At 34.7% G+C, this 124,725-nt stretch overlaps 5 protein-coding genes across 6 annotated transcripts in view; 2 read left to right on the forward strand and 3 right to left on the reverse strand.

The window, feature by feature from the left end:
* GYS2 (glycogen synthase 2) overlaps positions 1 to 3,670 on the forward strand; it is a 65,869-nt gene extending 62,199 nt beyond the window's left edge. Inside the window, exon 16 of one of the 2 annotated variants that reach the window (XM_044677719.1) lies at positions 3,162 to 3,670. In XM_044677719.1, the coding sequence (XP_044533654.1) occupies positions 3,162 to 3,380 (219 nt within the window). In that variant the 3' untranslated portion in view covers positions 3,381 to 3,670. The remainder of the gene's footprint in view (positions 1 to 3,161) is intronic. The other variant, XM_044677721.1, reaches the window with a different exon arrangement.
* A 10,648-nt stretch (positions 3,671 to 14,318) lies between these two features.
* Positions 14,319 to 22,511, reverse strand: SPX (spexin hormone). The gene is given in 5 exon segments (XM_044678003.1): positions 14,319 to 14,383; positions 17,527 to 17,610; positions 20,877 to 20,939; positions 22,213 to 22,270; positions 22,425 to 22,511. Coding segments are annotated over 5 exon segments (357 nt in total).
* A 17,945-nt stretch (positions 22,512 to 40,456) lies between these two features.
* On the reverse strand, positions 40,457 to 57,012 carry GOLT1B (golgi transport 1B). The gene is made up of 5 exons (XM_044678244.1): positions 56,896 to 57,012; positions 50,136 to 50,227; positions 47,633 to 47,811; positions 46,125 to 46,206; positions 40,457 to 41,664 (listed from the first exon to the last, which is right to left on the reverse strand). The coding sequence occupies exons 1-5, from the start codon at positions 56,918 to 56,920 to the stop codon at positions 41,626 to 41,628; spliced, it is 417 nt and encodes a 138-aa protein (XP_044534179.1). The 5' UTR covers positions 56,921 to 57,012; the 3' UTR covers positions 40,457 to 41,625.
* Positions 57,013 to 61,783: 4,771 nt separating this feature from the next.
* On the forward strand, positions 61,784 to 82,250 carry RECQL (RecQ like helicase). The gene is made up of 14 exons (XM_044679681.1): positions 61,784 to 61,812; positions 64,853 to 65,050; positions 66,189 to 66,368; positions 67,599 to 67,705; positions 69,901 to 70,099; positions 70,586 to 70,752; positions 73,735 to 73,816; positions 75,642 to 75,790; positions 75,881 to 75,998; positions 76,498 to 76,636; positions 79,548 to 79,639; positions 80,499 to 80,718; positions 80,953 to 81,082; positions 81,736 to 82,250. The coding sequence occupies exons 1-14, from the start codon at positions 61,797 to 61,799 to the stop codon at positions 81,904 to 81,906; spliced, it is 1,968 nt and encodes a 655-aa protein (XP_044535616.1). The 5' UTR covers positions 61,784 to 61,796; the 3' UTR covers positions 81,907 to 82,250.
* A 1,054-nt stretch (positions 82,251 to 83,304) lies between these two features.
* Positions 83,305 to 111,613, reverse strand: PYROXD1 (pyridine nucleotide-disulphide oxidoreductase domain 1). The gene is made up of 13 exons (XM_044679069.1): positions 111,546 to 111,613; positions 110,957 to 111,065; positions 109,204 to 109,284; positions 107,850 to 107,969; positions 103,433 to 103,561; positions 100,368 to 100,441; positions 95,677 to 95,837; positions 94,332 to 94,432; positions 93,371 to 93,500; positions 92,565 to 92,677; positions 91,790 to 91,912; positions 86,551 to 86,688; positions 83,305 to 85,830 (listed from the first exon to the last, which is right to left on the reverse strand). Exons 1-13 carry the CDS (start codon positions 111,611 to 111,613, stop codon positions 85,582 to 85,584), a joined length of 1,596 nt encoding a protein of 531 aa, XP_044535004.1. The 3' UTR covers positions 83,305 to 85,581.
* Between the last annotated feature and the right edge of the window lie 13,112 nt (positions 111,614 to 124,725).

Raw genomic sequence — 124,725 nt, forward strand, 5'->3', positions numbered from 1 at the left:
GGAACCTGGGAATATCAGTATTGTTCAAGACTAGCTACAAGCTAGGAAGAGCAAAAATAGAACTAATTAGAAGATATAATCAGGGAAACTAAAGTTTCCTAAAATGTATCATAGACAATGAAGTAATATCCAAATTCTTATAGCAAGTTTATCTTTAGAGGTCTATATATTTTTTCAAAAATATAGAAGCTGAGTCAAATTTATAAAAATAGGAGCCATTCCCCATTTGATCAATGGTCAAAGGATAAGAACAGTTTTCAGAAAAAGAAATCAAAACTATTGTTGTGCATAAATAGGAGGCAGATTAGTAATATGAAAGAGCTGCTAAGCCTCACTTGGGCCTGACAGGCTCTGTTTGGCTGAGTCTGCCAAGCTAGCTCTGAATCCACAGATGATAGAGGGATCTGGGCTAGTGAGTAATGTCTTTGCCTAGGAGATTACCCAATGTGAGCAAACCCCAGGACTAATGAAATTTAGCTTAGCTAAGCCTCTGCCTCTACAACAATGCCCAAGCCAAGAATCTAGTGGGAGTTGTATAAGTGTTTAACAAGTCCTCTAGCCCCTGGCTTGGGGTTAGATTTGATGTTATGGCTGGTTTGGGCTGGTGTAGGTGTGCTCAATGGACAAACGCTGTTCTGACTGTTGCTTGATAAATCCCTTCCCCTAATTAGCTGTAGATGTTCACCAATTAGGAAAGGAACACCAATCTTTGGATTGAACTGCAACAGGATTTATTTGCTTATCTAAAGGGTTAGAAACTAGGAAGTAAGGATAGAGGTTTGGGGAATGCTAAACTAAATCTAAATGAATAAAGGTGATCTAAATCAAATGGATGAGAATTTGATAATAGGCTTTCTTCTCCCCTCTCAATCCCTGGCTTCACCCAGCCATGGCACAAGCCAAAGGATAAGGAAGGCTAGTGATGTTCTTCTTGTTGGCTGTGGTGTTGTCTCTCTCAGCTCTCTTAGTAGCAGGTAGAATAACTTCCTCTGGCACTCAGATATGGATGCTGGATTGCAGGTCTAGGCCCTACCCTTCCTTCAACCATCATCCTCCCAAGATTCTCAAATCTGAGATCCAGTGTGCTGTTGTCCCAGGGTATTTATAGGGGTGGTTCCAACTGTCTTTTGGCCCTGGATCATGCCACCTGGGCTCATTCCAAAGTCTTTAACCTACGTACTCAAGATGTCCTCCATCTTTTCCTAGAAGTTCCTTATTACACTATCTATAATCATATTAAAAAAAAGTTTTAAATCACTAATGGTTAGGGAATTGCAAATTAAAACAACTCTGAGGTATCATCTCACGCCTAACAGAAGTGACAAATGCTAATGGAGATAAGGGAAAATAGGTACCCTGAACTGATCAAATCATTCTGTAGGACCTTTTGGAACTATGTTCAAAGGGTTATAAAACTTTGTATATCCTTAAGTCTAGCAATACCACTACTAGATCTGTACTCAAAGAGATTAAAAAAAAAGAAAAGGGTATATATATATATATATCTATATATATGTATGTATGTATGTACATATATAATATATATGTGTTATATATAGTAACTTTTTGTGTTGGCAAAGTATTGGAAATTGAGAGAATACTCATCAATTTAAAAAAAGGCTAAATAAGTTGTGGCATATAATTATGATGGAGTAATATACTATAAGAAATGGTGAGCAAAATGGTTCCCCAAACCATGGGAAGATCTATATCAGTGGTTCCCAAACTTTTTTGGCCTACCACCCCCTTTCCAGAAAAAATATTACTTAGACCCCTGGAAATTAATTTTTTTTAATTTTAATAGCAATTAATAGGAAAGATAAATGCACCTGTGGCTATTACTACCCCCCTGGGTCGCTATAGCACCCACCAGGGGGTGGGTGGCACCCAATTTGGGAATCACTGATCTATATGAATTGATACAAAAAAAGAAGTGAGCAGAGCCAGGAGATCACTGTACATAGTGATAGCAATGATCAACTATGACTTGGTTGTTCTGATCAATATGATCCAAAACAATTCCAAAAGATTTATTATTAAAAGGTGCTTCCCACCTCCATACAGAGAAGTGATGATCTCTGAGTGCAAATTGAAATATATAGCTTTTCACTTTATTTTTCTTGCTTTTTTGTGATATAGCTAATATAGAACCGTTTTACAAGATTTCACATATATAATTGTATTCACGTTATTTGGCATCACAATGGACAGGGAAGGGAAGGAAGGAGAGAATTTGGAACTCAAAAATTTTTTTCAAAAAGAATGTTTAAAAAAATAATAGAATTTTTAAAAAGTAAAAAAGGATAGCTAAAAGATCCCTTTTATAAAGTCTCAGATTCTCAAGGAACAAAACAAAAATTGTATTTACAGACTAATGGATATGAAAAGGACTCATATATGAGTCCATATAGAAACAAAAAATATCCCCCAATTTGCTTTTGCCAAAAGATTTGAGTGGATTCAGGCCATCTCTGGTTTTACCTTCTAATTATTAAAAATATCATTGTCACCTTTAGGTGTGGCAACTCTCCTATCCAGAAAATGTTCCTGACCTAATAACTAACTCATTACAAAGAGGCTCTATCAATAGAAGAAAATTCGAAGTGATCAACATAGGACCATGGATTTAGAGCAAGAAAGGATCTTAGGGACTGTCTAACCCAATCCCTTCCTTTTACATATGACTGGGACCCAAGGCCATCAAATTTTGGAGGTTTTATGTAGGCTAAGTAGGCAACAGAGCTGGCATTTGAACCTAAGTTCTTGGACTTCAAACACTTCTAGCACTTTCCACTGCACAAATTACTGGGCTTAAGAGACGGAAGGTCCTGGATTCAAATCTGGCCTCAGACACTTGCTAGCTGTGTGATCCTGGGCAAATCAATCAATACACAGTATTGATTCTAAGAAGGAAGAAGATAAGGGTTTAAAAAATCCAGACTTTTTAAGTTGTTTATTTTTCTCTTGAGCAGCCACTAAAAACAGAATAAACTGTAGATTAATGGCACCTGGGCAGACAATGAGAAATATAATGGCATATATATTATTAAATAAGCAAATGGGAGACTCTGCTAAGTAGACTTGTGCAAAGGGAAGCTGACCAGTACAGCCAATTTTTTGTATAATTGAGACTAACCAGTCATTATAATGTTTGTTTCTAGGAGACACAAGATTTTAAATTTCCAAGGCCTTCATCAGTGCCACCATCACCTACAAGTTCTCAGCATTCCAGTCCTCAAGACAGTGATGTAGAAGATGAGGATGAGAGATATGATGAAGAAGAGGAGGCTGAAAGGGATCGCTTGAATATTAAATCTCCCTTTACTTTGGGTCAAGTCCCTCATGAAAAGAAAAAACAACATGGTGAACACAAGAATTGAATTTCTCTACTGTCTCTTTCTCATGTCTGTTTATCTTCTTTAAGACAGCAACTTCAAAACAGAAAGTACATAGTCATTAAAGATCATCGCGTTTTAAGGGACCTAAACTAACATAACTAAAATTTTCTTTAAAGAAATGAAACGAACTTTAGACAAAGTGTTTTTTCCTCTTATAATTAGTAATAATGGAAAACCAGTCACTACTGGAAAGGTGAAAGAGATCGAAATACATGGCAATTTATTTCCACTATCCTCAGAATAAAAGCCAATAAATAAAATTCATTGTTTTATTTGCCTTGGTTTTGATTTATTTATTTTCCCTAATTCTTCTACCCAGATAGTAAAGTAAAAATTAGGAAAGGAAAACATTCCATCAGGAAAGGCTGATAATATTGAAAAATGTTTTTTAACAAATTAAAAAATTAACAACATTAGCAAATTTTCTTTCAATATTATTTATTTTTGAGAATCATAACCAAACGTCACCTATTATGTGCTAAATATCACTGTGATTGCCTTTCTGACAGCTCAAAGCTTTGTTTTTCAAAGGGTCCAGAACCTACTAGTGCATGATCCAGAGATTATGGTTTGCAAGTAGCCCCTTGAGTGACTCAATCAATGAGCTTTTATCATACTTACTATATGCCAGGCATTGTATTAGGCATTGAGGACACAAATACAAAAGTGAGACAATCTCTGCTTTCAAGGAACTTAGAGTATATTTTCTCTTTTTAGCTTATATGAAGAATCTTGTCATACTCAAAGAAGTGCTCATCTTTGGTCCTAAAGAATTAATTTTAATTTCACCAGCCAAAATTCATTTTCAAAAATGATGATAGAAGACATTCCCTTCTCTCAGACATAAACTAGTACAAAGAGTTTAAAAATTGCTTAAGTTGAAACTGTAATTTTTTGCATAGACCTCTCCTTCCAAAGGAAATAAATGGCTAAATCAAAATAATATCTTAGTATGATGTGAAACCACCAGTGTAAAAGACCTAACACCCAGGCATTATAGTAACTGAAATTTATGTTATATTTTACATACATTATCTCATTTATTCCTCACAATGATCCTATGATATAGGTCCCCACGGTGATTATGATGCCCACTTTATAGATGAGTAAACTCAAACCTGAGTGATTATGAACAGCTTAATTAGCTATTAAGTGTCAAAGCTCTTCTAAATCCAAGTCCAGAAGTCTTTCCAGTAAGCCATGCTGACTCATCTTTAACTTGTATAGGTAGACAATGTATATAAACTAATTTTGTTGTTGTTAAGTTTATAACCTAAGCATATCTGTTTCATTGTAGCATGTATGGTCTCCAGTCTCCCCTTGGCATGTTCAAACACACTGTGCCCAATACTACCAAATTATACAGATTGTTGCATTTCATTTCAATTAATCAATAAGCATTTATTCAGAACGTTGGATGATGGAGCAGCTATGTGGCTCAGTGGATAGAGAATCAGGTCTAGAGATAGGAGTTCTTGGGTTCAAATCCAGCCTCAGATACTTCATGGCTATATGACCATGAACAAGTCACTAAGCCCCAATTGCCTAGTCTTTAGTGCTGTAGGACAAACATCATATAAGAGGAGGCATTTGTGTAGTGTTCTCATTAAGCAGAATTATTATGTAGGTGCTTTATAATGGCTATTCAATAATTTCTAGAGAAGAACTTTATTCACAAAGTTATCAGATTCAGGGGTCGTGTTCATACATAATTGTTATTTGCTTCAAAAAAAGTTTTTCTTTGTTTGCTGACATTAAAACCTACTTAGATATATTACAAGTGACACAAATAAATGTGTATATATTAGTGTATACACACACACATACACACACACACACACACACACACACACACACACACAACAAATGTACATTTTTGCAGTGTGGTATAGTAGAAAGAGTATTAGAGAGGGCAGCTGGGTGGCTCAGTGGACTAAGAGTCAGGCCTAGAGACAAGAGGTCCTAGGTTAAAATCTGGCCTCAGACACTTCCTAGCTGTGTGACCCTGGGCAAGTCACTTGACCCCCATTGCCTACCCTTACCACTCTTCTGCCTTGGAGCCAATACACAGTATTGACTCCAAGATGGAAGGTAAGGGTATAAAAACAAATAAAAAAATAAATAGGTAGATAGATAAATAAATAAACAAACAAACAAACAAACAAACAAATAAATAAATGAAGCATTGATTAATCAATCATCAAAAAAAAAAAAAAAAAAAAAAAAAGGAAAGAGTATTAGACCAGAAATTGGGGAAATTGGGGAAATTGGTTCTAGTCCCCACTCCACCATTATGCTATATGTCCTTTAGACAAATCATTTCCACAAGGAAGCCTTAGTTTACTCATCTCTAAAATGATGGTTAGATTAAATGATTCTAAGGTCCTTTGTAATTCTAATGTTTTGTGATTCCATAAATATTGGCAACTTCTGTTCTTACCATTTTAGAATTGAAATTAATTATAAGATTCTGCTCATGGGTTCATTCCATAGAGATGAACTTTAAGGCAATGCTACATTATGGGAGGTTTAATGGTTGGAAATATTTGCTATTCTTTTCATTTAAATCCTAGTCTGAGAAAAAATAAACATGGCTCCTTTCATCTTGGCCCTGGATCAAATAAGACTATGCTTTACATTGCATGTTTATGTTTACTAAACCACTAAAAAGTTATACCTGGGGATTCTTTTTAATGGAGCTATTTTGGGGTATTTAATATAAATAATTCTAATTTGACAAATTTATTTTGAAAATGTAATAAAATCTACCCTTTCGCTCAGTAATATCACTTAGTATATCTGTTTCCCAAGATAATCAGGGAAAAAAGGAAAAGAATGTATATGTTCTATAATTCTTATAGCAGCTCTGTTTGTGGTGGCAAAGACCTAGAAATTGAAGGGTTGCCAATCAATTGGGGAATGGTAAACAAGTTGTGGCATACAGTTGTGAGGGACTACAACTGCAAGATAAGGAATGATAAGGAGGCTAATTTTTTAAAAACCATGGAAAGACCTGTATGAAATTAAGAAGAGTGAAATGAGAATAACCAAGAACATTATATACAACTATAGAGATATCATTTGAAGAATAAATGTGAATATTCACCTTCAGAGAAAGAACTAACAAAAAGAAATATGTATTGCATAGTTTTATATATACATATTTTGTTGTTCAAATGATGCCTTCTCTATGTGGGGTGGAAAGGGTAGGAGGAAAATACCTGGACACGTCAGTGTAACAACAAATGAACAAATAAATGATAAATGAAAAAAGGAAGTGTAATAAAGTCTAGCCTAAAAGAAAAAGATTTACATACGTTCCCTCCTTTTATATTGAGGGGAATTACATGCAATGAGGGTCAAAGGAGTGGGACTGTTGGGAAACATGAACACCTGCATTCTAGCAATTCCCCAGTTGGTTCTCTTTTAACAAAAGCTTGGGGTCTAGGTAGCAAGGATCTCAAGGCACTCTAATTCCCCCCCAGCCCAGAGGCAGAGACAGCAGAGAAAGGTCTTCTTTCCAATAGAGATTCTGTAATATCATTTCTGCTATGCAAAATGGAGAGCAGGACAATTGACACTCAGCAGTTTAGAATTTGGAACCACCAAGCTTGCCATGAACCAGCAAGGGACAAACAGTTGGGGGCAGACTATATAAAGCTGAAATTTGAACAAGAAGCTCTCTCAATTTGGAGAAGGGGATTTCTGGTGGGAGGCTGGTTGGGATCTTGGGTAGGCCAAATCAATCCAGTTTACCTATATCCAATTCTAATCACTATCCCATCCTCAACTGCTGTGTGAAGCTGTGCTATATATTCTAGTCAATTGATCTTCAAGGAAGAAGCAACATCAATTCCATAAATAATCTGGTTCAGGTCTAGCACTGGGCGGGCCAGATTGCAAGGGAGGGGACAAATCTCTCCAGTTGATAAGCTCAGACTGATTACCTTCAATTGACACACCTGATCATTAGCAAGTTAGATTAGCTTTCCTTCACACCTCTTTCCCTCAGTCCTAGTTACCCTTTCCCTAAGTTTGTTGTTATTAAATTCTAAACTTACTTAGGTGGCTATCATCATTACCCTAAGGGTCAATAACATATCCTAGGGTATGGGATTACTCAAATTAGGGTTAAGTCACAGTCACTAGCATTATCCATCAGCTTTGAAGCCAGGATAAGCAATCAAAGAAACTGTGTGATCCAACCCACAGCCTCTTATTTGATCACTTACTCCTGGGACACTGTTATGTTGGAGCCGGTGTTTAGTTTAGTTACAGGGATTCCCACTTTCATTCAGCTTCAGGTCCTCATATCATCGGAAGACCTTGGGCCATCTTATCATCAATATTACAGTCCCTTATCAGTAATATAACAATACTCACCAGTGAGTTAATACCTTAGCTTAGCAGCAACAGAAGTAATTCCAAGGTCTAAGAAGTCCAGTTACTTAATAAAAAATAGCTAAGATTTACATAATACTTTGGGTTTAAAAAACAGTTTTTACATATTATTTTGTCTGAGGCAATTAGGTGAAGTAATGAATTGAGTGCTGGGCCTGGAGTCAAGAAGACCCGAGCACAAATTAGCACCGCCATCACTGAGTTATTGTAAGATACAGACAATTAGTATTTGTAAAGGGCTAAGCACAGGGTCTGGAACATAGTAGGTTTTTACAAAATGTTGATTCCATTCTCCTTTGTATCTCATACTCTGTCCCTTTCCTGGAATTCTCAAACAGTTTCCCTTGGGCACAGTGTGGCTTTTCTTCCTGGTTTTTCGTAGAGCTTTGAAACTGTGTCCAGTCCAGTCTTTAGCTTCCTTGAAGATACTGCTCCCAGATACTGTTGGTGGTGGGAGATGGGTGGGAGTCGGGCTGGTGCTAGAACACTGATGGAAAGATGGGAACTTCAAAATTCTCAGAATCTGGTAGAGGGAACCAAGACAAAATCCACAGTGTTCTCCTCTCAGTCAAGCAACAACTCAGGAAGTTTAGCTAGAATAATATCTCCTAATTCACAGCTTGACATCATCTATTTAACCTGGTTTTATACTGATATGCTGTTTTTTAGAAGCCCCATGGGGTGTGACCACATTTTCTCAGCCAGCCTGAACACTCTTCCTTTGTACTGTTCTATAGTTCACTGAAAGGCTCAACAGAAATATTTAGATATGATACCTTTGATTGTTTTTATTCAGTTTAATGGAGGAATATTAGTACCAAGTTAAAGTAGTGTAAAAATAAGATTCTGGGAGACCCTTCTGGGTAAAGATCTGGCTTTATTGTGAAAGAGAAGTCGCATTGCCAGAGGTCTGAGGTTCAATAACAAAATAAAGCCACATTTTCATACAGAAGGGTCTCCCAACATCTTATTTTTACAGTACCAACTCAGCATTTTATGTGTATAGTACTTTGAAAACCTTAAAATATGAAATAAATGCTAAATATTATTATTGTTTGAAGAAGGAAATAACAAGCTACTCCAGTATCTTTGCCAGGAAAATCCCCAATGGACACATCTGAAAATGACTAAAAATTATTATTGTTGTTGTTGTTGTTGTTACTCTACATGAGGTGGGCTTATTTGATCGATTTGCTCCATTGATCCCACACTTACTGATTGGTCATTAATTATATAACACTATTACATTGTGTATTATTATAGATGTGTGTGACACATATATTATATTTTATATGAAATAATAATGTAAAAATAGCATTCCTATAACGTTTTCAAGTTGGCAAAGTACTTTTAAAATATTATATCATTTTATCCTTACAACTCTAGCAGGTAGGTACTATAATTATCCCCATTTTATAGATGAAGAAATTGAGTCATAGTAGTTAAATGACTTTAGGACCACAAAGCTAGTAGTAGTGCCTGAGGCCAGATTGATCTCAGTTTTCCTGTCTCTTGGTCTAGTCCTCTGAGTGGGACATAGAGATTACAACATTCCTGGGATGTAGAGATTACAAATATGCCCAGATAGAATGTTACCTTTCTCTGATTTCAGCTTCCTGGACAAATTCAAGAGCTAAAAGGAAGTTAGTAGATCTAAATATTGACAAGATGTTGTGATTTTTCATACTGAGAGCACAACTTTTAAAATAGGAACTTGGTCTACTTGCTGGTGAACACTGGAGGGGATAGCCAGAAGTGACCACACAAAGACAGCCATACTTGAATGCCAGATGGCACACTATGAATGGATATTACCATGCAAAGTAGCAGACTCCCTCTTCTCTCAATGGGTGTGTGAGGAATTTTCAGGTTATGGTCATTTTGGGTGCTGGATAGTGTAAGGATTATTTACACCAGCAGAGAAAGCACAATTTATTGAGGAGACCCATAGGAACACAAACTTAACATCTTGGCCACAATATTATGAAGATCTAGAATTAAACAGTCATCAAAGCCTAGTATACCTAAGAAGAGCTAGGGAAGATCTTGTAGAAGCTATGAAATCCTTTGCTAAGCATCCTGATTCTGGGGGAAAATTCAAAAAGTTAAGACATGAGATAAATGAGCAACCCTCAACATATTTAGACAGGCTTGTCGAAGTTGGGGAAACGATTTTAGGGTTCCAAGACTTAAATGAACCCAACTTGCAGCACATAAGAAGGCAGTTTATTAAGGGCAGTTCCCTACTAATTAGGACATACTTTAATTTGCATTGTCCAGGGTGGGAATCATTAAGTTTGGAAGACCTATGTAAAACTGCTGCAAATGTTCACTTGGGAAATCAGAAAGCCAAAGAATCCATTAGAGAAAAAGATGATATCATAAAAGATTTAAAGGAGCAATTAAAAGAGGCTAAATCTACCATCAAACAAAAAGAAATAGAGGAAATAAAAAAAACTGGCAACCCTACACCCATATAAAGCCAGACCTCAGTACCAACAACTCAGACAAACTAGCAATAACTTTAATAATAATATAAGGTGTTTTCTTTGTGGGAAAATAGTGAAAATTTGATAAATTTAAGCCCAACTTAACAGCAACAACAATAAAAGAAGCAATTACAATAATACATACACAAAATCTAGATACAATACTCACAAGTGAGAAAACAAATGTGACCACAATTGTACATCATCTAGTCAGCATGCTCCCAAACTGCAGACCATGGAAAGGTGCATAGCGCAGGGTGAAAAACCACATTATTCTCAAATACTGACGGGAAAACATGATACCTTATGATACCAGGAAACAGCTGGGTAACATAAGGGAAAGCCCAAGGGGGTGTGGCAATGGGAAAAGACATAAAAACCATGATATAAGAGACTTTGGCATGGAAATTTACACTATGGACATGTAAAAGAAAAGACTAAATCTAGGGATCAAATAGAAGAAGAGAATCAAATGATCAGGGATATAATAGAAATCAAAAACAGAATTTATGGGATAAAGGATAATGATTCAAAGAGAAAGGAGAAAACTACAAATGCATTTACATCAGACTTTAAGCCAAACATAATGACTCTAGCACTAACAAATCCAAATGCAACAGTTCAAGATAAGCTTAAATGGGTGTTCTGAGCAGTTTCACACACAGACAGGCAATGATATGAAAGAAACTGCAAAGCAACTTACAGTAAAGACCATTGGGAAAGAAAGAGCATTATCCTTAAGCACTGACACAAGCAAACCTCCAAGAGACTTGGCACATGAAAAGGTTAACAGAGAAAAGAATTTCATTGATGTATTAGGACATTCAAACTTAAACCCAACAGTAAAAGAGTTTAAGCCAAAAAAATCTCTGAGAAAAACCCTGATTCAAAAACCTCCAAAATTACACATTTGTGTTACTTCAGGAATGCCTCCACCTGGAGAAAACTCTAAATACTTAAAAGATAATCAAATAGAGGAATCACTCACACAGAACAATGAATCAATCCAGAAAATAATACAGCCAATCCAGGGTAACAATCAAGATAACAACATGTTAATGCCATACAGAAACAACAATGTAGGGGAAGCAAATGCATTGCAAAATCAAAGTAAATTGCAATATAAAGGTCCAAAACCAGAACAAACAGTGGTCACTTTACAATAGGAAGGGGACATGGGATATACAGAGATAAAGGCTCCAATGATACAAGTAAATCAAGAGACAGAAAATAATGAACCACACATGACTAGCATGCTACCAGAAAATGACTTAGCAGATACGGACATGGAAGCAATTTTAGCATTAGATGTAATTAATACCAAGCCATCACAAACATATCCTGTTTACACAGACTCTGATGACATGAGTTCTGATGATGAAGAGGAAATGAAAAGACTATATCGAGAAGCAAATGTACCAGCAATCAGGGTACTAGATGTAGGCACTGAGGAAAGACGTGAGTGGCTATGTTTCATACATATACTGGATGACTAATCCATCAAAAATATAGAACACCTATAGAAAAGCCTAAATACAGAAGGATTAAAAACATAATATGGAGCAGACTGTAGCAATAAAAACAATATATAAATGGAATCAAAGCAATGTTGGATTGCTAGTTCCACCAATAGAGAACATTACCCTCCTTGCTCCCAATTCCTGTGGTGTGGCACGACCATCCAGGTCACCCAGTTTTTGGGGTGACACCCCCTTGAAGTCTCCCAGTGTATATTAGGTACAAGGGGAGAGCTAGAAGAGAGTTTCACCTCATAGACTCTCTCTATCTGCCCTCTATCATAACATTGGTACTTGGCTCTCTTTATTATTACAATAGAGACTTGTTTGAGACCAACCAGAGAAAGAAGCATGACTGAGTTACCCTCTCCTCTAGAAACAGAACCTATTGTGGATGGTAGACGGAAGCCATCTCTTCTTCTTCTTTCTTCTTTCTTCTTTCTTCTTTCTTCTTTCTTCTTTCTTCTTTCTTCTTCTTCTTCTTCTTCTTCTTCTTCTTCTTCTTCTTCTTCTTGACAGTATATAAATTCTAGGCTTTAACAGAAGGTAGCATAGGAACTGATAAGGAGATAGTGGAGCCTTTTACCAGCACAGCAGATAGCCCTTTAAGATGTTTCAGCGTGGTGTTCTTTTACCTCTATACTTCTTGGCAGTATGAATTCATTTTGGGTCACATAAAACTGAAAGGAGCCACAAGCTATATTTAGAAGTTTCATGGATTAAACTCCAGGATGATGGAGTAAGAAGAGCTAAAGTTGTGCCAGGTTCATGAAACATCATATAGGAATGATTCTTTTATATATTTAAAACCCTAGACTATGTCTAAAGGAACAAGTGCTAACTAAAGAGAAAGTGATTGCTGTAGATAGGATGAATTCCCAAATAACCTACTAGACAGGTAGAGTGACTTCTACTTCTCCCTATCTTTAATAACTATTAAAATCCCTCATTCCTGGGATCATTATTATCACTAAAAATGAAATAACTATCATTCTATTAGATTATTATTCCCATTTTGTGGTTGTTATTATTGTTCAGTTGTTTCAGTTGTGTCTAAATCTTTGTGACCTCATTGGGGTTTTCTGGCAAAGATATTGAAGTGGTTTGCTGTTTCCTTCTCCAGCTCATTTTTATGGATGAGGAAATGGAGGCAAATAGGATTAAGTGACTTGCCTAAGTTTATACAGGAAGATGAGTCTTCATTACTCTATTCCTGGCACTCTATCCACTGTACCATCTTTCTGCCCTATCCTCATTTTAGAGATGAGTAAACTGAGGTTCAGAGAAGTTTTCGTTCATGACACTAATTGGTTTCAAATTCAGGGTTTGAATTCAGATCTTATCTAACTCCTGGTCCAGCAATAACATTCCCAGTTCCTTCAACTGCTCTTCAAATTGTATACTAGAAATCTGGCCCCATTCAAAGTTCCATTAAAAAGTGTATTAGATGGGGTAGCTAAGTGGCTCAGTGGATTGAGAGCCAGCCTTAGAGACAGGATGTCCTGGGTTCAAATTTGACCTCAGGCATTTCCTAGCTGTATCACCCTGGGCAAGCACTTAACTCCCATTGCCTAGCCTTTACCACTCTTCTGTCTTAGAATAAATACACTATTGATTATAAGACAAAAGGTAATGACTTAAAATTTTTTAAAGAGTGTATCAATATAATAAATTTTTTTCTTGAAAAAATATAAGAGCAGTGTTGCATAGTGAAGAGAGAACTGGCCTTAGAATCAGAAAGAATTTGTTTCAAATGTTATCTTTGACACAAGTTATGTAAAGTGGTATAATCATAGACAAATCACAAGATTTTTCGGTATTTCAGGCAACTTTCTGAGATTTTGATGCTTGGCATTGATAGAGGAAGTTTGCTCAACCAAAGAAATCACAGACCTGATCCCATCTCTACCTCCTCTCCCGCAACACCTGAAGAAATTTGACACATTAACTTTGCTATAAATGTGGAGACTTGGAATTTACACATATTCCATTAAAACTTACTTTTACCGCTAAATGGATAAACCACAATTGATGATTGATATTTACTTCTCATATTAGAGAAATTAGGCTTTCATTCATGCTAGCATGATTTTTTTTTTCAAACAGAAATTGCTGTTTCATCTGATATGGCATCATCAATCGTCACTATAAAACAGGTTAAAGACAAAATAGTAGGAAGTAGTATATCATGAAAAAATTTTAATAGTCATTGATCAAGATGTCTATTAGTTACAAGAAGAAAGACCACTTAGAACATATTTGCCCCTTATAATTTTAAAATGCTAAGACAAGTTAAAATGTGATCTAAATGAATCATACAGTAAAGGAAAAAGCACTAATGTTCTCAGGTAAGAAGTATTTTTCAATAAATATCCATCGAAAGATTGAAACAGATTTATATATATACATGTATATATAATATATATACAGAACACAGAGCATACCATGTTGTTTCTTATTCACATAGATAATGGTTTCTACAGAAATATAAGGAAAATTTTCAGTAACTTGGATCATTTTCTCCAGTTTAACAGACTGTCTTCCAAGAATCTTGACTGATAAAGCTTTACCTCTCTACCTGCAAGGCAATAATGAGATATAATTATCAAAGTTTTTTTTAAAATTCTAAACAGTCATCAAGGGAACATCATCTAGGTCTAAGCCCCTGTTATCCCCAAATTCTGTCTATCTCATGTCCTCCTAAAATACAAGAGACTTTACAATTTTTCTTTATTTTTTCGAATTTTTTCTATTTTTTTAGTTACAGGTAGAAATTTTTCAAAAATATTTTTCCCTTGAACATTTATCCACCTCAACTTTTCTGGGAATTTCATTTTGTTGATCACTCTCTCCTTCTTTATTCTAGTTCCCTGTTTTAGGTTCTGGAATGTTCTATTTCTCAATTTTCCAGCTTCTCTGTTTCCTTTATTGGCTTCCTGGGTTTCAAGGTTCTGACCTTTTCTTTTTTCTCCTCACTAAACTCACCCTAGAGGAGATCAGTTGTTTCCAAGGCTTTGATTATAATGTCTATATTAAGGACTCCCAAGTTTAATTCTCGGTTCTGACTTAGCCATCCTGCAGCACAACTCTACTTGAAAATATCCTGCCAGCATTGCAAACTGAACTTGGTTTTCCCTTTAAATTGGTTTTCATTTTTTAGTGATGGCATCATCTCTTTTTCCTTCACTCACATCTTTGAATTATATTTGGCTCCTTCTTCTCCTTCAGCCTGTATATGCAGATAGTCATTTTTATGAGCTCTCTCAATACCTCGACCCTCACCTTGGGCTGAACAGTCAGCTCATACATGTATCACTCCAATATCCTCCTATCCTACTCCATATTTCTCCTAGTCTAATGTGTGTCATGCCTGTGGACACGATAAGGTATGCTTTTTTTTTTTTTAAACCTTTACCTTCCATCTTAGAATCAATACTGTGTTTTGGTTCCAAGGCAGAAGAGCAGAAAGAGATGGGCAATGGGAGTGAAGTGACTTCTTTCTTACAGCTAGGAAGTATCTGAGATCAAATTTGAACCCAGGACCTCTTGTCTCTAGGCCTGGTTCTTAATCCATTGATCCATGTAGGTTCTCCCTAGTACACTTTTTAATATTTCTTTTTAACACTGCTTATGTTTTTAATGCAAGAAATTCATCCTTCAATGGCTTCTAGGCAGATAAAAAAAAATTAGTCCAGTTTCTGGTGTTAAAGTTACTTTTTATTTGTGTATGGGTATTTCTCCACATATGTGTATTTGGGGGGGATAGATACTTTTCACCTTATAAATACAAAAAAAAATGTGATTTCCCCCCAATGCAGATGTTTGCTTATCTCCGTGGTGTTAGTCATCCACGGTAGGCATTGGAACATATTCCTCTCAGATACGGGGGGCCTACTGTGTATGTATGGGCATGTTTTATTTAGCAAGTCCAGTTTCTTATGTTCCAGTAAAACCTCAAAGTCCTTAATGGGCAGTAATACATAGTAATTTCAAACATGCTTTATCTTGGTTCTCCCCACCTAACTTTCTATCAAATTTATTCTTCATACTCTAACCATATTAATTTTCCTAAAACACTGCATGTAGTGAGACACAAAGGGAAAAGCCCTGGCTCTGGAGTAAGTCACAGTTCTAACAATTACTCTGTATAGGTACTTGGGCAAATCTCTTCATCACCCTGGGCCTCAGTTTCCCCATCTTCAAAATGAGGAAATTGGATTAGTGTAAGGATGGAATTTTGAAGAAAGAAGATGGAACCAAAGGAGGAGAAGACAGTTGTTGACAATTGAAATCAGCAGAGGATTCTGGGAATTTCTCCCAGGAGGATGGAGAAGAGTGGTCTTCGGGTTGGGGGCTGGGAGGAGAGAGGAGTGAGAAAACCCAGCTCTGATTATTACATTAGACAGCCTCTAAGTTCCTTTCCAGATCTATGATACCAGTGCTTGCTGATAAATTAAAATAATTTAATGCTTATCAGATCAAGTACCAAAATTTCATCATGGCCTTCCAGGGATTCTCCCCACCCTGTCTAATTCTCTATCTTGATGTTTGGAGATGATTTATCTCACCTTCCACCATCTCTACTCCTCTCCCATTGAAGGTATCATCCCTACCTTTGTGCCTTTTCTCATTCAATTTTCCTTACCAAGAACTCCTCCTGCCCTTTGCCCTACCAATCCAAGTCTAATATTCTTTTTAAGGTTCAGCTCAAGACCCACCTTCTTCCCAAAAATTATTTTCATTCTGTAATGATCTTTTCCTCCTTTTCAATAACCAAAGCACTTATAACGAATCTGAACCATTCATTTTTCATGATTCCTTAATTATTGCTTTAAATCATTACCCATATATATGTATATGTCATAATAATAATTTTGTAAACACTATTATGAAGCAGCACAGATAGTGGAAAAAGCCTAAGACTTAGATTCAAGAGACATCGAGGTTCAAATCCTACATCCAACCAACATTTCTAGCTATGTAACAATGGGTAATTCAGGTTTCTCAAGAGATACTAATACATATAATTCTTATCTGATGGGCTTGTTGACTGAATAGCAACACACAGTTTGTCATTTCCTAGAGTGGGATCTGAACCCCGGTTTTCTACCTCACTCCCAGTCCCACTATGCTACACTGAATCAGGATAGGTCTTCATCAGTGATTCATTAGCAATTTTTTGCTGCTTCTCGTGCTCATTTTCATTAGTTATCAGATTCAAGGCATAACATAAATATATAACCAAAGCCATAGAATCCATCTATTTAATCTCTCATTTTATAGACAAAGACACTGAGGTCCTGAGAAATGAAGTGACTTGCCTAGGGTCACACAACTACTGAATGGCAAAGCCAGCTTTCAAACAAAGGTCCCCTACAAAGACTACAAATCTCTTGCTCTTTCCACTGTACCAGACTGTCTGAAATAGCAGATGCCCCACTGGGTGTTAACTTTGAATTTCATATTAAATGACACAATCTGATTAAAGAACTTTTTTGTTTATTTGTTCTTCTATTTGTTTGGAGGGAATATTTTAATTTAAATATTTTGGCTTCTTCCTAATAAATATTATTATGAATTTTGGTAGGTATAGCTACTAACATTAAAAAGTTAAAGAAGCTCAATACAAGAATGAAATTACTTTGTTGAATTCAAAATGGTCTCCCAGAAAGTATACACGACTCAGTTTGTCCTACTTGAAAGCGTTCATTATATATTTACCTTCTGATGGTTTCTGCAAGGACTCAGAGGACATGGCTGTGGCTTCAGAAATAGATATTGGGGGTAGGCTTTGACTGCGCTTTTCTGGAGAAATAAAATATAAACAAATGTTTTTAGGACATAATAATAATAATAATTCACATTATGCAGTGTTTAGTGTGCTTTACAATTATTGTCTCCTTTTATCCTTACATAAACCTGGGAGGTAGATAGTATCATGATCCTCATTTTACATCCCCAGCATGACTGTGAAACTCTTGATTTATAGTCTTGTTACCATATAAACTGAAAAGTGTTTGATCAATGCTAAAATCATATTAAATTTTAAGAAAAAAAAGTCTTTCCATTTTAATCTGATTTATGAAATTTGATTTGTGTGAATTTGAAAATCAATGGATAGATTGTGAAATAAGAGAATCGGACGGGTCACAGATCTCTGAAGTTCCTTTCAGCTCTAAAATGTTATACTCCTAAAGCTTGGCTTAACAATGAAAAATATCACTAAATGGGCAGCTGTCAGTTTAATCACATCCCCCCCAAAAGGAACATTGGATACTTGCCATGTACTCAATATTATGTGGCCGATACTAATTGGCAGGCATTCAGTAAGCTAACATTTTCTCCACAATAAATGATTTTAAGATGACTAGTACTTCAGAATAACAAACATTTGCAGGCAACAGTGTAGCAATGATTTGAGTCATAAATAGTGGATTTGGTGCATGGAGCAAGGAGCTCTAAAACTTACCCTTCCAATCAACTTTGGAGCAGTGTTGGGAAGGCACAGACCCTGGGACAGTCTAGATGCTAGGGAAGTGCATGGCCAAGGAGAGAGTTCATCCAGCATAAAATACTTCCTCTAAACTTTGATGCTCCAGAGCAAACTCCTGGTTGAATTGCTCTAGTTACAACTCTGACAAGGATGTACTAAATTCAAAAATGACAGCATGTGCACTGTAATTTTTGCTCTGCTACAATATTGGAGGGCTGCATGGGATGCTTAGTGTTCATTTTTTTCTTTGTAGAAGTGGAAGTGGGTGTGCCAAAGAAAAAAGTCCCACAATTTGATGATAGCTTTGAAAAGTTTTTTTTTTCTTTTCTTTTTTTCCCCTCATTGTCTTAGTTGGAAAATTGGGACAGGAAGTAGAAGTACACCTGAAACTAGCAATCTGGCAACATCTTTTATAGTAGCGTCAAAGTTACCCTATCTTTTCTCCTACACAGACCCACTTGCCTCTTCTTGAAATAGTTCCCTACTGTCTCTAAAAAATATATTAGATTTGGATTGGCAGGGAAAGGGCAGGAGGATTAAATATGAACTCTTCTATTTAGTTTTCAAAGTCTTTCACAATCTGGTGCCAACCTGCCTTTCCAATATTATTAAACTCTACTTTCCTTCTATTACTGTAGGGTCCAGACAACAGGCTTTCTTGCTTTTTAGTGACTCATAAGTTTCTAGCCCCCAGCTCCCTTCCATGCTTGAAATGCACTCCTTTTTGCCCAAGAGTCACTTTACTGCCTCTTAAAATCAATCTCTTTTCATTCAAAACTGCTCAAGCAATACTTCCCACCTGAAGTTCTTTCCTGACCAACCTTCAGTGCTAGTGCCCTCCCTGTGAAATATTTCCTCATATTTTTTCTTTACATATTTATTATTTGGATCACATCTGACCTCAAAAAGAAAGCAAGGGGGCAGCTGGGTAGCTCAGTGGATTGAGAGCCAGGCCTAGAGACAGGAGGTCCTAGGTTCAAATCCGGCCTCAGACACTTCCCAGCTGTGTGACCCTGGGCAAGTCACTTGACCCCCATTGCCTACCCTTACCACTCTTCCACCTATAAAAAATCAATACACAAAAGTTAAGGGTTTAAAAAAATTAAAAAAAAAAAGAAAGCAAGCTCTTTAAAGGCAGGGATTATTTGATTTTTGCATATTATCCCGAGCACTACCCAAGGCCCAGACATAGAATAGTAATGATAAATGTTTATCGATTGACACTTTCATGTATATGAAATCTATTTTATACACTTCTTATTTTAAAGTTTTTATTATTAAACATTATATTTATATATTCACATATGATATATACACGTGATGTAAATATATAAATATACACACATGTGTGATATAATAATATACATACTTGTAACGTACATGTGTGTGATGTGACTACTATTTCTGTCTATCTCTCTATATCTCTATCTAGTCCTATCAATTTCCCTGGTGTAGAAAACATCAAATGAGTTAACTCCTTCCTACCAAAGAAGGGCAATCGGCATCTGTTCTTCAACTTAATGGTCTAAGAGACTTGACTGGGTTCCAGAAACTTTCAATGACTTGAGGAAGGACTGCAACCCAAGGCTTCCTCCTAACTGCAGCACTGACTTTCTATTCACAGTGCCACCTTCATGCCATTATAAATATGCTGGCATTTAAATCTTGTGCTCAATATGATCCTTTTTAAATTCTGAGGAACTGGAGCATGTCTAGACTTTTAAGAATGAAACTTAAGCAAAAGTTGTTCTAATGAAATAGTTGAGTGTTATTTCTCCTAAAAGTCTAAGACCATTTCTCCTCCCACTTTTGAACAAATCTGCTTCCGGTTGTCCTGATATCTCACTTATCTGCCTGTTGATCTTGGCACAGCAGTCAGTGGCAAAATTGCAAACTGTGCCTGACCTTCATCCTTAATTGCTCCCCTTTGGGACAGCAGTTGAGCTGAAAACAGGCTGTTTTGCTGTTGGTAGGATCAGCAGTAAATACATGAAAACTTTCCACTTCAGCACAAGGGTAAATTGCCTTTTCTTATGAAAACGGATCTGTTTAGGCTTGAAACCTAACTCCTTCCCTTGATGTAGTTCTTAGCACAGTACCTTGCACCTAGAAGGTGTTGAATAAATGCCAATTGACTGAGAGGAGCAGTAAATGGAAAGCATAATGAATTTGAGTTAATAGACACAAATTCTAATCTCAACTCTACACTTATTTTGTTAAATGACCTTGACTTTTCAGCTTCAGTTTCTTCATCTTTAAAATGAAGTCATTGGACTATATGATTTCTAAAGTTCTTCCTTCTCTACTCCCACATTCTATGATGCAAAGAAACAACAAATCACCCTCCCCCTTCTTCCCAGGACGAAATGGAAAGAACACTGGATTTGGAGTCAAAGAACCTTTGTTCAAATGACCATTGTATGACCTTAGGCAAGGCACATAACTTCTCTAGACATCAGTTTTCTTGTCCCTTAAAGTGAGTTTTATATTATTGAGCCAAGTAATAATCAGACAATATAATCTCTAATATTCCTTCCAGCTTGAAGGTATCTGACATCTTTGTTTCAGTTTCTCTTACCCAGCTGTAATCTGTTATAGAGATCTTTCCTCCTGGTCTCCTCTGAGATGAAATGACGTCCTTCTACAAAAAGAAAAAGGAAAAGAAAGAAAAACAAGAGAAGACAAGAGTTCCACATGCCCTCGGGGGGGATACTGGCTGCAATTATGGAACTGGGCAGTCAAGTAGAATGACTTCTTTAGAATCATAGTATGTGTAACACACACTTAGGATGATGGCTTAGTTCCTACTAGGTAACAGGGTAAGGGGAAATAATCTCTTTGATTTCACTCAATAAACTCTTGACTTTCACTCAATAGAGCTCTTTCTCTAAGTTATAGCTTGCAGATACCAAGTGATTGATAGGAGTTTTAAAACAAAAAGGTCTCTTTGGGACCCATAAGAGACAGAAGGAGGGAAAGGGGTAAAAGAGGATGGGAGAAGAGTCTAAATTTTTTAATGGGTTTGGCTTCCTTTGCTGAAAACTCTGCCCTGATGATTTTTATGGACCAATGTAGAGCAAAGTAAGTAGGACCAGGAAAATAGTATACAAAATGACCACAATATAAAGGAAAAGAGACTAAGCAAGAAATCAAATGGGGTATAATTATAATAATCAAACTTTTATGAGGAGAAGAATTGTAGAAAACACACATGTACCCACTCTTTTCAAAGATGGGTACCTATAGTTGGGGACCATTGCCTACATTGTGATATATGATTGATGTGTTGGCTGGTTTGGCAGAACTGCTCCCCTCTGGCTGTTTTTCTATTTTAATCTTTGTTATTAGGTATATCTGGCTGAGTAAGGGAAGGGGGAAGAATATCTTCAGAAATGAGAGTCACACAAAAACAAATGATATCAATAGAGACAAAATAAAAGTCTGTCCTGTGATAACTGTGGAGCATCTCTGTGCATTAACTTGGTTAAATTGAAGGATTGGCTCCCCAAAGACATCACATAAAGCTGAGCTCTCCTTTTTGATTCTCTAATCCACATCTGCCCATAGAATCTGGCACATCCGAAGGCTATCACAGCACTGCAATATATAGACGAGGACCACAAAGTATAACAATTAAGTTTAAGAGTTGGCTATGCTGCTCTGTGACCAGTCTGAGAAACCAGACTTCTCTTCCCAGGTATATTATTTACATGCAAGAGCAAAGCTACCTTTTAGGAACTCTGAAAATTTCCAATTAGTTGAAGAATTTTACTTTTTTAGTCCCTCAATCACGTTTGATTTTAAGTTATTCCTAAAGCAAAAAGAGAAGCCTCCTAGAATTCCTCTGAATCTTTTCCTATGGACACTCACTCTCATTGAATAAATAGGGAAAAGTCTTTTCTTTTAGTACTTACGAGTCCCCTTGAGGTAGAGGATAGCTTGAGGAGTCCAGTTTCTTCTTTCAAAGAGCCTCTGAAAATCCAGGGAGAAGAACAGTTAATGGACCATTATAATCCAGTCTTCTCCAGGCTTAAAAACAGCAGGACCAATCACAAAAAAATAAATAAATGAATAAATAAAGACTTCTTACAGATGTAAAGGATTCCATTTTTAAAAACTCAGTTACCTGGAGAGCACAACAGGAGTGGGAGATGAATGAAACCACTAGCAGCAGGGCCAAACCAGAGGCTTTCAGACTTCGGATGTCCTACATAGAAGAAACAACCACCCAGCGTGTATATATTTCTTGCTTTGTGTCCTGGCATTTCAAATTTCCCTTGTGCTGTTATGATGCTCAATATATGTGTATTTTCCTGATTAATTTTTCATTAAGACCACAAGATGCAATGAGTGTTCTTTTAAAAAAGAAAGGGATCATTCATATGGAAATCAATAAACTTTAGTATAATTGTCAAGATCTGTTCAGTTCTTAAATATTGTTAAAATACTTTCTAACATGATGAAATTATATTCTAAAATATAATCATTAAAATATTCTCCACCCTCTGAAATGCAATTAAATATAAAAATTGTTAACAAGAAGAAAACCTTCATCTATATAATAAAGGAAAACCTCACCTACCTTCATTGTTACTTCCTGCCAGGATACTCTGGTAAAAGTTATCTGAACCAGTTTGAATACAGGGACCTTTTAAATCTTCCCTGTAATGGACACCTATCTATTTCTTTCAGAGTGAGTGTCCAAAGGGATTTCTTGTCAGCCCTGGAGATAGAGAAAGGGAAGGTCTGATGAACCCCTCCTGGGAGATTAGCCAGCAGGAAGTCAAGATGATTAAAGGGTAGACACTCTTAGTTTAGCTACTCAGCCACATCAGATGAGCAACCTTCTGAATATATCAGCATCATCAATTCACTCTCTCCCACTAATTTTCGGTGAAGCATCATTGTCTTCTAAATGATCAATGACTCTGGCTAGAAGCAAAAGTTGAATGATATCATTGGCATTTATATAGCACTTTAAAAATTATAAAGCATTCTATATACAATATCTCATATGGCTTACAGGAATGTGAGATAGATGATCTTATTTCCATTTTATACATGAAGAAAGGTAAAAAGATAAAGTGATTTGTCCAAGGTCACAAAACTAGTGTGTGAGGCAAAATTTGAACCCAAGTCATCTTGACCTTAAGTCAAGCAGTCAGCCTACTCCTCAAGCTATAACTAATGGTCCAACTATATATTGACTCAATTTTTGAGAAATTAAAATGTGAGGGAATCTCAATACAATGTGTCATGTACACATAATTGGACTAATATTCATTCAGTGAGAATCTGTTGAGGACTTACTATGTGTAAAACACTGTGGAAGGTGCAAGGAAGATGGTATGAAAGTTCAAAGTGCCATATGAGAGACAGCTTGCTGCTGATTCAGAAAAACAGGAGAGATCTAGTGAATGTGGTTTTGTTAAAGCTGATTTGAAAGGATACATAAGATTTGAAAAGGCAGCATTTCAGAGGGCAGGTATTCCATGTAGAGTAATTATGAACAAAGGCATTGGACCAATAATTCATTAAATACCTTGGGGAAATGCTTAGTAGTACAAGTTGACCTAAAAAGAAAAGTGATATGAGACAAAGACCAAAGATAAATCATTGAGCATCTTGAATACCAGGTTAAGGAATTTGAATTTCATTCTGCAGGGAATGAAAAGAGATTAAGAATTTTGGGTAGGGGATCAATTTAACTAAGGTAATGCTTAGTGGATAGAGCACTAGGCCTGAAGTCAGGAAGATGCATCTCCTGAGTTCAAATCTAGCCTCAGACACTTACTAGCTGTGTAACTCTGGGCAAGTCACTCAATCTTGTTTGCCTCAGTTTCCTCACCTGTAAAACGACTCAGAAAAGGAAATGGCAAGCCACTCCAGTATCTTTGCCAAGAAAATACTAAATGAGGTCATGAAGCATGAACACAACTGAAGTGATTAAAGAACGAGAAGTGCTAAGGAAGATTATTCTTGATGATATAATCTTAGAAATCAAAAAGGCTAATAAATGCAGTAAGAGAAGCACAGTATTCCAAACTAGGAAAGTGATAGCCTTGCCATATTCTGCCATTCTGTCAGACCACATAATATTGTGTTCTGATCTGAGTTCCACATTTCGGAAAGGACATTGACAAACTGAAGATTGTTACGAGGAGAACAACCAAGAACATAAAATGTTTCAATCCATGCTTTGGAAGGATTCGTTGAAAGAATAGAATAGGAATATTTAGCCTGGAAAGATTTAGGAAAGGGGGATATAATAATTGTCTCCAAGTATTTGAAAGAGTGATTAAAGCTTTTCTGCCCAGCACCATCAAGTAAAAATAGAAGCAGAGGGATTTAGGCTTAATGTAAATGAGCAAATTATATATAATGAGCAAATGATAGAATGTTTGAGGAAAGATAGGTTTGTTCTTCTAAGCATATCGATTTATTAAGCAATACATGTTAATTTCCCAACAAATTGGGACTAAGACCCTTCCCCAGTTTAGGACAGAAGATACACTTTTATACATTAAAAACAAACAAACAAAAACAACTAAGGCAAATGAATCAAAAGAATACTATTCAGGGGGCAGCTGGGTAGCTCAGTGGATTGAGAGCCAGGACTAGAGACGGGAGGTCCTAGGTTCAAATCTGGCCTCAGACATTTCCCAGCTGGGTGACCCTGGGCAAGTCACTTGACCCCCATTGCCTCCCCTTACCACTCTTCTGCCTTGGAGCCAATACACTGTATTGACTCCAAGATGGTAGGTAAGGGTTTTAAAAAAAAAGAATACGATACCACATTAAGTAATCTGATTTCTAATTGGATAAAAGATCAAGGACATTCCAAGTTGAGAGGGAAAGCATGAACAGGTTCAATTCCATGAATTCAGGGAAAAAAGTGTTCCACTTCTCCACTTCTCCCTAGTTTCTGCATACAACCGAAGGAACATGTAAACTATCAATCGATCAGTATGGGGCCAGTTTTCAGATAATACATATAAGCTTCTTGAGATGTATAATCATGAGAAAACTGTTTACATCAATTTGACTGCGTTTCTGCCAGCATCATTTTGGTCCTTAGTTAAGGGTCTCTAAATAGCATGTAGAGCTGGCCCAGTTAACCAGCCATGTAGGGCTAGATTCAAACGATGCAATAATATTTTCTCCCAGTTCCTACAACTGAATAAACTTTTCCTACAGGACAGAATTTGGAACTAATTGAATAGAAATTGAATAGAAAGGGAACTAAACTAGTTCCAAAACGAAGTCACAAGACAGAGTCAGTATTATTCATTCAGTTCCCATAATTAACCACTTGCTGTCTAAATTTCCTCAATTTCTTCACATAAGCAAAAACTTCACAGATACACAAAAACAGAATTTAGTCATGAGAGGTGATGAATTCTCCTTACTTGAGATAGAGAGAAAGAATGCACATTACAAAACCTGGGAAATGTTTTCATATAGAAAGTTAAGTGGAGAAAGAGAGTTGATTGAAAAAGAAGAATATCATTACCCAAAAAAATAGTATATGCTTTGCAAAGTGTCATTGTGAAGGGAAGAAAAGGTTTCTTGAAAGTGGTGGAGTAACTAATAAACTGTTGCTGGAATTGTGAATTGGTCCAACCATTCTGGAGGGCAATTTGGAACTATGCGCAAAGGACTTTAAAAAGACTGCCTGCCCTTTGATCAGCCATACCACTGCTGGGTTTGTACCCCAAAGAGATGATAAGGGAAAAGACTTGTACAAAAATATTTATAGCCTCGCTCTTTGTGGTGGCAAAAAAATTGGAAAATGAGAGGACGTCCTTCGATTGGGGAATGGCTGAACAAATTGTAGTATCTGCTGGTGATGGAATACTATTGTGCTAAAAGGAATAATAAACTGGAGGAATTCCATGTGAAGTGGAACAACCTCCAGGAATTGATGCAGAGTGAAAGGTAAAGAACCAGGAGAACATTATACACAGAGACTGAAACACTGTGGTACAATTGAATGTAATAGACTTCTCTATGAGCAGCAATGCAATGATCCAGGACAATCCAGAGGAACTTAAGAGAAAGAACACTATCCACATCCAGAGAAAGAACTGTGGGGACAGAAACACGGAAGAAAAACATATGATCAATCATGTAGTTTGATAAGGATATGATTAGGGTTTTGATGCCAAAAGATCACTCTACCACAAATATGAATACCATGGAAATAGGTTTTGAACAATGATATGTGTATAACCCAGAAGAATTGCTATCAGCTCTGGATGGGGAGGTGAGATAGGAAGAGAGACAGACAGACAGACAGACAGACAGAGACACAGAGAGAGACTAAATCTGCACATATGTAAGTAGATATGGATGATATATGTAGGATCAGGGTTGCTTAGAAAGTCTCTATTGTATAAATCCTCACCTATATCTATGATGGAGTATGATAATAGTTATTCCCTCATTTATTGTTGTTTAGTTCTTTTTCAATCTGTGACCATTTGGAGTTTTCTTCACAACTATACTAGAGTCATTTGCCATTTCCTTCTCCAGTTCATTTTACAGATGAGGAAATTGAAGTAAATAGGGTTGTGACTTTCCCAAGGTCACATAGCTAGTAAGTGTCTGAGGCCAGAATTGAATTTAGGAAGATAAATCTTTCTGAATCTAGGTCCAGCATTCTATCCAATGTACCACCCAGCTGTCTATTCTCTCATATACTACTACCTTTAATAGAGGTAAAGAATAAGAAACCAATCACCAAGTGGAAATAACATGTACATCAGCAAAAGAGTTCTCTTCCCAGATTTTGGATCACTTTCAACGTGTTCAACTACATCTAGACCCGTTTTTGTCATGAACTCTCTTTGGAAGTCTGAAGTCTATGGTCTCTTTTGTCTCTGTTTTCTGCCCAGACTTACAATGCTGCCAACATTAACCATGTGATTAGGATTAGCAATCACTGGTTTTCTCTATATAGTGAGGAAATAAATGATAGCCACGAAAAACAGAGAACAAAGGAGGAGATATAGAATTTGGAGACATACACAGATAGTACTGACCCTAGCTAGCTGCAGAGCAATTGGATTTCTTGTTTTAGTCCCCATCTTTTGTAACAAAGACAGTTACTCATTTAATGAGAGATTTTTGTTCCTCTATTTGGAGTCACAGGAGAAGGAAATCATCTCTGAGGGAGCCTTTGAGTCATTTTACCAAGCGTCATCCACATCAGCATGGCAACATGCTTAGGAGTGTCAATTCTGTCACTAGCTGTTGGATTCTTGGGTGGTGCCTTCTTGTATACCTCATCTCCATGGCAATGTAGGTCTAACTTAGAAAAGACAGATGAGCTATGAGCAGTAGGCTTTTATTATGAGGGCATTCTCACTCACAAAAGGGATGGCTTGAGGATAAATCAAAATGTCAGGAGTAGGCAGGAACAATTCTAGAATAAAAAGCAATCTGGGTGGGGGTAGGGACCTTCAAAGATAAAAATCTGGAGAGAAGGAACACTCAAGGTAATGGGTACAGACAGTGAAAGATGCAGTCAAGGAGATGACAATGATCTTAGAGGCTACCCAGAAGGAAGAAGACTTTGGAGGAGATGATCCCACAAAATATTTCCCTTTGGATTTTGTGCATTGAGGTTCTGCCAAACTTTCTTTACTCTCTCCTACTTTGGTATGCAAATATTTATCTATGTGTGTGTGTAGATATATAAACACATATAAGTTTATGGATGTACTAACTTGTAACTCATATTTTTTGTAATTTTAATAGATATTTGAGGTCATAGGTTTTTTCATTAGTGAATTTCTTGAAGATTGTAGCTTGTGAATCATTAAATACTCAGAAGAAAATGGCCAGTATATTACACTGAAGAGTTCATGATGTAATAACTCTTATAAGCGAATTTATATAATTATGGTTCCAAAATGCAAAGAAAAAGTATGTAATTCATCATCACTATAGGCCCACCAAAAAAATCTGCACTCTGGGTACATTTTTATAATATTTCTCTTTTCATCACAAGTCAAGGATATTATTATTTAACGTTTCTATTTTCTAAATAATATCTTATTCCATTTCTTCATCATGACATAGAATGTGACTCTGGTATCTTAAATGCTTCAGTAGCATAGTTAAGCTCTGACAGGTCCTACCAAGTTGGGATGGTTTCAGACATGGAACCAGTGATGGATTACATGTTTGTAATTCAAGAATCAGTCTCACTAAATAAGTAAGGGTTTTTAACCACACTGGTTTTAAGATGAAGAAATTTTCAGTAAATCCTTTTTAAAAATAATGAATTAATTTGTTTTTTATATTTAAATATCCAGTTAATTTTTCCCATCCTCCCTTCCCCCCCATTAGAAGGGAAACATTTGACAAAAAGATATTTGTATATATAAAACTATGTTCTTATTTATTTCTATTTATCGGTTCTTTCTCTGGACGTAGACATACAAAGCCATTCTTCAAACTATATTTTAGTTATTGTACATAATATTTGGCCCTGCTTATTTCACCCTTCTTAATTTCATATACATCTTTCAATGTTTTTCCAAAATTAATCTGTTTGATCTGTTTGACCTTTCTTAGGATGCAATAGTTTTCCATCACAGTCATGTCACAACTTTTTTAGCCATTCTCCAAATGATGGGCATCCCTTCAATTTCCAGCTCTTTTGCCACCATAAAGAGAGTTGCTATCAATATTTTAGAATATATAGAGTTTCTTTTCCATTTTTCTTGATCACCTTAGAAATAAATCTAATAGTGGTGTTGCTGGTTCAAAAGGTATATGAAGTTTTATAATTCTTTGAGCATCATAATTCCAGATTGCTCTCCAAAATGTTTGAATCAGTTCACAATTCTAAGAATAGTGTATTAGTTTCCCACATTTGTCATTTTGCCCTAAACAAAACAAAACAAAACAAAACCTTACCTTCTGCCTTAGAATCAATACTAAATCTGGGTTCCAAGGCAGAAAAATGGTAAAAAGGGCTAGGCAGGTGGGGTTAAGTGGCTTGCCAAGGGGCACGCAGGTAGGAAGTGTACAAAGCTAGTACCTTGTGTTCCCCTGCCTTGAGGCCATCTAGCTGCCCCCTTTTATCTGTTTTAGCCAATCTTATAGGTGTGAGATGATGTCTCAGCGTTCTTTTATTTTCATTTTTCTAATCAATGATGATTAAGAGTATTTTTTTTTCATGTAGTTATACATAACTTTGATTTCTTCAGCCCAAAACTTTCTGCTCATATCTTTTGACCATTTATCAGTTCGGAAATGGCTCATATTCTTATATATTTGATAAAGTTCTCTATATATTTTAGGCATGAGACTTCTGAGAATCTGTCTATAAAAATTTCTTCCTATCTTACTACTTTCCTTCTAATCTTGATACATTAGTTTTATTTGTACAAAAACTTTTAAATTAAATGTATTTAAAATTATCTATTTTACATTTCACAGTGCTCTGGTTTAATGATAAATTCTTTTTCCTATCCATAAATCTGATGGAGAATATGTTTCCTTTTTCTAATTTGCTTATGATAGTTCCATTTATATTTATATCAAGTATCCATTTTGAGCTTATCTTGGTAAATGGTGTAAGATATTGGTCTATAACGAGTTTTTGTCAGAATATTTTCCAATTTTTCAAATAATTTTTACCAAATAGTGAATTCTAATTCTAAAAACTTGGATATTTACTTTTGTCAAACACAAAGTTACTATAATATTTTATGAAACTGTATGCTGTATGTTTCTTCAGTTCCACTTAGCTATTTTTCTTTTTCTAAGCTAGTGCCAGATAGTTTTGATCATTACTGCTTTATAATATAGTTCAGTATCTGGTACCACTAAAACATGTCCCTTTACATTTTTTTTTACATTTAATTTTTTTACATAAAATTTACATTTAATTTTTTACATTAAATTTACATTTAATTCCTTTGATAATCTTGACCTTTTGCTTTTCCAAATGAATTTTTTTATGACTTTTTCTAGTTCATTAAAATGATCTTTTTTTTGGTAATTTAATTGAAATGTTATTGAATAAGTAGATTAATTTAGGTAGGATTATTTATTTTAATATTTTAATTATATTGAGTCTGCCCACTGATGAACAAGCAATATTTCTTCAGTTTTAAAAATCTTACTTTATTCATATAAAAAGTGTTTTATAATTTTGTTTCTAGAGTTTCTAGGTTGATTTTGGTAAATATATTCCTAGGTATTTTATTCTATCTAAAATTAGTTTAAAGGGGCTATATCTTACTATTTCTTCTTCTTCTTCTTTTTTTTTTAAACCCTTGTACTTCGGTGTATTGTCTCATAGGTGAAAGATTGGTAAGGGTGGGCAATGGGGGTCAAGTGACCTGCCCAGGGTCACACAGCTGGGAAGTGGCTGAGGCCGGGTTTGAACCTACGACCTCCTGTCTCTAGGCCTGACTCTCACTCCACTGAGCTACCCAGCTGCCCCCTACTATTTCTTCTTGTAGGACAGTATTGGTGATATATAGAAATGATGATTTCTGTGGGTCTATTTTATATCCTTCTACTTTTCTAAAATGATTGATTGTTTGAATCTCTAAAATTTTCTATATATCATCATATCATTTGCAAAAAAAGATAGTTTTATTACCTTTTGGCTCATTCTGATTCCTTCAGTTTCTTTTTCTTCTCTTATTGCTATTTCTAGCATTTTAAATACAATATCAAAGAATATTCATGATTATGGGCATCCTTGTTTCACTCCTGATCTTACAGTGAAGATTTATAACTTAATCCCATTATAAATAATATTTGTTGATGGTTTTAACAATATATTTCTTTTTATTCTAAAGAAAAATCTATTTCTCTCTATGTTTCCAAGTGTTTTTAATAGGAATGAGGATTTTATTTTGTCAACAGATTTTTCTGTATCCATCGATATAATCATATGATTTGTTACTTTTTGGTAATTTAATCAATTATGTTAATAGTTTTTCTTATATTAAACCATCCCTGCATACCTGGTATGAATCCTACTGGTCATAATATATGATATTTTTGGTATATTGTTGTAGTCTCCTTGCTAATAAGTTATTTAGGATTTTTCATCTATATTCATTAATCAAATTGGACTATAATTTTTTTCTGTTTTTGCCTCTATCTTGTTCAGGCATTATCACCATATTTGTTTCATAAAAAAATTTTTGCAGAACTTTTTCTTAACCAATTTTTCTAAATAATTTATTTATTTTTGGAAGTAGATGATCTTTAAATATTTGGTAAAATTTACTTGCATATCTACCTGATCCTTATGCTTCTTTTTTCAGGAAATTCATTTATGGCTTGTTCAATTTCCTTTTATTTCTTTTTCTTTTTTAAAAAATCCTTACTTTCCTCCTTGTATTGGCTCTAAGGTAGAAGAGTAGTAAGGGCTAGGCAATAGGGTTAAGTGACTTTCCCAGGGACATACAGCCAAAAAGTGTCTAAGGCCAGACTTGAACCTACGATCTCCCCTCTCTAGGCCTGGCTCTCAATTTACTGAGCTACCTAGCTATCCCTTCAATTTCCTTTTCAAAAAAAGGTTTATTTAGATATTCTGTTTATTCCTCTGTTAGTCTAGGCAATTTATATTTTTGTAATTATTCATCCATCCCTCTTAAGTTGTTAAATGTGTTGGCAAAACAACTCCTAATAAATACTTTGAATTCATTTTCATTAGTAGTAAATCCATCCTTTTCATTTTTGATGCTAGTGATTTTGTTTTCTTCATTAAAAAAATCATATTAACTCATGGTTTGTCTATTTTGTTAGTTTCATTTATGAATTCAATGATTTTCTTATATTTTTGTTGATATCATCTTTAATTTTTAGGATTCCCAATTTAGTATTTAATTGGGGATTCTTCATTTGTTCTTTTTCTAATTTTTAGACTTATATACCTAGTTCATTGATCTGTTCTTTCTCTATTTTGTTGATATAAGCAATTAGAGATATAAATTTCCCTTTAATTACTGCTTTTGCTGTAATTCATAGGTTTTGGTATGTTGTCCCATTATCATTTTCTTTAATAAGTTGTTTGTTGTTTCTATTACTTGAGAGTTATAAAACTTAGCTAAAATATTCCTGGAATTTTCCTGTTGGGATCTTCTTTTGGTGGTGGTTGATGAATTCTTTCAAGTTCTACTTTGTCTTCTAGTTCTAAGACTTCAGGGCAATTTTCTTTATAATTTCTTGATGTATAGTGTTTAAACTCTTTTTTTCCATCGTAACTTTCAGATAGTTCAAGAAATCTTAAATTGTCTCTTCTTAATCTGTTTTCCAGATCAGTTGCTTTTGTTATAAGATGTTTCTCATCCTCTTCTATTGCTTCATTTTTTTTTAAATTTAGTTTTATTTTTTGCTGTCTTAAGAAGTTATCAGCTTCCTCTTGCATAATTCCATTTTTTTTAACCCTTGTACTTCGGTGTATTGTCTCATAGGTGGAAGATTGGTAAGGGTGGGCAATGGGGGTCAAGTGACTTGCCCAGGGTCACACAGCCGGGAAGTGGCTGAGGCCGGGTTTGAACCCAGGACCTCCTGTCTCTAGGCCCGACTCTCACTCCACTGAGCTACCCAGCTGCCCCCATAATTCCATTTTTAATGAATTATTTTCTTACATGAGTTTTTGGATTTCTTTTCCCAACTAGTTGACCTTTTTATTCATAATTTTCTATATTTTTTGCATTATTTTTTTCCTAATTTTTCCTCACCTCTCTCATTTTGTTTTTAAAGTCTTTTTAAAACATTTCCATTTTAAAGCACTTTAAAATTTTAGTAGTGAATGCTTTAATTTTACTGTCTTAATTTGAATAGTCAATCTTGAAGACCATGTGTTAAGAAAAGAGTTGCAATTTGCATTGGTAAAGGGAGTATTCACACTAACAGAACCAAGGATCCTTGAAATGAGGTGTCTGCTTAAAAAAGTAAAAGAATATTACATTCATGCTATCAGATGACATTATACAATGTTTGAAACACAATACCTTTGTAATCCTGTGAACATTTGAAAAATAGCCCTACTATTTCTTTAAAAAAAAAGGAATTTTTAAAAGGGAAGGTCGAAGGTAGTAATTTTCTTAAGCCAATTTCCTATAATTATCTCATCCATTATTCAAGTTTAAGGAAAAACAAACATTTTGTTTAGATTCATTCTACTTGACTTTTAAAGCAAATATTTTATGTCAAGCCTGCATTCATTTTTTTATAATCCACATCAAAGAAGGGTTGTTTTGACATAATCAATTTTTTAAATCAATTTAGTCAGTAGTTTTTTTCTTATTAAAAGGGACATGCTATTTATTTGTTTTGAAAGGTTTTCAAAAGGGCATTAATGACCATGATTTTTACTTGCTAAATATTTAAATTCTTAGGCAACTAGACAGTCAGTGGATAAGAATTTATGAAGCACTATGTGCTAAGCATAAGGAAGACAAAGAGAGGCAGAAAGGTAGTTCCTATCCTTAAAGAGTTTATTTTATAATTGGGGAAGACAACAGATAATGTTTATGTAGGAGAATATCAATCCTTCCCCCTCCCAAAATATATATATATGTGGTGGGGAATGAGCTTTCCCCTTTAGCAAAAAGGGAACTGAGCTCAATCAAGAAAGAAAGTCCTAGATCTCTGCCGAGGGAATATTTTCTAAAGTCTCTAATACAGTATGTTGAGTATAGGGACGTGATCAAGATTGCTGTTTCCTCTTCCTATTGGCTTCTTCCTAGACTCTTTCTCTCACTTCAGGGGTATGGAGAGAATCTGGAACTCTGGGATCCAAAAGACTTGAATTTCTCAAGTTCTCATCAATTATACCCTTCATCTAAGCAGACTTAGAGCATGGAACAATCAATTTCTACTAATGAAGAGCCTTATACAAATAGCCTTTGAACCACAGGATACAAATTTAATGATATACTTTAAGAAATAACAAATATGAAGAATTCATAGAAATATGAAAATTGCATAAATTGTTGTAAAACAATACATATATTTATATATACACATGTAGAAATATAGGTATTTCAATTATACATACATATAATGAGTTCAATATTATAAATAAAAATAGTACAAAAAGACAAGCTAAACATAAATTAGGAACAATGGACACTCTTGGTCCTCAGGAACTGATGCGAAAGCATGTTTCCACCCACTGGGCTTGAGAACGGAATATTTTGATGTATGTACATAGTCAGACATTAATGATGTGTTGGTCAATTTTATTTAACTCTTTTTCTTTATTACAAGTGAAGATTTAATTGTGGGCACAAGAGGGAAGATGGCATATGCAGAAATTGTGTTCAGTATTTGTGATTTTAGAGAAGTCTTGTTGGGCAAATTCCTTTTAGCAATGCAGATTGTTAGTTGCTCTGCAACATATAGTTTTAAAGAATTGCCCAGAGTATTGAGAGGATAGGTGGCTTTCTCAGAGTCACACAACCAGGATTATGACAGAAGTGGGAAGTGAGCCTAGGTTTTCCTGTCTAGTTTTACCCGCTATGCTATAATGCTTTTCATTGGAAATTACTGGTATAAACAATACAAAGTATTAATAAAATAAAAAAAACCCAAATCCTAAAAAGTATGGGGGGGGGGGAATCCTTAAAACAAACAAACAAAATTCAAAAATTCGAAACCCCAAAAAGTAAAATGGGTTTCTTCCCTTATTAGGTACACTTTAAAGGGGAACCTTATTCAGATATGGGACAAATAAGTGGCACAATGGATAAAGTGTCAGACCTGGAATCACAAAAACTCATCTTCTTGAGTACAAATCTGGTCTCAGACACTTATGAGATGTGTGATCCGGGTCCAGTCACTTAACCAGTTTCCTTATCTGTAAAACAAGCTGGAGAAGAAAATGGCAAGCAACTCCAGTATCTTTGCCAAGAAAATCCCATGAGCAGTTGGTCAAGTGTCATGAAGAGTCTTAACAAGATTGAAAAATGAAAATGAAAATTCAGATATAGGTTGAATGGTGTATAGTTAGAAATTTTGTACTTTGGACTTTGTCCCCGAGAAGTCCTTCAGTATTTCCCAGAATTCCCTTTAATTTCTCCACCAGGTTATGTGGCCACATTTTTGGATATAGTTCTGTAATTCCTCCTTCTCTCTTTTTCCTGTGACTGCAGCTTGGTTAGCTAGTTTTTTTTACTTTAGTTATTATTGACAAACTTTATAAAATATAATACTTATTATTGCATTTTAATTTTAATCTTTACAGCTGCATGGTTTCTGAGGTCCTTTCCAATTCAATAATGTTTTGTATGAGGTGTGAAGTATGAGAGAGGGATTATTCATTAATGTTAGGACTAGTCGGTAATAAAATATGCTTGAAAGGGTTGTACTGAACTACTTCTTTTCCTAACCTCACTGTCAGAATGATATGAGCACCCTAGCTGCTGTCTCTCTAGCTGGTAGGAGGTGGAAGGCTAGGACTAAAAATGTCCACAGGAGTAGGGTCAGCTTGGTGCTGGAGATGGTGGATCTCCAGTAGCAGGGGTTTCACTCTCTTAGGTCCTCCACTTCATTTGGATAAAAAAAAGACTGTTCATGACTTCCATATTAGTTGACATTCCTACTAGCTTTTGAATTCACTGTACTTGGCCCCAAAATTTAAACTTTTGTTAATATTAAGGTAGTTAAAAATATAGATTAAAATGCTATACATTTTGTGGCATAAATATCTAAAGATATTACATATCATGTTTATATATTATATAAAATCACATAAATATATTGAAACAACATATAAAGTATATATCTTTAAAATATTGTTTCCTTCATTTTTGCTCACACTTTTGAGAAAAACAAAATCAAACAAAACAGAAGCTACAGTCTTACCTGCTCTTTCCCCAAACTCAACAACACATGATTGCTAAGTGGATATATGGGTAAGTTCTAATGAATTTAGTTTTGGGTATGTTGAATTTGAAGTTTATAGGACAGATAGTTTGAGATGGCCAACAGCTGGAGACATGAAACCCAAGGTCAAGTGAGAAATTAAGACTTGATAAAGAGACCTGAGAATTATCTATATGGAGATAATTGAATCCATTGGAGCTGATGAGATCACCAAATGAAACTATATGAGAAGGGAAGGGCAGAGCCTTGGGACAAATACATGATTAGCAGGTTTGACTTGGATGAAGATCCAGTCAAAGGAGAATGAAATGATAGGTGGGAGAACTAGGAAATAATAGTATTGGGAAAATCTAGAGAAGAAAGTATCATGGAGAAGATGATGATCAACAGGGTCAAAGACTGTAGAGAGGTCAATAAGGATGCAGAGAGAAAGGTCCTTAGACCTGGCAATTAAGATCACGGGTAATGTTGAAGACCAGTTTCAGTTGAATAATGAGGTAAATGCCAGACTGTAAAGAGTTAAGGAGAGAGGAAGTGAAGTAGTACTGATTGATTGTAGGATTGTAAATAGTGGTAGATGGCCTTCTCAATATAGCCCCAAAAGGCAAAAGAGGTATGGGATAATAGCTACTGAGAATGAACAGGTCGGGTTTTTTTGTTAGTTTGTTTTTTTAGGATTGTGTTGGGGTGAGGGGAAGGGACGTAAATATATTTGTAGGCAGTAAGGCACAGAGGAAGAAATAGATTTGAGAAAGAGGGAATGACAGAAGGACTAATACTAGAGAAGGCTGGATTGAATGTGATCACTTATAAAGGCAGGGAGGCCTTAGCAAGCAGATGGGCCACCTCTCCATGCAGGATATGGGTAAATGCATGAGTGAAGTGAGATGAGGAGGAGACCTTGTTCTTGGCAAATAGCATGTTTGGTTTTTTTTCAGTGAAATATGAGGGAATGATCTCAGCTGAAAGGGTTGGGGAAGGGAAGTTATGGGAATTTTGAGGAAAGATAAGAATTTGGAAAAGCTCACTGTGGTGAAATAGTAGGTCAAGTGGTTGTTCCTCCTTCATTTTTTGAAGAGGACCAATGACCTCAAGAGTGATGTCTTGATTTGGGAATGAATTGAATTTAAGTGAGACAAGAGTTGCCCAGCCATCTGCTTCACTCTCTCTTCCAGTCATCCAAATCCAGCGGCAAGGCAAGTCAGGACACTTAATGATGGCCCAGGATGCATGGATGACGTTGGTATCTTTGATGTCTGACCAAACTCTAAGTGCTCCATAGCATCAGCTACAGCCGCCATCATGGTTCTTAGAACAAATTGTTCTCATCTGCTCGTTCTCCCAGGGGAAGTCTTTATATGCTTGGGGTAGACATCCTCCAACTCATCAACTGGTTTGAGGATTGTTGATTACTCTCAACCTGGCTCAACCCATGTGTGAAGGCTGTTTTGCTGGGGTGTGGCTGTTGCACATACATATCTTTGTAGCCACAGGTGAGTTGAGCAATAATAGGTGGACACCAAAGGGGGATGAGCAGCCCTGAAAAGGGATCAGCAAGCCCTCACACCAGAAGAGCTAGTCTTCCTTGAATACCCTATACAATCCAAGTAGATCAAGTTAGGAAGGTATACAGATTGTCTTGCTGCAATATGGACTTGGTAGAAATTACGAAATAAACCTGTGCTGAACCCAGTCATTCTGGTTTCGTGATCTTCTCCAGTTTTGTTCATGTGAGTAAGAAGGCAGGCAAACAAATGATGGAAGTAATTCAAGGCTGAGGTTTGGGAGGGTAAGATCAGTAAGACAATGAGGAGGCACAGCACAGTACAGAGTTGAATTGCTTCACCAAGGAGTCAAGATGGGAAAAGGAGAAAAGTGCAGTCAGTGCAGGGCTAGAAAAGAAATGAAAGGTCTAGGGATAGAGATCAAGGGTACAAGACAGAGAGAGAGAGTTAGTGGAATGAAATCAGGTAAGGATCAGAGTTCATGATCATGGGAGTGTAACAGAAGTAGTCCATTATTTAACCTTATTCCTACCAGCAGAAACATATTTATCAATAGCATCTTGAATTGTGAGACAGGCTGCATCGGAAAAAAAAAGTACTTTAAGTCCCCTTTAATAGTTTCCAAATTCCTCTTTTATCTGTTTTGCAACTGTGTGTAGCAACCACTACAAGCTGCAATGGCTGCCTTCAGTAAACTCCTAGATGCATAGTACACCAAACAGGGTCCATTAGAGCTAGAGATAATCAGGTCAGAACTTTCATTTGACAGCTGGGAAAATTGAGACCCAGGAAGGTGAGATGATTTGTCAACAGAGCAGTAGCAGGCTCAAATTACTTTACCCCTACCTGAAAATAAATCTATTTAGTTCTCAGAAAGCACATAGTTGCTACAAACATTACATATTGGAAATTTACTACAGTTTTTGGTCAAGTATCATTTTTCATTCTGCAAAATTCCTTTAAAATTATAGTTTCAAGACTGAGGGAAATTACTCAATTAAGAACATTTGCCTGAAAAGAAAGGGAAGTAAGCTAAACTTACTTTTTTTAGTTACTTTTTTATCTGACTATTATGTACCTCAAAGTGGTACTTTTTCAATAGAATTCAAAATATACAATGTTATAAAGGAGAATGAAGGTTATTGGTCTTTGAAGCTATCCAACAGTAGGATGACCTAATAAATCAAGTAAATTTCCCTTGGGATACAAGTGCTTTGTACACAAAATTCATGTTTCTTTAAAATATTTACTTTACATGAATATCATAATTTATTAAATGCATTATGCTAAGTATTTTAAAGAAGTACTAAGTACATGATAAAATTTGTAAAAAGCACATTATAAAGTGCATTAAAAAGCGAGGTGGTTTATTTTATCATGCTTGCCTTTAGTTTCTGAATTTTAGGATAAAGATACACTTGACCACCAATTAATACAAAAGTATCTTTTTATTGAGAGGTAAGACAAGTGTATTTACATTATTCAATTGCTTAGATCATATAACCTGTTTGTGAGACTTTTAAAGCAGCAATATTTTAAGAATTACAATTTATTTGGGGAAAGAAAAACATTCCAATTATGTTTCTGTTACAGAAAATACACTTGAGCAATGTCAGAAACACTTAAGGCTAGGTAGCATTTGACCTTTTTCTCCACCTCTATAGAAATCAAATTACACTTTAGTAGCAAAGACAGAAAGCTAACTTAAGAGACAGTGGTATTTACATTGCTTTCTGTCAGAAGAGCGGTACATTATAAAATATACAATGCTTCCAAGCAGCTTGGACATCAAGACTGATCTTAACAGTGGACTCACTTAAACTGAAAATTGCACCACCTCTCAATTTTTTTAACTGAGAGGTCAGTTAGATCTCTTCCAAGTTTCTGCCCAACATTATTTACTAAAAGAAGGTTCTTGGGAAAGGAGTATTTATCACAGTGCAAGAAATAAGTTGATAGAAATTCACATCTATAAAGGAGTCATACCAATTACAATGCAGCTATTTGTTTAAGTAGATTTTGTTCTTGCTTTTAAAAAAGGCAGGTTTCACAATCTACTTAAAGTAATGATCATCTGTTAAAAAATAGGTAGAACAAAGGCCTAGAACACTCAGAACCTAAAGTATATTTTTTACATTCTCCAATGGATAACACTATTTGAAAATTACACAGACATAAAAAACCAAATCTTTTAAGATTCTGACAGCTGTTGAGGTAGGAGTCTCCATTTTAAAATGTCTTATCAGCTTCATGAGTTATGTCATGCATCAAATGCCTCTGCCTTGATTGTACAAGACAGAACCATTTTTTCACTGTACACTTAAATCTTTTTCTTCTGTTTTGAATGAGGTTGGGAGTCCTTCCCACCCCCTTTTTTCTCAGTGTCAACTCTTCCAACAGAATAAACTTGAGATGTAACAGAAGTAACACATCATTTTAAAAACAAAAACCAATTTCTCCAATTATGATTTTTTTGGATCAAGAAGCATTGCAAAATGTAAAAAAAAAAAAAGTGAATGTGATCACAAGTAGTAGAACAAGTAGTACTGAGGTTGTTAAAAAAATGTGTTTCAAATGTTTCTACATTCTTAAAAAAGTATGTCAATCAGGGAAGACTAGTAAAAAAGAAAATTTAATTTCTTATCATATAGTAAATGGTGATGGTAAAACAGAAGTAATAAATTTTTCCTAGCTCTCTTAACTTTGAAAGAATCTAGTCACTAAATATTCAAGAATAACCTGCTTATATCACTCAAGTATTTTTTCAGGTGACCCTTTTGAGGAAAATCTTCATATCAAACACAAGACATGTTTAAATAAGAAAAAACATTTCAGTTTATATGAATAGCCCTTTAAGATACAATCAGAAGTTTCCATTTTTCAACACTTCACATGTCTCAAGGTAAACAACAGTCAACTATTTAGGGAGTTTTACTTTTATGAACAATAGCAAAATAAGATCTGAAGCTTGTAGGGTTTTCTGTCTCCCTAAGGAAACTACCATCATGCTAGACAGCCCTTTCAAACTTCCAAAACAAACTATATTTTGAATAAGAAAAATATGAGTTAGCATCATGTAGTATCTTAAATAAAAGACTATCCCATGAGACAAGATATGTGACAGGTTACTTAGTGGACAAAGGGTATGTCTTTTTCTGCTCACATGTAATTATACATGCATGTATCTTGGAGAGGAAATCCCCCAAGGCGTGGAGTGTAGTATATCCAAAGTACTCTACTGACTAAAGAAAGCTTTAGTCACCTATAATTTAGGATCCAAGTTAAAAAATCAGTGACCTTTGCATATTCTAGCACAGAAGGTAAATCCAGTTAGCATTTACGTCTGGCTTTGTTTCCTAAGAACAGCAAAAGTTTTATTTAAACTATGTATTTACAAACAACAAAAGAGTTTGATTCATACAACAAAGTTGTTTGGATTTTCCTTTGTTTTTAATACATTAAAATGACATAATCCAACCTAACTCATGCATCACTTTTGGAGCTACAATTCTTGTTAAACAACAGGAAATGTTTTTGCCATTGCAATGAGCACTTCTTAAAAAACCAAATGCCTGGTAGTTCTCCTGCACCTTTAAAATAAGGAGCAGAGATCAGGCACCACAGTTCTATAGGGATGGCTGTATTTAGCACATTGTGAAAAAAACAACAACAATAAAAATAGCTCTCAACAGTTTCAACATAGATTGTAACATGGCATTCCCCTTTTTCAGTTCACTTGCTGAATTCTTAGTCACTTGTCTTGGAATCAAGCACCTTTTCATTGCTTCATTGCTAATCACTGTAGGTACTTCATAGATTACAAGTTATAAACTTATGTAAAAGGTGTTATAAGCCATTTTGTGTAATTTAATTTTGTGCTGAATATTCTTCAAAGGGGCTTTTGTAAATAATGCAATTTTAACGTAATCTTTAGTCCACTTGCTGTTATACCATATTGTTGCTTTCTCCAACTTTATCTACAAGCTGTAGGGAAGAAGACAAAGAAGGCAATTAATAAAAGCACATGGTGTCTATAAACTTCATATATGTTTATTTAAAACACAAACTCAGAAAGATACTTAGGAAATCCAAGGAATGACTAATAAAAACGGATTAAATTATATTCACTGAGGTCTTCTGACATTTTTAAAGGTTGCAAAAGAAATTTCTTACAATAGTGTGTTAGCATGACATGTTCTGCATTGAAATTTGGAGGTGCAACATGAAAATGTAATACAATGAATAAATAAAATTGAAAAATGAGGGTATCACTATTAGCTTAAACAAAAGAGAAAAAAAAGCAAAAAAAGCTAAAATATGAGCCATTCATGCATTAATAAACCCAGTAAGAGGTTTCAACTGACCATTAGTGTGGATTCTCTTCTGAGCCTATGTAGTCTTTGAACAAACAGATTTAACTCCATTAAGATCGATCAATAGTGAAGATCAACTACTGATTAGAAATTTAACTAAAACTGTATTTTCCATACCTTAGACTAAGAATGTTTGACAACAATGTTAAAAACAGACTTGATGCAAGCAAAAGTTATAGATTTATATGACAAAATTCTGCATTTAATTTTAAAAATAAAGATATTTACATTTAAATATATCAAGTAGTTTACTTTTCTTCAATACTCTAGAAAGGGTACTCAGATGGTTAGCTCCCACCTTAGAACACTGTAATTAATGCAGATGTTTTAAGTTTAAATAATTCTAAACAGGCATACTATAATTCTCTATTCACTAAATTTTTATTTCAACAAAATGCAATGATAACAGGAATTAAATACATATGATGCAATGAATAGAGCTGATTTTGGAGTAAAGGAACACCTAGGTTGAACTAGAACTGCCTCTCAGCACACATCAGCTATGTGATACTGGGTAGGTCATTTAATCTTTTATTTAATCTATGACTGATTGATATTGGTAGAGGGAGTTTCCTCACTGGAAGTTCTTTAGGTCAATGAAAGTACAGGTCCAGAGCAATTATGCTTCTAGTCAGACTAACACTATAGAATTCTTATAACAAAGATATAAAGACAACTTTTATTTTATGAAATATGCTTAACTAAAACTGTGGTAAAATTCAAAGAAAATGGCCTTGAGTTTATATAATATTGGCAAAAGTGTTTGGAAGCTGAATGAATATTTTTAGGATTAAACATTGATCAGCACGTAAGAGTACTGGTATTAAAGCCAGATTTCAAATTCTTAATTCTCCTACTTAATTTCTGTGTAATCTGGGGTAAATCACTTTACGTCTTTGGGATTAAGTTTCCTCATCTATAAAATGAGGGCATCAAAACAGCCTGAGATTATATAATAATAAAATTTAAGGATTGAGGTGAATAATTTGAAAGCTGCTTTGTAGAGTTCTATGACAATAAGAATTCTTATTTGGATTTCCGTTAAAGTGACTGTATACTTGAAGAAATTTAAGTCCCCAAGTCCCGGCCCAAGGGTTGTGGCTTTAAAAAGATTTCTGGAAACAGAAATGAGGTAGGCTGAGCATAGAGGCTTTTAACTGCTTCCAGGACAACTCTGACTTTGCTGCTCAGCATTGAGCAACTAGACCTAAAGGGATTGAAGAGGCCTCAAAAAAGGGATTGCCTAGGTTCTAACCTGAGCCAGGACTAGAGACAAGAGAATCCATACCATTGAGTTCTAATTTATCTTGCCTATTTTAAGTTGCAAGGATATAGTAGCCAGCAGAACCTCAGGGCAAACTGGCCCTAATTCTGGAGTTGACAGAATACTAAAAAGTCATTAGGATAGGCACAAATAGGTCCCTATTTATACATTCATAGTACTTTTTGCATCCACAGGAAAAAAATATTAATGGTCAATTGAAAAAAATAAGCATTTTAAGGATCTGCTTGGTTGAAACCTCGGAACTATGCTCCTAATAACCCAAATTAGTCCCGGCCCTCCCTTTTCAGGAACTGAGACTTTATTTATATGAGCAGAAAGTATATTGCTTTATTTAGTAAAATCACCTAAAAAAACCCAACAACTTGTTCATTCCAGAATCTTGTTAGTGGGGGCAGCTGTGTAGCTCAGTGGATTGAGAGTCAGGCCTAGAGACGGGAGGTCCTAGGTTCAAATCTGACCTCAGATACTTCCCAGCTGTGTGACTCTGGGCAAGTCACTTGATCCCCATTGCCTAACCCTTACCACTCTTCTGCCTAGGAGCCAATACACAGAAGTTAAGGGTTTAAAAAAAAAAAAAAAAGAATCTTGTTAGTGCTTTATGGAGATAGTCTTAGATACTTCTTTTGGTAGCACATTGAGCAAGGGTACTGGGCTCAGAGTAAAGAAGACCTGAATTCAAATCCTGCTTCAGGATGCTTATTAGCTAGCTATATAACCTTAGGTAAGTTACTTAAACTTTTCCCAGCCTTATTTTTTCTTACCTGCATATTTCAGATAATAATAGCATGTGTCTCACTGAGTTGCTATGAGGATCAAATGAGATCACATGCATAGTGTTTTGCAAACCTTAAAGTGCTATTTAATATAGCTATTAAGTGAGAGTATTCTTCACATTTCTACCGGTGCCAATTTTTTTGGTTCTTAGTAAGAGTTTTGCCTTGAAAAGTTCATCTCCTCTGGTGGTTTGGCTTCACTGGATTCCTTTAAGATTTAGTTCAAATTTCCTTTCCTATAGGAAACTTTTCCCAAACTATCCATTCTGCTACCCAGTCTCCTTCCCTGGAGTCCAGGATCTTGCCTCTGGGATTATCTTCCATTTAGATGGTATATACTTCTATGGAATTGCTAATTGCACATTGAAACCTTTAGAATGTGAGCTACTTAAGGGCACAGGCTATGGTTTTACCTTCCTTTGTAATCTAAACACTTAGCATGGCTGGGATATAGGAAGAACTTATGTTTGCTGATTGACTGGTTTCAATGATCATTTCTATGCAGATGCCCCTGAAATCTATATTTCTAACTTCATTCTATACCCTAGATGCAGTCTTATATTATCACATATCTCTTGGAAAGCTCTCCCCGTGTTAAGTTCCACTGATGTTTCCCTTTTAATATATTCAAATCTGAATTTATCTGACCTCCAAAACCTGGCTCTCATTCTAACTTCAAGGACCAATTAAGCTAACACCTGTTCCAACAAAGCCTTCCCTGATTACTCCCAGCTAGATGATTCTTCCTTTCTTGAACCTGTTACACTACTCAGACTTCTATCTACTTTGTAAGAGGTAGCATAATGCTGCTAACCTTTCCCTGTCATTAGAGCTGACGATGGAATAAATGAGATCTGAGCTTGACGAGAACCTCTGAAATAGTCTGAGTGACCCCAGGCAAGTAAATTAACTTCTCATTGTTCCATTCGACTCTCTAAGACTATATATACAAATGTCAGAACAAAAGCCAATCCATATTTGTAGGGGAAGCCTCTTTTCTAAGAGGTCACCACTCACTGCTCCACTAAAATAACAGGTTCAGAAAAAAAAGAGTAAAGATTCAATTTGTGGGATTTATTCCTCCATTCAACTGTAAGCTCCCAGGGAAGAGGGCCTTTTAGAATCTCCAAAGGTGACACAAAGTAAATACCTAATGCAATGAAAGCAGGGAAAACCCTACAAGATCACTATCTAAAACTTCTCACTTTATAGATGAGGAAACGGTTGCCCATCAAGGTGAAGTGACTTGTCCACCATTACCTAGCTAGCTAGCAGCAGAGACACCATGCTGACTCCCAATGAGACGTCCTAAAACCACATTAGTTAACAGTGTCACCCAAAGGGGAAAACACTTGCAGCTATAATAGGGATTTTTAAAAAATTATTCTTTTTGTTACTAGGGGGAGTAGGGCAGATGGGAGTTACTCCCTGAAAAGGCCATCTCAAGAGGTAATAATGTGTTCCATATCCTTAGAGGTGTGGAGGTAGATGCCCATTTGTTGAAGGAAAGGGGTCAGATGGAATAGAAATTCAATTCCTACCCAATGCTGGTTCCATGATTTCACTAGGAAAGCAACTTAGACTGCATATATGATTGCCAGTTAAAAACTAAAAGTAGGACTGATCACTTTTCCTTATACACAATCTCCCCTCATCTAGTTTTAAAAAGTGCAGCTCATATATAAAAGTTAATTGTGCAGTGCCTTAAACTGTCTATGGGAAAGGTGACCCAGCAATAGAAATAGAATTAAATACAATTTAGAGAGAGATCTGAAAAACAGATGCAATGAAACCTAGTATCAAATTTCCCACTTTCCTAGTTTTTGTTGCTGATTATATTACAAGGTATTAAACCTAGAAGATGCAAAAGCTATACTCAAAATGGCCTAATTATTTATTATCACAATCATCTTCATATATATACTTGTTATTTTATTACTAGTAATTATATTTTTAAGAAGTATTCAACATCTTTTTACTTTTAAGAAGGTATCATAATAAATGATAACATACTGATCTTATTCCTGGTAAATTCAAGAGGGATCCAAGGACTGGCACTCTTCTAATAAAGCCAACCACCACAGGAAAGAATCCCCTAAAAATGAATAATAATGATAAATTGACATTCAGAACACCAAAAATTAGTAACTTTACAATTTGAAATTAAATTAGAGTAAAATTATTCAATATTATGTTTTTTTGAGATTGGCATGTTAGTGAAGAAAATTGGAAATAATGAAAAAGTGAGAAGGCACTAGTATAATGAGGTTAGAGATATGGATTGATAGCCATATGGGCTAAATGGACTTTCCCTTCCATGGCTTTAAATTAGAATTCAAGCTCTGGTCAGTTGTCCAGAAAACATATATGCTATCGGTGAGATACTGATAGAATTAATATGCTATGGCCTAAATAATGAATCCAAGATATGACCTTTCTATACAAAGTATAACTAATGAGATTTTCAAGGTCCACCTGTGCCTTTTAATTAAAAATTTTTTCAATTACATGTATAAAAACAATTTTTGATAATTGTTTTCAGATAGAATTCAATTTTAGATTTAAGGGAAAAAGTGATAATGAACTTTTTAGAAATTAAATCTTGTCAAGGTAGTTCTACCTAAATAAGTAGAAGGTAGGTAGTAATTTTTAAGTTTTATTTTAGAAGTTGTTTATGCTCTGAAAAAATATATTTAAACACAAAATAAAATCACAATCCTTCACAAGTCGCATTAAATTTAAGTGGTTTATTGCAAATGCAAAATCAGATTTTAAATTCTAATACTTATTAATGTAAACAGTCAAGTAAATGCCTCAAGTCTACAGTGCTATACCACAAATCAAGGAAGTACAATTGATAGAACACCCTGAGAACTTTTGAAAATACTGTTAGAATCCAATACCTCTAAGTTTTTCAATAAAGGAAACAGTATTTTTTCTATTGAATCATCTTCAATCCAGCTTATAATGGTAGATAAAGACAATAACTTTTCTGAAACAAATAACTATATCTAGGACTTTACATGCATTCTTTCAGTCTTGATATAATCATGGCTTCAGGTGTTTAGTAACTTAACTGGGACTTTTTATAAACAGGACACTATTGCTTATTCACACATCATTTGCACTTACAAAATATCACCTGATTAAAAAGTCTGTTACCAGAAATGTAGTCAAAAAGTGGCAGTGATTGTCAAGTATGATTATGTTGAAAAATTATCATCTATATGTAGAACATATCCTTTAAATGGAAAAAAGTATGAAATTAAGAAATAAGATTCTTTAATCTATTAAAAATAGAGGCACATTTGAAAAGATTTTTTACTTTATTAAAAGTTCTGTGAAATTACTCATTACCCATATTTCTTCATTTTTAGATAATTAGCACATTTGGTATTTGATATTCTGATAAAAGTTTTTATTTTTGACTGAAATGGAAATTTGCAGAATTTCCATTTGTAGAAATGGAAACAATACTCATAAATAATATAAACCAAACCCCACTTAGGTGATTGTCTTACCTGAATAGAAGAAAGAATCCATAAATTTCAAGGATCATGCCTATCAAAGGCCAACCAACAAGAACTACAAATACACCACCCAGGAAAAACCCTGTAGCTTTAACTTTGTGTTTCTGGAAGAAGAATCTAAATGTTCTTTCCAAACCAATTACAAAAGCCAATCCAGCCACAAATAATACCTGGAAGACAAAGAAAATTAACCTTAGGATAAAGAAAAGTATTTTACTGCAGTGCACAAAAATAAATAGGCTTATGGAAGTGGAACCTGTAAAATATCCTTTTATTTTAAGAGGAAGTTGCTGGGCTTCCTCTGGATATGAGAGGATAATATGATCAATGACCATGAAATCTATGAAAAGTTGCTAAGTCAAGTCAAGAAGCATTCATTAAACATTTGGGACAGGCACTGCACTAAGTGCCAGGGATACAAAGAAAGGTAAGGATAGTCCCTGCTCTCAAAGAGCTCACAATCTAATGGGGAGACAACAAGCAGCAACGTAAAACAAGATGTAGACAGAATAAACTGGAGATAATCAACAAAGCCATAAAAGGTTTTGGAAAGGCTTTTGGTAGAAGAGGAGATATGAAGAATGCCAGGGAAGCCAGTAGTCAGAAATATGGAAAGAATTCCAGGACTAGAGGATAGTCAGTAAAAATTTACAGCCAGGAGATGGAGTAGCTTAAGTCAAAGATGTGATATGTAGCCCCAAACTTTATGATATTGGGTTTTAAGAGACACCCAGTTTCCAAGAATAAGGAGGTGAGAGTCCTCCTTTTCTGCACTAGCCAGCCACATCTGGAGCATTATATTCACTGCATGCATAGAACATAGACTGAGAGCTTAAAGGGACCTCAAAAATAATCCATTCCATCTTCAAGATAAAACTGAGAAATAGAGTTTAAGTGACTTGCCCAAGTTCATGGAAGTAGTAAGCAGCAGAGGAGAGATTTGAACCCGGGTCCTCTGACTCCTGTGTTCTGTTCTGGGCACCACAATCTAGGAATGGCATTAATAAACTGGAGAAGAGCTAAGAGAGGGGTCACTAAGATGGTGAGGGAACTTAAGTTCAGGCTGTATAGGCTTCTGAAGACTATCTGAAAATATTTAGTCTAAAGAAGAAATGACTTGGGGAGAGAGAGAGGGGGAATGGCTCTCTTCAAATATATATGAGGGATTTCACTTTGAAAAGGTATTAGAATTGCTGTTTAATGGGCAGAAGTAGGAACAATGTTTGTAAGTTTCAAAGAGGTACATTTAGACTTGATATGAGGACAAACTTGATAGAACTACTGAAAAGTGTAATAAGCTGAGGCTGTGGATTCTTGGAAGCTTGGCAGTTATGCTGCAGAAGAAGTTACTTTTTTAGGTATGGTTTGATTAGCTCTCTTCCATGAAGAGGATTATTAATACTAACTAACGTGTATAGGGCATTTTAAGGTTTGTTAAATTCAGAGAATGTGGAGGCAGCAGAAACAAACTAGTTATATACCTTTTTGTGCACATGTTAAAAAATATAGAGTTAAAGAACAGACAAATGGCTGTGGGAAGAATTACTTGCTTTTACCTTCCCAGTCCACATTGTCTGTCAGAAATTTGAAACAGGTCTGTTTTCTAAAAGCATTTTTCTTAATAGAAGTATGTTATCTATATATTAATTTATGTTAATTGCCAAAATGTGAGTTTCTTTTGGGAAAAAAATTCATAAAAATGTACATTAAACATCATGACTGTCACCACTATTCAAATACTAAATCAATTACTAGACCTGTGAACATCCCTTAATTAAAAGACAAACAAAATGAACAAAAAATAGCTTTTAACTACTTTTACCTTTTCCTTCCTCTGATTCAATAGAGATCATATTTAGTGTTCATATTTTATTAATGTTTAGCTTTAAAAATTTTAGGGTGCCTGTGACTTTCTATTACTTTTCCTCCTCACCGCCTTATAATGAGTAGTTATCAGGAATTTGTCCTTTGGGGTTTCTTCTACTCCATCCAAATGATAGCAAAAATGTTTAGTCAGTATAAGTTATATATGTAATGAGTGTTATTGTAGGAATAGGTGCATTGAAAAACTTAAGCACCTTATTTATTTTATATCAAAGAAGAAAATGTGAAATGCTTATTGTTAGACTGAGATCAAAATATCTTCAATGAATCACTGAAATTTGGGCCATTCAGAGGTTATATAGTCTAATCTGTTGCTTTCAGATAAACAAATATGATCAGTTGGAAAAATCTTTAGTCATCATTTAGCCACTAATTAAACACTTTAAATTAAAGATAGTTCTGGACCTAGACAATCTCATCAACTTTCACATTAATAATTAAAACTCGTGAACCTTATTCCTGATTGAGAAACCTCAATCTACAGTTTTTAACATAATAATAGTGAATTCTTTGCCCAAAGCTTCATAAAATAATTCTATTCCATGTGCTATTAAAATTATTTATGAATTTGGTTAAAATATATTAGTTAAAATATATTTTTAAAACTCACATTTCCAATAGCCAGTAGTGCTTTGTCGAAAAAGAGAATCATTCCAAAAAATAGGAAAAATACGCCAAATCCTGTTAATCCCATTCCAATTTCTGTAATAAAAATTATAGGGTTAAGGTAGTAAGGAATAAAAATCTTAATTTACAAAACTCATTGGTGTTTTTCTGTGGTTGTTATGCTAGAAAACAGGCTCTCAAACATTACAGAATAGCTTTATAAGTGAAGAAGCAAAAGAATGGCATAAATTAACTCCAGTTAATTCCTTCAAAACATGAAATTTGAATGGAAATTTCCCCTCCTTATGAGAGTCAGTGCTTCTTAGGACACAGGAAGCATAGTAGAAAGAGATAAGAATTATGGTTGTTAAGCCATAGGTTCTAAACTTAATTTTAATAACTCTCTTTGGCATTTAACAATTTTATGATTTTCTTTAATTGTTTTCCTTTAACAACTTGCATCCAATTCAACAGTGTTTTACAAAATAATATTATTATAATGCATACACAAGCATACACACATATACATATATTCCCACACATACTTACATATACATATGTATATTTCCTCACTTTTTACATTTATATACACTTATGTTCACTTGTATTCTGTAAGATACAGGGTCACTCTGCAGAGCCCAATATTCATTTCTCTAAATGTGGCATCAATGAATGAATTAATGGAAAGCTTTTATTAAGTGCTTGAGATAGACCAAACACTGTGCCAAAGTACTAAGGATAAAAATAAAAAAGCAAGCCATGGAACTTCAATTATAGTGGGGGGGACAACAAAAGAAAGTAATGGTCAGGGAAGAGTGTTTGGGTTTAGGAAGTTACAAGGACAGTAAGTGGATCAATAGAGGAGTCAATTGACATGTCCTTTTCAGAAGCAATGATAATAAATACTAGATTGCTATTTCCAGAATAAGAAGTGAAGTGGGTAGAGACTTGGCTTCAGGAGATCCAAAGAAAGTGGTGTGCAGCAGGTAAGATGGCAAAAAGAAGGTCAAGGTAAATAATTGGCTGGGTGGTGTGCAGCAGGTAAGATGGCAAAAAGAAGGTCAAGGTAAATAATTGGCTGGGATATGAAGCATGATCTAAGGCCAGCTAGATATAGTGGGTTAAGTGCATTTGTGCTTGCTGACTCAACAATCCATAAGAAGAACGATAGTCATTGATTCTACATGTTGATCTCATAAAGTTACCTGTCTGACCACTTAACCTCAAGGCACTTGTTCTTTTGTCTATACAATTAGGAACTTAAATACGACGATTTCTGATGTACTTTATAACTCTAAGCCCATGATTAGAGTGAAACAATTTGTTTTAATTGTTTGTCATAGATCTATCATCTATGAATTTATAGGTGCTTCCCTTAAGCTTATATATATGCTCATCAATACATATGCTTTTGAGGATTTTGTAAGTCTTAAAACTAAGTTTCAAATTGTTATCTCCTACCTTAATGTTGAAGTTATGTTCACCTTATTGATATACTTAATGATTTTATAGATTGTAACAATTTTTTTTTTTTGGCTTGTAGGGTCCTCTTCTTTCTGACCTATGCATAGCTCCAGTCCTCCTATATTTTAGTTTCCTTGTATTTGGAAATATTACTAGTCCTACCCTGCCTATGAGGAAAAGCTGCAGATGTAAATCCTTTAGGCTAGGAAACATTATTTAAAGCAAATACTATCAATAATTTCTAATTATAGCTCAACCTTTCGCTTCAAAACATATCTGCATTGAACTGGCCTTGACTCAATTTGGCTTTTTGAAAGAAAGATCAAAAAAATCTAACAAAAATTTCATTTAGCATGAATATTTCAAAGAAATTCATTCCCGCTTTACTATTTGAATTCCTTCTCCTTTGAAGCTAGGCTGATTTCTTGTTGCATCCTATAACAAATGAATTAATAAAAACCATAGGTGACTAGCATAAAAGATTCAAATTCCAATGAAGATCAATTAGAATTTTATGATCCATAAAGAGTACTTAAAATAGATCAATGTTTCTTTCCTATATTCTTTATTTTTTTGTTTCAGTTATATATTAAAAATTAAGAAGCATATTCCTACATAATTTATGAAATTTCCACAATGTGTTTCAGGTATGAATTTAAACTTTTTAAAAAGTGGGTAAATGTGAGAGAAAGATGACTGATTTCCTTTAACTAGCTTGACAAGACAGCGATAAGCTTTAAAATTTAACCCAGGACCCCTGGCTTTTTACATTCATAATGTACAATTAGTTGAAACAAAGTTGATTCATTTTGTACTATTTTTGTGCAGGTTACCTGATTTGCAATTCACTTATGATCTGTTTCATCATAGATTGGTTTATTTTTATTTCCCAGAACCTTTTTTACCTATCTCTCCTTCAGTAACTCATGCTAATTTTCACAGTCATCATATGAGTACTATAATATGAAAAATTAAATTAGAAATTTTTTATGAGAGCTTTACAAAAATAAGTCATTCTTAATGAACTAGAAGTGATTTCATGGAGGAAAAAAATAAAGAAATTGCATCAAAATTCCTTATAACTTCTGTATTTTGGATGTATAATAACAAGATAACAGTTTATAGGACCACAGAGCTAAATCTAGAAGGGACCTCAGAAGTCATCTAGTCTAACCCGAACTTCTACAAATGGGGAAATTGGAGAACAGGGAAATTAAGAATCACTTAAGTCCATGGTCACAAGGTTGTCATTAGAGTGGGACCTAAAACCCATGCCCTCTGACTCCAAAGCTCTTATTCAGTCAACAAGCATGAATATAATTTTCCATAATTTTATAAACATTTGGTTAGTGAGATAAAAATTAGAATATGTTAATATTACATAACCAAAGTCTGGGATAAAAAGTATTTCATCTGTTCCCAATAGGCTATGAGATACATCTTTGAAAATTTTCATCTGAGTATAAAATGTTATTTGCTGATGACACATTTTTTGGTCCAGACATCTTATTTTATTGTATAGGAACTTCCAGTGAGGAAGTGTCTTCCTGAATTGATGTAGATTTGCAACAGTTCTTTAACTTTTAGTCTTAAGAGTTGTATAGGGAATTGAGAGGTCAAAACAACCCCAGCAGGTAGGTGCTATTATTATCTATTTTATAGATGAGGAAACTGAGGTTTTCAGAGATTAAGTGACTTGTCCAGGGTCATACAAGTAGTAGAAGTGTCCAAGGCCAAATGTTAACTCTTAATTCCAGGATACAATCTAGTAGGCAATTATGGTACAGGTGGCAAACATGGCACATAGGCTGTTAGCAGTGCTATATGTAAATGGGTCCACCCTCGCTTACCAATCAACTCATCAGTGCATTATCCTGTTTTCTCTTTCTCTTCTATCTGTCCTGATCTCCATTAAAACTTTTATTCTTTTGGTGCTCAATGTATTGGAAAGCAATATGATTTAACTACTTTTTAAAAGTTACTGAAAAATTAACTTTTTTTCCTTGGAGGCAACTTTAGAGGAGTACAGAGTCCTTTCTATTCTGTTAATTTTTGCAATTTTATATATATCACATATTTATTTTTATAAAGACAAAACTTTTATTGTTTATTGGCTTTGCAATCATGGATCAGAAGGATTATAATTTAAAGCTGGAAGGACTCTCAGAAGTCAGTCATCTCTGGTCCAATGCCTTCATTTTATAGATGAACAAACAGAGAAGTGACTTGGCTAAGGTTACAAAGGGAAACGGTAATAGAGATGGGATTCAAATCTAGGTCCTTTGACTCCAAGTTCATTGCTAAGCACATTCCTTGACTTTTCCCTCTTCTTCAAAGTATTTAGTTAGTTCATAAATTTTGTTAATTAGTTCTTTACATCTCTTATATAAGTCACTTAATATCTACCCAACCAGACCCAGTGATGGCAAACCTTCTAGAGACCTCGTGCCTCACTCTGCCCCCCTAGAGATCCTCCCTACCCCTTATTCAAGACAGGGAAGGAAGGAAGTACTCCTTTGGGCGGCTGGGCAGAGGGGTGTATAAAGTGAAAAAATGTCCTCAGCATGGTGGAGATGGGGAAGGGAGCAGCTCCCCCAAGTCCTTCTGCCTTTCTAGTAACAAACTCTGGCAGGTGCCAGCTTTGGTGCCCACAGAGAGGGATCTGCATGCCCTTTCTGGCACACATATTATAGGTTCACCACCATGAGTCTAGGCCCTCATCATCTTTCAACTGTACTGCTCCAACAGCCTCCCAAATTGTTCTCTATGATTCTGGTAGCTCTCATCTTCATTCTACTTTCCATAGAATTGCCAAATCAATATTCCTAAACACAGAGAGGTTCATGCCTGCTCCCCATGCCTATATATTCAATAGTTCCCTATTGCCTCTAGGAAAAATCTTTAGTTGCATTTAAAGGCAACCTCAATCTGGTTTGCAGCTAACATTCTAGTCTTGTTTCATATTACTCTACCTGAATATTCTGTTCCAGTCAAATTGGCATGCTGGCTATTTCTAGTACTTAACATTCCATCTCCCACTTCTGTGTTTTCTACAAATGGTCCCCCTCATCTTTCTTATAAAGTCCCTAGCATCCTATCTCCTATACAAGGCCTTTCCTGATCATCCCAATTATTAGCACTCTTTTCTTCTTAAAGTAATTTTGTAGTTAGATATTTGTACACTTGTGATATTTCCCCCAAAGAAGGTAAACACCTTGAGGAAAGGCACTATCTCTACACAGCCCAGCACAGGATTTTGTATATAGTCACTTGCATAGTAAATACTTCTAAAATTGATTTTGAATTTATAATACAATACATTGCTTCTCCTGAAATGGTAAGTATGTTAGGCAAAAAAGTTTCATCACAACAAGAGTCCTGTGGACAGCTAACATATAAACCAAACTGGATACAATTCAATTTTAGCACCTAAAACATCAAAACAAAATTTCACGAGGAGTCGCTAATGAAGATATTTTACATGAATGGAATGGATAAAGCCAGTGACAGAATAAATAATGTATTTTTAAGCTAATTATCACCACAAACTTTGAAGCAGGCCAAGGAGCAGTGAAAACTGGCACAGAGAATGAAGAGTAAAGTGCAAGTTTCAAAACTTCACATATTTATCCTATCAAAGCATTTTGAAAAGTCTTAGTTATCCTCATACTTAATGTCTCAAGCAGGAGAAGGAAAATATCATATGTACCTTTAAGATGGTATAATGAATGAAACCCTGAACTTGAGCACAGAAAGGCCTGGGTTCAGATCCTGCCTCAGATATGTTTAAGCCTGAACAAAACACTGTTTTCCTCTAAGCTTGTTTCCCAAAGTGGGGATTATACTGGCACCTACTTCACAAGACTGTTACAAATAAAATAACATTTGTAATGTGCTTTCCAAACTTAAATGTTCTATAAAAATGTTAGCTATTATGCCACAAATAAAAGAGGTTAGGGGTTCGAACAGCTTATACTAATTGTGATATAACTGCCTCAAAAACCAGATGACATTCATTAATGGTATAAAGAGAATCTTATTTATTTTTGCAATGAAAGAAATGTCATCACTGAACTGAATCTCAAATATTAGAATTTCAAGATTCCATCTGGGCATATAAAATAGTAGTTAAGGAAGAAGGAAAACAATTCCATTTATTTGACACTGACGATTTGTCTACCCAAAAGGACAAAATTGGCAGAAAAGGCAAAGCATGGATTGGCAAAGAAAGAAAAGAAACTTTACCCGGGAAGAAACTGGGTCAAAATAGTTAAAATAAAGAAATAAGACTTATATAATCAAAAAGCACTTACTTAAATATATGTAATATTCTGGACACGTGAATGAAAACATGAGTTTGGCTAAGAAAAAGTCAACTAAGTATAACTCCTCTGTAGTTATACATTAAGACTTGAGAACTTAGTGACAAGTGGATGCTAAAAATGAAAATAGACAACATACCACAGGGCATAATATACTAATACTCGCCTTTAGATTCATTAGATTGTGAGGTCCTTCGAAGCACAGATTGTTAGCCTTTCTTTGTATCCCCAGTACCTGTGGCACAGTATCTGACAAATAGCAAGTGCTTAGTAAACACTATTTGACTGACAGTCTTTAACTAGTGAGTGTATTGCTTAACATTTCTTTTCTTCTTTTTTAAAAAATCACTAAATAGAGAGCCTAGAATACTCTCTAGTGTTGTACTGTTGGGGAGAAACGGGAATAGTGATAAGAACCGAAAAGTAAGTGCAAACACATTTAAAAGCCTTGAGTACCAGGGCACATTTTAACCGAAACTAAGACACAAAAACAGCAGGTGCTTTAAAATAAAACAAAAATCATCTCCCAAAGGAGTCCACGGTTTGTGCTACGTGGGAGTCCCTGGTCCCTTTTGCACAAAAATTTCTTTTCAGACCCCGAAGGCCTTCCTTAGTTCCTCCAACTTTCTTTTCCAGGGCCCCCTGGGAGAACAAAGGCGGCTGTGGACCCCAAAGGACTTAGTCGGCAGGGTAGGTGAGAAGAGCGGGTGGACTGTGGGGTCTTCAGTTCTTACGAGCCTTGAATACTTTTTCTGATGCCATTTCCCCTTCTCCCCCTTGTCCCGATCCGGCCCAGCCCCAGAGCAGCGCCCCACTCCGCCCCGTGTCCCCAGCATCCCCCATCGACCTGCTCCATAGGGGCTTCATTCATTGACTGGGCTGGGGTAGGCGGGGCGGGGTTGGGCGGCAGAGACTGGGTGAGAGGGAGGGGCGTGCGCCTGAGGAAGAGGGAAAGTGGGGACCCGGGATGGTGCTTACTCTGCGTATCCGTTAAGGAGATCATGGCTGCGGTGGTCGTAGTGCCGGTGGCAGCAGCGACTTTGGGGAACGCGAATAGTGCCTGGGAAGATGTAAGAGAGAACAACCTCGGCAGCAGCCGCCACGTCTTCCGGAAACACGCAGCCGGCGGTACCTCAATTCTAAAACATCTTCCTGATGGCTAAACCCGCTCCCGCAGCGAGCCAATTGCGGAGGGCCTTGTTTCATTTCGTAGGTTTTAGTCCTCCCCCTACGACCAATCTGGGAAGGATACTTCTTCTGATTGGCTGTAAGAGTCGAGCCAATGATGCTGCGCCGGCGCGTTTGTCTGAGGAGAAGACTTCCGGCGGAGGGAAGCTCTACTGAGCCGCTGAGGGTGAGTTAATGGTTTGTGGTGGAGATGCTGGCCTCTGGATCAGGGCTGGGAGGCTGGCGGTCCTGTATGAGAAAAGGCAGCAGTGAGGTCGCTGCTTTGGGCTCTCGAGGCTAGGCTCCCTCCGTTAGCGACCGCGGAGCCTTGAGGGGCCGCGGTACCCTCCCTTTCCTCATCCTTTCCTCTCTGTGGGCGGCTGGGAGGGCCAGGCCAGTGATTCATTGACCAGGCGGGCCAGTTTGGACTAAGATTAGGGAAGCCGCAATATTGATGGAAGAAGGTGCCTTTGGGCCATCCAAGTCGTCTGGGAAGGCTTCTTAGGACAGATTTTTATGTTCTCTGTTAGCTTGTTTGGGAGGGAAAGTTGAATATTTTTTCCTGTCAGGCACCATTTTTGAGAGTTCTGATGCAATTTGTAAGGCCTTTAAAATTGTGTTTTTATCCACCTGCTATTGATGTACAAATACACAACTTATAGGGAATGGTTTTCAGATGAACTGTCGGCCAGCCACCCGACCTCTTGTTTCTTGTTCTTGTGAAGTTGATTTTTATTTGGACATTTTATTGAAGCCTTGTTTCTAGTTCATAGCCATTTTGGATATAGCCCTAATTGTCCAGGTAAATTATTAACAACTGGCTTTCCTAAGGAGAAAGTATTCTGAGTACACAGTTAAGTTTAATCTGCGTTATTAAAACTATCTCCATCATTTTCTTAAGTCTAGACAACCAACTAAACAAATCAACATCTCATTCGTAGGCTTTGCCAGTTTACATGTAAATGCTCACTCTGAAAATTTAACCTTAGGCAAACCTCTGTATGTAAACCTCCCTTCTTTCCTCATACGTTTAACCAATGTGTGTAATAAAGTCACATAAGCAAAAGCAAACTCTTTAGTCTGTGTGATGTTTGCAGCATTTTGTCCTCAATCTCTAGTTTTCCAGTAGGAGGAAAATATGTTTCTTTTTCTCTTTTCCCTGACATTTACAATATTGTCTTTTGTCTCTTGTCTATTAGCATATGCAAATGATCCCAAATCTACATATCCAGCCCTTCTATCTCTTCTGAGTTTCAGTCCCACATATCTTAATTGCCTTCTAGACAGATCCACATGGATATGTGTCTCCCATAGGCATCCCAAATTCAATCTATTTAAAGAAGATTGCTCATTCCTTTGAGTCTTGTCCAACTCTCCAATACCCTATTTAGATTATTTGTGACAAAGATCCTGGAGTGGTTTGCCATTTCTTTCTCCAGATCATTCTAAATGAGGAATTGAATGTTTTCCATCAGTGGAGTGAAAGCTTCTTGAGAGAGATACTTGTTTTTGTCCTTGTCTCTTTCCATTAAAGTTGGACCCATTCATACTTTTCATTCATACACCCGTCTTTTCTATAGTCTCAGAGCCATTTCAAGTTTTTGATTGCTTTGCCAATTGCAGTTATTTTAATTTACATTTCTCTTATTAATGTTTTGGGGCATAATTTCATATGTCTTTGATGGTTTGCAATTCTTTTGAATACTGTTTGGCCAGGAATTATGACAACTAACAGATCCCTGCTGCTGGAGGGTTGCTTCAATGTGGGAGTTCTAAGCTCCAGAGGGCTTAACTAAGACTACTTGAATATGTCCACACTCTGTTTAGCACCAGTTTGGTAAATTGAGTGGTAGTAGCAGTGGGGTGTGGAAGGCTGAGGAGAAGGAACATGCTTAAGGGAGGGTGAACTGGCTGAGGTTGAAGGTAGTGTAGATCAAAATTTCAATGCTGATCAGCAATGGAATTAGGACTGTAAATAGCTTTTGCACTGTCAGCCTGGGAGAAATAGGGAGACTCAATTCCCTTAGCCTGTTAAAGAACTAAAATTAGCATATTATGACATTTATTTTTGTTTTTTGATGAAGCCATTTTGATTCTTTGTGATTACTTATTTTCTCAAGTATTCACTAGCCATCTCTTTAATAAACATTCTGGATTTTCCCCAGGCATCAAAGTCAAGATCATTGATTTTTGTTGGTAGGCTCAATTTTCTTCACCTTTAAGAAAAAAATTAGAGCATTTTCTTTTTTTTTCTTGATCTTTTGGTATTTTTCTTGTTCTGTATCTTCTTTCCAAGATCACCAATAGTACTCAGCATGAAAACTTGCTAATCATTCAGTACTAAAACATATTCACCTAGACCTTGTAGTTTGAAGTCAAGGGTATGTAGTTGTTCTCTTATCTCCTTATACATCTTGAATATCAAGTATCCTATTAATAATATTTATTCCATCCTTCTAATTCAGAGAGTGTTCTGCATGGCAGATAAAATGGTAGCAAATTAGAAATGAGCAGTGCTACTTTTTTCTATCCTCTTTACTGTTATGCAGTCCACCTCAAGCAATAGTCCTGTACTATCTTTGATCCATATATTTCCATCAGTATGTCAGTGACTTGTAATTTTTTTGCTGTGGTAACAGCTTCCTGATATTGATCATAACTCATCTGTAGCTTTTCATTATAGGAAGTTAAATGACATGCCTATTGTCACACACTAGTCTTCCTGACTTGGAATCTAGAAGTGTCCATTATGCTTGTTGCCTTTGTAGCTTTTAAAAAACAAACAACAAAAACTAGCTTATATAATATTGATTCCAAGAGAAGCAACTAGAACAGGGGTCGGTAACCTTTTTGGCCGTGAGAGCCATAAATGCCACATTTTTAAAAATGTAATTTCATGAGAGCCGTACAGTGCTCACAATGTGCGCTCCTGTAACAGCGCCTGAAAAAAAATTGACTTTATGGCTCCTGCAGAAAGAGCCATATCTGGCCCTCAAAAGAGCCAGATATGGCTCAAGAGCTATACATTGCCGACCCCTGAACTAGAAAGACATTGAATTTTGATCTTTGTTAGTGGACTAGAGCTGGGATATCAGCGATATATAAATATGAAGCCTTAGAATAGTCTATAAATCCTCAACTACTTGTCTTATTCCTGTTCCATTATTTTTTTTTTTGCTCTTCTTCCTTATGTTCAACTTTGTATTGCAGTCACTCAATTTTAAAGTATATGCTGATTGAATTTGGATAGTTTTACCAAATTCTTTGTAGAATTTCTCTTCTTCATCCTCTGCAACAGATGTTGGATGTAAATTGCAGTTGTTTTTATGCTGGTCATTTTGCACGTGCTTCCCAAGACTACCACAATATGAGATGACCAAATGTCCTGTGAAATAGTTTTTCTTGTCCTTCAATACATGATTAAATCACAAACTGCTAATTCCTTTATTTGTCTTTTCAGGGACAACCTGTGAACCACCCTTACAGTTAGCTGAAACTTTTTTTCTTTTGGTTTCATTTTTAGCAAGAATGTCAAAATTGAAAGGATTCAGTCCCTCAGGTAATACATCCATTTGTTCATTTGTATTATTCTTAGCACTCTTTGTCCTCTTTTTGACTGTTTTGCTACCATCACTGCAAATTGTATCGCACAGAATTGGGAACCATTTTATATTTTTCTGTGTTTTATACATTACTATGACCAAAGAATATATTGTCGGGTGGCTAGTGAGTTTGTGAAATACATCTTCTCCAGTTATAGCAACAGAAGCTTAATACTCTTTTGGTGGCCAGGAGATGGGATGTTTCTATGGTAAATTCATGAAGAATATGAGGGAACCAGGGCTTTCTTTTCTAATCTTATTTTAATGTAATTTTAATGTAAAGTTTCTTGCTTTAAACATAATTTATATATTTATATATTTTATTTTTCACAAAATATGTTTTTGTGTACAGTACAAACCTTTATCTACCTATTGAAATATCTTTTATTTTAGACTGATTTACCATCTCCACAACAAAGTACCTTCATTGTAATAAAAAGGTTTGTTGCCTTTTCTGTTTTTCATTGTGATAATATTGATATGTGATAATAATAGCAACAATCTTGTTTCTACCCAGATAAGTATGCTAGGATCTTTGATTATTGGTCGGCAACTGTAAGTTATGTCTTTAGTGGGAGGAGAGAACAGGAATCTCATGTAGATGAAATAACTGGGAGGGAATCGTCCTTGAGCAGTGAAGAGGATTTTCTTTTTTCTTCTTTTTTAAAATAAAACCCTTACCTTCTGTCTTAGAATCAATAGTTTTTATCGATTCTAAGGCAGAAGAACCGTAAGGGCTAGTCAGTGGGGGTTAAGTGACTTGCCCAGAATCACATAGCTAGGAAGTGTCCGAGGCCAGATTTGAACCCATGAACTCCAATCTCTGAGTTTGGCTCTCAAGCAAATAAGCCACCCAGCTGCTCCCAGGGAAGAAGATTTTCTTACCGCTTTACCAATTGGGAGATGGATCCTTAGCTGGAGTAGCATTTCTTAATTGAGAACTATTTGTAAGTTAGGAACAATCTACATATTATTAACTTTCTTATTCTAATTATAATCAGTAAAAATACTTTTTTTACATAGTTTAATATATAGCACGTAAGATTTAAAACATTTACTATCAGTCTTTCTTTTTTAGAAGGAACTACAGGGATTATAAAAAGTTTGAAAATGGAATCAGTTTCAGGTGAGTTGAACTAATTATATTTTTTAGTTCCATTTTATTTCTAATTCTGCTTGCTTCAAATTTAAACATACAGAAACACACAAGCAATAGGCATTATAAAAGCTATCTGAAGAGCATAGTGAATTTGGCCACAGACTTGGAAATGTGAAAATTCTGTATGAACCTGAGCTTTCAGTGAAAATACATAATACAGATATTTTGAAATGATATATCCAAGTCCATTCTGTTGTCCTGATAACTAGACTGGAGGTAGTGATTTCTTAAAAAAAGGGAAGTTTTAAGAATGTAGACTTTTCTTTTCTCAGATTACATTATCACTCTATATTAATCTAGATTCTCTAAGCTTATGAAGTATTCCTAAAAAATAAGTTAGTCTGACAGAGTTAAATTTTAATTTAATGAATTTAATTTAATGAAAATAATTTAATTGAATAACTGCATCAGAACTATCTGGCTTCTTTTGAATAGCCCAACTTGTTGACTTCAGGGGTTTATTCAGTAGATGTTAAGTTGCCTGAATTATGTTAGGCACTGGGGATACAAAGGAGAAAAAGGAACAGTCTCTTCCTTCAAGGAACTTATATTCTGTTGGGAGGGAAACATCAATATAGTTAAGTAAACACAAAACTGATATTAAGTAATTTCCCAGGAGTGGAGAGTACCAATAGCAACTGAGAGTATAGGATTGATCTCATTTAGAGCATATCTTTGAGCTGAGCCTTGAAGGAACCTGGGGATTCTGTGAGGTAGAGGTAAGAAGAGAATACATTATAGTCATGAAGGACAATCTATACAAAAGTACGGAAATGGGGCTACGGATGGTATATATGGGGAACAAGTAGGTAGACTTGTTAGTGTTTATAGAACAGTGAGTCTATGGATATCCAGTAACTCAGAAAAAGTAGGCTGAAGGGCTTTATATGTCAAGTAGAAGAATTTGCATTTCATTCTAGAGGCATTAGGAGCCACTAGAATTTTTTGTGCAGAATAATGACAAGGTCACTCCTGCATTAGGGCTATCAATTTGTAAGCTTCATGAAAAGTGAATTGGAGAGGAAAGAGACTTGAAGGAGGAATACTAATTAGGAAGCTATTGCAATAGTCCAGGCCCAAACTGGGGTGATGAACAAATGAATAGAGGAAAAGGGAAGAATATGACAAATGTTATAGAAATATAATGAATAAGACATTGCACCTGATTGGCTGTTTGAGTTGAAAGAAAGTGAATATTTAAGGATGACTCCAAGGGATGTCATGGATGGCTGGAATGATGGTGGTACCCTTACCACAAATGGAAAAAAAAAATAGAAAGAGGGAAAAGTTTACAACTACAGATAATGTGCTTGTTTTGGATCATGTTGCGTTTAAGATAACGTGTGTTACATTAATGTTAAACAGATATTTGGAATGTGGAATTGGAACTCAGCAGAGAACTTAGGACTGGATATTTAAATCTGGGAGTCATTTGTTTAAACATGATAGTTGAAACCAGGGGACCTCATAAAGAGTAGAGAGAGAAGAAGGTGGTTAAAATAGCACCACATATAGAGGCTGAGACATAGATTGTTTTTGTCCTTCAGTAGTTCAGTTGTGTTCCAACTCTCCATGACCCCATTTGGGGTTTTCCTGGCAAAGATGCTGGAGTGGTTTGCCATTTCCTTGTGCAGCATCCATAGATGAGGAAACTGAGGCAGGTAATTAAGTGACTTGCCAATGGTCACGAAGCTAGTATGTGTTTAAAGCTGGATTTGAACTCAGGTCTTCCTGACTCCAGGCCTGGTGCTCTACCAATTTGCTATTTCCAAGATATGGATAATGATCCAGCAAAGGAGACTGAAGAGTAATTAAACAAGAAGGAATAGAAACAGGAAAAACAGTGTCACGAAAACCCAGGGAAGAGAGTGCCCAGTAGGATGAGGTTGTTGACAGTATCAGATATTTCAGAAAATTAAAAAAAAAATGAGACCAGAGAAGTTATATTTGGCAGTTAAGAGATTATTAATTACTTTGGAGAGAACAGTTTCACATGAGTGCTGAGAATGGAAACCAGATTGCCGGGGACTAAAGAGCGGGAGGAGAAATACTGACAGCTTTTTCTTGGAGTTTCCTGAAAGGGAGGAGAAATATAGGCACAGAGCTTGACACTGGTACTATAAAAGGTCATCCAAGGCAATGTATTTACTTTGTAATGTAGCTATCATTAATGTTATGTTGTATCGGAATCGTGATATCAGTTAATAACAGTAAAGTTGAGATAAAGAGAAATAAAACTATGATACTCCTTCATATTCCTTTATTTTGATTCTTTGGAAAATAGTAGGGATATCTTTTAATAGTTCAAGCTATTAATTGATGAACTATTATGGGAGAAAACCCCTTGCTTTGCTACTTCTTCGTAACTTCAGTGTTCATATTGATTAGAACTATATAGGATGTCATTTTTTTTTAAATCCTTACCTTCCATCTTGGAGATACTGTGTATTGGCTCCAAGGCAGAACAGTGGTATGGGTAGGCAATGGGAGTCAAGTGACTTGCCCACAATCACACAGCTGGGAAGTGTCTGAGGCCAGATTTGAACCTAAGACCTCCCGTCTCTAGGCCTGGCTCTCAATCCACTGAGAACCCAGCTGCCCCCAGGATGTCATTTTTTATTGGAGATAATGAAGAATTAATAAAACCTTAGTGGTGCTATAGTTTTTCTTTTTGTGCCTCTAGCCCAAAGTTATAATCACGAACCCCGTTTATCACTAGGCTAATAAATTAGTAAATCAACACATTGATGAGTCCCTAAATTTATTATTATAGTAGTTAGGTATGGAATATTTTAAATAAATTCCCTATGTTTTAAGGCCTTGTCATTAAAATATAAATGGTGTAGGAACTCTTGATTACCCTATTCTAGCCTCATTTGAATAAATCTACTTTTATTTTGTGGTATATCTATAGCTTGGATGCTGAGCAACATGTAATAAAATCCCCAGTACATTTTGAGGTTTGATAAATTCATTGTGGTTCCTCACGGACTTCTGATTTCTGTAGAACTAAGCGAGGAATTGGATTCCGTCACCAGTGAGCTGCAGGCAGTAGAAATTCAGATACAGGAACTTCTGGAAAGACAACAAGAGCTTATTCAGAAAAAGACTGCCCTAAAGAAGAAAATAAAGCAATCTCTAGAAGACCCAGGTGCTGGAGCAAGCTCAGAATTTGATTCTTCACCTGAGAGCTGGAATAAACAAGGTTTCACTTTTTATCTTACTAGTGTTTTTTTGAGATAAATTAATTGAAATTTAACTTGCTCTAATTCTAGTATAATATTTTGCATCAGTCTTATAAAGAGATTTCCTTTCAGTGAGTAGGGAGAAGGGAGAACTGGAAGTGGATGTTTTCCTTCAAATTGTTGAAAGCTTTTCTAAAATATATTTACCTATAGTTTTGCAATTGAATCTGTTTGATGATTTAGAGTGTTTTAGTACTTTAGCAATGCCATTAGGAGCATCACTGATAATTTTTAGAAAATTAAAGATATAGAAAGTATTGAAATTACCACATAAAGATTTTAGGTCATGCCATAAATTATTCATTATTGAAATAGCTTCTTTTCTTGTGATTTATTTCTTAAAAATGAACTGTGCAAATAAAAATGTAGTCATTAAGAATCTTTTTAAATTGGGCTCCTGTTAGTTTAGATTAAAAAATTAATAAACATTTTAATAAGCCTTCTATGAGCAAAATATGCAAGGTACTCTGGGACTTTTGTTATTTCTCAGTGCTGCCTACAATCTATTTTGAAATATAATCATCAAGGGGAAAGCTAGGTGGCTCAGTGGATTGAGAGCTAGGCCCAGAGATGGGAGGTGCTCGGTTCAAATCTGGCCTCAAATGCTTCCTAGTTGTATGACCCTGGGCAAGTCACTTAACCCCCATTGCCTAGCCCTTACTACTCTTCTGCCTTAGAACGAGTACACAGTATTGATTCTAAGATGGAAGGTAAGGGTTTAAAAAAAAAAAAGAAATATAATCATCAAAACATTCTAAAGTAAAATAAAAAAGATTTAATCATGGTTACTATGATTAATTAATTAGCATGTTAATTGACAGTTGCCAATATTTTTAAACTCTTCTGAATTAAGAAAAAATTTTATTTTCTATTTCAACGTAATTATTTGAATTCCTGAAATAGTCAAGCTAGTCATAAAAATAAATTAATATTAAAAAAGTAATACCTCCTCCAAAGTTAAAAAGAATTCATTTTAACTTAGTCCATCTGTATTTTGTTAATGAATACTTTATATAAACATCTATTCCAGAAAACACTCATTTAATTATTTTAAGTGTTTCAGTGCACAGAATTTATTTTATGTCTTTCTCATCCTAGATTTTCCTTGGTCTGGGAAAGTTAAAGATGCTCTGCAGAATGTCTTTAAACTGCAAAAGTTTAGACCTCTACAGCTTGAAACTATTAATGTGACAATGGCTGGAAAGGAAGTATTTCTTGTTATGCCTACAGGAGGTGGAAAGAGCTTGTGCTACCAACTACCAGCAGTATGTTCTGAAGGTATGTGAAAGAAATGTTAACTACTAACTAAAATTGTGGGAAATGCAGTTTTCTTTCATATTAGCTTATAAATAGTTTTAGTGCAATTTCTAAATAATATACTATTTTTGAAAAATATATTATTGAGTGGATATCTGCAGAAATTTACCTACTAACTTAGGCTTTTTTTAAAAATTAATTTTAGCAATTTTTTTCCTTCATGAAGGTGTTTTAATGTAAGCCTTGAAAGATAACTAGGAGAATGCTCCTAGGTAGAATGGAAGGAGTATTGGACCAGGTCTTTGAAAACTTAAGAGTTTCGTTGCCATTGTGTAACATTGAACAAGTCACAAAACTTTTCCAAAACTTATTACCTATAAATTTGGGATAAAATCTATCATAATTATCTTACAATATTGTTGTGAGAAACAAATGAAATAAGAGAACACTGAAAACTGTAGATCACTAAATAAGTGTAGGGTAAGGTAAGTAATCATTATTAATCCTCCATTAAAGTCCTATTCTGCTACCTCATCACGGAGGTAACTTTGGTTTTGAAAGGGTATGCCAAGGAAGTGCAAGCTCTGGTAATTCTTATCAGCTAGGAAGGGCTTTCTATGTGTTGTTCAAGGACCAACTGAGCTATTTTGGAGAGGCTCATCATTAAGGACTGAGCAGCAGATAATTTTTATTTGGTTACAACAACTTAGGAAGGTTATATTCTGCATCAATAAATAAGAGTATATACACTGATTAAATCTTGGAATCTTGAAGTATTGAAATATGTATTAGTATAAATGTTGTTGAGAGGTTTTAGAGCTGTGTCAAATCCCAGATACAGGAACTAGCATAAAAGAAAGAAGGGCTAAAGTTTTCAGAAAAAGTCATTAATTTAATAATATTTTCACTTGGACTTAGATCCAGAAGTTCATTTGACTCCTGTGAGTTATTAAATGCCACCATGAAACTAACATTTATAAATTTATAAGTTGGGTTTTCTTTTTTGCTTAGGCTATAGGCTCCTCATGGATGCCTATTCACATTATCTTAAAGGTAATTGGCATGACCAGTATTAGCATTCAAAATATTAGTATTTGGAATATCAGAATATATTGGAAAATTGACAGAATAGGAGAAATGAACAAATATTGAGACTTTTGCATAGTCTTCAGATTTTTGCCTTTTGGCCCTAACGTCCCAATAGCACACCGAAGAAACTGTGAACTTTAAAGGAGAAATGTTATCTTTCAGGTTTCACACTTGTGATCTGCCCTCTGATTTCTCTTATGGAAGATCAGTTAATGGTTTTAGAACAACTGGGAGTTTCAGCTACTTTGCTAAATGCTTCTAGCACTAAGGTATGTTTCAGATATGTATTAAAGGTAGATTCATAATCCTTAATATATAATTATTATTATATCATAAATATGGTAATATAATATGATATAATCATAATAATTTATTCATCTATTCTAAAGCTATAAACTGGTAACTTGTTATTATTAGAATTCTGTAGTAATAATTAGGGATGTATAGTTATGCAATAAACAAATGAAAAATATTTCACAGGCAAGCTAGTTTACTCTAATGTAGTTTCTTCTGTTTTGGGACAAAATTCATAAAACATATTCCACTTATTCTTTTTGCTACCTTCATATGCCTATCCACCTCTTTTATAAGAGATTTGATGAGAATGCTGTTTTAGTTGATCTAAAACCTAGTTAGGAGCCATGGATTAAAAATATGCTTTAGATCAGAGGTTGTTAGCCTTTTTTTAATATTATTGACCAGTTTGGCATTTTGATGAAGCCCCAATTAAATAATTGAAAGAAATGCAAAATTTCACTTAGAGATTAGTAAAAATCAAGATGTAATTTTTTTCTCCTTCTAAGTTCATATACCCCCTAAAATCTGTCCTCTGACCTTTACGTATCCCGTAGATCCAAAGTTAAGAACCCCTATTCTAGACCTTCCAATTATTAGTTCATTCCTCTGTCAGTGCTTCTAATGTAGGAGTTCTTTTCCTTTAACTAACGTGAAGCCAGATGCTTTTTCAGAATAGTATTTTTAAATGCATAATATAAAATGCTTAGGATTACAGAGCAAATAAATTTCTCAAAATAATTAGGGGGAAAAGGTCACAGACCCCAGGTTAAGAACCTTTGTGCCAGAGGTTTTCCTTGAAAGTCTAGAATCTGGCTACTGCTGTGCTGTTGAAGCAAGCCACATGAAAAGGAAAGGAGATGGTAGTGGTATTGTGAGGTTTTTGATTTGCTTTTTAAATTTAATTTCTTTAAAAAGCCATCTCCCCATGCGCTTTGTGTATTATTATTCTCTCAGTTGTTATATATTATTTTATAACACATAAGTTTATATCATATTGAATTAGACTGAGCACCAGGCCATGATATCTGTCTTAATTCAGTCTTTGCATTTCTCTGAGTATCCAGCACAAAGTTCTGCATGTTATAGACATTTTAAGAATCTAGTTATCTCTCCCCCACAATTTGGAAAATCCACCTAAAATTTTTTTGGCCCTCCCTTCCTACCTTGGCCTAACCTTTCCTACCAGAAACGGAGTCTGAGATGTTTACAGTACTTTATATGCATTTACAAGTCACTAAACTTTTAAAGATATCCCTGACATTTTTAACCTCTGTGTGTCATTAGCTGGTTTTTGTGTTCTTTTTGCAAGCTTTAACTTTTTACTTATTTTAATTTTAAAAAATTGTATGAGTTGATGGTATTAAAAGATAAAATATGTTGATATTATACCTATATATTATGCATTTCATTTCTGAGTTTCTAAACTTGTTCTGTACCATCTGCTGGCCTTTGTGTATTATCTGCAGCTTCCTCAGAACCCCACCCCCCAAAAAATTTACATTGATTTTTTGTTTTTTTTGTTTTTTTTTTTTTTTACCCTTGTACTTCGGTGTATTGTCTCATAGGTGGAAGATTGGTAAGGGTGGGCAATGGGGGTCAAGTGACTTGCCCAGGGTCACACAGCTGGGAAGTGGCTGAGGCCGGGTTTGAACCTAGGACCTCCTGTCTCTAGGCCTGACTCTCACTCCAACTGAGCTACCCAGCTGCCCCTTACATTGATTTTTATGCCAACTTTTTGTATATCGAAACTATGGTGCGGAAGGTTGAGATATGGACTGGATGGTGTAGGATTAAAAATTAAAAATACCAATACTCCAAGGATTATTTCTTAAAAGATTTAATAATAACAATTTAAAGCTAGGTGAGGACACAACTCAAAAGGATGCTGGGCAATGTAGCTCAGTTGCATTAAATTTCCACCTATACAGTGGGATACCTGTTTTTATTAAAGTATCTTGAATGAATGAGATTTTATCAACTGAAATTCTGCTGAGGATATGTTGGAATACCCTGAACTGTATAATAAGGAATATTTTTACAATAGTAATTTATAATGTGTGGTGTGGTGGTGATGGCAAGTAAAGTATAATAATGAATGCCTTTATTTTAGCAAAATAGATGAGTAAGTTAGTTTTACTCTTCTTTATTTCTTTTTACTTTTTACTAGGAACATGTGAAATGGGTTCATGCTGAAATGGTAAATAAAAACTCCAAGCTGAAGCTCATTTATGTTACCCCAGAGAAAATTGCTAAAAGCAAAATGTTTATGTCAAAGTTGGAGAAAGCCTATGAAGCAGGAAGATTCACCAGAATAGCTGTTGATGAAGTTCATTGCTGTAGTCAGTGGGGACATGATTTCAGGCCTGGTATGCTTTATCTACCTATATTTAATATTAATTCTAGTTTGTGGTACTAAATATATACCAGAAAAATAGATCCTTACAATAGCCTTTTGGTTGGTCTTTCCGACTCAAGTGTTTCTGCATTCTAGTCCATCTTCTACTCATTTGTATAAATTGATCTTTCTAAAGCAGAAGGCTAGCCATATCACATCCCAGTGAGTAAACTGGTGTTTCCTTATTACCACCAGGCTCAGATATAAAATTATTTTTGAGTTTTGTTTTTTTAACTCTTATCTTCTTAGAATCAATGCTTTGTATTGGTTCCAAAGCAGAAGAGTGGCAAGGACTAGGCAGTGGGAGTTAAGTGACTTGCCCAGAGTCACCCAGCTAGGAAGTGTCTAAGGCCAGATTTGAACTTCATATATTGTTGCAATTTGTGACATACTTTTATTTTTACAGGTGGGGAAAAAAGGACGCCTTTAACATTTTTTTTCCATTTTTTCCCCCTAGATTATAAGGCACTTGGTATCTTAAAACGGCAGTTCCCCAATACATCACTAATTGGGTTGACAGCAACTGCTACCAATCATGTTTTGAAGGATGCCCAGAAAATTCTGTGTGTTGAGAAGTGCTTTACATTTACTGCATCATTTAATCGGCCAAATCTTTATTATGAGGCATGTAGCTTTTATGTTAATTGAATATTTTACATGAAATTTCAATCGAGTAAACTTACCTTTGTATTATTTTTTACAAGTACTTGTATATATATGATTGTTATAACTATGGAATGAACAGATATTTCAGATAGTCTCACATGGAACCTGAGAGGCTCTCTAGTCTTACACATAGCTGAATAAAGTATGCCCTCTAGAGCATACCCAATGAATAGTGTCTAGCCTTTGCTTGAACTTTTGTGAAGATCACTACACTCCTTACTCAGGCATCTCATTACACTTCTGGATGGCTCTAATTATTAAGAAATTCTTCTTTAGATTAAGCCAGTGATGGGCAAACTTTTTAAAAGAGGGGGCCAAAGAAAAGGAAATGCTCATCTGTCAGTCTGTTTCTAAGGCAACTCTTTCAAAGTTTCATTGTATTGTATCCTACTCATTGTATTCATCAGATTAGGAATAAAGTCATGGGGCTGAATAGAACATTTCAGGCCCCTCCTCCCCCAATCTAGCCCACCAACTGTAGTGTGCCCATCATTGGATTAAGCAAAAGTCATCTTCTTTGTGTGTAAATAGTTATCTTATTCCCCCTAAATCTTTTCTAGGATAAACATTTCCAGTTCCTTTAATGAATCTTCTTGTGACCTCAAGGCCCTTAATCATTCTGGTTTACCTCCTTTGGATAGTTTCCATCTTAATGTCCTTCCTAAAATATGAATATGTTAGTCAGTTTGACATTGACTTCATTTTGACTCATTTAGATTATAGACCTATAAAACACATTGATCTTTTTCACATAAACTGTTATTATCTAACTATACTTCCCTCATTTTGTACTTATAAGGTTCAATTCCTGAAATGATATGACTTGAAATATCATAATCTTAAGTATAATCTTACTAGATTCAGCCTAACTTTCTAGCCTGTTGAAATCTTTTTGAATTCTGATCTTGTCATCCAGGGGGTTAGCTCTCTATCCTCATTTTGTCATTTACTGATTTGATTAATATGCTGGTTATCCCTTTATCCAAATCACTGATCATTTTAAACTGATAAGCTTAGGGACAATCTAAGATGCCCTGGGTGCTCTCCTGGAGACCTTCCAAGATGATATTGAAGTACTCTTTTACTATTCCTTTGGGTGTGTGTTGGGGTGGGAGAGTTGAGTGGGTTAAAGAGAGAAGAGTCAAAGATGACTGAGGTTGCAAACCTGTGTCACAGGCATAAGGATATGGCATAATCAACAGAAATGGAGTTGACTTGCGGGATTTGTGAGAAATTTTGGAAATTTGACTCTGAAAGAGATCAGAGATGACTAATGGAATAGAGGGTCAAATGAAGGATTTTTGGTGTGTTTTAAGGATCGGAGGACACCTGGACATTTTTGTAATAGCAGGGAAGGAGTTAGTAATGAGAAAAGTTTAAAAATGAGAGGAGACAAGAAATGATTAAGGGTACAAGTTCCTAAAAAGAGAGGGAAGGCAATTGGAGTAAAAGCATATGTATAGGTGTTAACTGTTTGATACATCTAAAAGCAAAGGAAAAGAGAATGGAGAATAGAAGGGGTTTGAGGTATGGTATGAGGAAGAAGGAGCATACCATTATTAAAAGCCTCTTTTCTCAGTAAAGTATTAACATTTTTGCTTGAAAAGGATCAGGGAGGAGATGGATTGTATATGAAATTTTAAAAGAAGGTTTGGAATAGTGTTTATGGAAAATATTTATTAGGTAAGAATGAAAAGATTGTTACATAACTACCTTGCTGCCCTGGTGGTAGTTGTAGGTTGCTGGATAAAGACAGGCAGTTTTCTTATCTTTCTTCTTTCTGGTTTAAAGCTCTTTTGGTTAAGATTTGTAAGTTCCATGCAAATATCAGACTTTGTTAGGTAGACTATTCCTTGTCAGGTGCCAATTATTCCTATATTTTAAGTTGTAGCCAATAAGTGTGTATATCTCTTGTAAATTATAATCCTTTATTACAATAAATCAGACCTTGTGCTTTGCTAAGGATTATCAGTTTGAAACCAGCCTCATAGGAAATGCTGAAAAGGGAGAAATTCAAGTCAGTGGAATTTAGACATATTCTTTTTTGGAGAGATTAGTAAGCATTCTGCAGTGGGACTTCAGGTGATATAATGCAATGAGTATTGTTGGCCAAAGCATGAATAAAGATTTGTTAATAATTCCCAGTTTCGCCTTTAATTATGCATTATACTTAAAATTTAGACATCTTAAAATGCCCTCTTGGGGTACTACTCTTTTCCATAGTTTTAATAGATTAGGTTTAAATAGGTTAAATGTTAATTATCCCAAGCAATTACTTCTTATATCATGATCTAATGAATGTGACAAACTAAACTTTAGAACTGATCTTGTGGTAAATTGCAAAAATCATGTTTAAAAGCAAAATCCAAGGGGTGGCAGGAGAGAGCCAATGAGGTGAATAAAGGAGAGAGAACTAAGTGACTATGTTTTTTAAAACATGTGTTTTATTTTTTCCTCTATTACACATAAAGCCAATTTTTAAACATTCGTTTTTTAAAGTTCTGAGATCCAAATTCTCTCCCTTCTTCTGAGAGACCCTCTCTCATTCCTTTCCTATCCTCTCCGGTCCCCAAGATGGCAAGAATTCTGATAATAGATTTTACATGTGTAATCATGTAAAATGTTTTTCCATATTTGTTGTTTTGTGGAAGAGTTCTCAAATGGAAAAAAGAAGGAAATATATAATATAGATATAAGATGAAATATATTATGTTTCAGTGCATTTAGACTCCAGTTTTTTCTTGGAGGGCAAATGGCATTTTTCATCAGGAGTCTCTGGAATGCCTTGGATCACTGTATTGCTGAGAATAACTAGGTCATTCACAGCTGTTCATCAAGAAATATTGCTGTCATTGTACTATGCTTATTAAAGTTTGGTAAGATATATTCAAGGTGATGATTGTTACTAGTTTATGTTTTAAAGTTAATGTATTTTTCTAGGTTCGGCAAAAGCCTTCCAACACTGAGGATTTCATTGAGGATATTGTGAAGGTCATTAATGGGAGATATAAAGGACAATCTGGTAATATAGAAAAAATAACAACTTTGAAGATTTAGAAATGCCTTCCCTGTAAAAAGTGGTAACTAAAAATTGGTTGTTGACTAATTGGAAGTTTAAAAGATAGAAATTTTTGACAGTTTTTGCAAACTTGGAGTGCGATTGTATATTTTTATCCAGCTTAGTCATAGATTTTTTAAAAAAATTACAAATGACTGTTTGGATGTATCTTTTGTTTGTAGTAAAATTAGTTTCAGCAAGTTCATCTGTTTTCCTTAGGTGAGTTATAGTGAACAGTTATTGAACATGTATCATATGTATATCCCACAAAATGTTTAAGATAGTCTATGTTCTTAGAGGTCTTAGTGAAATTTCAGAAGCAGTATGTAACTATAAAAAGCAATACAGGTTAGTTTTTTTGGTTTTTTTTGACTGCCAAATGAACTGTATTGATGAGTACTCTTAACAATTCTGATTTGATGAGTAAAATGACAGAGACAAGTTTTCTGGGCAAGGTTACAGTTTATAAACAGTGATCCATATAGCTGTTAATAATGTGGATCACTCTAGCCATCTCATGGAATAGAAAAGACCAATTTAATTGAGGCCCAAAAAGAGGCAGGAAGGAATTTGGGTTAGTTGGTAAGCCTTATAATTAGCTGCTATTGCATAAAGTGAGTTGACCTTCATGTGTGGATGATCCTGCCCTCTTTGACAGTATAAAAATGTTAGTTGTTTTATTGTCCTCAACTCCCTCTTAGTCAACTTGGCTAGAAAATCAGAATCATCTTCATCAGAATCACCCCGATTATTGGCCTTCCTCTCAGGGGGACCGAATCACCATCCCCTTCTCCTCCCCCAAAACTGGTTTTCCATTTATAGGTAAATAAAAAAGGGGGTTAAACTGGTTAGCAAGCAGATATCCTGGGGGCTGTCTAAAAGTTAGAGTGCCACTCACTCCCTTTCATTCCTGCTTTTGGGAAAGACTGCAGTTTTGAACAGGTTGAATAAATTTGATGCAGCATCACCTCAATTACATTGTAAAATAAATACAGCAAAAATAAGAGGAAATTTTAGACTTTATCTCCTACTCTGAGAAGGAAATGATATATGTTTAAAGGTTGAGATGATTAAGGAAAGCTTCACAGATGTGAGCCTTGCCCTGGAACTGAAATAAAGGTTAGAACATGTAATTAGAAGGAAAAGATAAAAAAAAAAGAATGGAACAGAGAAAGGAGACTAGGAGTAATACCAGTTAGTAGATTACAACTATAATAGTTGTAATATGAGGATATAAACCTGGATGGAGGTGGTGGTAGAGAGAGATGGAAGAGGAAAATGAGTCTGGGTTGGGCCAGTAAGGGGAATGTTGATTTTCAAAGAGGAATGATTAGGAACCATAGCATTGTATTTTATAATGTGTTAAGTTTTTCATAACTTTAATTATTATGTATTATTAATATATGTTTTTTATACCAGGTATTAAAAGTTTATTTCTTCTTATTCCAAATACATCATTTACATGTGGTCCAAAATATCAGTTATACTTTACACTAGTCCCCTGCTAAAATTATACCAGTGATATGGCTGGTATAATTTTAGTTTTTGGAGGATTAGGAATGAGAATAAGGTAGATAGAACAGACTTAAATTTCAGTTTTTGGATGAGTGGACAAGTGAAATTGTTCAAACATTAAAACAATAAAGTTTTGGAATTCTACAGTTTTCCTTTAGCTGATATATAGTTTTAATTTGTTAAGATTTTTTGGTAAATTTCCTTTTTGTCAAAGTTGCTTTTTTCCCCAGGCAAACAGGTATTCATAATAAAATGATTTTATATTTTTATACAGGAATTATATATTGTTTTTCTCAAAAGGACTCTGAGCAAGTCACAATTAGTTTACAGAAGCTGGGAATTCAAGCAGGTGCTTACCATGCAAATATGGAACCAAAAGACAAAACCAAAGTTCATAAAAATTGGTCAGCAAATAAAATTCAGGTTAAGTATACATTTATAAATAGAAATATATGTAGACTTTGGAAATAACCACAATTTTACCTAATAATTAAATTGTTGGGAATATTTCAGGTAGTAGTGGCAACAGTTGCATTTGGTATGGGAATTGATAAACCAGATGTGAGATTTGTTATTCATCATTCAATGAGCAAGTCTATGGAGAATTATTACCAAGAGAGTGGACGTGCAGGTATCATAAAATATGTATATATCTAAGACCTAAACATGTTATGTACAGAACGTTATGCTTAATGAAGATATAGTCTATGGCAAAATATTTTTATTGTTCATCTTTAATTCATAATTCAAGAGGGAATTAAAAAGTGTTTTTGGCAGTTTTATATCCATGATTATTTACATATACAGGAAATTTCAGCATTTGTATTTGGTTAATGTTACATTTTTTGTATTTATTAAATCTTGCATCCTTCACTTGGAAAATTTGTTTTACCATCCTTTCCCTGGCCTACTTTTAGCTATTATCTTAATGTGTCACATAACTGGATTAGTTTAGATTTCAGATTTAACAGTGCCACTGTATTAAATAGAAGTTTTATTTATTTGTTGCTTATCATCTGATCATGCTTAGATAACCTGTAACATATATTATGAGAGGTGTTTAGCTATTCCATAAAAGGTTGCCAATTAATTTGATATTAAGAATAACATTTTTATTTAATATGTCATAGGTCGAGATGACCTGAAAGCTGACTGTATTTTATACTCTGGTTTTGGAGATATATTCAGAATAAGTTCCATGGTGGTAATGGAAAATGTAGGTCAACAGAAACTTTATGAGATGGTGTCATACTGTCATAATATACACAAGTAAGTTTTATTTTTATATTTTTAATATGCATATAGTCATTCTCTTAATCGTCATTTAATAAGTAGTTTCTCTATATTGGGCCTTTATTAGGCTTTAGGAATACAAAGATAAAAGTGAAATATTTCTTGTCCTTAGGAGCTTACAAACCATCAAAAATTCCATAATTTAAAAAGTTCTAGTGAAACTTTTAAAAAAAAGAAATGTATTTATGAATGAGATTGTCAAATGAGGTAGATTATAAAAGTATAAAATTTAAAATTCTACATATTTAAAAGAACAAGTTAACAGATTTTAAAGTAGTTAATATTTTGCCTCTTAACATGTGTGCTGCTTAACAACCATAGCAATTATGTCATATCTATATTTCAGGTGGCTCCTACTTATGTATCTGCGCATTTCCATGTGAACTATAAAGCAAAAATGATTTAGCCTTTATTACCTATCTTATGGCTCATCTTTCTCTCTGTATATTTCATTTCAGTTGCGTTCATCTTTGTGATCCCATTTAGGATTTTTTTTTTTAAATTTAAAAACCCATACCTTCTGTCTTGGAGTCACTACTGTGTATTGGCTCCAAGGCAGAAGAGTGGTAAGGGTAGGCAATAGGGGTCAAGTGATTTGCCCAAAGTCACACAGCTGGGAAGTGTCTGAGGCCAGGTTTGAACCTAGGACCTCTCATCTCTAAGCCTGGCTCTCAATCCACTGAGCCACCCAGCTGCCCCTATTTAGGATTTTCTTGACAAAGATGCTGGAGTGGTTTTCCATCTCCTCCAGTTCACTTTATAGCTGAGGGAACTGAGGCAAACAGGTTTTAAGTGACTTGCCCTGGGTCACATAGCTAGTGAGTGTCTGAGACCATATTTGAACTCAAGGCTTCCTGACTCCAAGCCTGGCACTTTCTCCATTGTGCCACCTTGCTCCCCTATTATACACTAAGGCAACTGTGATCAGCAATGTTGTCTATAAGGAAATAGAGGCAGTGCCTTTCTGTAAAATATTTTCCCTACGTAGCACTTAGTTTTTTTGCTGCCTCAAAATCTACTTCAGGTTTCATTATAATTCAGGACTAAGAATGCTGGTATAGGATTGAAGGATGGCTAAGCTAGGGTATATAATTTTAAATAACTTGTTTAATTTTATTCAGAGAAGCTTGTCCTGGGCTATCTTATCACATGCAGAAAATTAGCTCCCACTTTATTGCTGAGCTCATCATGTTTGTTCTCAGTTGTACTAATACAGAAACCCTGTTCTCAGTTTAACCATATGAAAATTATAAATAAGCGGAAAAAGATCTAAAAATATTTGGTTATTTTTCTGTTTTCATTATATAAAACAAATTTTTCCCCTTGTCACAATTGTAGATGTGTTTGTAAACAACCAAACCAACTCCTGAACAAAATAAATGTGTATCAGATAACTGATATATAGGATTAGACTGATAGAATTTTTGGTATTCAATAGACGACTTTTTTCCTAATACATACTCTGAGAAAGATAGAGAAAATTTTTCTTTAGAACTTAAGTGGGGGGCAGCTGGGTAGCTCAGTGGATTGAGAGCCAGGCCTAGAGACAGGAGGTCCTAGGTTCAAATCTGGCCTCAGACACTTCCCAGCTGTGTGACTTTGGGCAAGTCACTTGACCATTGCCTACCCTTACCACTCTTCCACCAAGGAACTAATACACAGAAATTAAGGGTTTAAAAATATAAAAACAAACCAAAATAAAATAGAACTTAAGTGGTTCCAATAAATCATAACTGAAGCCTGGAGTCTTAAAACTCAATTTTTGGTATTAAGAGACTTAGCAAAAAAAAAAAAAAATCTTTCTGGTCATCACTTTACTTCTGTAAAGAATTAAAATTAAGGATTTGACTAAATATATGAGAATTCTAAGAATTCTGTGGTTTCACTTTAAAAATATTATAGCTCAAGTCAAATTGACTTTCGAAGCTTTATTTACAAAGAGGTGGAATGAGTGAAAGTACAGAAATGTGAAAGAGGGCAGAGTAAGAAGTCTAGCCTATCACCCTAAATGTTGCTCTTGTCCCTGGCTCAACCCATGCAAGACTCATTAAACCCTTAGCCAGAAGACTTGGTGGTGAATTAAACAAGGACTCAACCTACACAGCCTCCTCCAAGAAAGGGAGGCCTCTCCATAATTAATCTCTCCAGAAGCCAGGAAAGGAAGGTCAGCTTTTCACTTACCCAAGCTGAAGCTGCAAAGGAGAAGATCTAGGAGCAGTCTTAACAGAAGCAGTTCAAGAACCAGAGTCCCAGGCTGAAGTCCCTATTCGTAGCTCCAAGCCTCAGTCCCAGTTAAAGATCCTTTAAGCCCCAGATTCAGGCCGAAGACCTCTCAGTCAGGAAGTTCAAGACCCTTTATAGTCCTTTTCCCACATTACTTCCTGTCCCATCCTCCACTTTATGAGAACCAATTGCAGTCTTTAAATTTGCTTAGCACTCCCCAGAGGGTGATAGGTCCTCTGGATTTTCAGTCACTTTTAGCAAGTGGCTTGCAAGCCTCCCCTACTTAGTGTTAAATAGGGGTGTTTTCAGTTTTTGTTGATTAATTTAAAAATAAACGAGGGGAGAGTTAATCCTATCTTCACACTTCTCTTGGCATCAGTTTTCTAGGAAAGTGCTCTATATATAGATTTCACCAGATAGAATGTAAACTTCTTAAGTCAGACTGTTTCATTTCTGTTTTTGTATCTACAGTGCCTGTTGTATAGTATACACTTAATAAATGCCTTTTGAAAATTTTTTTATTATTTTATTATAATTTAAATCAAAACAAAATATGTTTTTAACATTTTTCACCTTACCCTTTGAAATAGGTTTGCCTAGAGATCCTCCCTAAACTATTGGCTAATCTATTTATCAATATTATTTCTACTCTGAATGTTTTCAGATGTCGCCGTATGTTGATAGCTCAACATTTTGATGAAGTGTGGAATTCTGCAGCTTGCAACAAAATGTGTGATAACTGCTGTAAAGATATTTGTGAGTTCTTTTTGGATTTTTCATTTTTAAACTATATAACATGATTTAGCATGAAACTGCATATAGCAAAACATGTCTACAACATGAGGACCTTAGTGTATGATCTAGTAAGTCAAAGGAGTTAGTTTTGGACTGGAAAATTCTTTAACAGACCAAAAGCAAGGTTTTAAATATAGTTGAAAAAAAGTGCAATTGATTGATTTTAGAAAACTGATTCCTCTAGTTAACAATTAAGGAAACTTATGTGAAGCATGGGACTGACAAATAAGTGTAGTGATTATCACTAATCATCTGTAGTCATTGAAGAGGAAGGACAAAAATAGATAAAATCTGTAATTTAGTCAATTACCAATATATTCAAAAGCTTTTTTTGGTGATGACTCAATAACCAGTGAGGGCTGTCAGAGTAGGTTTTTATATAGTTTAGTGGTTACGGTAAGGTCTAGGAATGCAAACCAAACTAAGACTGTGATTGGTCTATAAGAAGGGCAAACAATGGGCTGAATTGGCAAGAAGGATCTCCAGAATCCATAGCAATAGGGAAAACAAGAGTTGAATACCATCCTTTGGAAAGTTCTGTGCTGATACCACTCAATACCAGAGAGACCCAGTACTGGGCAAAACATCTCCTAATCAGGTTGAGTCATCTACCACTCATCTAACCCATTCCTCTCATGAGACAGCACCACCTTGAAGCCCTTACAGTTTAAGTACCCAAACTCTCACAAACTCTACTGCTGAGGCCTATGCAATTAAATCAAAATCTGAACCATAGATAGTAGTTTTATTGCTTTAGCTAAAAACTCTTAATAACTAATAAATCAGTTATCAATTTCACAGAATGTCTCTTCTTTTGTAGCATTTGAAAAGAAGAATGTAACTGACCATTGCCGAGATCTAATTAAGATACTGAAACAAGCAGAAAAATTGAATGAAAAACTAACACCACTGAAACTTATTGATGCTTGGTTGGGAAAGGGTGTAGCGAAATTGAGAGTATCTGATGTTGTACCCCCGAAACTTCCGCGTGATGAATTGGAGAAAATTATTGCTCACTTCATCCTACAACAGTATCTTAAGTATAAAACAAATTCGTTATTTTTTGCATAGGTTTTTTTAAATGTTAAGATGTTAGTAAAGCTTACTTGAACAAATTTAAAATATTTATAGCAATTTAATTTTTATTTTCTCTGCAAATTAAAAAAAATCATTGTTATTTTAAAAACTATCTTAAAATTGTCATCACATAATCCCTTCATTTATGTTTTTGTAACTCACTGAAATGACATGATTGTGGACTTTTTCTTCCACAGAGAAGACTTCAGTTTTACAGCATATGCTACTATTTCATATTTGAAAGTAGGCCCTAAAGCTCATCTTCTGAACAACGAGGAACATATAATTATCATGAAAGTAAAGAAAAATACAAAGGGTTCTTCCAAGGTACTATAAACAAACTTAAAATTCTTGTTTAACTAATACAATTATGGGCAAACTACAGCCTGTGGGCCAGATTTGGGGAGGGGGGGCCTGAAATGCTCTGTCTGCCCCGTGGGACATTATTCCTAATCTGACAAATACAATGAGTAGGATACAATACAATGAAACTTTGAAAGAGTTACCTTAGAAACAGACTGACAGATGAGCATTTCCTTTCCTGTGGCCTCTCTTTAAAAAGTTTGCCCATCACTGAACTAGTACTATTTTAGGTTTAAAACGAAATTTCATTTGGAAGAGATAACAGCCCATTGTTTTTGCTTAAGGTTACATGGATGTTCGAAGGAGAAAATATTTTGCCTTTCTTGTAGGGCCAACTCCCTATTGCTAGTCACCAGCCCTTGTATGTTTTAGAGTCTGTTGCTATCTCTGGATAACTTCTCAAACATACTGGTAATAAGATCGGCATAGCTGAATGGCGCCTATTTAACTGTGATGTTTAATAACAAAGGCTTTTTAAATATCTTTATGCCAGCCTATTTTGAGAATGCATCTTAATAAACGAATGATGCAAAAGGATTAATTATATACAATCTAACTATAATTTTTATTAAAGTAAACCAGTTGAATTTTAACAGTATTGTTTTCTGCATCTCTAGGTTGAATCACCTCAGGTTTCTAATTCTGAAACAGAGAGAAAGATGGAAGAAAAACATTTTGGCAACTTCCAAAATACAGATGTAAAAAAGCATGGAAGTCAGGCTAAACAACTCCATTCTGAGTCTACAAAGGCAAAGAAAAGGAAACTGGATAACTCAATCATGGAATAAATTTTCTAAGAGAAAGACAATTTATAAAAAGATGGCACTCACTTCAACAAGTTTAATTTTTTAATTATTTCATTATATGTACATGGAACTTTTTAGAACCTTAAGCAGTCTTTTAGTTAAAAAAATTTGTACTTTTTTGAAGTATATTTATATTGATGATGTAATATTATGAACCACTTGATTTAGAAAACAAAACTATCCAACAAAATGCCCCCCCAAAAAGTAAGCTTTTTAGAACAGTTAATGCCTTGAAAATGTTTACTTAATTGCTGTAACTGCCTATATTTATATAAATTTTTTTTAACTCTTACTTTTCCAAGTATTAGTTCCAAGGCACAGGAGTGGTAAGGGCTAGGTAACTGGGAGGTTAAGTGACTTACCCAGGCTCACACAACCAGGAAGTGTCTGAAGCCACATTTGAACCCAAGACCTCCCTTCTCCAGGCTTGGTTTTCTAACCACTGAAGAATCTAGCTGCCTATCCCCTTTCTATAGTTTTAGTAACATAATAAAGGTGGATTAAAATCAGTATAGTGGCAGAAAAAGCACTGACTTTGGATTCAGAGAGCAGGGACACAAATCTCACCCCTTATGCTTACTACCTGTATGAGTTTGGGCAAGTTATTTAAGTTTCTGTTGGTCTTTCAGTTCCCTCATCTATAAAATGAAGAAGTTAGGCTAGATCAATGGGGTCAAACTCAAGCAGAGGGGTTAACCTTGGAGGTAGATATTGGGTTAGAAAACCACATGTTACCATTATGCTTTAACAAATTTTTATTTATTAAACATTTTCTAATTGCATTTTAGTTTGGTTTGAACTATGCATTTTTTTTCTATTTTTAAATTCAAAGATAATAAATATGCATTATAAAATCAAAGGGGTACCAGTTTTTTGTTGTTATTCAGTTAGAGAGGAAAACATAAAAGAGCTCCATTATTTTTGATCCAGAATAGCTACAATAAAAATGTTATTTGTTTAAAAACTTTTAAAAATGTTAAAATGGCACTACTTGAAATATTTCTTCCTAATTAGGTTCTGAAGATTGTTTTCACATATTTGACCAAAAAGAAAAACAAGAGCGAGACTTTTAGATAGTATCAGCTTTTAGATTTTTTAAAAAAGCAACTCCTTTTACAACAAACAGTTCTTTGAATGCAATTATCCAGTAAACTGAATGGCTGACAAAGATCTGAATGGTCATGATGTCCAAGGTATCAAAGTATGTCCCCGGGGGCAGCTGGGTGGCTCAGTGTATTGAGAGCCAGGCCTAGACAAGAGGTCCTAGGTTCAAATCTGACCCCAGACATGAACTAGTTGTGTGACCCTGGGCAAGTCACTTAATCTTTATTGCCTAATGTTTAACGCTCTTCTGCCTTGGAACCAGTCCACAGTATTGATTCTAAAGTGAAAGATAAGGGTTAGAAATTTTTTTTTTAAAAAGTATGTCACAGTTCTTTAAATATATCATCAATAAACTAAATTGTTGACAAATATTTGAGTAGTCATAATATTCAAAGTATCCATGTATAAAGGAACTAACATAAGGGCTTCTAGCTTAATGGAGGTAAAACAAATAGATTTAGCTAGATATAAGTAATATCTTACAGAGTATGCATTTTAAAATGTTAATTGTAGGTGGGATTTCATAGCTGACTTCAGAGAAATAGCAAGGATAGAACTATTTCTAGTCTACTAGAAATTGTTTTAGGTCAGCTGGAAATGTGATGACCTTGCATAATTTATTTCTCTAAAAGGGGTGGCCACAAGTTCTAAATGTTATGAATTTGTTAGAAAATTCAAAAGTAAAACAAGAGTGATAAATTACTGAAAGAATTGGAATATATGATTGCTATATGAAGTCAATGATTTCTGAAAGATAGTGAATTTCCATTGCTGAAATGGAATAGGGCAGATATCCTGATTTCCAAAGAAGGGAAGAGAAGAGTTTACAAATAAGCCTATAAACTAGACTTTTAATTTCTGGGGAAAAAAAATCTAGAGAATATTAAAAGGTTAGTGAACTAGGAAAGGAAGCAAATTGTCACCAAGGACCAACATGGCTTCATCAAGAACAGGCCATACCAGATATTCCCATTTTCTGTTTTTATGGCATTACTAGAATGGTAGAGAAATACTGTGAATGCAGAAACTGTTTAGATTTTTAGCAACTTATGTGGGAAAATCTTATTCTTACGGACAAGGCAGACAGCGATAGAATAGATAGTGGTTCAAACAAGGTGACTGCTTGAAGGACTAGAGCCAGAGTTCCATATCAGCTTACAAGAAAGTATCCACTGAAGTAACTGCCCCAGCAATTGGCTTGGACTTGTATTCAACAGTTTAATCAGCCCTGAATAAAGGCATAGTTTGTACTTTTATCATTCTGAGGGATAAGATCCCAAAATCTTCCAATAGGCTACAAATTGAACAAGAATAAATACGTGGGTTAAAAAGATCAATTTCACATGAACGCTGTATCAGAGTTCACATGAAAAAAAGCTGCATGTTGTGGTGGGCTGGTAACTCAATATGAGTCAACAGCAGCCTGACATATTAGCTGAAACGCTAATGTAATCTTTGGCTACACTGACAGTGTGGGTTTAGGGAGGTAAAAGTTATGCTGTACTCTGTCTTGGTCAATTAGCCAGTCATCAAGCATTTATTAAATGCTTAATAAGCATCAGGCACCGGGGATAAACGCCCTCGCCTTTAAGGTGCTTAGATTTTAACTAGGGGAGCCAACATATGCATAAACAAATTATTCCAAATGAATACAAGATAATGGGGGAGGAGATGAAGCTATGAGCAGCTGAGAATTAGGAAAGGCTTCATGTAAAATAGAGTACCTGAGTTGAGCTTTGAATGAAACTAAGGATTCTAAGAAAGGATTGTGAGAGAATGCATTCCAGGAATGGGGAAGAGGGCAAACAGTGGATAAATGCACAGAGATATAGAGATGTGAATAGCAAGAGATTGGACTATAAAGGATGTGGAAAGGAGTAAAGGAGAAGTTTGATCAAATCCTACCTGGAATATCTGCTTTGTATTCAACTTAAAAGGTTTCAAAGGAGATTGTAGTAAGATTAGATTTAGGGGGAATCATGGTAGCTATTTTCAAGAGGCACATAGAAGAGGCATTAGACTTATTTTGCTGGAACCAAGAGGCAGAACTAGGAATAAATGCTGAGAAGTGACAAGTTTATGTTTACTGTAAGGAAAAAACTTCCTAACAAAGCTGTTCTAAAGTGAAATAGGCTATCTTGTGAAGTAGGGTTCCTCCTCTTGCCCCTCACTGGACTCCCAAGTCTTCATGCCAAGGCTAGATGACTTTGTTGAGTATGAATGTAGAGGAGGATTCTTATTCTGGTAGAGGTTTACCTAAATTGCTTCTACTGTCATTTTTTAAGGAATTCTAAGATTCTGTGAAATGTTAAATACAAGTTTCCAAACTATGTTATGTGTTCAATCTGATACAGTGTAAAACCACAAAAATTAGTTGGGAATACTTATTGATAGTTTAAATTCATTTTACACCTTTTCAATAAAAATGTTCATCATTAAGACCCTTGCATATTTCACTTCAGCATCATGTTTATCATCTAAGTTGCTACAATGATTCAACTTTTCTGCCTTGACTTAAGATTATTATTTCCAGTGGCTTAAAATAATTTTTTTTTAGTCAAAATAGTCTTCTATATCAATATTTGGATCTAGCAAATCCTCTCCATATGCCGAAAGGTTCATCTGGTTTAAAATCAAATTTTCAAATGTTTCTTCCAAGTCTGTTTCACCAATTAGAATGGCTCCCATCATCCGTCCATTTTGCATGACCACTTTGACATATTCTTGTCCTTTGGTACATCTCAACATTAATTCATGATCTAAACCCAAGCCTTGGGCATTGTACTTTCCCAATAATACAACCTGAAAATAGAAGTAACAGTTATATTTCAATGCATATTTAAATTTTAAAAAAATCTTAAGTTGAAATAACTACATTATTACCAAAAATTAGGAAAAATCCATGAAATTCAATGAAAATCCTTAGTCTTGAATGAAAAAAAAGTAATAAAGCTTCCTTTTCCAGTAGTTCATGTGTTTGAAAATAGTCTATTCTTCATCTTAAGAGTAAATACAAATATATTGGCTATAAAATGCCTGCAGGCTAATTAATATCATGGCTTGAATAAAAGCCATAGTCAAAGTATCAGAAACAGACTTAACATAGAATGAAACACCTTAAAACTGACGTGGAGAAAAAGCCACATTTATATTAACAAATAAATATAAGTGTATTTATAAATATACAAATACCTGGGGATGGACAATAGGGCAGATTGAAGATGGAATGAGACTAAGTGTAGGTTGATTTCTAAGGATGTTTCCAAATAAAAATATTATCTACAAGAAGAGGACAAATGCCACTTTTCAGGGATGTTTTATGGGGAATTCTTATGGAATTCAGGGAGAGAGGTGGGTGTACAAATGAATTTTGATGTCTATTCCAATTTAAGAATTTGAAGTTCATTTTAGATTAAATTTAGAACTGGTAGATTAACATTATTTGAGCCAAAAGTCAGGTATAAACATTCTGTGTACAACAAAATGCTCCATTTGATAACTGATTATAACAAGATATCTTACCTTATAGTTAAAAAATTTTGTGACATGTGCAAAAAGTTCAAAACTGAAGTCCATGTCAATAGAGTCTCCCAAAGTATCGGCAATCATGCATTTTGCTGCATAGTTTCCCATTTGTCTAGCTTGAGTCCATAGCCTCATCTGAAAGCGATATAATTATATTTTACAATTTTTCATGGGATATAATACAGTTTATGATAATGCTTATTACATTATCAGGTTACATTATCCTTACATAGTTCAGATCATTTGCTAAAACTAAACTAAATTGCTTTAATGAATTAAAAAACTAACTGATTTTGATAAATTTTATTTCACTTCAAATTGGGGAGAATTTTAGAATATAAGAAAATTAAATATTGAAATGCACTGCTTTTGTTATAAGAGGCACTATATGCAATAATGGGCAAACTATGGCCCAAGGGCCAGATGCAGCCCCCTGAAATGTTCTATCCAGCCTAATCTGACTAATACGATGATTGGATACAATATAATGAAACTTCAAAAGAAGTTGCCTTAGAAACAGACTGACAGATGAGCATTTCCTTTCCTTTGGCCCCCTCTTTAAAAAGTTTGCCCATCACTGATCTAGTGGATAAAGAACTAGCTTTGAACACAAGAAGTCCTGAGTTTCAGATCTTAATTCTGACACTGACATGTGTGACCATGAACAAATCTCTTAACCTCTCAGTGATCACAGTTAACTTTGCAAGTCACATTAGTGTTGATCTTCATCATCAATAATAAAAATTCCACACTAGGAATTCCCTACACTGAAGAAAAAACACAGATCCAAACCTTGACACTCCTCTCCCCAACTCCTACAGAGAAAAAAAAAAAGCACAAAATATATTCTTTATATGACACTAACACCATACTTAAAAATATAACAATACTCTAAATAATATTGGCTGTGGGGACTTCTTTCCTTATTGTTAATATTTGATATTTCCAGCAGGATCTGCAATGGCAAGACCAGACTGGTGAGGGCAAAGAGAACTGAGAATAAACCAATTTTGCCAATCATTTGTCACACTGACATTTCTAGAGTTTCCAACTTAAGAGCCTTTGAAAAAATGCCTTGGCCTAGGTCTGAGGGTTTAAAAAAATACAGCTTAATTTCAGGCCTTTAAATAAAACAAACTAATATTTTCTGATAAAGTCTAAGTAGAAAAGATTTAACATAAAAATAACTTTTTAATTCTTTATTATAGCAGTAAATATCCTAACACTTTAAAAGGGCTGTATATTTCATAAAGAGGAATGTAAAGAGAAAAGGTGAGACTGTGTTCTCTTCCAGATTGACCAGGGATGTAAAGATGCCATTCTAAGAAATAACAGGTGGTAGCAGTGTGAATTGAAGTAGATCTCGAAAGCTCAAAAAAGAAAAAAAAAGGGAGATTTCTTTTTTTTTTTTGTTTAAAACCCTTAACTTCTGTGTATTGGCTCCTAGATGGAAGAGTGGTAAAGGTGGGCAATGGGGGTCAAGCGACTTGCCCTGTGTGAACAGCTGGGAAGTGTCTTGAGGCCGGATTTGAACCTAGGACCTCCCATCTCTAGGCCCGACTCTCAATACCCTGAGCTACCCAGCTGCCCCAAAAAGGGAGATTATTCAAGGAGCTGTATCCCTAACTGATATATAGCCATATACTACATATGCCCACCTTACTAAAGCCTCCATGGAGAGTCTTTAGAACCATCACCACTGTCCGGATTTCAGGGGAGGGGGTTCTTCATGAAGTAAAGGGAAATAGGTTTCTGGAGTCTGAAAATTATAATTCTTATTAATAGGCCCATGAAAATGTTTCACATGATGGTTAGCTTTAGCATTATTTGTAAAGTAATTACCATAAGTCTAACTTCAATATATCATTGTAATGTGAAAGTGACCCTGGGTTCTCATACTTATATCAGCATTGGCAACCTTTTAGAGTTCACATGCCCAAACTGCTTTCAAACTTCCTGTGAGGTCCCACCCCCTTTTATAAACCCAGAGAGTGGAGGAAGTGCTCACACTGTGGCTGTTGGGCAGAGGGGTGGGGCATGTGGAGGGGGAACAGAGCAGCCCCCTCTGGCATGCTGAGTTACATGTGCCACATCTTCGCCAACACAGGCTTATACCATAAATCCTGGAAGGTCTTATGGTGGATGCTTAAAAGTTTCAAAGATGTATCTTGTAATAAGGAAATAGGAAGTGGGAAGATAGGATTAACTCTACCTTGCCCATTTTTAAATTTAATCACCAAAAGTGTATACACCCCACTTATCCTCAAGTGGGGAAGGTCTGTGACCCACATATTCAACAGTGGGTGATGAATCAGAATCGACTGACTGCCTCCTGGGCAGGCCTAAGCAAAGCTTTAATTGTAATTGGTACATGTAAAATGGAAGGAAGGCACAGGAAGTGATGAAAGGAATGGTCTTTATAAATTGCAAGAAGCTCCTGGGAAAAGGGTCTTTTTCCTTGAACTGGACCCTGGAAAAGCTCAGGTTGAGGACCGTGGACTGCTTTATATTTCTTCTTATAACTACCACCTCTAAACTGAATATTAGATATAATTATAAATCTAATTTTACCAAATCTCATTCTTTGGAAATAGAAACTTTATCATCTATGTGAGTATGAGAGGGAGAGGGGGAAAGAGAGAGGGGGGTAGGGATGGGGAGAGAGAGAGAGAGAGAGAGAGAGGGAGAGAGAGAGAGAGAGAGAGAGAGAGAGAGAGAGAGAGTCAGTCTGTGTGTGTAGAGAGAGATTGATTCTCATGATGGACAAATCACTGAGTACTGGTTTCCTTATTTCCTTATTTATAAAATAGGGAGTTGCAGAAAGGATAAAATGTGAAATTATTTTAAATGTAGAGTGCTATATATCTAATATTATAATTTTGCTTAACTCAGCACAAGTAACCTTTATGGAAAAGGTCTGTTTGAACAAAGTGGCTCTACATAGCTTTTCTGATTATAAAACCAAAGATACATTCTCTAGTAAAAATTAAAAAAAAATTTCCTAGCAAGAATCTGTTGAAAATTTGGTTTCAGAAAGGATTATAGAGATGACAAACTTCATGGAAATTAAAATCTTTAGCAAAACTTTTAGTACTTTTCCTAATTCTGGGATTTTCTACAATCTTGTCACACCATAAAAATTTCAGCTATATGTTAGAATCCTTTCACTAGATAGACTATCACACACTTTGCTCTTTGATTTTTTCTTAAATATCAATTGCTTTTATTTATGTGTAAATTTATATTGAAGCTTGGCTAAAGAAAATGAGAATATTTAGGCTAGAGAAGATGATTAGTGAGGAAATGATAGCTATTTTAAGTATGTGAGGGGATCCTAAAAAGAAATGGTGTTAGGCTTGTTTTTCCCTAGCCCTAGAGAGTAGAACTAGGAGCAGAATGTAGAAGTTTGTAGTATAGAGAGAGGGGGTCATATAGTTTTTTCAAGCTTTGGCTGAGTTCCAAAAAGCAGTTAGGGGTTTGGAATCTTGAGGGAAGAGGCAGTTGGTTTGGGTCTCCCGTGGAGAGAGGTTGTCTAACCAACTGAGCTGCCTCCTTACCTATCTGTAGAATTGATATTTAGCCTAGCTTTGAAATATTTTTTTAAGAAATTGTTATTTTGGATAAACCCTTTATATCTTCCTTCCCAATATTATTTCCTACCTTCCCTCCCTTACCTTATATGTCAGTGGAGTTAATAAGGAGAGTAATTAGAGAGGAGTTCAAATCTGTGAAGGGTTAATTGTTATTTGACAGTATTAAATATAAAGAAACTAGTTAGTCATCATTTATTCCCTTTAGATATCAATAGCATCTTGTAAGCTCGAGTTTAGGCAGGTCCTTACTCAGACTTCATCTGCCTCCCTTCCCCCACCTGAAGTTCCTGAGACAACTGTTAGGGCTTTCCTCAATCCACTTTCCTGACAAATCATCCTTTAAAGATAATAAACCCTTTTGTGTTTCAACAGACCTATTAGTATAATTTGTCTGTTAATTATTAAGTGAGGGAAGAAGAGGGAAAGAACCAACATACTCTGCTTGAAGGGAAGCCGGGGTATCCATCTTAAAGGAAGGTGTAACTTCAAAACAAGTCCCTTCCTGTGAAATTAACTAAACCCTGTTTGTTAATTTCAGTTTAGTCTATTTCCCTCAGACTGTGTATGAGTCTAAGTCCCAGTCTGTAAAGCCTGCTGTTTGTCTGTTTAGTTTAATTTCTCCTCTCCCTGAAGATCTGTTTCCCTTCTGTGTTATACTCCTGACTTCAGTCCTATTATATCCTGAATCTCCTTAATCCCAGCCTACCTGTAACCTAGATTACTCACTTAGCAAGTCTCTGACAACCTCCTTCCAAAATTCCCTTATCCCACACACCTTTCCTCAAATTATCCCCATTACAAGTTGCAGAGATCAGCTGGATAAAAAGTAAAACTTTCCCAACAATCAAAGAGTACAAGAGTAGAAAGGGCCATATTAAAAGTGGCAAGTCCCTAGCCTCTTCAAGTAAAGGATACATGACACCTTGTTGCAAATTTGTAGAAAGGATTCCTATTTTCAGGTTTAGGTTGGATTGGATTGGATTAGCAGTTACCAAATTTTTTGGTCTCAGGGACCCTTTATATTCCTGAAAATCATGAAGACTTCCCAAAGAGTTACTGTTTATTTGGGTTATGTTATCTATTCATAAGTATCATCTTAGTATTATTACTAAAATAGTTTTGACCTTCTGGACCCCCTGACAGGGTCTCAGGAACCCCAGGATTGCAAAGGGTCTGCAGCAAATCACTGAGAAATGAATAATGTAAACAAATTCTTTTAAAGTGGCAATTCATTAAATATGGAACAAAATAAAAGATAGCCAGGCCCCAAAATACTTAATTTCTACTTTCCACCATTGGAAACAGATTAAATTTTGGTCTGGACTTACAATTATATGAGTATGAGGAGTTTTTGGTCAATGCAACTCAGAGGCAGGACTTTCTGCCGTGCTGCCAAAACAAAACAATTTTTTACTCTCAAACTTTGAAAGAAAAATAAATTTAAGGAAAACCTCCACAATATTAAAAAAAATCTGACAAAAAGACATATTGGCCTGTGCCAACACTAGGATTACCTCATTAAGTTTTTAATGATATAACATCCTCTTCAGTGACTTCCTTTTAATCATTCATAGAAAAAATTAGTAGGATCAACAGTTTAAGTTATAGTAAAGCATAATATTATACAGCATTGGTTGGCTTACCTGCTGCCAGACTGGACTAGGTTGCCATGATGCAGTACAGATATCACCTGCAGCATAGATATTGGGAAGTGATGTGTGCATATGGTCATCCACTTTTAGGCCACCATCTTCACCTAGCATAAACTAAGGATATATGCAAAAAAAAAATCACAAAAATAGAAAATATAGCAAAGGAAGGTCTTTTCCATACTAAGCTAGAAAAAGTCCTCAGTACACAAATCCAAAACAATATGAAGAAAACCTCCAAAGCACTATTGAGAATTCTTTTAGACCACCTTCTAGCCATCTATTTCTTTCTAAAAAAGAAAACACATGCACCTTTAAGGATTTCATCATTTACTCTGAAGTGAATAATGTATCTGGGTATTTCTTATGCACACATAAGGTTTAAGGGTTAATCAAATGAAAGGCAGACCCAGTCACACAGTATAGCCACCCTTCAAAATTCATCCCTTGAGGCTCATGTCAATCCTAATATTAACAACCTAATTTTAAATACCAAGATGAAGTAAATATATTACACATTATAAGTAGAGGGATTTTTACGTGGAACTGAGAACTACTTAGGATAATCAAGAAATTGGTGTTGCTATAAATTAAGAAATAAATATAGCCAAACTGAAAGTCATCAAAGTAGGTGCTAAAAAAATTTCAAAACCCAGTTTTGAGGCAAATTTTGCATGTTATTTGAATTAGACTTTTGTATAGATATTGCTAATATACCGCTACATCCCAATAATTGACATTTTTGGATAAATATAAAATATCTCCTTACATTGTTGCCATCAAGGAAAGGCTTAATATTTGGTATGACCCCAGTTGCACTGACAATAAAATCACAGCCATATATCTTCTCATTGGTCAATTCTACATATACAGGCCACGTATCTAAAAACAGTGAAGACTTCAACTCAGAATGTATAAGCAGTTCAGTAAGTCATTTACTTAGCACTAAATGGGCACAGTACTACATGAACATAAAAATATAAAAAAACCTGCAATCAATAAGCTAAAAGCCAGATAAACTTTAAAATGCTGATGATTAATTATTTAAGAAAACAATTAGGCATAATTTTGCATCTAATTCACAAACTCAACTAGTTTGGTTTCAGAAACCTTTCAGGAGAGCACTAAGTATACAATGTATATCTGCCTACATTAACAAAAAGTAAATCATAACCAAAAAATTATGGTACTTTCAAACATCTTTAAATTCTGTTTTACTCGTACTTCAGTTGGATTAAAACACCCATTTCCACAACATACTCTTTCTTCAATGTCTCATTCAAGTTATCTGAATAATCCTTTTTCCTATAAAGGAAAAACTTTCTGAGCAAAATGAAATTGAGCCTAGCACTGACTGAGTGTAATGGTTTAAATATGGAATATTGAAATAAATACTGAATAAATAAATACTGAAGTAATGATGTACAAATTTTTAAAAATTAATTGCAATAATTTAGTCAATCCATATTTATATAATACCTACATATATAGATATTTATGAGATTATCAAATGCCTAAAATATAGAAAAAGCAAAATAGATCATAAACAGCCATAGCTGTTCTTTCAGTCTTTACCTTTATCAGTTGACTTATCTTGACAATCTTTAGGAAAAGGTAAGGATGTTTTCTTCAGTTGCTTAAATTCTTCCAGATGATAAATTTTTTTAATTTCACACATAGTTTCAATGTGAACTTTGTGGGAAAACTTAAAAAAAAAAAGGAAACTTAGTCACTATAAAACATTAATATCAGGAATAACAAAAATTTATTTGTAGTATTTATAAATCTTTTAATAGCAATATTTAGTATATCTGGAATGTCCTTAGTTGCCTGCTCAAGTCTCTCCCCCTTAGAATCCAACTCAAATATAACTGAAGACACTCCTTCCACTCAGACTTTATATAGTACATTTAAAAATTACAACACAACATGCTATTATGTAATATAGCATGATTTACTTTATTACATGAGTTTTCTAAGCCAGGAACCATTTTGAAGCTAAATGTTACATATTTCCCAGCTCTAAGAACAGTGTTCTAACACACAGCAGACACTTAATGGATGTGATTGTGTGTTTTTTTTTTTTTTTAACAAATTAGGATTGAGGATTAAGTTTAAAAAACCCAGTTCAACTGAACAAACTATTAAACATTTTAGTTATCCTTAAGTTGAAGAAAACATTAAGGACAATGAACTTATTTTTACTTATTTCAAGAGATAAAACATCTGGTAAACAAAAGGGCTTAAGTACACTGAAGAATTTAATTTGGAATCGCATAATAAAGACGAATAGACTACCAATGGAATCTGGACTACTTTTAAAAGAAAATTAATAACTTTTGATATAAGATAGTTTAGAGATTCAGCTACTCAAGGCAGGAGAGATAAATCAAATGCTTTTCGGGACTATCAGTAGACAATGAGAGAGTAACTGTCTAGAGCACTATTTTAAAAAATATTTCATGTATTTCTCAATTTGGGGCAATATGTTAAATTTGCATTCAGAGAAATTAATCAGGGAGGGAAAAATATATACCTCTTTTGTTCCTTTAAGATTTAAACCTTCATGCCAATCAGGTCCCAAGGCACTGCCTAGATTACCAGCATTGGCTATGGCACTTGCTTCCTTTTCACTTTCTGAAAAGTCAAAGTCAATGTGCAAAAATCATATATGAGTCAAAGAACCCCTTGATGTGTCCTGAAGCTCAGGTTTAGGTAATGCAGACCAAGTTTCTCTTAACTCCAAGTTGCAAATGCTTCCCAATTCATCAATTTTCTCAATTTTATGGCATGTACCTGCATTCTATTTCATCCACACAGATAGTCGTATTCTTGCTCACAACCAATATCAAATATCTCAATGATCAATAACTATGAAGTTTTCTATTCTTAACATAAATTTCTATCCTTCCATCTCTCCTTGTGCCTCATTCCTCTTAAATCTCTTCTTTCAGTTTATTGTGATTTTTAGGCACTATACCTCTCACCACTCTCCTAAACCATTTCAAGTACTTCACAACAGTGTCTTCACCTTTGGTTTCCCTCGCCTGCTTGACCCACTTTGTTTCTAATTCATGCTTTGTAAACTATAACTACTGGATTTCCTCAACTATACACTTTATTTATATTTTAGTATGCTACCAAATGTACACAACCATGTCAATAGTGTTAGCTACAAATTTTAATCTAATTTCACCTGAACTATTAACTGTTGTGACTCAATCCACTCATTCTTCCCTAATCAACTCTTTTTTTTTAAACCCTTACCTTCTGTATACAATACTGTATAATGGTTCTAAGGCAGAAGAGTAGGCAATGGGGGTTAAATGTAGGAAGTGTCTTAGGCTCCCTTCTCTATTCCTGGCTTTCAGTCAACTGAGTCACCTAGTTATATCCCCAATCAACTCTTTATCAAACTTCCCACAGTAACTTCTGAATCTTAGCTTCTCTTTAAGTTTCCTATCCCACATCACCATTACCACTCCACTTGCTCTTGCTTCAACCCTAGAGCCTACTTTAAGCAGAAGAGACCATCTAAACATAAGTTCACTCTTTTATATGCCTTCAAACCCCTCAATATTAACCTCTCCTCTCATTCTCTCCTCTTTTGTTCTAGCTTCAGAGGAAGAAGAGGATCTTTTTCTTTCCCAGGGCAACCCCTGAACTAGTGCTACTGATTTCATAAACTCTGGGAGCAAATATAATTTGCTGCTTTAAGTGTTATACATTCTCTAATGCTCCCACCACACTGAGCTAGGAGAAGACATATTCCTTTTCATTGTTATTTTCAGGCTCTCTAAATATTACTGAATGTTCCCTGACAAAGTAACCAAATCGTTCCAGATATTAAGGAAAGGGAAATAACAACAAAAAAAATTCACCTTCTATTGTATATCTGGTTCTCTTACATGTAATTTTAACATCAGATTTTTTAGACAAGAGCTCTGAGGTCAAGAATTCTGCTGCTCCAGCATCAAAGAAAGCATTCCCAATTGCTTTGTCTTTAATAGCCCAAATCACTTCACAGCCTTCAATTTCATAACTGTAAGAGGACATTAAACATAATCGGTATAATTATAAGTGATTTGCCAAAAGGAATATTTAGAACTATTAAACAATAATTGATTATTGGACAAAACCCTGAGAAAACATCCTGAGTCAAGTTGGAAAAAGAATGTGTAACAGGTAACAAATCTTTAGAATAAAAAGCTTATTGTAGATTTATAAAATAAACTTATCCAAGTCTAAAAGAACTCATAAATGACCACTTTATAATAAATACAGGAAAAATCCTATTACGGTGAATATTGCTACAAAGAAGTTTCTAGGTAACAAATCTATTTCCCAGTGACATTATGGTGTGATACAAAAAGTCACAGAATTTATAGTTAGAAGACCTAGATTTGAATTCTTGTTCTATTGTTAACTATATGACTTTGGACAGATTGCTTTATCTCTCTTATTCTCAGTTTCTCTACATGCAAAATGAAGGGACTGGACTAGATCTCTAAATTCCACTTCTGCTCTAAATCCACTAACCCCTATTCCTATATATAGCATGCTATAGTATGCTAATTTTGTAAAATAAATGATTATTCTAATAACCTTCACTAAAGTTCTATTCTGATGCCTCACTAGGAGAGGCAAGTCTGAATTCTTAAAGGCTTTGCCAGTGGAATGCAAGCTCTTAGAGGTCTTACACCAAGTCTTGAAGACTGCAACCACAGATTCAATGACAGATTATTATTGTAATTTAAGGGCTGGTTTAATTAAATTCAGAGAAGTTCATCACCAAGTTGGCTATAGGATGATGAAATATTCAGATATGGTAACTCTAAAGATCATCTACAAGGAGGCAGAGAGGTTAAGAGTGGATTAAGAATCATACATCCTTCAAATGATGAAGGAATAGAGAAATAATCTGGTAATAATCACTCCTCTAATGAACAATCAAGCTTTCCTTGTCTAACGGGTTCTCAACTGATGTCCTTTATTACAAGGATACAAGGATAATAGTAACATATCCAAAAATACTCTTAAATTCTTCTCTATCACCCAGATAATAGATCACATGGCCACTTTTTGAAAAGAAAGTCAGAAATAATAAAGGAGAGAGTTGGCTAGGCTCAAACTTGTAACTTACTGAATATCATACAACTGCCCCACTAGCACCCATACAAGTAGCATCGTAAGAGTGTACTCCTAGCACTCCATCAAGTCACAAGAATTACAAAGGCTACATTGAGGATTTACTTTCTTAACAAGTAAAGGCAGGGGATGAACCCACAATCAAAATTCTTGCCAAAAAATCATTTTGTTTCTTCCTTAATTTTTAAACAAAGGTTCTCAGCATTCCTGCATCTTCCTTGAAGGGGTAGCAGCATTAGTCTCAACATCTGTCTCCTTTAAGCCTTGGGTTATCGCAACTTGTTCAGATATTTTATTCCAAATGGATTTACTTCGAGCTTTTATAGTCCAAATTCTGACCATCTAAGAAGCATATTCTATCTATAACACTGTTTCTATGAAACAAATTGTCCCAGGTAACACTGATTCACTCAATGTCCTGTTCTTATAAAACAGTTAATGAATAAATAAGTGATATTCATGCCAACCAGTTTTAGATGGGGAGGTATAAGGGAAAATCTGGTCTCTTTACTGAATCTATCCACCAATCAGCCTTCCAAGTCCTTTATTTCAAACACAAATTCCTAAATATATGCCAAAAACAAAGTCATCACAGAAAAAGATTCAGGAAACTGGAAGAATATGATGTAGGTGGGATATTCATACAAACTCCCTCTTTCATTTGACAGGTTAAAAGGACTTTTTAATGCAAAAGGAAACATTGCTAATGCTTTTTGTTTATTTTTGGTTTGTTTCATTTCTAGACTGCAAAGATTGAGAATGTGTTTTTAGCAATTTAATTACTAAAGAAATGATTTGAAATTCTAATGAATTTCACTACAATGGCTTTTGTCTTTTTTAAAAAGCAAAACTAAATAAAGCATTAGCTTCTTATATGTGGTTTTACTACGCCATTATTATTCTTAATATTCATACATAGTTGGCAGTGTTCTTATTTCTATCTCAAATATACATACGATATAGAAAAGTTATATGACATGCCAGGATCAATCAATAAGTAGATGGCATAAGGAAAACTTAGGACAGTTGGATCCAGGCAACTGGCCATCTGTTTTAGTTAAAAGCAGAGAGGACCCCTTGCCTTATGCTCCAAGCCTATATCTGTGGGGTTCCTCTTTACCAGAAAATAAAGTTTACAGTGAGTGATAACAGATCTTGGGGAATGCTTTAATTTCTATAAGACAACTAATGACTCCTAGGCATATAAAATAAGATTTTTGAATAAAAGGGTTTAAAACACATATTGATACACTTTATAAAAATGTTTTCGTATTGCATTGTGAACTGGTATCTACCTTTTATCTGAAAAAGTTCCAACTTTAAAAAATGTATTAAACTGCAAAACCATTAAGTGTAGTGAACCTTTAGCTTACAGGCTACAAACACTGTCTATAAAACTTAATTATTTCCCCAGTCTCATAAGATAATGACTTTTAATATTAAAATGTATTATTTTTCAGTTAGATTCACTATTCCTTAGTTAAAACAAATGTGAGCTTTACAAAGGATGAATCTGGGAAAGATGGGAAAATGGTGCTTTTGTTTTTAAGATGACACTAAAGCGATAAAAAAGCAAAATAGTGAGAAGAGATAGATAATGGATAACTACATACTTGTGAAATTATGAAAAAGTATGCTATTTTGAAGTGTACCATATTCACTAACTCTTGGAATCCAAAGCTGAATCCCCCAACCCCTTTTTTTCCTTCAATTGGCATTCCTACCAATAAACAAAAATAAAGAAGATACTAACAAGATACTAACAAGTATTATAAAAGTAGTAACAAGTGAAAGAAGGATTTTTTCCAATTTAAAGAGGAAAAAAGTATTAAGTAAATGAATGAAAAATACTATGAAAATTGATATAATCATAATTAAATCATGTTAGAAAAGGAATACATATCGAATATATATTTTAATCTCAGAAAAAAAAAAACTGATCATTCAAAGTTGGTCCTCCTTGAACTGATTTAAGAAAAACTAAATACAGAATTCTTCCTGATCTTTACCTATGTAACTACTCATTTAAATCACACTTATTATTTGTTTGATATATATGTATACCTTTTAATCTTTTCTCGTCTTGTTTATTTTATGTCTGAAATAAAGATACTTATAAAAGTAGCAATCTGTCCTAGATTGTAGGTTCTCCGTGGATATAAACTCATAGGATTGCAGATTTAGATAGAAAGAACTTTGTAGACCAATTAGTCTAACTCCTTCATTGTATATTTGAGGAAATCAAGGCCTAGAGAAGTTAAATAATTTGGCCAAGGTCAGACAGGCAGTAAGTAGAGGAAAGATCTGAAATCACATTCTCTGACTCTAAATTCAGCAAACTTCCCACTGCACTAATTTTACTGCAAGTTTCTTAGATAAGAACTATATACAAGCAGCTGCTTAAGAAATTATTTGAAGTCAGGCTAATGAACATTCAAGAAACTTTTCACCTTTATTTTATCATATTATCTTTCAATTGAAGACCTAAACAATATTTATTTTTTCTGCAGAGCAAGCCATTAATCTGGAACAATAAGATCAATAACAGTAGCAATGCAGGGCTTTAAATATGGAAGATGCTTCATCTTGTATATCTCTTACCTTCAAGGAAGCTACTCCCTGCTGAAAGGGAAAGAGTAAATTTTCATATTTTTGAACTTTTGGGTATAATCTAGTAACTTAGCATAGAAATCTAATGCAAGTATTATAACACCCCTCCTTACTCTTAGCCACAATCTTTCATCGCAAGAACAAAGCACAAGGATAAAGTCAATCAAGGTTTTATTAACCAAAGGATGATATGTATCAGTAGCCAAATTCTTTGACACTTATATACAATACAATTTTGATGAATTGAAAATAATCCATGTTTACCAAACTTAAAGGACCCTTAATAATAATAAATTTATTTATTAATAAAATCAGAATTTTATTAAGCACTGATATTCTATATTTCATTTTCTGGTTCTTACAATATCTGGAAACAGCAAGAAAATTGCTATCTTTGAAAATTAATAAAAATATTTCAAATATATTTATCTAGCTAACAGTCTTTTTACTTCCAGCTTGTCAAAAAAAAACACTTAAAATCCCAATTTTTATTTGCTTATTAAAAAACCTTTACCTTCTTAAATCTATAAGAATTTCTGCATTCTTATGTATAGAGAATATTTAATATTATATAATCATATAATATGTAATTAATATAGAATATGTAATATTCTACAAGAATAAGTTATAAGGCAGAAGAGTGATAAAGGCTAGGCAACTGGCATTAAGTGACTTGCCCAGGGTCACAACAGCTAGGAAGTGTCTGAGGCTAAATTTGAACCCATGACCTCCTAATTCTAGGCCTGGTTCTATCCACTGAACCACCTAGTTGCTCACCCCACGCTACTTATTAAGAATCGTAAAGTATACTTACACTAACTCAAGAGCAATACCTCCATTTCCAACAATTGTTATTCTTTTAGCTTTAGCGAGTTGTTTCTGAAATTCCTATATTGAAGAGAGAACAATCAGAAATCTTAGAATTGGCAAAACAGAAGCAATAGGCAACTATAGAAATTTTATAGCCATGTGTTTTGTTTAACTTGTAGAGGAGCCCTAGTACTACCCTACATTTCCATTTTGTAAAGTCCCAAAAGCATGTGTTCACCTTTTCCTTTAGTTCTCCTCCTTTCATCAAACTGATCTCACAGGATAGTTGCGAGGTTCAAACAAGATAATTTATGAATAGCTCTATAAAACTTAAAACATTACATAAATGATAGCCATTATTATCTTATGCTATGCCTTGATATCTTCTACCACACTTACTGTAACTTTTTACTGTACTATATATATTGTATAGTTCCTTCTTATGGACCTACCAATTGGTCTATATTTTATACTCTCTTTTTAAAAAGACTTTTTGTTTTTAAAGGACTCCCTCCCTCACCTAATCTGGAAATATAGTGTCCACAAATGAGCCTCATCTCAATACTGAATGAGGAAAGTTTTAAACTGCTCAGTTTTTCCTACAAAGGCAAGTGGCTTACCACTTTTGACACTTTCCTTCTCATTTTCCCACACTAATCAGCATTGTCTTCCTTATCCTAGTTAAATATTTTCAGAATGATGGACTTGTCTCATGCTAATCTAATAGGAGACATAGCTATAATTTAGAATGAACTAATGGTTCCAACTAATTTTTTTTTTTATTTTGTGGTCCTGAAAGGAAAAACAGGACATCCTCCTTGCTCTGTAATTAGAATTGCATTAACTATAACCTGCACATCCCTGTTAAGGGCAATAAGAAAAATTAACATTACCTTTTGAGTGATCAAAAACAGAATTGCTGGTTATAACAACTCCGGAAAGCCCATTACAGTTGTTGTTTACTTTTATGGCACTCAAATTGTAAAACTGTTTTAGTCAGTACTTTGATCAATTCAGAGTTAGTCTAATAGATGATTATAAGGCTGAAAATAATGTTTCATTTATGTTAGTTCAAGACCATTTTAAGTATGCCATTTCAACTCTACCTAAAGAAACTGGATGACTCCTTAGATATTTTAAGAATTCTGAAAGGTCAACAGAAACACATTAAATGAATCATATGATTTAGGTAGGAGTTGCTGATGTTAGAAAATGATATTTTAGGATTTATTTTTTGAGGAAGAAATTTAATAAAATATAGAACTGAAATGAATAGTCTTGAAGAACTTAATTTTTAAATTCCCTCCCTAAAATAATGATTTAAAAATCTCTTGGAATATTTGCTTTATGCCTGACACCCTTGATAAAAGTATAGTCATGAAGTTAAAACACAAAGCATAAAAAAAAGAAAAAACCCCAAAACCAATGCATTTCAGAGAAAATCCCCCCCCCAAATTTGAATTTAATTTATAGAAGAGAAGTCTGAGGTAAAACTTAGCATCAAAGTATTAAATATTAGGGGGGCAGCTGGGTAGCTCAGTGGATTGAGAATCAGGCCTAGAGATGGGAGGTCCTAGGTTCAAATCCGGCCTCAGACACTTCCCAACTGTGTGACCCATTGCCCACCCTTACCACTCTTCCACCTAAGAGCCAATATACAGAAGTTAAGGGTTAAAAAAAAAGTATTAAATTTTAAATATAATCGTAAAGATGGTAAGCTATATGGTATCCTGACAATATCAGGAGAAACTAAGGAAAGCATCTACTAAGTTGCATACACTGTAGCAAATTTACAGGACAATGACAAAACACATAAAGAATGGGCAGGTATCAATAAATTAGGATCTAAACTGATGAAGAGAATATTCAAATGGATGATATCACAGGTACATTTGAGTACTTTTCATTTGTAAAGGTAGTTGAAGTATTCTTATCTGTGTCCTCTAAATCCTTCACTGGGAGTCTACTCAATAAATGTCAGTGACTTTCCTCTAGATCTCCTGAAATTTCATGGGGTACAATATGCTACTATCTCTCATTCTCACCAAATAACTGGCCTGAATGATTTTCTATTTATGTAGATTTTTCATAATATCTTTTATGCTACTATTTATTTCCACAGAATTTTGGTTTTGCTATGTGTCAGGGTTTTGTGATGCAAACACTGACAGATCGTTTCTTATTTTTGCTTTTGCTATCTTTCTAGCTTCACAATAAAATGCTTTTCAGATGCTCTGGTTTAACTGATTTATAGAACAAACTAAACAAAACATCATTTTACCTTCCACTTCTTTTTTATGGTAAAATTCTACTCATAATCTTGTACTATCTATCACCAAAAGCTTTTGCAAATGACTATGTCCTAAACTAATGTTGCCTTTTGCTGCCATGTTTTTGCACTTGAAAAGGAGATTACATATTTGCTGATCCAGGAATTCTAAACCATACTGGTTTTCTCATTTTGGCAACTACTTTATATTACTTAAATTTACATAACAAATGGTGGAACTTTGTGTTGTCATTTGTTTCTTTCTTAATTTACTGTGGGAGGGGGAATCAATAACTTGTTTTATTAAGCCAGGTTGAAGCTGTCTGAAATACAAGCCATATTTTCTTGTTTTTACAGTTTTTTAAAAACTCATTTTTGATCTTTCCATTAGCAAGATGATGGTCTGTATGTATGTGGATAATTTATTTAGATATGATTCCCACTTTAATAACAAGTTATTTCCTATTTATTTAATTTCACTTTTTTTATTCCCTATATTCAGAAACTTTCTTTCTGAAGAAAGTATTAGTATATTAGTAAGGCCTATTACTTGCCTATTGCTTTTGCACTGAATATGCATTTAAGAAGTATTTGTTGATTATGAAAATATATAGCTTTGATGCTTAAAGAAAAATGTACTTAATTTAATTGCATCTAAAATATTTTATGGGAAAAATTACATGAATTTTACTAATGAGTAAAATATTCACTCTGGAAACATTTAATAAATGAATATATTTTATATTACTTACTGATGTTCACTCAAATTATTCTAGGATAGTACAATCTTAAAATATTACCTGAGCACTGTCTGTATCACGGATTCCTAATACATATGGATTTCCTTCAGATATTAACTTTGGTTTAGCTCCAGCACAGAGACAAAGTTTTTCATATTTATATTGGTTGCCATCTTCTGTTAAAATGCACTGCAAAATTATAAATTAATAAAGAAAAAAGATTAGTCAGAAATCAAAGTATTTGTAGTGAGTAGGGAAGGGGGAAATTTAGATTCAGATAGTGGCAAAAATGTAGAATCTCACATTAGAAAATTTAATTTTGTAATAGTCAAAAATATAAAGTTTTCTCTAACCAATACTTGCTGCTATTCTCTAGCAGAGATAATATATACAAATATTTTGGCAATATTAGGATTGATTTTTCTTCTTAGGTTTTCATATTTTTATTATTAGTAAATAGTGATATTAAAATATTCCATGAAAATTGGAAATCATAAGATTTAAGGATAACTTGCTAAACTCAAGACTAGTATTAAGCTCTTTCATTGTCAAAAGAACACAAAAAACCCCTACAAATTTGTAATTCAATCATGTTTTAGTTAAGAAAGTTTCTATTTTATTATGTAAATTTCAGCAAGATGGACTGAGATTCCCCAAAATGGATGAAGGGATGCTCTGCTTAATCATACCATTGGAAGCAATTACCAAAATAAAATTAGGGAAGAGAGGATATGGATAAATAGGAGCATATGTTGTCTCAGGAAGCCCTAAGAATGATTAGAATAATTTAAAGGATACCAAATAAACTTGTTTTTTTTAATTATTTAATTAATTTAGAATGTTTTATCCATGGTTACATGATTCATATTCTTTCTCTCCTCTCCTCCCACCCCCCTCCCATAGCCTGAGCACAATTCCACTGGGTTTGACATGTGTCATTGATCAAGACCTATTTCCATATCATTAATATTTACATTAGGGAGGTCATTTAGTTTTCATCCCCAATCTTATCACCATCAACCCATGTGATCAAACAGTTGTTTTTCTTCTGTGTTTCACAGTTCTTTCTCTAGATGTGGAGAGTGTTCTTTTCATAAGTCCCTCAGAATTGTCCTGGGTCATTGCATTGCTGCTAGTAGACCAGATAAACTTGGGAAAGGATAACAAAATATTTAAAAAATCCAGAGGAAGGACTAATTCTATGATTTCATTGTTATAGAGAACTTCACTAACTCAGGTCAGCAACTCCTCTATACCATGAATAGCATCAGAAAGTAGCCTAAAGCATTGACAGGCTATATAACCTGCCAAGTGTCACAAGCCAGTATGTGCCAGAAGTGGGATTCAATAACAAACACTGTTATATATCACTCAATTTATGACATTATTTTGAATTCAATAAAAAAGTTATTTAATAATGCCATAAAACCAATAATCTCAAATGTAACATGGCTATAAAGTTTTATATGGTTGTTTTTTAAACATAAAACATTAATAATGGGTACTTTAAGTGGAGAAAAAGAAAAGTTTGAAATTGCAAAAGTTTTTACAAAATGATGACTCACATTTAAGTACTGAACAAAAAAACCTTTTCATTAGCTTCTGTTAAGCTACTGATATTAGAATATGAATACCCACAAAAGTAAAAGGTATTTTCAAATTCACTGAGGAATGTTGAGAAAGGATAAGAGCATGCAGATCTGAATCTCATCAAATGGTAATGGATTCTGAGTCATTTAAATTCTACAGTACATAATGATCCCCACAATTTTTAAAAAATAGCTTCATATATAATTCCAAAAATATATATATAATAGATGCTGGACTTGATTATGGAATTTTGGGAGTTATCCTTGAATAGAAATATTCGGTATCTTATAAATTGCATTGCATTATAGCATTAAAATCAGTTACCTCTATGGAGAAAATACCAATTTGAAATCTCTATTTTTAATAGTAGCAATCCTACTTAGCCATCAAATTCTTTATTTTAAGCTAAAGTTTTTTTATTTTTCCCTAATAGCAGAGTTGTAATAAATGAGACAACATATTAGCCTATCTTTCTCAGCCCCTAATTATCTTAGCTCAAAAGAATGTTTGACTCCTTTCCATCTGCTGGGTCTCCCAAATGACCTCATAACTTTGTGTTAATTTTTAAAAATATCGTGCCTAAACAACTAAGTCAGACTAACTGAATAAGACTGAAAACCTCAAAGGAACTGCCACCTCATCAGGGGAAATGACTACCATATTGTAGCCTGAAATCATCAATCAATAAGTATTTATTATGTAACTGTTAATTGCTAGGTACAAAGGATGAATATACAAAAGTGAGACATTTCCTGTCATCTACTATGAGAATACAACATATTCACAAAGAAATAAGGGGATTAAGGGCTTACAAGATATAGTAATGAGAAGCACTCCAGGTGTGGGGGATAGCTGATGCTAGGACACAGAAGTGGGAGATTGACTGTGATGTATGTAGAATAGCAAGCAGGCTAGTTTGGCTTAATGGTGAGAGGGCATAATGTGTAATGGGTGTAGAAAGATAGGCAGATGGTTAAAGACTTTATATGCAAACAGTCTACATTTTAAAGTAAAGGTAATAGGGACTTACTGAGCCTTATTGAGTATAAAGGTGATATGCTAAAACCTGAACTTATAGACAGAATATGGAAGATGGATTAGAAAGCACTTTAAAGCAAAGCAAGGAGACCAAAGAGGGCACTAAGGCAATAAACTAGAGAAAAGGGGATGATAGGAGGTTTGTGATATGATTAGATAGAACCTAAGGCACAAAAGTAGAGTTCAAATTTGCAAGGAGAGCTAACTTTTCCTTTAAGAAGGGAGGAGAGAAAGAGGAAAGACCTAGGAGGAACCAGTGTGGTAGGGACCTTCTTCTATATTCACTAACATTGTGTGGATACCAATACAACATTCTTGTCTTTACTCTCCCTACATGACACAGCTGCTTTCTTTTCTGATCATATTGTTCTTTTGACATCTTTTATGCCACTCTTCCAATATAATTCTTCTTGGTAATATATCAGAATTCACTCATATCCACTTTTTTATTACCTTTTCAGTAACTCTCAACTTTAATTTTTTGGAGACTGTGGTATTCCATGGCTTGCAATTATTTAGCATCATAACAAAAATGTTAATCTTAAAAGTCTGGCCTTGTTATAGAGAAGAGCCATGAGTCATTAAAAGCACTATGCAATTTTCCAAAGCAATCCAGACTGCTCTGCTCATCTTGTTGAATCTTAGTCCAAGTTCATTCTTCACCATTCAACTGCATATCACAATTGAACACTGGCAATCTTCTTTCTTAGTTTTTCTTCTATGGATATTTAGGCTGAACTTTTGAATATAGATCTCATTCAGGAAACTGCAACATGCTAGGGTATAAGCCTCTACACATCATATCCAAATGGGAATACCTGAAAAACCTCACCAACCATACAGAACTCCCTATTCCTCTGATATTCCAACTGAATATCCTCCTTAATGGTGGCAAATAGCATAGGACAGCATAAGTTTCCCTGTTTTGTGTCTCACTTTAGATTAAAAGTCAAGGGATTTCTGAAAAAAGTTTTCTTCTATTATGTATTTAATTTTTTTAGTTAACCTGAACTTTTAATGTCTTTTTTCTTTATAGCACTGTTATTTTTCACTGTATATCCTTTTCTTTTGAAAAAGAAACAATAAGCAAACTCGATTCAATCGCCACATTTTATAACTATATAATATCGTCTCCTATTAGTCCCCTAGTTCTAAGCCATGAAGAAAGAAGTACATTTCATTATCTGTTTCCCAAGACCTTCATTGTTTTTTGGTTACTCAGAGTTCAACTCACTTTTTTTTTTTTTTTTAAACCCTTACCTTCTGTGTATTAGTTCCTTGGTGGAAGATTGGTAAGGGTAGGCAATGGGGGGGTCAAGTGACTTGCCCAGGGTCACACAGCTGGGAAGTGGCTGAGGCCGGATTTGAACCTAGGACCTCCTGTCTCTAGGCCTGGCTCTCACTCCACTGAGCTACCCAGCTGCCCCTCAACTCACTTTTTTTTTTTTTTAAACCCTTGTACTTCAGTGTATTGTCTCATAGGTGGAAGATTGGTAAGGGTGGGCAATGGGGGTCAAGTGACTTGCCCAGGGTCACACAGCTGGGAAGTGGCTGAGGCCAGGTTCAACTCACTTTTAATGATACTTCATTTACATGGTTGTAGTAATGATATCTATTTTTCTCTTGGTTTTGCTTATTTCATTTGTTATCAGTTCACAAAAATCTTCTCCTGTTTCTCTGAATTCCTATTTGTCATTTCTTATAACATAATTATCTTCCATTATATTCATATAAGATTTTTTTCCCCATTCAGTAAAATAGAAGGATCAAAAGGATTGAGAAGTAGAAATATAACAGGCAGAACAAAAATAAAACTTTCTATATTACAACTTTGGAAAAGTTCTCTTACATGTTCTGTTGTCTTGAGCTGCTTTACTCCAGACTCTAAAACCTTAATGTTGGGAAAGCGTTTTTCTAAAATAGTACTTGGTTGTTCTTCAACATCAAATTCTTCCAATGTTTTAGAAACCTGTATTATAATAATTGAATCAAAGTTTGGCAAATTATTTTCAATTCAAGCATTTATTAAGCAATTACTCTTGGTATAAGACAGTGCTTAGAAAACTAAGATACAAAGGATGAAAAATGATACAATCCCCCTAATCCAAGAAACTAATCTCCTAGGGATGCAATATGTAATGCAATATGCAATGTGGAGTGATGAGGACAAAGAAGAAAGATAGAAAAAAGTAATCTAGAAAAATCTGAGAAGTGGCATTTGAACCAAGGGTTCTTTCCATATGATTGATGAGTATTTTAGTCGTTTTCTTGGCTTCTAAAATTACATGTGACAGGCTACCTCTGTTATTTAGAAAATAAAATCTGTCCCAGAAGTGCCCTGTGCACTCATCTTAACAGGGAGGAAAAAAAATTAGGCAGCAAGAAGCTGAGGCTACAAAGACAAAAATGAAATAACTCCTCCCCTGAAAAAACATGACATTTTACTGAAAGAGGTAGGAAGAATGAGACAATATACACACGAAGAAAACTACAAAATACATACAAAGAAAATAAAAGGTTTTATAGAAAAGCTAATTGCTATAGCACTTCTTTTTGAGATGCCTGGGCACTAGGACATTCATATGTGGCCCTTATGCAGTTATATAAAACTCTGATTGGTTGGTTGTTGTCCTTTGTACTTAAAAACAAACAAAAGGGCATCCATCACTAAGTGATGTCTTTTGACTCTAGCATAAAATGGATTTAAGTAAGGCAGAATTTCATAAAGTCATCAGCCGCACTCTCACTTCCAGAGTTATCAAAGTCCAGTGGCAAGATAAAAAGTTAAGCATACACCACTAAATAGCCACTGGAAATTTTATTGATTATCTATGTCTTATAAAGAAAGACAAAGATCAAGATCTATAATACTGTGTTTGGATTTATAATAAATTTTCAGTGTTATACTAAAAATGGCCTTAAATGCTTATTACATTGCTGAAACAATGTGTGAAAGGATAAAATTTTTCTTCCTTTAAATGAATAAAGATAATTCACATATTTACATTTGCATTTATATATCATCATTAGAATGATTTAAGGAACCTTCCTGGAAAAAATTAATATACTTAAGTACAGAAAAATATAAGTAAATAAAATAACCATTATTTGTAAAAAATACCATTACAATTGTCTTAACTGGCAAGTTAAATTCTAGCATTTTCTTCTGAGTAATATTAAGAAAATTTATACCAGATTCTTACCTGCTTAAAATTTGTAACTGCTTTAATAACAGGAGAAGCTGTTACCAAGAGAATGTCTTCTGATGGAAAATGAATAGCCAACTTGCAATGAAAGCAGAAAAAAAATTAGTATACTGATATCTGTGGAATTTAAGTATAAGCAATGAAACTGAGAAGGGAATAAGCATTTATTAGGTGCTTACCATATGCCAGGCACTATGCTAAACACTTTTACAAATATTGTCTCATGTGATCTTCAGAATAACTGAGAGGTACTTCCTGTTACTATCCCCATTTTACAACTGAAAAAACTGAGGCAAAGAGAGGTTAAGTGTCTTGTCCAAGGTCACACAACTTGCAAGTGTCTGAGTTCACATTTGAACTGTGAACTTCCCTACTCCAGGCCCAGAATTCTAAATCCTAGGCCATTAGCTGCCTCAAATATGGGTTTTTACCTAATTAAAATTTTACTTCCCTCCACATTCAACACTTTTAAAATATAAACTACATGAAAGATAGGAGAAATTCAATTTAACTCAACGAACATTCAATAAACAATTCCTGTTTAAATCACTCTGCTAGTCAGAGTAATCAAAGACAAAAATGAAAGCATCCCTTACATTCTAAAGGGAGAGGGAAGAAAAGAGGCAAGAGACAATTTCAGGAGGAAAAGTGCTAGTAACTTGGCGGAATTGGGAGAAGAAATCAGAAGAGGCAAAATATAGGTACAGGCACTGTGTAGTTAATGGCACTTGAGTTGTACTTTGAAGGTAGACAGGCATTCTATGAGGTGGAAATGAGAAGGGAGTGTATTTCTGAGACTGGAGATGATTCTTGCAAAGGCTGATTTGGGAGAAGGAATGTAGCTTCTGGGTAAGTTAACAAACCAGTTCAATAGTTTACAATTAACTATAAAACCCGGTAACTTTTTTTAGATTTTGTTTCCTTTAGCATCATCTAACATTGATGACCATCCAACTTCTTTCGTATTTTGGCTTCTGAGACATAACACTATCCTGGTTTTCCCTGACTTTCCTTTCCAAGTTCCTTAGCTGGCATTTAATCCCTCTCCCGACCACTTAGTGTAGGTACACCCCAATATTCTGTCTTTGGCCCTCTTCTTTCTACATATACTGTACATAGACTTTGAAAACTCATTCACATGACATTCTCTAATTTGTTCGCTTTACATGGGCATAGAATGACAGAAAGGAAGAGGATCTTGCTGAGAAGGGATAGATCTGCAATTTTACTGGTTTGGAAAATTGTCAGATAAGGAAATTTGTTTAATTAAGTCAAGGAAAGCAACTATGGAGAGGCTGGAACGTTCGTACAACGGATTATAACATGTTCTCTTCCCTACAGACTTCGGGCTCTTGGCCTAACTAGGTAGCCACAAGTCTCGTTTCCTCCACATTTCCATTCCTAAAGAGCTACCCGTAAAACCGGGGAGTTGAAACTAACACAGAATGAGCCCGTCCTTTTTTCTCCACTACACAAGGAAGTCACCAGTAGCGAACTGGGCAACCGTCAACAATAAAACATTTAGAAGTGTCAAATGTATACAAAGCATTACAGAAAAAGCAAAGTGGGGAGGTGAAGATTTTACATAAGGCACCGTGGTCTTCTGTTTCCTGGAACTTCCTGTCTAGTCAGAGAATGAAAAAAACACAACCAGTCTTAGTACACAGTCAGGGCCTGGGAGCAAACTCCGAGCTGCAGGAAGGCAACAACGCTTGAGGCTTGGGAGGCTGGTTCTGCTCTGGTCTCTCACCTGCTCAGCACAGGTGACGCCCGCGATGCCCCCGCCGACGACCACGAACTTCGCCGCCGCCGCTATCGGCGGAGAAGAGCCAGCAAGGGCCATCCCTGTCTTTCTCAGCCTATGACAGAGAACAGACTATGTAGCTACTTCCCAGCAGGAAGGGAATTAGCCGCTTCCGCCCGGTACGTTTCCGGTGCCAGGGCGGAAGAAGCCCTTCTTACGGAGCTCAAGAGCACTCAAACTTACTCTTTTCCCTTTGCCTTTTGCGGAGAGAAGTAGAGACTGGAGGCGAGTTGAAATCGTGAGGTGGCAGGTTTCTATTTTCCACTTGTTCAAATGTATTCACTTTCCGAAAATTTTTTTCTTCTTAATTCCTGTGTTTGCATTTCAGATTATCTACTAAACTCGGGGATTTTCCTTAGGAATTCTTGATACTCTTTTATTCTATTAAAGGCTCTTCTCCCCCCAAACCGATAAGATTTTATTCAATTACTTTATTTTTAAAGTATTTTTAAATTAAATACAAAAAATATACTTCCATTTCACAGGAACATAAAGAGTTTTATATATGAAATAATAAATCACCATTTCACATTACTTGCTTTTTTTGGTTGGGGGAGGGTTAAAGTGGAATTCTGGAAGATGCATCTGTCCGAAGTCAAACATATTTACTCCTTCTAGTCTCTCCTAGTTTGTCTTCTAATACTCTCAACTTCTCCATGCCCCTACATAAATATCTTCTCTCTCCTCACCAAACATTTTCAAGTACTTTTTAATCTTCCCTCACTACAATACAAACTCTTTGAGGACTGAATTCTTTCTTTTCGGCTTTTATTTGTATTTCCAGCACTTGTCCCTTTGCTGGTACCTAGTAAACACTTGTTAAATGTATTTGGATTTGACTTGAAAACTAGAAATCAGTCTGGCAGAAATTAGGCTTAGACCAACATTTTATGCCTTATTCTTCAATCAATTCCAAATAGAAGCATTTTCTGAATAATAAAAATCACAACATAAAATATTTAGAAGACTAGTAAATCATATATATTATATAGCACTGGGTAGAAACTCTATTTCTAACCAAACAAGAAATAGAAGTAATTAGAAAAGGTAAGAAGGATAATTTTGGTTGCATGAATTTTAAAATTTATGTATAAATAAAATTAATTCATCTAGGAAAAGAAAGGAAACAGTTGAATGGGGAAAAAAAACCTTAGGAATCAAGTATCTTAAAATTTAGTATCCAATATATTCTAGGTGCAACTAGGTATTGTAATGATTAGAGCTCTGTGCCTAGAAGACTCATTTCCGTGAGTTCAAATCTGGCTTCAAACCCTTCCAAGCTGTGTGATCTGTTGTGAGGAAGATTAGATTAGTTAGTAATTAAGAATTAAGGTGTATCTAGCAGGAAGGAGCTGGAGCTGGGAATTCCAAGATGGAATGAAGGAGCAGGAAGAAGTGACTCGGGCTCTGAGAGGGACTCCATTAGGGGTTAGCACAAACTGTGATTAGCCCTGGGAGATCTCAGAGTAAAGGACACCCTGCATCCTGATTTCCCTGGGATCCTGTGTGGTGGTGGCATCTAGCAAAGAGGACAAGATCTACAGTGCAGTACCAAGGGAAGAGGAGAAGTTTGGGATCTGGTGGACAGTGTCTCAAGCACACCCTCTCAACTTGGTACCTGAGACCACCTTGGCTCTTGGCATCCAGAGATCATCGGTGGATTACAGTGAGAACCCCAAAGCCACATCAGCCCTTAGCTGTGCTGCTCAAGCCTGGCAGGTCCAGGTCTGAGGCAGTCACCCAGAGACTCCATTACTGCTCTGCCTGCATAGATCTTTAGATTAGAATAGGAAAATCCTCCCCTTTCCCTGTGGGTTTTGTCATTAGGATTTAAGATTTTAGAGTAGACATCCCTATCCCACATAAAATTGTAATTATGTACAATTTTAGTTGTACATAATTAAAACTAGTCAATCCCTTTTACCTTGCCTGCTTGTTTCTAGACTCTGACCTAGGGGAAACTGAGTGACAGTTAAGACCAACTGCCATTCTTGTGTGAATCCATTAAACTCTGGTCTTTCCATCCTGGTCCAGTCTCTCCTAAACCCCAGTGTGTGTACCCACAATCACTTAGTTTTATTATAATATCCCTGGTGACTCGATTATTTATCATTTTTCTACAGATCCTGGGCAAGTCACTTAACACTATTTGCTTTAGTTCCTCATCTATAAAATGAGCTAGAGAAGGAAATGGTAAACCACTCTAGTATCTGTCAGGAAAACTGCAGAATGTTGGGCATGACTGAAAAACAACTGAAAGACAGTCCAAGATATCTAATAAATAACATGTATATATAATACCTATGTACATATATGATGTTCATATATGTGTATGTATTTGTATGTAACTGAAATCCATTACATAAGTGGTCAAAGGACATGAATATATAGTTCTCAAAAGAAGATTTACAAACTTAACAATCATGTGAAAGAATGCACCAAATCATTACTAATAAAATTAAAAATCAAAACTCTGTGTCCTAAGTAGACTTATATACAGTCAACTTATATCAGATCACTGACTTAAATTTTCACTGTGACTATTTATAGCTCAGAAATCAGAAAATCAGAAAATGCTACAGATCAGTCAGTGCTTAATATATTTTTGTTGATTATCTAGATTTAATATAGACAAAAATAAATCGTATAGATTATACATTCAAAAATAATGTACATTAAATTTAACAGTGCATCATACACACATTTTTTTTGAGAAATAATTGTTAATTGTTTACGAACACATCACTGACTCTAATCAACTCTATACAAGCATAGATTAAAGATTGGTTGCCCATTTCTGGAGATAGTTTCCAGAAGAAATTACAAATCTTGATGATGATAATGATAATTCAGCAAGTATAAAAGGAATCCTAGGTACAGGAAGCTATGAGTAAAGACTAGGGATTAGGAAAGAAAATATACTTAAGAAAGAAAGAAGAAAGGAAGGGAGAGAAGAAATATGGAAAAAAGGGAAGAAAAGAGGGAAGGGAGGAAGAGAGAAAAGTGAAGGGTAGGAAGGGAGAAAGGAAGGAGGGAGGAAGAAAGGAAGGAAAAAGAAGGAAGAAAGAAAGGAAGACAATTCTCCAAGTTGAACAGAATGTTGAATATGGGAGGAACTGGTCTGAAAATTGTGTTATATTAGATTGATGTCTTAGAGTCAGGAGGACCTGAGTTTGCATCCTGCCTTAGGTAACTGGGCATGTGAGCCTATGCAAGACACTAAAATTTTGAGTCTTAGTTCCTTCACTTATAGGGGATAATGAATCAAATAAGACAGGATATATAACACACTTTGCAAAACTTAAAAGCACAACATAAATATTATCTCTATATTTGTACCTTGGGGTGGGAGCAGAGAACAGAATGGCATAAAGCAGGCAAAAGATTAAGAGGTACAGGTTATGGAGGTTTAAACTCTTATCTTGTTAGACAACAGGGAACTATTGAAAGGGTTTGAGCAGAAGAATAAGATGAAATTTGTGCATAAAAAAGATTATTCTGGCAGCTTTCCTAAGGATAGATTGAAGAGCAAGGGACTCAGCTCCAGAAACCCTAAATGTCTCATCCCAGCAAACCTGAGGCTCCTTGAAGATTACATAAGTGGAAAGGTGAGGGAGCAACAAGTGATTGGTAGAGAATACAAAAGAAGAGCTAAGATTCCAAAATAACAAGAGGAAGTTTGAATAAATTCTTACAACCAAAAGGGATAGGGAAATGTATAAGCATTATTAAGCACCTACTGTATGACAAGCACTTTAAAATATTATCTCATTTTATCATCACAACAACAAATAGAAGGCTTTGTTATTTTCTCTTTTACAGATGAAAAAATGGAGGCAAACAGAAATAAATTGATTTGGTCAGTCATACAGCTAGTAAGTGGCTGAGCCTAGTTTTGAATTCAAGTGTTCCTTCCTCTAGGTCCAGTATTCCAGCCATTGTACCACCGTGCTATTCAAGAAAACAAATCATTAGAGAAGATCATACAGAAAAAAGAAAAAAATGAGTAAAGTCTTAAAAAGAAACCAGAGTATTAGAACATAAATATTCCATTGTGAAAGTAGATAAATCAGTATTATCTGATGAAAGACAGATGCATATATAGTTCCTAGGAATTAGGGAAAAAATAATACAAAATTCTCTAAAACTTCAAAAGAGAAGCAAAATCATAAAAGAAGAAATTAGGAATGGATTTGGGTCAGGAATCAAAGCTCATTCTTTGTTCTTATTCTCCAACAGGTTTTTTTTTTTTTAAATACTGAGTTAAGTCTAAATACATAGTGGAGAATCTTTCCAAAGAAGTAAAAGCTCACCAAGAGATAGGCAACAGAATTACACACACACACAGAAACAGAGACACGGAGAGAATATATTTACAAGCCAAAAATATTGAAGAATTTAGAAAAGTAGGCAGCAAAAAACAAAAAGGCAATAAATATTACCTTTAAAATAGCACATAAGTTTTATATAAGACAAAATAACTGACGATAGTATGCACAGGGATAACTTAATGATCATAGGTCCCCCAGAAGAATATGATGAATCAAAAAATCTTAATTTTGTGATGTTAGAATGACATAAGAAAAGTCACCAGAAGTTTTGAATGTAGTCAACAAAACAAAGATCCAGAGAATTCTTTATTATCATGAAGATCCTCATAATTCAGATTTCAAGATACGTGATCATTAAATTTACCAACTTAAAGGTCAAGCAACATTTTAAAATTTAATTCAATTTTTCCCCAATTACATGTAAAAAGTTTTCAACATTTAAAAAATAATTTTGAGTCTTGAATTCTCTTCTCCCTAGATGACAAGTGATTTCATGTATATTTTACATGAGCAATCATGTAAAAGATTTTTCCATTTCAATCCTTTTGAGGAATGAAATGATTAAAAATTTAAGAAAGAAAATGAAAAAAGTTTGCTTTGGTCTGGATTCAGTTTCCATTAGTTCTTTCTCTGGAAGCAAATAGCATTTTTTTTTATCATGAGTCCTTTGGGACTGTCTTGGATCATTGTATTGCTGAGAATAGCTAAGTCATTCACAGTTGTCCATTGTATAGTATTCCTGTCACTGTGTTACAGTGTTCTCCTGGTTCTGCTCATTTCTCTCTGCTTCAGTTTGTCTAAGCCTTTCCAGGTTTTTCTGAGCTTTTCCTAGTTGTAATTTCTAACAGCATAATAGTATTTAATTACAGACACAGACTATAACTTAGCCATTTCCAAATTGATGGGCATCCCCTCACTTTCCAATTCTTTGCCCCAACAAAAAGAGCTGCTTTAAATATTTTTGTATTTATAGGTCCTTCCCTTCCCCCCCTTTAAAAAATTTCTTTGGGAAAAAACCTAGTAAATGGTACTGCTGGGTCAAAGACTGTATATTGTTTTTTAGCCCTGTGGTCTCAAGAATGGCCAAATCAGTTCATAATTCCCCTGACAGTGCATAGCATCTCAAACTTTCCACATACCTTCCAAGTTTTGTCACTTTTATTTTCTGTCATATTAGTCAATATGATAGGTGTGAGATGGTACCTTAGAGTTATTATAATTTGCAGTTATCTAACAGTGATTTAGAGCACTTTTTGTATGATTAATAGAGAGCGTTAATTACTCCAGCATTCCCCACTTTCCTTTGCTGTCATGTTAGCTAATCTGCTAGGTGTGAGGTGGTAATTCAGAGTTGTTTTGATTTGCATTTCTCTAATTATAAGAGATTTAGAACACTTTTTCATGTATTTGTTGATAGTTTTGATTTCTTTATCTGAAAATTGCCTGGTCATGTCCTTTGCCCATTTATCAATTGGGGAATGGCTTGATTTTTTGTACAATTGATTTAGCTCCTTATATATTTGAGTAATTAGACCTTTGAGATTTTTTGTTATGAAGATTTTTTTCCAATTTGTTGCTTCCCTTCTAATTTTGGTAGCATTGGTTTTGTTTGTACAAAAAACTTTAATGTCATCAAAATTATTTATTTTACATTTTCCTTGATAATTTCTTAAACAATGATGTCTTATTTCTTTTATTTTTTGATCATGGCTTTCAGGTAATCTAATAATTCTTATATTATCTCTCCTGGATTTATTTTCCAGGTGACTTGTTTTTCCAGTGAGATATTTCACATTTTGTTCTATTTTCTCATTCTTTGTACTTTAAATTGTTTCTTGCTGTCTCCAGGAATCATTGGCTTCCACTTGCCCAATTCTAATTTTTAAAAGATGACTTTCTTTAGTGGAGCTTTTGTACCTCCTTTTCCATTGGAGCTAACTCTACTGTTTAAAAAGTTCTTTCCTCAGGGAATTTTTGTACCTCTTTTTCCATGTGGCCAATTCTGCCTTTTAAGAAGTTATTCTCTTCCTTGGATTTTTGTGCCTCTTTTATCAATTGTCCTGTTCTGTTTTTTAAGTTATTAATTTCTTCAGTGTTTTGAGGGACTTCCTTTGCCAAACTATTGACTCTTTTTTTTCATGATTTACTCTATCACTCTGATTTCTTTTCCCAGTTTTTCTTCCATCTCTCTTATTTGGTTTTTAAACTCCTTTTTGAGCTCCTCCATTAATTCCTTTTGGGCCTTAGAGCAATTCATATTTTTCTTGGAGACTTGGGATGTAGCAGTACTGACTTTATTTTCTTCCTCTGAGTTTATGTTTTTTTCTTCTCTGTCACCAAAATCATTTTCTATTTTGAATTTTTTTTGTGTGTGTGTGTTGTTTGCTCATCTTCCTGCCTGTTTCTTTTCTTTTAATTAAAAAAAAAACTGTTTATATTGGGCTCTGTACCTGTGGTGAAGGGAGCATTGTTCCAAGCTTTAGGTTCTTTGCACAACTGCCTACAGAGCTAGCTCTGGTGCTCTATACGTTTCTAATTCTTCCAAAGTGGTATGATAAAAGGAGAAATGTGTTTAATACTCTCCCAACTTGTGCTCTACTCTGTGAGTAACCATAGTACTCTTTTTCTGCCTTATAACTGTAACCAAGTTTCCCCATTCCCCTGTGGCTGGAAGTGCTGGTGTGTACTAGTGCTCCTCCTTACTGTGAGACAATGCTCCTGGATTGTGACCTGGCTCTGTATGTGGGCAATATGACAAGTCTTACACTCAGTCCAGCAAAGGGATCTTTGTAATTTCCTTCTGATCAATTTTCTGCTCCGTTCCCATTTACAGGGTGACTGAGAACTCCAGAAGCTTTTGCTGTTGATTTAGCTCCTCTAAAGATGTGTTGTGGGAGTGGGGCCTGCTTTGATAGGCTGCTCTGTTTATGCTTCATTTCCACCCTGGATTAGATCTTTCCTGCTGGCTTTCTAAGTTGTTTGGGGGTGAAAAAATATTTTACTTTATTTTTTTTGGCTTATACTGCTCCAGAATTTGTTTTGAGGTATTATAACAATTTTTTGGAGGGTAATTTGGTAGAGATTAGGTGGGTCTGTGTACCTTCTCTGCCATCTTGGCTCTGCCCTGACAAATATTTCACAACCATATAATACACAGATTTTCCAATAAAAAGGAAAGGTGATTTGACTCACATTGAATTATTATACATTAATAAGAAATTGTAGAAGAGAATAAGATGGTATATTCCAAAAAGTAAAGGAATTAGTAAATCAGTCCAAAATGACATTTGGCAAATGTTAGCCTAAGCAATGAAAAAAAAAAAAAGATGGACAACTAACAAAAGAGAACCCTTACCAGACCTTCTAAAGCCTTAGTGATAGAGAAAATGTATCCTATAATATACATAGATGGTATCTCATTGCTGGAGAAACTACATTACTAAGAAGTAGAGTTTTTAATTGAAAAGATTTAAATTTTTTAAATCAAAATTAAATAAGAAGTACATATTTAAAAACATCAGCAAACATTATCTGTAATGGGGATAAATTAGAAACCTTCCCTATAAGATCAGGAATAAAACAAGGATGCTGCTCATCATCAATATTATTTGATATTGTACTAGAAATGCTAGCATTAGCAGTAAGAAGAATCCTAGAGATTCAACTAAAAAAAGTAATTGAAACTGTCAATAATTTTAGCAAAGTAACATGATGCGATATAAACCCACATAAATCACCAGCGAATATATTTTTTATATAATATATATATATATATATATATATATATAGAGAGAGAGAGAGAGAGAGAAATGACTCATTTAAATTAACCATTAATAGATTAAAAAAAGTAAAAAAGCTAGAAGGATATCTTACTAAAAAGGATCCAGAAGCTATACGTAATTATAAAACACTTTTCATACAAATAAGGCCAGATTTAACTGATTGGAGAAATATTATTTATGGGTGGGCAGAGCCAATAAAATTAAAATGACAGTCCTACCTAAACTAATCTATTTATTTAATATTATCCCAATTAAATGACCAAAAAGTTATTTTATTGAACTGCAAAAAATAATAACAAAATTCATTTGGAAAAATGAAGTGTCAAGAATATCAAAGGAAATAATAAAAAAAAAGTTAAGGAAGTCTAGCAACACTAGATTTCAAACTATATTATAAAGTAATAATTACAAAAACTCTCTGGTATTGGCTACGAATTAGAAAAGTAGATCAGTGGAACAGAATAGACATACAACAAATAGTCGTGAAAAATTATGGTAACCTTGTGTTTGACAAAGTTTAAAGTTTTGGAATAAGTATTAACTATTTGTTAAAAATTGTTGGGAAAACTGGAAAGCAGTTCGCTAGAAACTAGATATAGACCAATATCTTATGCTGTTTACCATGATAAGATCAAACTGGAATCATGGCCTAGATATAAAGGAAGATATTATAAACAAATTAGAAGAACAAGGAACATACTACCTTTCAGATTTATTGTTAGAAGCCTCTACAAATAAATAAGAGACAGACAGCATTGTAAAATATAAATTGTATAATTTTTAATATATTAAATCAAAAATTTTTTTGTTCAAATAAAACTAGTGTAGTCAAGGTTAGAAGGAAGCAATAAGTTATGAGGAAAATTTTATAGACAGTTTTCCAGGAAGATCTCATATTTAAAATATACAGAGAACTTTGTCAAATATATAAGAATATGAGCCATTCTCCAATTGATATATGGTCAAAAGATATAAACAGTTTTTTGATGAAGAAATCAAAGCTGTATGAAACTCTATAAAAATGTTCTAAATAATTTTTGATTAGAGAAATTCAAATCAAAACAACTTTGATATATCATCCCATACCTATCAGATTGACTAAAATGATAAAAGGGTAAAATGAAAATGTTGGAAAAATTCAGACACATACATTGTTGGTGGATCTATGAACTGATCCAATCATTTTGGAGAGCAATCTAGAATTACACTCAAAGAATTATAAAACTGTATATATCTTTTGAACCAGGAAAAACACTATTAGGTTTCTTTCCTAAGGTGATTTCCTAAGGAAAAGGGGAAATAATACATGCTTTTAAACATTCATACTGTGGTGACAAAGAACTGGAAACTAAAGGGATGTCCATCAATTAGATGATGGCTGAACAAGTTGTGATATATGATAGTAATGGAATACTATTGTGCCATAAGAAATGATAAACAAGATGATCACAAAATAGTTTGGAAAGACTTATGTGAAGTGATGCAAAGTAATCTAGTTGCAGAGCCAGGAGAAAGTCATTTATAGAAACAACAATAATGTATGATGACCAACTATGAATGACTTAGTTATTATCAATAGGGCAAGGATCTAGGAAAACTCCAAGGGACTCATGACAAAAATGGATATCTAACATCTCAGAAGGAACAGAGTCTGAATACAGAATGAAATATACTGTTCTTCATTTATATCCTCCATGAATTTTTCTCTAATGTAAATGATATGTCTTGTTTCACAACATGATAAACAGGGAAATATGTATTATATGATAATATATGTATAACCTATATCATATTACCTGTTTTTATAGAGAGGTGATAGTGAGAAGGGGAAAAAAAGAATAAGACAGATTTTTAGACATAGCTAATGTGAGAATTTGTTTCTTTGGGATATGCATGTTTATTAAAATGTATTACATATTTATACAAAATCATATATTTTTATGTTACATATTATATTATTATATAAAAAACTCAAATAATTTAAGAAGTTATTCTTGTATTTTTCAACCCATGATGTGTTCAATAAATGCTTTACTTTCATTTGCCACATTTTGCAGTATGTATGATGTAATTTATAATGTTCTCCTTATTCCTTCATCCTGATGTCAATCCTTATTAATTTCCTCCGCCTGGCAAGTTCAAATTTGTTTGTGAAATTTTTATCATGGAGTGTCTTGACATACTTCACATGAAAACTTAAGGGAAACTTATTACCTTCCAGAATTTTTAGATAAAAAGCCACATTTGTCTTTATTGAGCCCAAGTTAATATTTGGAACTTCTATTACTTTTTCTAATTTTGCCTTCTGGGGCCAGCAGAACAAATTTAATCTCTTTAAATGATAGTTTTTAAAATACTTAACTGAAGACAGCTGTCATTTTGTCATCTAAGTTCTCATGCTAAATATTTTCCATTCCTTCAATTGATCCAATTGTAGAGGACAAGAAAGATTCTGAAGAGTCAGAAAAATGTTATACCTATTTTTAAAGTAGGGTGAAAATTAGATTCTTAAAGGCATAGATTGTATTTATTTTGTACATTGTCATGTTGCTGAAGCTATTATGTTAATTAACTTATTTATTAACTGATCTCTAAATGATCATATAACCCGTGATTCCCAAAGTGGGTGCTACTGCCCCCTGGTGGGTGCTGCAGCGATCCAGGTAGGCAGTGATGGCCACAGGTGCATTTATCTTTCCTATTAATTGCTATTAAAATTAAAAAAAAATTAATCTCCAGGGGGCTAAGTAATATTTTTTCTGGAAAGGGGGAGGTAGGCCAAAAAACTTTGGGAATCACTGATATAACCTTAATAGAGATTCTTTTCCTTCTTTGACTACATTTATTCTCTCAATTTCTTTTTCTTATCTTGATACTATCACTAGCATTTCTAGAACTATATCAAATAGTGGATGCAAATGAACATTTTGCTTTGTCTCTCACTTATCAGAAAATCTAGTGTTTATTACAAATAATGTTAGCATCTGATTCTGGAGAGATATTTTGACCATATTAAGGAAAGGTCCCTTTATTCTGTATAAAATTAGTGTTTAATATAAATGATTGCTGTACTTTACCAAAATCTTTTTTGGTTCTGTTGATATAAGCTTATAATTTTAGAAATTATTAATATAATTCGTTATGTTTATAGTTGACATAGTAAAGAAATAGTCTTAAATTTCTGATATATTTATGAGTTTGTCATAGTGAATAATTTGCTGAATTTATTTTCTACTATTTATTTAACATTTCCCCAGCAATATTAGTGATATTGATCCATACATTTTTTTTTATGTTTTCCTTAGAGTTTGACAAATTTCCTTTTCTCTATTTCTGTGAAGTTTGTAAAGCATGGAGATTATTGTTCTTTAAATGTGTGCTAGATTCATTTGTAAATCTCTCTTCTTCCTGTTTCCTCTCCCTATACTGCCCCTGCTGCTACTACCCTTTGAAAATTCATTTATGACTTAAAATTTCTGTCTGAAACTTAGCTTTTTATATTCTTCATTTTATGTTTTGTTCATCTTGATATTTTATGCATTTAAAAATATGTAGCCATTTAATTCTCTTTCAGCTTTTGTTGTAATTTGGCATAGTGGTTTCTGAAAGTTTAAAAAAGTTTTTTTTTTAAAAAGTTTTCCCCATTTATTTTGAATTCCTCCTCATTTTAAATTTAAATTTATTTTTATCTCTTCCAACTTTTTAAATTTCCTATTGATTTGTTTATTTTATTGATTTTCAAAAGGAGGCTAGCTTTTGCTTTTACTCATCAGTGATTCATATTTCAATCTTTCCTAGTTATGAAGGGAGGAAAATGTGTAATTTTAAATTCTCTATCATATTCATTTGTACTTCTCCCATCTCCTAATTGCATGAAGTCCTGCTTTATATTCATCATACCCCTATTACCTTCATCAGTCCCAATCTTCCTTGTTTTAAATTAATTTTTCTCTTTTTCACAAGACTGACCCTTTAACTAGGCACTATCCACTAGCCTTGAATATTTTGATTTCTTGTTTTTCTTGTTTCTACGCTGATGATCTCCATTCTTGAATTATATTCACTATCCATCTTTTCCACTCTTATTTATAAACCATCTAAAACTACTGTATGAAGTAAAAAATTATGCTGAACATTTAACTTAAACTGAACTGTAACTAAACCATCTTTAATTGACTCTGTATTCCATTTCCCAGAAAAATTTCAAACTCTTTCCTCTCTCTACTTGTAAGAGATTTGTAAGAGAAAATGTCAAAGTCAAAAGAAGAATAAGGGTGAAAAGATGATATGGAATTTAGTTGCAGGAGTTACAACTTGACCTTTTCAAATAAACTACTGGTGCCAAGAATAGGAAATGGATAAAATATAAGATATGTACCTGTGTGTGTATGTGGGGGGGGGGCAGCTACGTGGCTCAGTGGAAGAGAGCCTGGCTCAGAGATGGGAGGTCCTGAGTTCAAATCTGACCTCAGACACTTCCCAGCTGTGTCACCCTGGGCAAGTCACTTAACCCCCATTGCCTAGCCCTTACCACTCTTCTGCCTTGGGACCAACACATAGTATTGATTCCACGATGGATGGTAAAGGTTTAAAAAAACAGATATGTACCTGGTCTTTATTCATTTCCTTAAGGTATTTAACCTATGAAAAATGATATCTCCTTGAGGACAGTGGTTATTTAATTTGTATCTTAGTTAATTAATTAATTATGGATCCATTGCATAACCTTAAGGTCATAAATGGTAAATTTAAATATCTCTGTCTCTCTACTTGTCCCTATATCTCTCATTCTCTGTCTGTCTCTCTTTTTATCAGATAGATTCAGGTGTCTATAAAACCTGGACTTAATTCCTGAACATTGTGGTTCATTCTCCTGACCTCTCAAAGTTTTATAAGGCTATGTCTATCTTCAGTCTCCACCTGAAATTAGAAACAAATGTGAAGAAAAAACAAACAAACAAACAAACAAAAAAAAAAACAGAGACCAACATCCATAATCACGAGCCACACAGTGGCCTGGGATGGCCGGGACCCAAGATCTCTTCTCAGAGCCCCATCTTTCACTAATTCTCTACCAGACTCGGAGAAATCAAAGCAAGAGAGGAAGGATTAGATCGACCAGTGGCATGAGAATGCACGCTCAGTTCTAGCTATGTTGCCACAACCAGGCCAGGGCACTCTTGTTTCCCACATAGCCAGCAGACCGGAACCAGTTCTAGAATCTCTCTTCATGTTCTAAAGAAGTCCATATTAGGATTGCAGCGGAAATACTCTGCTTGCTCCTAAAACTGGGCTCACTGGGGATTGCCTCTGTCTCGTATTTATTCACACATTTACGTATTTCTATATACTCATTTGTGTGTGCGTGTGTGTGTGTGTGTGTGTGTGTGTGTATGTGTATGTGTGGTGCATCCAGGTCAGAGAGGAGGAAGAATCTTCCCTCTTATCATCATTACACTGAGGATAGCAAATATGCCAATTTGGCTAGAACATAGAGTTCATAAAGGTGAGTAATGTGAAATCAGTGTGGAAAGATAAACTGAAGTACACGTGTGTGTGTGTGTGTGTGTGTGTGTGTGTGTGTGTGTGTGTGTGTGTGTGT

This window comes from Gracilinanus agilis, chromosome 5 (genome assembly GCF_016433145.1).
Source record: "Gracilinanus agilis isolate LMUSP501 chromosome 5, AgileGrace, whole genome shotgun sequence".
Classification (NCBI taxonomy): Eukaryota; Metazoa; Chordata; class Mammalia; order Didelphimorphia; family Didelphidae; genus Gracilinanus; species Gracilinanus agilis.

Coding starts and splice junctions, on each gene's coding strand:
- RECQL (XM_044679681.1), top strand. Junction 73,817..75,641: donor GAGATATAAAGGACAATCTG/GTAATATAGAAA, acceptor ATTTTTATACAG/GAATTATATATTGTTTTTCT. Junction 80,719..80,952: donor ATCCTACAACAGTATCTTAA/GTATAAAACAAA, acceptor TTTCTTCCACAG/AGAAGACTTCAGTTTTACAG.
- GOLT1B (XM_044678244.1), bottom strand. CDS start 56,920: ATGATCTCCTTAACGGATACGCAGA. Junction 50,228..56,895: donor CTCCTTAACGGATACGCAGA/GTAAGCACCATC, acceptor TTTTTATTACAG/AAATTGGAATGGGATTAACA. Junction 41,665..46,124: donor ATTTACCAGGAATAAGATCA/GTATGTTATCAT, acceptor TCTTCCCTACAG/CTTGTAGATAAAGTTGGAGA.
- PYROXD1 (XM_044679069.1), bottom strand. CDS start 111,613: ATGTTTGACTTCGGACAGATGCATCTTCCAGAATTCCACTTTAACCCT. Junction 109,285..110,956: donor GCGTCACCTGTGCTGAGCAG/GTGAGAGACCAG, acceptor TTTCATTGCAAG/TTGGCTATTCATTTTCCATC. Junction 94,433..95,676: donor AACCAGATATACAATAGAAG/GTGAATTTTTTT, acceptor TTGACTTTTCAG/AAAGTGAAAAGGAAGCAAGT.